Here is a 137,946-nt window from a genome sequence, read left to right on the forward strand (position 1 = left end):
CACCTAGGGGCCACTAATTTTTATATGATGAATGAAGCAATATTATATTATTATGAGAATCAATATTATTAGTCAAATGAAGAGGCAAAAGTAGAAATAGAGCTAAGAAATTCTGACTTGATTAGAAATTAGGGAGAGTGTTGTAATGGGAGAGGGTGGGGTTTTAAGAAGAAAGATCTGTCATCCATTGAAGGATGGGTTTGAGTAGGTGGGAGCAGAAACAGAACATTTAGGGAAATCCAGAACTTGAGTGGAAATGAAGTGAAAAGATGCAAGTAGGCATAACAAATTGAATCAATACACATTGGGACAAAAATACTTTCTGGGCTATAATTTAATAACAACAACAATAATAATAAATTACTCAGATCTGTGAAAGATTAAAAAGTAGGAACTGCAATACCACAGTGCCTACTCTTGAAGTTACAATTTCGGAATGGAGCTCCAGAAAAGCAAAGAAAGGACAGTGGGAATATCTGCCCCAGCAGGATGTGAAAACAAGCTGAGGTTAAGTGCCCAGGCAACAGGGCTAGATGGCAAGCCCCAATCAATGGCTGGGAATGGAGATGGGCTTCTTGAATTTACTATAGACTTAGGCTTTAGAGGGAGATGGTATATACTTCGAGTGTTATGGATAGTTCTAAGAGTTACTAAAGGAATTTGTGAAAATATATCCATATCAATTACTAATTTGGGGCTGTTTGATTAATGACTAAAGGAGAAAGACAAGGAATTATCTAGATGACCTCTCAAACTCCCTATTAAGACTTTGTGTGAGTGTGTGTAACAGATCCCTTTTGAAATATTAAGGGTAAGGTATGAATCCTTTTCTAGAAAAATGCACAACACACAAAATGTTGTCCATAATTTTAGGGGATCCATGAACTTCTGAAACCCATTCATGGGCTCCAAGTCAAGTATTGTTCTCAACTATCTTTTCTCTTAAAAGTCAGTCCAACACTCAGTCTTATTTTAGAATATAGTAAGTTTAGTAGATCAGAAGCAGCTTCTGAAAGCAGGTGGATTTGGGAGATTAGTAGGCGTGACTACACATTCTTTTTTGGGGGAGGGGGTAATTAGGTTTATTTATTTTTTTAATGGCGGTACTGAGCATGCAAGGCACACACTCTACCACTGAGCTATACCCACCACCCCCATACAGTTTTTTAACTTTGTAAAGTATAAAGACATGGACCGTGCAACAGAAGATGCCACATTCTGATATTTTAGGAAGCCGTTATGGGCATTACAAATAATGGTTTCCGACTGCAGGTACAGCTGAATCATTCAGTAAATATTTACTGGGCGCCTGATATGTACAGGCACTGCGCCAGGGACTGAGATCACCAACATAAAAAAGACACCATTTGTGTCCTTGATGAGACATTCACATGTAAAAGCGTGAATGTAGTTACTGGTGGCCTTAAGATAAAAGTCATCCAAGTTTGAGAGGCACTCTGGAGAGATGTAATGGGCTCTGAGCCGGCAATTTAACATTTGGTTTCACCACGTTCTAGACTCGAGAGTTTGGCAAGTCACTCGTTCTCAAATTGCTTCATCTATCAAATGGGGTAATCAAGTAGACGAGAATTGTTCCAAATCTTCGAAAAGATAACCTTTGTAAAAAAATGGACAAATAAAAAACACAAGTTCGAGGCTTATTAAAATTGATAGCTCGGTAGGTCACCCCTAGAAGGAAGAGCTCGGCTCCTCCCAGTCTCTATAACCACCGTGGCGCCCCGCACGCGGTCAGAATCCGTTCAATAAACCTTCCCGGACGGATGAAGTTCCGCTTCCGCAGGCAGGTTTTCACTGTAGGCGTGAGCGCCGGACGCGCGACCCAGAGCAGGGTCGGACCTCCCCGACGCGCATGCTCCGCAGGAGAGGCAGAAAGCGGAAGGGCGGGGGAGTGGCCTGGCTCCGCGGACCGCCGGCTGGTTCTCCCTGCAGCCCCGCGCGGGTGGCGGGGGCGCGCGAGCGCTCGTTCGCGCGGCCGGCTGCGTACAGTAGTGACGGCCGCGCGGGAGTGGTCACATGACCGTAGCGGCTGCCTGTACAGTAAGGACCCAATATGGCAGCGGCGGTAGCAGTGGCAACGGCAGCAGGAGGACCGGCCGCCCCATAGACCCCCCCCCCGCGCACCACCCCCGCCGCTTCCTCTGTTTGGGTGCTCCTCCGGCCTGACTTCCCCTTTCTCCCACCTTTCCCGGCACCGCGGGAAAAACAGCGCAGGGCAGAGCAGGCAGGGAAGGCGGCCGGAGCCCGGACACGGGAGCCTCCCAGTCAGTTCAAGACCCGACATGAGGGAAAAGGGCCGTAGGAAGAAGGGCAGGACCTGGGCGGAGGCCGCCAAGACGGTAAGGGGGAGGGGGGCGAAGGGGAAGACCGGGAGGATTTCGTTCCCTCTCGCCCGCCGGTCGCAGGGGAAGGGAGGTCAGTGGCCCTGCGACCCGGCTGAGGGGACACAAAACCGCGCGGCGAGGGCGGCGGTTAGTGTCGGCTTGTGGTCCCTGTGGGAATGGAGGCGCTCAGCGGAAGAGGGTCGCCGCGGGGCTGTGGCTTCTCCCTGCGTCTGCGACGAGTCCTCTTGGTGTTTTGAAGCTGCCTCTTGGGGTCACGATGCTCTCACCCCCGCTCTGTGGTAGCCCCCGCCCCGGCATGGGGAAGTGTGTTGTGCTTGCACAGTAACCGGTTCTTCTCCCTTGTGCGGCTCAAGAGCCCCCACTGGATGCAGATAGGAGAAGGCTTGTGCGTGCACCCAGCCCCGGAAAGAAGAGGGGAGCGCTGGAGCTGGGTAGAATTGACCCGCTATAGCGGACATGCCGCCTGACCCCGGGCCCCCTGCTTGTCTGGGCTCCCGGATCCGACCGCAGGTCACGAGGCTCTTGCTTTATATTTGCTGTTGGAGCTGAAAGTGCAGAAGGTGTTTAGAAACGAAGTAACAGGTGGGACTTGTAGAATTTTTTTTTCTGTTTCCGTAGAGACCTACTCTGAACAAGGCAGCAATGCATGGTGGGACCTGTAGTTTACCCGGCCTTGACTTTTCCGCAGCTAAAGTGATGGTGGCTTCACGAAACTAAGTAATTAGTGGATAAAACCACTTTTTTTCCTTTTAAATTTATTACAACGAAATTTAGAGGTCAATTTTTAAAAAGTGGAGTTTTGAGAATGAGTAACAACTTTTATTATATAAAAAAACTTAAAAGCGCCTGTGTATGTAGAAATGAAACGTTTGGAGAAAGTCAAGTTCATTCCATCTTTGAGAGTGCAGCAGAAGAGTAATAGGACATAAAACAGCAGCATTTTAGTGTTGGGCACTGAGAAGGTGTGGAGGCATTATCTCTAATGGTGAATCATGTCAGTAATACTTGTAGAACGTGGAGAGGTCTTTTAAACGAACCTTTATTATATTTTGTATTTTTTTTTAAAGGAAGTTTTCTGATTAGGAAAGTAATGTTCACTGTGGGAAAATTTTGAAAATTATAGAAGCATATAAAGAAGAAAATAAAAAATCATGTAGTTCACCCCTCAGAGCTCTGTTAACATTTTGGTGTATTACCATCCAGCCTTTAAAATTATTTCTCCAAATCTGGGTCCTGCTGTTTATTCAGTCTTGTGCATTTTTTTGGTAAACTTTATGTTTTGAGGGGTTGATGAGTCTTGAACTTGTATGCCTGTTTTAGTTGGAAATGTGGAAAAGTTAGTGAATAAATAAAAGCACATTTTATTTGTTGAGTGTTTTCACTTACAACATATCTTCATAACTGACTGCTGGTCGTTTCCCTCTGAAGAAAAAACTCTAGAAATAATTTTTTTGGTGGTGAGGAAATTGGTCCTTCGCAAAAGACTGTTTTACTTTGTTCTACTTGATCATTACTACCTCAAGACTTCCTTTATTAAAAGAAGGATGGTAAATTTTATTTATAGGTAAGCAGATCCCAACCATAGTTATGTTAATTTTAAGTCTCTAGAATCTTGAATGCTTTTTGAATTATCTCTTTGGATAAAATAGTCCTATAATTGGGAGATTGTGACAAATAGGAAATATTTGCATCTACTGTTTAGATTTTCCTTTAATAAATTAGCATTTTTGCTCATTTATAATAAACATTTCATGCCCTAGCTAGTTAAAAGATGGAAAAGACTAGCTTAATCAATAGAGTTCTGAGTGAGTTCTTGAAAGGATTAGTATAATAGTGGCTTGATATTTTTGATTTTGACAAATGTATAAAGTCTCAGTCTAAATAATAATGAATTTTAGAAAGAATGGTGACACTAAAACTTTTTTCTTTTTTTAATAGCCAAAATCTAGAAAACACTACTCTTTTTAGCTAGTTTTGTCATCTGTGAAGTGAGGACTTAAACTAAACCTCAGTGTTCAAAAGATTTCTGTTTGTAGGAGAAATAAGTAGAAGTAAATATGAGAGAAATAGACAAAAGTAAGTCTTTAATATTTTCAGGCTACAAAATGAGGTAAAAAAATTAGTGATTTGACAAATGGAAGTAACTTTGACCTAAATTAGGAAACTATATATTTATAAGATCAAGAGGACCAGGAGAAGTAAGTCTTAAAACTTATTTCATAGGCATTAAGGTCAAATATTCTAGGAATAGCATTCCAGAAAGAAAAAATTAAAATTTTTTATGAATTCAGGCAACATCTGCTTTTATTTCATTGTGTTTTTGATACATTGTAGACCAATCCTGTTTTAGGGAGCATTATTAAAATGGGGTTTTATTCCTAGCCAATAATATAACAACAGATAGATAAAATTATTCAATCAATTATATGTGTGTATATATACATACTTGGGGTGTGTGTGAGTATGTGAGAGCTACCTAGTTTGATACAAGGTTGCTGTGAACAATCTGATAAAATAAGATTCATAATTATTATGTAATTGTAAAATTATATTAAAAGGCTGATTAAATGTGTAGACTAGTTCCAATAACTAAGGACACCGGGCAGAAAAATGAAGTTGAGCTCCAAATGAACTTGAATGCTCATTTCACCACACAGGATTGTGTCCCTTCTGATCTTATATTTGTCTCATGTAAATAAACTAGTTATGACACAACATTGTAAAATGATTATAAATCAATAAAAAATGTTAAAAAAAGGTAAAGACTCCTGAATATTTTCAATAAAATATGATCTGATTCAAAAAATAAATAAATAAACTAGTTATAAAAAGTATTATTCAAGTATTTTGTTAACGGTCTTACATGTTTTAAATTTTAATAATGGCAGTGATGGTACTGATGAAGTGTTTTGGATGAGAGATCTGTAGTATAATGTTTGGTGCAAATTTAAAAATTTAAAATTTGAATTTAAATTAAAAAATTTGTAGTAAGCCAGAGATACTGAGAACCATTCCATTGAATCTAGAACTATGTTCAAAGTTATGCTCATTAAAAAAAAAAAAAGATGTATCATGTAAATATTTGGTGACATCCCTGAGGAATTTAGCAGTTTTTGCAAAGCAGAACTTTCAAAATAGTATAATCTTGTTGATAGTGTTTTCTTTTTTTTTTCTTTCCCTTGTCACCTGCCACAACTAGGGGAACATTCAGAGGGAAAAATGTCCTTTCAGGACAAGTTTGTTGTGATTGTAGATGGAAGCAACAGAGAGGCAGACCTTAAGAGATTGCACTAGAGGTACCTTTGGGTGTTTTTGGAGAGTAAAGAGGTCACAGTATGAGAAGTGAAGTTATGTGTGTTAGAGATGAGGCCCATAGTGAACTGTAGCATCAGTCCGTAGCATGTGATTTATAGACTGAAGAAAAAGTGTTTTTTTTTTTTAGATGCTATCTATGTAGACTTCACTGAGCGATTTATATAACTTTGGATGTACATAGATTTTTATTTATGTCTTTTACCTAAAGTCATTTACGTTAGGGAATAAGATGGAAGATAGGAGATTTCTTTTAAAGGAGTAACACAGGCTAATTATAATTACTTTTATGTAGGAAGTATTGAAAATGGAAAAGAATTACTTAAAAGTAAAATAATAAAGTATATGATTATGTAAAATAAGTGATTAGAAAGGTAAAATAATGATTAGAAAGAAAAACATCTTAAAATACAGTTTGGAAATTTTCAGTGCTCTTAATCTTTACCATGAATAATTTTTTTCTTAAAAAGTAAGACTAGAATTCTAGCCAGGCCTGGTTATGTCTCCTTGGGTATATATTGACCAGGCCAGAGTCCTTTCAAGTTTGTATTTGTATTATATTTGTAGTTGTGTTAGAATCTCCAGAAGAGAGTGTATATCTTGGAAAAACATATTAAAGAAATCTATTGTTCTTGTAATACTGTTTTATAGAAAGTAAAACTGGACAAAATCTTTTTAGTTTGTGGAATACAGAAAAAATAGAGTAAGATTGTAAAGAGTATGGGTTAAAAACTGAGAAACTGCCCTGACCCATAATTTTCAAAACAATAATTGCATATTTACATTATTTTAAATTTCAACTTTATCGAGGTATAATTGACATAAAATTCTAAGGTATTTGATACTTTTCTGAAATTGCTCTCTGCAAGTGTATTTGTGCTATATGATTTGATGTAACATTCTTTGCTTGAGAGATCTTCCTTCTTGCTATAGTATTGAAGTAAAGTTCCCTGTGTTTTGCTCTTGAATTTTGTGTTATATTTTCAGTTCATCCTTCTGCCTTGTTTTTTCGTTCCTGTCTTGAAAGCCCACAAACAAACTAAGGAAAAGGAAGGGAAAAAAATCTTTTTGAACACGTAAGTTAAAAATTTCTGTGAAGGGTGTGGCTGCTGCTACATCTCCTAGAATTATGACAGGAGCTGAGAAAATGACGTCAGATTTGCAGAAGTCCTTGCTGTTTCCTCATCCACAGAATCTATCTACTCTTAAAAGGCTGTGCGATTTTGCTTTCGGTGAAAGGATATTATGTTTTCACTTCGGAAGCTGTCTGAAAGGAGGCAGTGTGTGGCAGATGTAACTACAGGGAACTGATCAATTAGGTTTAAAACGTGCTGTCTTTGTCCTTCTTACAAAAGACCTCTGAATGCCCCTCTAGTTCTGTATTCTTTCATTCCATATCTCATAGAGGCCATCCTCATAGTTTTTAGTATTGTAGTATTGTGCAATTTAGTATCTTTAGTTAAGTTTGATTTACTATGTTTTTAGTGTTTTAAAGGTTATTGAATGTACTTATTTTTAGAACTCTTTAGACATGACTTAAAAACAATATTACTTTAAATTGAGTTTCTGTTACAGTCATATAGGATCATTATTTTAAAAAAGTCAAAGTTTGTAGAGAGTTAAATCTTGGATGAGTCACTATACTGAAAATAGGGATTAAGGGAAAGTCTGCATATGCAAATATTGAAAATAATTTAGTTACCGTACTGAAATTAACTATAGTTGATAGCTTGAATGTAGCTTTCTGGACTTTCAACCCTGTATATGGAAATATGCATAAACATGTATACCTGTCTATATTCTGTATACAGTTCTTGAATTTGCATTCTTTCTGAATGTCATGGATGCTTTTTAATGCCGTTACATATGTAACTGCTTCATTCTGTTTAATGATTTCTTATTATTCCACTTTTTGGATGTACATCATTTGAAATAGTCATTTATAGTTTTTTTCCCCTCTTGTAACAAATACCTCAGTATATACATTTAGGCATATGTGTATGTGTGCATGTATATTGTGTGTATGTGCATTTGTGTGAATGGAATAGTTAAGATACAGAGTTTGTGAACTTGTTTGTACGAATTTATATTCCCCACCAAAAACTTGAGAGCTTCACTTTTTTCCCCACTTTTCTCTGTAATCCAAGAAACATATCAGTCTTTACTCTGTCATTTTGATATATTAACAAAGCATTTATTTTGTTGTTCTGTTTAGTAGAAATGTTCTATATCTGTGCTATCTAGTACACTAGCCACTAGTCACATGTGGCCATTGAGCACTTGAAATGTGGCTAATGTGACTAGGGAACTGAATTTTATTTAATTTTAATTAACTTAAGCTTAAATAGCCACATTTGTTTTGATTGAACAGTGCAGGTATAAGGTAACTTCCTATGCTTATTGCTTATTTGTGTATTTTTCAATAAACTTGTCTGTTCAGCTCTTTTGCCTTTTTTCCCTTTCTTCCTGGTCTTTTTTAATACTAATTTCTAAGGGTGCTTTGTAGATTAAAGAAACTGGCCCTTTGTCGTATGTGTCGCAGATCTGTTGCCCATTTTTGGCTTTTGACTTGATTTATGCAGTTTTTTTTTCCCTGCCCAAATATTTTGTATGTTAATGTTAAGTAAATTTCTCAGTCTTTACCTTTTGTGCTTTTCTAAAAGGTTTTAAGTCCTATTAAGAAAAACTTTGTCCACTCAAAGATTATAAATTGAGTGCTTTTAAAAAATGTTTAGCCGTGAAGGCATATCTCCCCTAAAGAAAATACATATTTTGTTGTGGACAAGTAGGAGGAAATTCAGTTTTTATTATATCAGACTGTGCTCCTTGAAGGCAGAGACTTTAAATGTTTCTACCTGCAGAGCTTAACTCACTTTCTTGCAGATGCGAACTAAATCTTTTTTGTTGTTGTTCACCTTTTTAAATTAGAGATAACAGAAGACACTCAAGAGAGCACTTTTAGGAGAGCACAGTATGAGTAAAGTTAACCAACTATAGTAAGTATTGTTTGCCTGGAAAGCTGATTATCTCTCTCTTGTTTGTGAAAGAAAGTTACTCCAAGACACACCAAGGTATTTGCCTCCCAACACCCTTTTGAATTACATTTGGACATAGGAAAGTTTCTGTGGTAATTCTTCTGACCTTGCTTGACAAAACTGAAATTGGTTAATGGTAAATACATGTGTACTTAGTACTGAACATCAAGGGACATTGTGAACCTTATTAATTATAGTATCTTCTCAGTAATTTGATCCATCTTTTAGTATTAGTTATGTTGTGAAAGACTTTTCATTTGAACATTCTCTGACTACTGACATTAAGCAGTTGATGCTACGTTTAGAATGGACTTTCATTGGAATTTATAGCCTGGGATGGCCCAAATCATCTTGAATCTTTAACCCACTGATGTCTGAATTATTCAGTAGTTGGGTTAGCCATATTTAGTTTCAAATAAAGTGCTTAATGGTGTTAGTGACTTATTCTAAGTGGTAACATAAAATTTTAAGTTTATTGCTATTGGCTTATAGTGATTAGTTTCCTACCTGATTTGAGGGTTCTGGCAAATTTTCTAAGTTTAAGTGGATGGATTAGATTTTGGATTAGTTTAGTGGATGGATGAAATCGATTAATATGTTAGGAAAGGTTTTCTCCTTTATATTTTTTATATGTATGTTTGTGTGTGAGGTCGGAGGGTAGAGAGAGAAGGTTTAAAAAAGAAATGGATTATAAGATAAAGATAATAGAACACTTCATATATATCATTAATTACCTGTGAAAGACATAATGAGGAAAATAGGACTATTTTTAATAGCAACTTGAGAATAATCTTAATCTGGACTGATTCTGTGTCTTAAAAATTTATTGAATTTATTATATCAGCTTGGACAAGTTATTTAAACCAGTGCTGAAACATTCATGTGTAAAAGAATCATCTGGGGAGCTTGTTAAATGTAGATTTTTATTCACTAGGTCTGCAAGGTAGTCAGATTCTACATTTATAACGTTTGCAGGGGACACTGGTGTGTTGGCCTAAGGACCACATTTGGAGTTGGAGGGATTTACACTATCTACATGTATTCAATTTCCCCAACTTTAAAATAGACATAATAATAGAATTTACGATTTGAGGTCTTAGGTGATTAGGCTGAAATGTGTGAAAAGTTCTTTGTACAATGCCTAGTATTTTGTAAGCTCTGTTTGTTAGTGTTACTGAAAAATTAATAAATACTAATCATTTTATATTTCTGAATGGGAAAACTATTGTAAAGATGTTATTTCTTAGCAAACAGGTGCAGAGGTTTAAAACAGTTCTAATGAAAAGCCTTCTTGCCGCTTGTTTTCCAAGGTCAATGTGGAATCACACAGAGTTAAACTAGCTATGGACAAGTTTGGGAACCCACTCAAAGATCCGTCTCCTGCTTCAGGAGATTCTGCCCCAAATCCCACGCTTTTATACATCGTGAACTGCTGTGAAGAAGGCCATGTGGCAAGGAATGGCAGGCAGCCTCTAGGAGCTGAGTGACTTCTGGCCAAGAGCCAGCAAGAAAACAGAAAGGGACGGAAGCCTGCCAACAAGTAAGCTTGGAAAAGGATCCCAAGCCTCAGATGAGTTCACAGTCCCAGCTGTCACTTCAATTTCAGCTCAGTGAGACCCTAAGCAGAAGACTCTGTTAACTCATGCCCAGAATCCTGACACACAGAAAACTGTGAAATAACTTTGTGTTGTTTTCACTTAAGTTTCATAATAAAACATAATCGCAAAGTAAGTTTGTGTTGTTGAGGCTGTATAATAGCAAACCAATAGTAATACTAAAATTTGGTGGAAGGGGGAGTATGGCAAAGTTGGTCTCAGACATGGTTTTGCCTGGGTATTCAAGGATGATAGATTAAACATTTAGAGGTGAATATGGGTAAGGATATTCCAGGCAGAGGGAAGAGCTGAAAAGCGGGAAGGCTGAAAAATGCAGCGTATGTTTGATGCCTGGCTTTAACCTTTGAGTATTGTGTAGTGAAAGAGAAGGCCAGAAAAGGTAGGTTGGGGCCCAAATGTGGAGAGGTGTAGAAGTCGAGTTGATAAATATTTTTATTCTAGGAGCTGTAGAGGGTTTTTATGCAGAAAATAGAAATGTTTTCTGTGTTTGGGGCCATTTGTGGGATATATTGTAGAACTGGAGAGTCTAGCTATAGAGAGGTTATGAGGGGTAGAGTAGGGCTCTCTTGAATTAATGGTGAGAGGGGCTATACTTTGTGTGTGTGTATCATTCACATTTTTCTCATTCCATAGCTATTCTACGTACTCCTATCCCACTTACAAGTTTCCATCAGAAGCCATTAAGTTCTGCCAGTCTCCTGAAGTTTTCGCATATACAGGAGGTTCTGCAATGCTCTTCAAACACAACAAAATTGTAGGATTCTTGCCCCATTTGTTCTAGCTCATGTTGATTTTTACCCTTCTCTGAATTCCTATACCACCGTTCTTTCCGCACCACTCTCCTCTGTACCACTGGTCTACAGGTTTGTTCAAGTGGTAGTATCAATTGGAAATATGTGTTGTACAACTCCAGGGGGAACCATTCATATTGTATTTTATGTGAACGTTGTTTCCAGGAGTTGTGCACCACAGCGGCTCTGGGTTCCATGATGCTCTTTGTGAAAACACCATTAAATATTTGTGTTTTTTTAAGACAATTTTTCTAAATATTGTAGACAATTTTTTAGACAATATTTTTCTAACTACCCTCCTGTGAAATTTTATACCACATATATACTGTATATTTGTTTATGTACTTTATGTATATCTGCTTTATAAATAAAAAGTATAAATATTTTTCAGTACCCCTGCCATCAGTTTCAGCATCCTTGGGGGTGATTTCACTCATGAGAATGTATGTTATAAATGATCATTATTTGTAAAATACCATTATTAAGAACTTCTTGATAATAAAAATAAATGAGTTGATGCAGAAAAAAAATTTGTGAAAACATCATTAAACATTGATATATTTCTGATAAAAGTTAAGGACATTTTTGCTAGGAGGAAACCTAGTACAGATTTGTATTATAAAAGTCTTACCTTGAGAACAGATGAATGGGCAGCAAGAAGGGCAACTTTCCCGATCTTTGATTTAGTATTGGATTTGCTGCTTATGTGTTTCCCAGGTCTGTTTTCTAGCAGGCGAGAGGTAGCAAATGACAAAGGTTTAATAAAAATGCTTCCTATTAGCTCTGTGATTTTTTATAAACACCTATTTTCAGGTTGAAGAAGCTCTCTTTTATTTCTAGTTTGCTGAGAGTTTTTGTCATGAATGGATGTCAGATTTTGTCAAATGCTTTTTCTGAATCAGTTGATAAGATCATTTGCTTTACTTTTTAGACTCTTAATATGATGGATTACATTGGTTTTCAAATTTTGGATCAGCCTTTCATTCCTGGGAAAAATCTCACTTGGTTGTGGTGTATTACACTTTTTATACATTGCTGTATTTGTTGAGGACATTTACAGTTATGTTCATGAGGGATAATAATCTGTAGTTTTCTTGTACTGTCTGTGCCTGGCTTTGGTATTAAGGTAATGCTGACCTCATAAAAAAAGGAAGTCTTCCTTCCTATTCTATTAGTGATTACAGTCATTCCTCACTATCCATGGATTCAGTACAGTCTACCCTTGAACAATGCAGGCATTAAGGGCGTCAACCCTCTGTACAGTTGAAAATCCTTATGTAACTTGTAGGTGACTCTCCATATTAGCAGTTCCTCCGATCCATGATTCTGCACCCATGGATTCAACTACCCTTGAATTGTGAAGCACTGTAGTGTTTACTATTGAAAGAAATCTGTGTATAAGTGAACTTGTGCAGTTCAGACCTGTGTTCAAGGGTCAACTGTATTTTTGAATTCACCTGCTTGCTAAAATATACCTCTAACCCCAAAATCAATACTCAGGGCACTTTTGCAGTCATTCGTGAACATTTGCTGAGTGGCAAAACATTTGTCACCTGTTGCTGAGTTCTCTGCTGAAGATGAACAAGGTGATGCTCTGCCTTCTTGTTTCAGCTCAGAGTGAAAATGTGTCTTTTTTATGGTCTATTTAGTGCCATGATGTTTACATTTTTGTACTTTTTGTTGGTACTCTCACTATTTAAAATGGCTCCCAAGTGTAGTATTGAAGTGCTATCTAGTATTCTTAAATGCAAAGAAGCTGTGATGTGCCTTAGGGAGAAACCTGTGTTAGATAAACTTTGTTTAGGTATGAGTTACAGTGCTGTTGGCCATGAGTTCAATATTAGTAAGTCAAGAGTATGTGTTAAATAAGGTATCTTTAAACAGAAACACACATAAAAGCAAGGTTATGTATTGATCAGTTGATCAAAATATGACCAGTGGCTAGTGGGAACCTAACTCTGTATTTCACTCAGGAACAGTGGTTCAGTATTTGCTGGTTTAGTGTTCATGGTGGCTTTATAGAACATAGCTACTGTGAATAACGGGAGTGGACTGTATGTAGAACAGGTGTTATTTCTTTAAATGTTTAATAGAATTCACTAGTGGAACATTCTGGGTCTGGAGATTTCTTTTGTGGAAGCCTTTTAATTGTGAGGTCAATTTCTTGTGTAATTATAGAACTATTCAGATTATCTGTGTCTTCTTGGGTAACTTTTAGTAGTTTGTGGTTTTCCAGGAATTGATCCACTTCATTTAAGTTGTTGAATTTATGTCAGTAGAGTTGTTTGTAGTATTCCCTTATCATTTACTGAGTCTAGTGATCCGCAGAATCTCTTTTTATTGTTGATATTGGTAATTTGCCTTCCCTTTTTTCCTGTAAGAGGCTTATCAATTTTTTTGATCAATTGAAAGAACCAGCTTTTGGTTTCATTCATTTTTCTTTTTTTCTATTTTCAGTCTCACTGATATTTTTCTCTTATCTTTATTATTACTAGGGATCACTTTTTATTCTCCCCTCCCACCAGCCTCTGGTAACCACTGATCTACTTTCTGTATCTATGGATTTGCCTGTTCTGGGCTGTTCATATAAATGGAATCATAGAACATACAGTGTTTTGTGTCTGCCTTCTTTCATGTAACATAATGTTTTCAAAGTTCATCCATATTGTGGCATGTATCCTTTTTATGGCTGAATAATATTCCATCATATGAATACACCACCTTTTATATACTGTTTATCAGTTGATGGTTATTTGTTTTTGTTTTTGTTTTTCATATTTTGGCTATTGTGATTAATGCTGCCATGAATATTTCATATACAACTCTTTATTATCAGCGTGTTTAGTTCTTTTGGGTGTATATCTAGAAGTGGAATTGCTAAGCCATATGTTAACTCTGTGTTTAACTTTTTGAGGAATTACCAAACTGTTTGTCATATCAGCTGAACAATTTTACAGTACTGCCAGCAGTGTTTGAGGGTTCTAATTTCTCCTTGCCAACATATTTTTTTTTTAAATAATGATAACCATTCTAGGGGGTGTGAACTGATAGCTCATTGTGGTTTTGATTTGTGTTTTCCTAATGAATAATGATATCGAGCATTTTTTCATGTGCTTAATGGCTGTTTGTATATCTTTTTTTGGAGAAATGTCTATTCATGTCCTTCTTTAAATCCTGTTTTAAAATTGGGTTATCTGTCTTTTGTTGATTTCTTTTTTTTGTTGTTGATTTCTAAGAATTTCTTACTCTTCCTCTCTCCCTCTTTCCTTCCTTCCTTCCTTCCTTCCTTCCTTCCTTCCTTCCTTCCTTCCTTCCTTATTTTTGGAGGGGAGGTAATTAGGCTGGCTGGCTGGCTGGGTTATTAATTAATTAATTAATTGATTGATTAATTAATTAATGGAGATACTGGGGATTGAACCCAGAACCTTGTGCATGCTAAGCATGTGCTCTAGCACTGAGCTATACCCTCTCCCCTAAGAATTCTGTATATACTACATGCAAGTCCCTTATCAGATGCATCATTTGCAGATATTTCCTCAATTCTGTGAGTTGTTCTTTGACTTTCTTGATGTCTTTTGGCACACAGAGTTTTAAATTTTGAGTAAGGGTTTATTTTTATTCAATCATTAGATAATTTCTGTTTCTCTATTTTCATGTTTACTCACTCTTCTGTTACTGATTCATCCAGTGAGGTTTTTTTGTTTGTTTGTTTTGGTAATTTTTTCAGTTCTAAAATTTCTTTTTTTTTTTTTTTTTTTTCTTTATATCTTCTATGTCTTTGCTGAGACTTTGTATCTTTACCTTCATTTCAAGAGGCCTTACCCTTACTCGGAGTATCATTTTTATAATTGCTACTTTAAAGTCTTTGTGAAACATTCCCAGTATCAGTGTTACCTTGTTTGTGTCTTTATTTTCTTTTCCTAAGAAAGTTGAGATTTTCGTAGGTCTGTGAATACCAAAGTAAATTTAGATTATATTCTGGTCATTTTGAATATTGTGTAATTGACACTCAGCATCTTGTTTAAGTTCTATGGAGAATGTTAACAGTTTTATTTAAGCAAGCTGTTGATTGAATTGGGTTGACACCTCAGGTTCTGACCAGCCTTCTGTGGGTTGTTGTTTCAATGTTAGTTAAGTTTTCAAAACCTTTTTATTGCTATTTGGATTTGTCTCTGTGTGTACTGTTAGTGGACTGTCTGGGATTTGAGTGGTGGTCTTGCCCATGGGTGGTGAAACCATGGCCCACTGCCTGTTTTTATCAATAAAATTTTGCTGGAACACAGCCATGCCTATTTATTTGTTTGTTTGTTTGTTTGTTTATTTATTTATTTATTTATTTAGTGGTTGCTTTCATACCAAAATGGCCATGTTTAAGCAGATGCAGTTAGAGACTGCTGAACCTACAAAACCTAAAATTTCCTATTTGATTTTTTATAGAAAAAGTTTACTGATCCCTATTTATCCCATAGTCAATTCTCAAAGTCCTTCTGTACTATTTAGGGTTCAGTCCATGTGTGTGGAGCCCAAGTGTTAGCCAAGGTGTTCATAAGCAATTTTGAGGGATGACTTTGCTGAGTTCTTTTGTCTGCAGACTTCTCAGTATTTATGATTCCCTGTGGGCTCCCGTTTTTTATTTATTTGTCCAGAAGTTTGGGGCTTTATGTATCCCATTCTTCTGTGTACTTCCTACAACTATGCCTCCCTTGGGCCAAGCAGCAGGAGATGTAAGAGGGAAAAAGAGCAATGGGATTTTGTCTTGTTCTCTTAGGACCACAGCTCCTCTAACTGGAGGGGAAGATTTCTTTCCTTCATAGTTTTGGGCACCTGCTTTCTTCGTTGCTATTGTTTCCACAGGATTACTTGGAGTTTGAGGTGTGCGAGAACAGGGAAAATTAAAAATAAAAGGAAGAAAGAAAATGGGGAAGTTTCTGCTCTGTCTTTAAGCATTAGGAGACTCCTGTCCTGATGGAAACTCTATCCACAATGATGCCCATTTTTAGGTTTTGGATTGTGTTGAGTTCAGATTGAGAGATGCTGGAGAGGAAAAATTGCTAAAGTTACTGCCAGTTTGGAAGTCCTTTGCATGCAGGTCTCCCTCAGTCTGCCTGCCTCCATTTATAGTGTCTTTGTCTGGTTTTGATGTTAGGGTATTGCTGGTCTCAGAATGAGTTAGGAAGTATTCTCTCTGGTTCTGTCTTCTGGAAAAAATTGTAGAGAATTGGTGTAATTTCTGCCTTACAAATATTTAGTAGAATGCACCAGTCACTCTTTCAGCCTGGTGCTTTCTGTTTTGGAAAGTTACTAATCATTAATTAAGTTTTTTATATTGTCTATTTCTTCATGTTGAGTTTTGACAGATTATGTCCTTCAAGGAATTGGTCCATTTTATCTAGGTTGTCAAATTTGTGGACATAGAATTATTCATAATATTCCTTTATTATCCTTCTCATGTACATGGGGTCTGTAGTGATGTCCTCTCTTTCACTTCTGTTATTAGTAATTTGTCTCTTTTTTTCTTTTCTTTCTTTCTATTTTTTTAAGTGTTAGGCTTATTGATTGATTATATTGATCTTTTCAAAGAACCAGCTTTTGGTTTTGTTGATTTTTCTCTGTGATTTGCTGTTTTCAACATGACTGATTTCTGCTCTCTTTATTATTTCTTTCTTCTGCTTAGTTTGGATTTAATTTGCTCTTCTTTTTCTAGTTTCCTAAGAGGGAGCTTAAATTATTGCTTTTAGATCTTTTTCTTTTCTCATATAGGCATTCAGTGCTGTAAATCTCTTTCTATGCACTGCTTTTCCTGCATCTTACAAATTTGGTAAGTTATATTTTCATTTTCATTTAGTTCATGATATTTTAAAATTTCTCTTGAGATTTCTTTACTCAGAAGTGTGTTGTTTAATCTCCATGTATTTGGGGATTTTTCCAGATATCTTCCTGTTATTCATTGCTAGTTTAATTCCATTGTGGCCTAGGAGCAGACAAAGCCTCATTTCTAGTCTTTTAAATTTATTAAGGTGTGTTTTATGACCAAGAATGTCCTCTATCTTGATGAATGCTATATGTGAGCTTGAGATGAAACCATTTACTTTGCAAAATCCTCAGCTGCTTCATTCAGGTTTTATAGCTACGTTCTGTGGGAGTGCCAGGGTGGAATATGCTTACCCATCTTACCTGGAATTGAAATCCATTGTATGTTTTACAGTATTTCCTTTGGAAAGATTAGAAATATAGTTACTTGTAATTTGTTGTTTGATATATGGCTTTACTTAAGGACTGTACCAATTTATAACGCCACCAGCAATGTATCAGATCACTAGTTTTGCCACATAGTGGATACATTCTAAGGGCGACATTTTTGTTTCAAAGTTCTGAGAGATAGCTAGTAAGTTCATCTCTAATGAAATAATATTGCCTTACATGGCTAGAAAAGTTTAATTAAACACATATATCAATCTGAAGTTTTCCCTTTAAAATTCGGGTTTCTACGTGTGTTCACTTTATTTGTTACCGCACTGCCCCTTAACCAGCTCCACTCTTAACATTAGAGTTTTTTTGTTTTTGTTTTATTTTCCTTTGGAAAGTAGACAAAAGACAACATGGAGATGAAGAATACATGTGGCTACTATGAAGTGAGGCAAGGCACCAAGTTAATGTACTCTGGGAAGGGATAGAGGTAACATTTTCTTCTGAAACCTTTTCTGGCTTTCTCCATATAGAGACCAAGGGACACAATATCATTATGAAATATTGTCAATTAAAAAAAATCAAGTCCTTAGATTTCTAAGCTAATGGAAGGAGCAATTCTTTGGTGAATGGCTTAGGTTGGCTTAGGATAGGATCAATTTGCAAACACCAAATCTCAATGGTTATCATTGGAGATGCAATATATGGAATATTTAACTTGATTAAATACTTCTCGAAGACTTACCATACGCCGGGCACTAGTCTAGGATCTGTGGATGTAGCAGTGAGCAAATCAGGAGGGAAAAAATATCCTTGTCTGCATGGACCCTAATATGTGGATGGGGACTGAAGACAGAGAATATGGTAAATAAAAAAACTATATATTATGTTAGTTGTAAGTTCTGTGGTGAAGAATTACGCGGGATAGCTGGGGAATGCTGGGTAAGTCTGGAGCAGTTTGCAGTTTAATCAGGTATTCAGGCAAGGCCTCACTGAGAGGCTGACTTTCTTTCTTTTTTTTTTTTTTGGTGGGGGTAGGTAATTAGGTTTACTTATTTATTCTTAGAGGAGGTACTGGGGATTGAACCCAGGACCTCAAGCATGCTAAGCATGCACTCTACCACTTGAGCTATACCTTCCACTCTGGAAGCTGACTTTTGACCAGACATTTGAAGGAGGTGAAGGAGCAAGGTTTGCAGATACTCAGGTAAAGAGCATTCTACACAGAGGGAGCAATCAGTGCAGACTTAGAGGCAGGAATGTGCCTTTCTTGGTCTGGGAACTGTGAGGAGGCCAATGTAGCTGAAGTAAAGTGAATGAGGAAGAGAGTTGTAAGGAATGAAGTCAGGGAGGCAGCATGTTCATTACTAGGTCTAAACTTTGTGTCCTGGAATTCTTGGTAGATTTTCCTGTTCCAGTTTACTTTCTAGCTCCTCTCATACTGAATGTTCTGCCTAGATAACTCAGGGTCTTCTGGAATGATTCTGGATTGGCATTGGCCTGTGGAAGATAGTTTCCGAGGAGTATCATCCTTTTTCTCTGTGGCAGGGAATGGCCAAGGTTTCAACAAAACTATTATAAAGTCCTTCAGAGGCTTTGGAAAAATTGTGACATTTTTGTTTTGAGCTTTAACGCAGCCATTATTCAGAGTTTATCAGTTTCCTGGTTTGTTCAGTGTTCTTTATGCTTTATTTCCACAGGAATGTACTTCTGTTTGTATTATGGCAACGAGGATCTGTATGTCAGTTGGATCAAGTATTGTTGAACTTGTGTTTGACCTCCCTCACAGGATAGCAGTTTTACTGTTAAAGTGTTAAACATCTATCACGTATGTAGCAGAAGTAATGCTAGCTAACTCATACCAAAACGTGATAAATAGGACAAAAAAAGGAAAACAGGCTAATTTTACTAAGCATATGTGTGTGTAAATTATAAATATAGCAGTATAATAAAACAACATGCCATGATTAGTCAGAGTTTATTCCAGGAATGCAAAGCTCTTTTGTTACTAGGAAATTATTAACTCATCAGATTATCTGATCAGAAATGAAAGACTATATGTAGAGATGAATACTTGTCCCAACTACCTGGGCAAGCATCTTATTTTCTAGACTGCCTTGTATCTAGGTGGCACCAAGTGACTAATTTTCCAATAGTAATGTGTGTCACTTCTGGGTCAACGTATTTAAGAACAGTGTGCCCGATGGAGAGGAATCAGCTGCATTGAACTGTTAATAATCTGTTCATCGCTGAATAACTGTTAATAACTGAAGAGTAACTTATATTGTGTTAAGCTAATGAAATTTTGGGATTTGATTGTAGCACCTAGTGTTACCTTACAGGTATGAGGTATATGGTTGTCTCACATGTCAAAAAAGCAGTTACTAAAATTCAGTATCTGCTTAAAACCTTTTAATTAAAAGAAAGTATTAAACTTATACATACCCAGGCAGATAAACTTAAGTAGAATTTATTTCTATGTATGGATGAGTTAGATATAGTTGACTCTTACGTTTAGTTTACTTAAATTTATTTTCCTCCTAAAATAGCAGTCTTGGGAATAGTGGAAATAAAACTCACCATATTGCGTTGTTTTTTTTTTTAAATAATAAGATACAAAAAATTCCATTACTTGACTGTCTTTTTGAGTTTGGGCAGAAGGATACTTTTATGACATAAACAGTATTTCAGTTTAAAAGCCAACATCACAATGATGATGAAACACTAGAGACATATATATGGAAAAATGAGAAATACAACAAGAAAACTTGCTATGACTACTTTTTTTTTTTATTTTGGGGGGATAATAACATTTATTTTATTTATTTAAATGGAGGTACTGGGGATTGAACCCAGGACCTCATGCATGCTAGGCACACACTCTACCACTGAGCTATACCCTCCACCTATGACTACTTTTATTTAGCATTGCTTTAGAAGTCATAGCCAGTGTAGTTAGGTATGAGAAATAAATGAGGCATAAACATTAAAGGAAGGAAAAAAGTTTCACTGTTTGCAGGTATTGTGATTGCTTATTTAGAAATCCCAAAAGAATCAACTAAAAACCTGTTAGAGATTTAAGTAAGAGTTCAGAAAGATGATTGTTAAAGTAAGTGTATATTAATAGAGTTCCTATGTATCAATAATTAACAAAATATTATGACAAATATAAAATATTTGGGAATAAGTTGGATAAGACATGTACAGGATCTAAGTCTAGAAAACTATAAAACCCTGGGAAAAGACAGGAAATACTTGAAAAATTGCAGAGAGCCAGTTTGCATCCGGATGGGAAGATTCAGTATGATAAAGATTTCAGTTCTTGTCAAATAAACTCATAAATTTAAATCAATTCCACTTTGGCAAAACAAATCAAAAGTTCATCTGGGTTAGACTAATAATAGTTTTTTAAAAGAAGTGTAGTGAGACATAAATTATATTACTAGGTATTAACATGTCTTGCAAAGATCCCATGATGTGGATTTAGACAAGACTGGTAAATAGTATAGATGTGAAAGCCCAGAGACAGTCAAATACATGTAAGAATTTCAATAAACAGGCAATGTTGAAACCTAATCATCTTGAGAAAAAAAATTATATGCCTGCTTCATACAATATACCAAAACATTACAGAAGAGATGACTTTTTTTTTTTATTAAAAAAATGAAGCCATAGAACTAGATGTGAGTAACGTGAATATTTACTTTGTGGTGGTGTGGATAGTAGGTATAGGGTTGTATAAGTGTATACAGGCACAAGTAATAGATGCTTGTGGCAAAAAAGCCCAGTACTTAAGGATAAAAAGACTTTTACATCTCCAGCTCTCTTTCCAGTAGAAAACACTGATAATGGTTTCTAAGATAAATTGTTAGACACTTTTTTTTTTTGCATGTATATAATACCACCCTTCCCCTTAGTGGCTAAGGAGTTTAACTATATATATAATTCTGCAACTTGCATTTTTCACTTAATAATGTGTGACTGTCTTTGCGTATCTGCACACAGAGGCTACATTGTTCTTTTTCATCACAATATTTTAATATGAAAAATTTAAAATACACAGCAAAGTTGAATGAGTTTTACAGAGAATACCCACCATATACCCACCACCTAGATTCTACCACTCACATTTATTATTGGTCCATTTATCCACATTGCTCTTTAAAGTAAAATTGTGGTAAAATGCACATAACATAAAATTTACCGTTTTGATCATTTTAAGTGTACAGTGTTAAGTATATGCACATTGTTGTACATCTAATCTCTAGAACTTTTTCATCTTGCAAAACTGAAACTCTATTCATTAAGCAACTCCCCATTCCTCCCTCCCTCCACAGTGCCTGACAACCACCATTCTACTTTCAATTCTTTTGAGTTTGACTGCTCTGGATACCTCATATAAGTGAAATCATGCAATGTTTGTCTTTTCATGACTGGCTCATTTCATTCAGCATAATGTCCTCGAGGTTCATCCATGTTGCAGCATGTGCCAGAATTTCCATTTTTAAGGCTGAATAATTTCAGTGTGTGTGTTTATACCACATTTTAAAATCCATTCCTCTGTCAATGGTTAGTTGGTTTGCTTCTGCCATTGGGCTATTTGATAATGCTGCTTGTGAACATGAGTGTACACATTTCTCTTTGAGATCCTGCTTTTGATTCTTTTGCATATATATATTCAGAAGTGATACTGCTGGATCATATAATAAATCAGTTTTTAGTTTTTTGAGACAAACCACTGTACTATTTTCCGTAGCAGCTGTACCATTTTACGTTCCCATCAACAGTACACAAAGGTTCCAATTTCTCCACGTCCTTGCCAACAGTTATTATTTTCTGTTTTGGTTTTTTTTTTTCATAGTAGCCACCTTTTGGGTGTGATGTCTCAGTGTGGTTTTGATTTGCTTTCCCTAGTGATTAATGATTGTAGTATATCTTCTTTGGAGAAGTGTCTTGTTCAAGTCCTTTGCCCAGTTTTAAATTGCTTTTTTCTATTGAGTTGTGAGAGTTCTTTGTAAATTGGATATTAATCCCTTACTGTTTTACAGACATTTTCTTATTCTGTAGGTTGCCTTTCATTGTGTTGGTTGTGTCCTTGGATGCAGGAAAGTTTTGGTGTACTTCAACTTGCCTATCTTTATTTCCGTTGTCTGTGCTTTTGGTGTCCACATTGTTCTTTTTGATGGTGGCATATTCTATTATTATTTGGTTATTCGGCAATGTATTTTATTAATTACTTACTGGAATTTAGGTAGTTTCTAGTTTCATGATGTTATAAACATGGTTTTATAGTAAATATTGCTGTACATATTTAATTGTGTACTTCTAAGAATAAAGTCATCGAATTAATTTTTATATTGGAATTACTGGGTTGGAGGGTATCCATCAAAGCCTGGAGAGTGCCAAATTGTAGTTCAAAAGAGTTACATTTTACAGCAGTGGATGATAGTATTTCCTCCCTATAACCTGTCAAACCCTGGACTTTGAATCTTTTTCATCTCTGCTAATTTAGTAGGTGAAAAAAATCTGGTTTTGATTTCTATTTCTATATTTAGGCCTATATGGCTGTGGTTGAACATCTTTTTAGATATTTACTTAACACTTATATTTGTTTCTCTGAACCATCTATTTATATCTTTTGCCAGTTCTTTTTTTTTTTTTTAATCATTGGTGTTTTTCTCATTGATTTATAACACCTTTCTCTGTATGTGATATGTTCTCCAATTTTTTCAACTAGTTTTTCTTTAGACTTTACGGGTTTGTGCGTGTTTTTGTGTGTGACTGTGCATACATGCAGTACCAAGTTTTTCATTTTATGTAACATAGTCTCTTTTAGTTGTTACTCTGGGTTTGAGTCATTCTTTGGAAAGCATATTTAGCAAAAGCAGAACCCATAAGGACAATATTTGACCACATAAAAATGAAAAAAACTTTTCTGGATCATGATAGAAAATGTGGGAGGGTAAAAAGAAAAATCACCCACAGTCCTACCACCCAAAGGCACCTACCGTTGATATTTCAGCTTAATTTTTTCCCCCAGTTTTCCCTCCCCTACTTAACCTTGTTTTAGTTTGTGGAGAGTCTTTAGTTTGTAGCATGGTCACTGAGTGACCCTGGGGAGATAACACTCCACTTACTGATTGGGGAGGAATGGATGCCTCTTCTTGCTTGAGCTCTAGTGAGATTCACTAGACCTCCTGTCAGCTAGTAAGGAGTTAGGAAGGAAGAAGCTAGAGCAAGGAGTATTGGTATTAGAAAGTCATCATGGTGAGATTCAGAAATCTCATCATATAAAAGTGACCGCAAGTTGCATTTTCTTTCCCTTCTATTGGGCAACTTTCCCTCACCATTTATTAAAGTTCTCTTTTTCATAGTGCCTACAGGTCTTTTTTTTTTTTTTTTCCTTTACAGTTTGCAAGGCAGAAAAGGATATCTTAATCCTTTGAACCGGCGCTTTAAATAGAAATCATTGTACCTCTTGGGGGCTATTATGGTGGTGGCAGTGTTAATCGCCGTAAGAAAGAACGCTGAGTTTTCTCCTTTAAAAAGGTGAAATTTAGGAAATCTAAATTGGGATTACTGGGTTATCTATCCTTTTCAGGAGGCTTCCTTCTAGTTCTCTTTTAATGAGAACCTTAACTATTTTGTTTCAGAATAAGTGCATTTCATTAATGTAGAGACAAGAGTAAGGCGAAAATAACTAAGAATGATAAAAAAAAAGGATATGTATATAATTAATTAATTGCTGAAATTATCTATTTTAAGTACCTAAGGTAATTGAGAAGGAAGGGTATTATTGACATTCTAGCAGACTTCATGGATGAGATGAGATTTTGTCTGGGCTTGGTTCTTTTGAGCAGGGATGTAGAAGTTCAGATTCTCTTTGACATTTGAGAAACTCTACAGTCCTAAGACAGTTGCCTTGTTTTGGCAGCTTCAGGGCATTGCTCTGGCTGGTTTCTGGGACTATTTTGTCATATGGTTCAGTCGTTTTTTACAAAGCTTAAATGAAAAAATCATGAAGTGTTTTTGTTTTTGTTTTTGTTTTTGTTTTGCTATAGTATGATTAAAAACCTTGTGAGTAGTAGGCTAATCATTGCCAGTGTTCACCATAATTCGCTTTACTATTATGAACTCATGTGAATAGATTCAAAATATAGATTTGTCATTTACTTCAAGAGTTTCTAATCTTGATCTAGGAGTGGGTTTTATCTCAGGACTGCTTTGAAAATGATAGAAAATCTATCTCAAAGTAGTAGAGGAAGAAAAGGGAATTTATTGGTTTATTGCTGAAAAATATGGAAGAAGAGCTTCATGTATGGTTGGATTCAGTCTTAAAATAATTGTGTTATCAGGATTTTATTTTTCTCTCTGTTTGTTTGTCTCTGGGGTGTTAGAAAGCTGTTAGCTTCAGTCTCACATCATTCAAGTTTAAGCCTAGTATAAGTCTAGCTGGGGCAAAAAAATGTCTTTTACTTGTTATTCTGCCCCTTTAGCCTTAGCTTGAGTGTTCTGCCCACTTCTGAACTACTTACTGTGGCAAGGTTTCGTGCTTTGTTGCATATGGATTGAGGAGGAGGTGGGGTGAATCTCCAAAAGAAAATCAGGGCCTTTTAACCAGAATGTTGAGTGGTAGGTGTAAATTGCCAAAAACACAAATCTACCTTACACATTATGGGGTCTTTGGGCTCCCAGAAACTAACCATAAAAAAATTGTATTTTTTTCTGAACAGGGTCTTTGTAGCTCTTATCAGACTCTCAAAGGGGTCTGCACCCATATAAAAGGTTAAGTATTTTATGGATCTGGGGAGAAAAGAGCATTTCAGCTGAGAATAGGCACTTTACCAAAGGCATACATGAGAATCATTTTTGAGAGACAGTAGAATTTAAACCAGTGACGATAATATGTTGAGGATAAGTAGAGTATAAATTTGGATGTTGTAGATGACTTATTAAGTGATGAAACTATAGAAGATGCTCAGGTATTTGTTGAAATTGACCAAATATGATTAAAAAATCAAGTAATTTAAGAGAATAAGAGAAATGAATCTACAAATAATAAATTGCTTCCTTCTTTTCCATAATTAAACCTTTCATTTAATTCTCTGGTCTAGATGTTATAGTTGTGCTTTCTTTCCTGGTCCAAGATTTTTTTTTGGTGTAGGGATTAAAAACAATTTTAATGACTTTTTTTTTGTGGTTTTATTGCATTACAATCAGAATGTAAGCTTGAACACATTATAGGTTTTGTAATTATTGAGGTTTCCAAATAAACAGGCAGTTTTTCTAACAATTCCATTAGTGATTGGGAGAAAGGGTAGACTTTTCTTTGAAGAACTTAAAGTTTGATATATCTTAGAAATCACCCTTACTGGATTTATTATTCATATGCCCTTGTTTCTGTCTTGTAATCATAAATGAGAAATGTAGTAGATGGAAGGTTGGGATAAGAGATACACCCTGACTTTAATTAGGATCTATGATTGCTGTACCAATCCTAATTTTTAGTGTATGGTTTTTTTATTGGAAAATTTTATCAAGGATAGGCTAACAACCCTAGAATTTGGAACCTACTTTTTAGCTTAGACACAGAATCCTTTTATTGAAATTCTTTTGTAATAGTAACACATTATATTTGTAGAGCAGTACTGCCAGCATTGTTTCTTATTCCTATTCCTTCTCCTTTGTTGGCTGGACCATGAATGAAATCTTGATCTTCCAACATGGACAAGAGTTGAACAAATTAGTAATGTTATATAAGACAGATGAGACATGTATTTTGAGCTGCTGAAATGTTCTAAGGGAATGTCTCAATATGTAAGTCCTTTAACTTTTTTGTTAGAGATTATTTTTGTGAGCTGTTGGCACTTTTAACTAATTTCCCCTTTTCTCTCTTCTTGATTATCTGGCTAATAATCTGTCTTGTGGAAAGTTTTAAAACAAAAGTGTAAAGAAGCAGGAAAACATTATCTTAATTCTACCACAGAGAGGCATATTCTTAGTCATTTTGGGGCCAGAGTTCCCTTTTGGAGTTTAATGAAAGCTGTGGTTCTTCTCTCCAGAAAAAGATACAGGCAATAAATACTGTATGTAATTCAAAAGGAATACATGGAATCCTGAAGCCAGCTGTGTGTCCTGTGGGCCTAGACTATAAGTTAATAATACTTACCTAAGGTAATAATATCAACTTTTTGACATTTATTTCTAATCCATCTGTTTTTTCTTTACTTAATTGAAATCTTATTATGTATTCAATTTTGGATTTTTCTATGTCATAAGCATATACTCCTCATTGAAAACTCTGCTTAAAGATATCTTTAATGACAGTTATAATATCATTGTTTTCAATTTAGAAATAATTTACTGGGTTCTTTCCTATGTTTCAGTTATTGTCTAACTGGAAGGCTATAAAGATAAAAAGGCCTGTGGTTTCTGCTTTGCTCTTAAACTAAAGACCTCTTTATGAGGGGAGTTAAATTGATTTACTTTATTATCTTAATATTGGGAATTTAGATTATTTATTTTTATAACTGTTAAAATAATACTACAGTGAACACCTTTTGTGCCCAGATTTCTTGTATACTTCTGTTATTTTGCTTTTTGTAGATTGCTTAGAAGAAAAGTTGCTGGATAAGAGGATGTCAATCTTTGAAAGACCCTTAAAGTTACATGTTCACCAAATTGCTTCCTAGAAAGGTGTGTCAGTTTACTTTCCCAGCTGTGTAGTGTGTAAGTGCCTGTTTTACTCAACCCTCAAAGGATTGAATATTACCAGTTTTCAAAATTTTTGCTATTTTGTTAGATGACATAAACTTTTATGTCTAGAAAGGAGTGGGAAAGTTGTGTCAGGTACAGAGAACAGCGTGAACAGAGGTGGGATGCTGGCAGTGAGTGTGTCCCAGAATACTGAAAGGTTGTTACAGTTTATTCCTTACACAGCTAGCACTCCAAGCGCACTCTTGTTACCAGCTTCTTGAGACAGAGGCTGTCAGCAGTCTCTGAAAAGGACTTAATTCAGGATGGTTAATGGAATAAACTGTATAGTCCGTGCTACAACAGCTGGTTCCAAGGCCATATGGCTGTTCATCATTTCCCTCCACACCTGTCCATTCTTGATTTCCTTCACCCTTGGACAGACTTCAGCTTATCTAGGTGGCTTGCCTGGTAGGGTGACCCAGACTATCATTCCTGAAGGGTCTGAGCCCCTGTCTGCCTTTCCTTTATCATGCCTTTGCCTTATGCTGCAGTTGCCTGTTATTATAGGCTTGGAAGCACTGACACCTTGGGGTTAGTTACCCTGACATTATGATAACTCCTTTTTAATTCCTTTTTTTTTTTTGCCTCCTGGTCCACCAGCAAGAGGAGCCCAAAGTTGTTAACTACAGATTCACATTAAGTCGTCTGATTAAAAATATTTCCCCTTGGGAATAAAGATCTCTAATCCTAGCAGAGCCTGAAGTTGCAGGAATGGAAAATAGGTTTTTTAATTTGGTCACTGGGGTTATGGGAACCAATCCTATTTCCTCTCACACCTTTGTACTATACTTTCAGAATGCATTTGTTTCTTCTTGGAGACCAATCTTATGTTCTATCAGGCTTACTCCTTCTTGGTGGTGCAGTGTACGGTGAGATCAGGGCTCAGTGCCTATTGTTAGATTTTCTTCTTTGTGAAAGAGAGTCACTTGGTCTGAGGTAGTGTTATTCCCCATGTTGGTAAATTAGGTACGTTTGGATGGTGGTACTGTTGACTGAGGTACTGAAGGCAGGGAAGGCAAACTTACCAGAATGGTTGTCAATGCTGGTAAGGGCTAATTGCTGCCCCCTCAGGGTGGAGGAGGTCTGGTGTCATCAACTTGCCATCTAGATGGTTAGCTCATCTCTTTGAAGGATTGTAACAGATAGGGGGCTCAGAGTTTGCCTTTGCTGATGCAGAGTTGGACACTCAGCAGCAACAGTAGCTAAGCTATGTCATTTTTGGTGAGAAGAAGGCTTTGCTGATGGGCTCACACATAGCCTTTATCCCTGTCACTGTGACTTCTTCATTTGTGGACCTATCGCATGCATACAGGGTAGTTTATGACAGGATCTGGAGCATTTATTCACTACCAGCTCCACTCTCACTCTCCAGTGGTTGATTTAGGATTGCTAACTCCAGCAAGGATGCCAACTCCTGTGCTCTTCTGGGCTACCCTGCTGCTGTTTGGGCTCCCTGGGCTTCAGAGAAGTGTCCGAGGCAGAAAAGTGAAGAGACTTATGGACCCATGAGATAGGCTACTCTCAGCATGGGGTGGGATACTGTCATTATAAGTGAGGACTGCCTGTAGGAACTGTGGCTGAATTCATCCATGGGCTGAGGAGATGTGATACAAGGCACCAGTTGTTTTGGTTGTATATGATGCAAAAGATGGGAAGCAGCTCCAGTCCATCATTAGGACACTGGTTAAATAAATTGTGGTATAGCCACACAACGGAATATCATGCAGCTGTAAAAAAGTAGATGCTTTCTATAGAAACATAAAGACCTCTGAGATGTATTAAATGAAAAAGGTCATGTGTTGAATATCGTGTATGACTTGCCTTTTGTTTGCAAAAGTGAGAAAATAAAAATATATTTGCATTTGTTTATGATTAATTTTAGAAGGATACACAGGAAACTCCAAAGTGTCTGAGGAGGGGATTGCTGAGAACGGGAGGGAGGAGGACATGGGGAAGGAGATGGGGAGAATGGGAAGGGATAGAAAATGAGGGAAATGAAACTTTTTACTTAACTGCTTTTATTTATTTATTTTTTTTAACGTATTACCTGTTTGGTTTGGTTTGGTTTGGTTTTGTAATTGAAACCACCCTGGTGAAGTATTTATTAATAGGATTGAATTTTATTTTCCATGTGACTATATAAACTAAATGCTCTCATGTCTTTTGAGCTGAACTAATCAAATAGGTATTAAATATTCCCATGCCTGTCAGCTTGTCACTCAGTTCTTATCTTAAGTGTTGGATAGTCACTGAGCCTCACTTTTCAGTTGAACTCTCTTCCCATTGATCATCAAACTTACCACCTTGTTTTATTTTGTTATTGTACTTATCACTATCTGAAAAATGTTTCTGCTTACATATTTATTGTCTATTTCTACATTAGAATACTAAGTTCCCTAAAAGCAAGGATTTGCTGTATGTTGTTCACCATTTCTTGGCATCCTGTTTTTATTTTTTGTGTGATGGATTCAATGGATGTGGTATCTTTTCCTCTAAGGATGGATTGATTGATTGATTGATTGATTGATTGATTGATTTTGCAAACAAAGTACTTATATTCTTTCTTCTCCTCACTACCCTCTCCTTCCTGCCCCCAGACCTCTCTGTTGGTTATCACTTCACTGGCTCTGATGTTTTGGTCACTTCAGGTATTAAAACAGTCTGATTCTCAGATATGAATAAGCTGACTTTAATACAAATCATAACTTCCAGCCAACCCATTTTCAGGTTCCTTTTTTTCCCTTAATTTGTGCTTCTCTTGAATTTCACCATTTCTACATTTTGTTTTAATTTCATTAAATATCAACTTATTGAGGTGTAATTTCCATGTAATACAATGCATACATTTTTAAGTGTACAGCTGAATTCATTTTGACAAATGTATACACCTGTATAACGACCATCCTAGTCAAGATACGGAACATTTCTATTCATTTCCCTTTGTAGATTTGACAAAGCTTGTTAGTCCATATGTGTTATATTATTTTATAGTTTCTTCCATATTTGAAATATTGCATAAGTTTTAAAGTAAGAGTTAAATGTTCTTTACCTCTGTTTCCACAGTTCTTTATATCTTCTTACTATTTCTTCTCTCATTATAGTTGTCCATCTTTCCCTTTCCCTGCTCACCCTCCACCCTGGTTGTGAACTCCAGAGGTTGTTTCTTATTCATCTTTGTATCTCCAGGTTTTGGCACTTAAGAAGCACTGAGTAAATGTTTGTTACAGTAAGAGTTAATTTTAGGAGTAGTGTGGATGTGTAACTGACTGAGGCAGTATAGCTTAATGCTTAGGAGCAAAGAGCTTTGTCCTCCATCACTTACTAGCTGATGTGACCTTGGACAAAGTACTTGTTTTCTCTCTGCCTCAGTTTTCACATCTGAAAAAAATACCACAGTGGTTATCCACCTCATAGACTTACTGTAAAGGTTAAACGAGCTAATATATGTAAAGTACTTAGAACAGTATCTGACACTTAAATGCTAGACTAGTATTAACTGTTATTGTTATTGTTATTAATTCTTCAGAGTTTGGGGGGAACTAGGTGTTGAGAACTTTTTTTGGCTGAACCAAGGAGTGTGTATAACATTCTTGGATAATCAGGTAAGAATCTAAGCTAGCAGATTAGAATGTCTTGATAGAGCGGTTCAGAATTGAGGGACCTTTAGGTAAAACTATACCTCTGAGTTTACAAAGCCAGCCTCTGTAATCTTCTCTGAATATCCATAGCTGCTTTTCTGTTATAGATTTGTATTGAAATATTCTCAACTCCTTCTTACATTCAGGTTTCTGCTTCTGAATCTACATACGTATTTATGTTTGCACTTACCTTTCATCCTTCTTGCATGTTGGGGGGAAAAAGGCGTTTTTACTATTGTCTAAAGCCAGTCCTGCCACCTGTGTTCCTCATTCCATCAGTATTTTAGACCTATCCTGTGAAAGGTACTAAAGGATCCTACATGAACAAGACCTTCATGGAGCTTATGTACCAAGGGGCAAGACAGATGATTTAAAATGCAATGATAATAAATACAAGTGTGATAAGCCCTACTGGGGTATATGGAGTTCTACTGTAGGAACAATGGTTTTTGAAACCACAGGAGTATGAAAATGCCCAATGAGAGCAGAAATTGAGATAAGAAGAGAGTCTTGAGGAAGATCAATGTTCAAAATTGTGGGGAATGAAAAGTTGCTGGTGGAGAGGTAGGAGGGAAACAAGAAGGAGAGTCTGGTGTCACAGAAGCTGAACAGAGGAGTGCATCTCAGGACAGCGGTAGTTAGTGATCAGCAGATACTGCTCAGCAGCCCGGTAAGGTCTTTTCCCTCTTTTCAGATATTTGGCTCTATCGGTTGTTCCTCTTGTTTAAATTTTATGTTTCCTTATTATTACCTGTTCCTATTATTCCTGTTATCACCTGTTCAGCTCCTGAACTCACCTCGTGTTTGTGTAGAGATTTTGGTAGGTGAGGGATACTGCATCGTCTGAATTCATTTGTTTCTGAGTGTCAAATTAAGTAGCACAAGTTTGGATAAAGAGAAATTTGTCAAACTATCTGTGTGTTTGCCTCTCATCTAGGGATGGGGAGAGTTGGTATAGCTAGGGATACTTGTGTTTCCTTTCACTTTGGTTCACTGAAACTTGTTCAGGTCCATTTGGCAAAACAATTATTCCTTGACTCCACGTTTTCCTTCACTGTTCTACGAAGAGTTGTTTTAACTTCTTGTGCCTCTGGACCTCCCATTCAGTGCTGACCCCCCTCAAGTTTGATTTCTTCCCTCGTGATTAAATGGAATCTGAACTTGTAAAGCTATGAGCTCATTGTTGCTATATACAATGGATTTTGAAGTTGCTGTCTCAACTTCTAGGCAGTTTTTGACATTGCTCACTACTTCATCCTTCTTAAAATGCTTTTGTGCTTTCTGAGGCCCATATTCTTCTGGTTTTCCTTTGGTCATTTCTTAGTTTATTTGCTAACTTTTTTTCTCTTAAATATTGGTATATTTGTTCTCCAGCATAGACTCTCATCCCTTCTCATTCTGCATGTTTCCTGGGTGATGTCATTCACTACTGTGACATTAAATTAAAGCTTTTGGACAGTAAATGAGCCATATGACACTAATATGAATCTGAAGATTACCATGTTTTTATCGGTACATTTTAAATGTAACATAAAATCTAGATTACACAAAATTCAGGTTCTGTGTATCTGGAATGAACTCATAAGTGCAGCAGTAATTGAAATGTTGAGGTTATTTAGGCTAGAGTCAAACTCAAATGTTAGGGGCTGTTTACATTATTTTTGAATACTCAAAGTATAAATTTTATATCCTTTTTTAGCTGGATGTGAGAATCTACAAGTAAAGAAATGTGTTAAGCATGCTTTAAACAACATGTATTTTATCATACTTTGATTCTGTGTAGTGTTGATTTTAGTTCTTTTGAACAGTTAATTCAGTTTGTCATAAAGTAGTTTCCAAAAATTGTTTTGAAGTTCCGTGAACAATTACAATGGAATGGTTTTTTGTTTGATAAACACTGCCCTCCTGTGGTTAAAATAAACTAAATGTTTTGTGAAACTACTAGGGTCTTTCCACTTAGATTAACCTGTGGTAAATGATGTAATAGTAATGCAATACAGTAATAGTATTGTAATGGTAATATAATGGAGTATCGTAGTTTTGCTCAGAAATATATGTGGCCATTTTGTTTTCCTCTCCATTTCTCCCTTTTGGGTTTCTCTAGTGTGTCTGCACATTTTTCTCAATGTTTATGTACATTTTCTTATTAAAAATTAAGTGAATTTAAAGAGTTAAATGTAGATGGAAAAATATTAAGCTATTGAAGGGAGGGAAACTACACTTAAGTGTGGAAGTGCTAAAAGAAAAGACCAATAAGTTATAGTAATACAGCTTCCATGGAAAAACAACAGTAATAAAAAGATGAAGAATAAACTGGGAAAAGTGTTTGCAGTGAAAGTTTTAATATTTTTAATATGAAAAACAGAGCTTATACAAATGGCCTATATACATGTGGATAATGGCTATGAATAATCAGTTTACAAGTGAGGAAATAGAATAATCAAATCACAAAATATATTAAAATTTATAATGGTATTCCATAAAGTGGTATTCATGATATTCTTAATGATACTTCAGACAAACGAAAAAGCCATCTTCACTTGTCACCTTTGGAGTATACTAGAAAAATCAGTTAATTATTCTGAGAATTAGTAAACAAAAGGACAGAATCAAGCACTTACCCTGCTTTTTTTCTACATGAATTGTATGTACTTCAGATAACCAAGTAGTAGATAGAAGAAAGCATTTCTTTTCAGAAGGATTCTAGCTTACAAATGAAGAAGGAAAGATAGACTGTCACCATTTTTCAACACCTAAATAAAATGAATCTAAGTAGAGATCATCAGTGGCTACTAAAACAGGTTGGAATGCTGATGGGAAACTTTGAAATGGGTGGATCAGGAGGACTGTCTTGATTTATCATGACGTCTCAAAAAAAGAGACCACAGATACTTTGGCGTGTTCTGATGTGGTGTGATAGGAAGTATACAACACTCCCTGTGAAGTTTTTTTTTTTTCCCCTAAACTAAAATCTGAATCTGAGCAACCCTCTAGTAATTCTAATTTTTATGACTGCCTTTTGAGTCTAGGCTGAGTGGTCCCAGGGGAAACAAAACTAGGAAACTTCCTGCTAGGTTAATAGTACTTGTAGTTGTGGTTCCCTCCCCAAGCCAACTGCTACCATTTTCAGAGTCCTCAGGTAGCTGCTACATGCATTCTGTCCAGGTTTTTAGCTGTACTCAGTGGGGGAGACAGGATAAACTATGCTTAACGTCGTCTCTACCAGAGTCAGAACACAGATACCATTGTAATTTCATTATAACTGTTTTGGTAATTTGTTTTGGTTAAGAAATTACTGAGCATCCAAGATGTACTAAACTTTGCTGGAAATTTAAATATGGATAATCTTTAAGGTGCCTCCAGTAAGTTTACAGGTAGGCATATGATGCAGGGGTTGGAGGCAGAGAATAAACATAATATCATATTATGCATTAACAATAATTCAATTATTAATCTTATTTTTAAAATTTATTTCTGCTTAAGGATTTGATTAGAGAAGAGCCTATTTGTATTACATTAATTTTTTGCTTATTATCCTAAAATATAAGGGATGAAAAGTCTCTGAATTTGTATGTGCTGGATGAAGTTAGTACATAGTTGTAATAAGAATAAGAAATACAATTATGTATGTAATTATAATAAGAACTTAAAATAAGAAGAAATAATTTATTATCATATACTTATTTCTCAGGTCTTAGAAAAATACCCCAATACACCCATGAGTCATAAAGAAATTCTTCAAGTTATCCAGAGAGAAGGACTAAAAGAAATCAGGTGAGTTATTTAAACATTATTAGTAATTATAATACTTGATTAGAGTATTTTGTTGTATATAGTTGTATACTTTAGTCCTGAAGGTTGGTTATTTAGTAATAACTCTTTGTTAATGTATGATTTATTCAGTTGTCAGATCTTTGGAGTTTTCAGTCATAGCACAATTACAAAACCAGAAGTAAGTTAGAAGGTAGCTATCTTCACACCCATGCACTTTAATTCTTAGGAAGGCCTGGAGCCATCTTCAAGCCTTCATCTATCAGTTCAGGCTTTTGATTTAGTAATTTTGGTCATTAGCAAATGGAAAGTATTCTAGTTCAGGAAGAATGGTAGATTTAGACAGTTTAGGAAGAAATAATCTTGGCCAAAAATAATTAAATGGAAGGTTATATAAAGCAGTATATATTTCAAGTAGCTCTCTTACTGTGTTCAAATAAAACAGCCTGAGGTCAGTTAATACAGGTCCAAACATAAAACACACTTTAATTTCTAAGAGCTTTATTATATTGTAGTAGCACATAATGGTCACTGTTCATAGTCAAGACCTTCTGTCATCAAGAAATGTTAAAATTATGTTTAATATACTTTATATGTTAAGGCAGAAATCTGGGTGCCTGCATTTAGAGATATTTTCATTAATAGAGAAAAAGGTTGCGGTGTTACTAGTTGTTCTCAGCTAGGGGTTGATATTGTGTAACACCTATAGGGAAAGTATTCAGGATTTTGTGGGGCTATTTTTGGTTGTTACAGTGACTAGAAAGGAGGGAGCACTATGGCATTAACAGGCGCAGGAACAGGATGCTAAGTGCCTTTCTTGTGCAGCACAGTCCTTCACATTCACCTTAGATGCCAATGGTGTTCTTATTGAGAAATAGTGAGCTCAAGGGTGGGGTATAGCTCAGTGGTAGAGCATGTGCTCACAGGAGGTTCTGGATTTAATCCCCAGTACTACCATTAAAAAAATAAAACTAAATTAAAAAAAGAAATAGTGAGCTATATTGAAATATTTGTAGATGGACAACAGTATTTTTTTTTGATAAATAGCTATTGCATATTCCAGATTTTAATTCTTATTTTCTTTAACATGAAATTCAATTTGAGATTTTTTAATTGACACTTCTTTGCTAATGCAATTAAAATTTTTTTGGTTCTGACTTGTGGCCAAATGTCAGTAGGTTGGGAATAAATTAGGTTTGCTTTGTTAAGATGAAATAATTAAGTATAAATTAGTATAGCTCAATGAATAATTAATATGTCTGAAAAATTGTGTGAACATTTATAAATTAAAACATTAAAATGTATTTGAAAAATTAGCTTTTAAACATATTTCTAAACTTTTAAGAATTAATCACTCAGTTTATTGATGACATCATTTAAAATTTTGTTTGAATTTGATTAGATTTATTAGGTTAAGATTAAAGTGTGATACTCATTTAATCACAGATCAGTTTATACAAGGCTACAAGGAGAAAATGATAGTGATTTTAGTTACTCTGAGGAACAAATTCTGTTAAGGTATTCTAATTTTTTTTATAATACTTTAAGGTTTTATAGGATAGGAATGAGCTAGAGATTTCGTTTCTTTTCATAAAATTAGAGTTTTGATACACACTGGGGACCAGGAAATCTGTTGTAAAGAGATCTGACTCCATCAGTGTGCCCTCAGTCTAAATGCCAATTGCAAGGTCATCCAACTCTAACACAGTAAAACTGTGACTTTAAACTTGTCAGTGTATTTCTAGGGAGCAGGCAACAACAGTAAATAAGAAAGAATACTAAGTAAATAAAGAACAGAAGGGAAAGAGGAAGAACTTAAAAAAAAGTAGCAAGATGGTGGAGTCAGAAAATGGCTTCTGGCTTCACTTTGTGACAGCTTAACAAGTAGCTATTCTTGGTTAAACTTTATTGTGGTGTTACAGTTATGTGACCACAGATCAGTACTTTTTATTGTTTTGTTTTGTTTTTTGGTTTTTTTTTAATTTTATTTTTTATTTAATTTTATTTTTTTTTACATTTTTATTGATTCATAATCATTTTACAGTGTTGTGTCAAATTCCAGTGTTCAGTACAATTTTTCAGTCATACATGGACATATACACACTCATTGTCACATTTTTTTCTCTGTGATTTATCATAACATTTTGTGTATATTTCCCTGTGCTATACAGTGTAATCTTGTTTATCTGTTCTACAAAGATCAGTACTTTTTAAAGTCACCAGTGACTTCTACTTTCTCACCTCCATGAGACTTTTAGTTGTTGCCTTTCTACGTCTCGCGTTATTTAACACAGATGACTACTTCCTTGAAACTCTGAATCATTACCTGAAGGGACCACAAACATTCCTGCTTTCCTTCCTTCCTCTCTAAGCTCTCCTTCTCAGTTTTGTTTTTTGTTTTTTGCTCATTATCTGTTCTCTAACTGAGTGCAATTTTGTCCATCACTATAGCTTTTGTGTGTGTGTGTCAGTTTGGTTTTGTCAATTCCCAAATATGTAGGGAAGCTAGTTCCCACCTCAGCCTTTGTATGTGCTGACCCCTTTATTCAGTTAAATGTTTGTTTTTCTTTTTTTAAGGTGTCAGCTTGAATATGTTTTTTTCAGATTACTTTGGCTGACTTTCTGAGTTAGATTACATTTTCCTTTTCTAGTTTATTATAGTGTTCTGTATTTTTCCTTCATAGCACTTAAGATTTGAAATTACATATTGTTGTGATCTTAAAAAAATCATGTAGTTTCTATAACTTATATTAAGCTAGTAGCTCCATGAAAGCAGTGACATTATCTGCGTCCCCTCAAACCTGGCACGTAGTAGGTATTGAAAACCCATTTGTTAAATGAATATATGAAGTGTCAGTGATTGGAAGATCACATTCAAATGTATTTATAGCTTATTCTCTTGTTGTATGATATGTCAAATGGTAGTCTCATAATCTTTGTAGTTTTCAGATAGACTATGGAATGAAAGAGATACTATGTTTATTGAAAATGTGCCTTACTGTTTTATTTTCGTTCCTCAATCCTCAGTGCATGGCTTTCAACTTTTTTCCCTTTGCAGTTTTCCCTCTGCCTCGCCATTTTGAAGAATCTTGCTTAATTTTGATTATTCCATATTATATTATTTTATACTATATTAGAATGGAAACAGCTCAAATGTCCAACAAATAAATGGATACATAAAATGTGGTATATACATTCAGTGGAATATTACTTAGCCTTAAGGAATGAAATTCTGATACATACTATATAGATGAACCTTAAAAACATGCCAAGTGAAATAAGCCAGACACAAGAAGATAAATATTGTACACTTTCTTTTATGTGAGAATACCTAGAATAGAGACAAAGTGGAATAGAGGTTACCAGGGGCTAAGAGTAGGAGAGAATAGGGAGTTAGTTTAACTGGTGTAGAAATTCTTTCTGGGATGATGAAAAAATTCTAGAAGTGGATAGTGGTAATGGTTGCACAACATTGTAAACGTACTTAATGCCTCTAAATTGTACACTTAAAATGCTAACTTGTATATTATGTATATTTTGCCACAACCAACCAACAAAAAGAAGTATTAAAAATGAAGTGATTGGCTCTTGGATGAGAAAGATTGCGGTACTGGTCCCTTGAAGAAGTTAAGTGATAGGATTGGAATTTGACACAGCATTTTAAAATGACTATAACTTAATTTAAAAATGTTTTTAAAATTTTTTAAAAAAATCATGTGCCTAAATTATGGAATTTTGAATGAATTAATTAGAAACATATACAATATTCTTAAAATATTATAACATTTAAATTAAATACTCTTTATAACTAAGCATATTAGCATTTAGAAAACAGGGAAAAAATAAGATCCTTGAATTTTACCCCCTCCAATAACTTATGACTTTGTGTATTCAATTTTTTTTTTTTTGATACCTAAATGTACCCCTTTTAAAGATAGTTTAGTTTCCCATGGGAGTCATAGGGAAGAAAGCAAATGTGGATTTTGTTGTTTCAGGTAAAAGGGATGTTTTGGGGTATTCTAAAAGTAGGTTAGTTCTGTTTAGAAAAGATAAGATGTTAAAAGGGTTGGAGTAGCCCCTAGGAGGAAGAAAAGATTAAAAGATTTTTAAAAAAACAAAGAATTTGAGACTTGTTGGTTGTAACAGTTATTGATAATTTAGATAGGTGCTCTAACTGTGGAATTTGGCTATCTATAAAAACAAGTTAATTTCTATACTGTTCACCAGTAAGTAGTTATTTCAGAAAATTAAAAATGTTTTTTAAAAATTTGTTTTGATATCAAATACAGAAATACAGCCTCATTGTTCTTGCTCTTAACTAATGACCACTTGGCAATAGTTCCCTAGGGTTGAGCTCTTCGACACATAATTGCTTGTTGCAAATTTGAAGTACTGTTAAAACCTTTTGAAAAAGTTCTGTAAGCTTTTAATCATTTGCATTTGTCTAGACAGTTTCCTTTTTAAAAAGTTAATAAATAGTTCATTGAGTTTACTTGGTTGAAACCCCCCCCATTCTCGTTATAGCTGATGTGTTACTGATCCTAGATTATGCTGTACGTTTATGTGAATCCAAATATTGAAGGAGTAGTTAGCTGTTTTTGTTTCTCTCTCACGACGCTTCACTAGAAATGAAATCCAGGATTTAGAGAGACAGATGTATCTACTTGATGCATTTCGGCTGGGTGTACTTCAGTTTCTTTCCAAGATTTTACTCAGGGTTTTATTTTACCTTGAATCAGTGTAACATGTATAGCAAATGGCTGACATTAGCCATCAATATTTAAAATAGCCTTTCAAAAACTTAAGATATTTCCTTTTTGTCTGAGGATGTAGATTTTACAGTTTACAGGAAAACTAACTCAGCGCCCCCCTTTCTTCCTATTTTCTCCTGACTGAAGTCCATACTTCTTCCTGTGATTACAGACTGCCCCCACTGATCATGGAATTCAAACCCTAGAGCAGTTCACACCCTAGTCTCACGAATATACTCATACAGCTTCATGGAGCTGTTTCTGGGCTTTGGGGCATTCTTTCTTTTTTTAAAAATCTTTTAAAATTTAGAGTTTGTAAAAGATGTTCTTTGCATCTTTGAGCTATATAGTTCTGTAGTGCTCAGGGTCCAGTCAGCAGACAAAAGCTACATGGTAATTTAAACAGGGAAGTTATTAAGTTAACTGGTTAATTTATTAACTGTAAGTTGTTAACTGGTTATTAACTGGTAACCAGGAATTAACGACTAAAAGGTAAAGATAACACAGAAGAACACAGTAATAACAAATAGGGGGCAACTGCTACCTCTAGGGCTGAGACACTGTGCCCCGGTAAAGAATAACTTTCAGGGAGTCCCCTCCATGTTCACAGGTTGTGCTCTCCCTGGAGAAGGTGAGGCTCTGGTCCAGTAAGTTCACTGGTGCCATAGCCTAGGGTGGCACATAGGAAACCACTTTCTGGGTACTAGAACTTGCTGGAAAGCCTCTTGCTGGGCACTTGTCCAGCTCACTGGGGACCAGCAGAGGCACCAGCAGAATTTTCTGGGAATCCACCCACAGGCATTTTGTTGAACGTTGCTGAAAGGTTAGTGCCACGAGTAACTCTCATATTGCTGGGGTGCTGCATGCCAAGAGAGCAAGCAGGCAAGAGCTCACTAAAACTGGGAAGAAAAGGCCCCTTTCTTTCTTTCTGTGATGCTCTCCCAGCTCTCTACTGACAAAACTTAACATTGAGCCAGCTGGCAAAGGAGAAATGTTTATAGGGTCCAGTTCCACTACTACAGAAAAGGGCAAAGAAGGCTGGATTTAGAACTAAAAGTCAATAAATTGATAACTGGCACAGATGGCTTCATTTGTTTTTCCATAGAATAACTGGAATCATTGACTGATCCCATTTACCACTTATGGTTACTTGATTTCTTTCCATCTGCGCCACAGCTAAACTGATACGGTGTTATTGCCTGAATAGGAGGATCTAAGATTTCTTACCTTTACTCAGGACATTGAGCCATCTTTTATCCTCATCTCTTTATGAAAAAATCTTGACAGTCTTTCAAAAAATCAACTCAGATATTACCTCCACAAAGCTGGTGGCCTTTTCTTTAGTTCAGTGTATCTTCTTCTCTCTCAGTATTTTTTTTAAAGGAGAATTATCACCTTTTATTTTAATGTTATATAGTAATAGTAAGTAGATTAATACATAATTACTATTAAGTAGTTCCCTTACTAGATTAATTTTTTAATTAAGATTTATGATCAGTTTCCTTCAGGAGACTAGACAAATACCTCAAGACTAAAGACAAATGGGACTTCACTATTTTAATTATTTATTCATGAAATTACAGAGGAAATAGATAAGAAGTATCATAGCTGTCCTTTTAAATGGGAAATTCAAGTTCTTTATACCTATGATTTAAAAAATGTACATGGGAGATAGAATAAGAAAATTTTAGAACTGAGATGACTTTAGAGATTATCTGATTCCAATTCATAATTTTTGATAGAATTAGGCCCCCGAAAGTCAGTGTCTCCAAATTGGAATTTGTTTTTTCTTGAAATCCTCCCCTATTCTTGTTTTCTTTTGGGCTAAGTTAAAATTTTATTAGTTCAAACTTAGAATATATGTAACAAATATATAAATTATGAAACACAATAATAAAAACACTTGTGAAATGACCTTATCACCAGTTCCATTGGAGCTGCCTCTGTGTTTCTACACTATCCCATTCATTTCCCTTATTTTGCTGTTTAGAAATCTCAGTACTGTGTTGAGTAAGAATGGTGAGCACATACTTCCCTGCCCACTTGTTCATAAAGAGAGAGCATTCAGTCATTCACCACTAAGTATGGTATTAGTTGTAGGTTTTTTGTGGATACTCTTTATCAAGGTGAGGAAGTTTCCCTCTGTTAGTCTCCTAGGGCTGCTGTACCAGGTACGAGAAATTGGGGTGACTTTGAACAACAGAAATCGTCTCTCAGGTTCTGGAGGCTAGAAATTGGAAATCAAGTTGTTGGCAGGGTTGGTTCCTCCTGGAGGCTCTGAGGAAGAATCTGTTCCATGCCCCTCTCCTAGCTTCTTGTGATTGCCTGGAGTTCTGTGGCTTGTATACTCATCACCCTGTTCTCAGTCTCTGTCCTTACATAGTATTCCTGCTGTGTCCACATTTTCATCTTCCTAGGAGTATACCAGTCATTGGATTAGGGCTACCAGGATGATGTCATCTTAACTTAATTACATCTGCAAAGACCCTATTTTCCTAAATAAGGTTACATTCCCAGGAACTTGGGGAGAGGGTATATCTTTTGAGGAGGAGCACATGTCATCCCAAATGTCCTCTAATCCAAGTTAGTTTAGAGTTTTTATCATAAATGGGTGTTGGTTTTGTCAAATGCTTCTTATGTGATCAGTTGATAATGTCCATATGATTTTTCTTGTTTAGTCTATTCATATGGCAAATTACAGTGATTTGTGAATACTGAGCCATCCCTGTACACCTGAAATAAATCCTTCTTGGTTGTGAAGTAGTATATAATTTTTTAACATGTGGCTGCGTTTGGTTTGCTAACATATTGTTGAAGATCTTGTTTTTAAGTTCATGAGATATTGGTCTTTAGTTTTCTAACTTTTGTACTGCTGTTTGGTTGTAACACTGACCTCATAAAATTAGTTGAGAAGTACTCCCTCTTCTATTTTCTGGAAGATACTGTATAAAATTGATGTTCTTTAGAATGTTTGGTGAAATTCTCAATTGAAACCATCTGGACTTGGAGATTTCTTTTTCAGTAGCTTTTAAGTAACAAATTTGACTTATTTAATGGTTACAGGACTATGCAAATTATCTGTTTCATATTGGTTGAGTTCTGATAGTTTGTGGTCTTTCAGGAATTTATCCATTCTTTCTGAATTGTCAGATTGTACTATATCCTCATTGTCCTTTTAATGGCTGCAGAATAGTGACACATCTGTTTCAATGCTGATACTGGTGATTTTTATTTTCTCTCCTATTTTTGTCAGTCTTATTATAGGTTTGTTATTTTTTTCAAAAGACCAGAATTTTGTTTCATTGATTTTTCTCTCTTGTTTTTGTCAATTTTTTAAAAATCATTTTGTGACTCAGGATATGGACTGTTTTGATGTATGTAAATGTTCCATGCATGCTTGAAAAGCATGTGTATGTATTTTCTTCTGGTTTTGGGTAGAGTGTTCTGTGAATGTCGGTTAGGTCATTTTGGTGAATAGAGTTGTTCAAATCTTCTATATCCTTATTGATTTTCTGTCTACTTGTTTTATTGATTATTGAAGGAAGGATGTTGATGTCTCCAAGTATAATTGTACATTTGTTTATTTCTCTTTTCAGTTATTTCAGTTTTTGCTTTATGTATTTTGAATATTTGTTGTTAGGTGCATATTACATCAAGGGCATTAAGTTTTCTTAGTCAATTGACTCTGTTATCGTTTTTTAATTACCATCTTTATCCCTGGTAATATTCTTTGTTTTGACGTTTATTTGAATACTCAGAATACTTTTGATTAGTGTTTGTGTGGTATGTATTTTTTCCATTCTTTTAACTTACTTTTTATATATAAAGTAAAGTTTTGATGGACAACATGTCATTTTTTAATCCAGTCTGGATGATCACTGATATGATTAGATTTAGTCTACCACTTTATTTATTTTGTGTTTTTCCTTTTTGTTTTTTAATTCACTGTACCCCTCTCTACTGCCTTCTTTTGAATTATTTGTTTTGCAAAACCTTACTACTGTTTAGGTCTCTTCATCCATTCCCTTTATGTTATAGCTGTCGTATATGTTACATCTTGTACATGGACTGCCCCACCAGACAACATTACTAATTTTGCTCTGCAGCCATATATAGCTGAAAGACTGACTACATTTACCCATATGTTTACCATTTCTTTTGTTCTTCTTGCTTCCTTGAAGGTCCACATTTCCCTCTAGTACTGTTTCCCTTCAGCGTGAAGAACTTTCCTTCCAGTATTTCTTTTAGAGAAGATCTGCTGGTGATGATTTCTCTTAGTTTTCCTTCATCTGAGAATGTATTTTGTTTGTTTGCTTGCTTGCCTTACTTTGAAGGTTTTTTTTTTTCTGGGTATAGAATTTGGTGTTGATAGTTCTTATTTTTCAGTGCTTTAAATATGTTGCTCCAACTGCCTTTTGGCCTCTAAGGTTTTTGATGAGAAATACCTGGTTGGTTGAATCATTGTTCTTCTATAAGTAATACATTGTTTTGTCTGGTTGCTTTCAAGATAATTTCTTTACTGCTTAGTTTTCAGCAGTTTGATTTTTAATATGTCCAGGTGTGGATTTCTTTGTGTTTAATCTGTTCAGCAGAGGGAGGGTATAGATGAGTGGTAGACTGAGTGCTTAGCATGCATGCATGAGGCCCTGGGTTCAATCTTCAGTACCTCCAGTTAAATATATTTGTGTATATATAAAATAAAAATCAATAAAATAAACCTAATGACCCCCCCAAAAAAGTAAAAAAAAAAAGTTTAAATAATCTGTTTAGCATTCACTTATCTTCTTGAATCTGTAGCTTTATATCTTTTGCCAAATTTGGCAAGTTTTCAGCCATTCTTCAAATATTTTTTTCTTCACCACATTCTTTCTCTTCTACCAACATTGTGATTACCTCTGGGTATTTTACCGTAGTTCCCTGAGTTGCTGCTCATTTTTTTTGCAACCTTTTTCTGTCTGTCTTTCATATTGGATTGATTCTGTTGCTGTATTGTCACATCCCCTGACACTTTTCTTTGTCTTTTAAATTCAGCTATTGAGCCCATCCAGTGAGATTTTTTATTTCTGATGTTATACCTTTTAATTCCAAAATTTCTGTTTCATTCTTTGTTTATGGTTTCTCTCTCTGCTGAAAACTTCTGTCGTCCCATTAACTTCATTTATCTTTACTTCATGGAGTATAATATTAACGAATGCTTTATATTTTTGTCTGAAAAATCTAACATCTGGATAATCTCAGATTGGCAACTGTTGATTGTCTTTCCCTTGAGAATTTGTCACATTTTCCTTGATCTTTGTTTATTGATAAATTTAAGGTTGTATTCTGGGTTTTTGAATATTGTGTTGTGTTTAGTCTCTGTTTTTCTGTTAAAAACTTCTGGGGAATGATAATTTCTATCTCTTTTTTAAGTAGGTAGCCCAACTGTTCTGTCTTACCTTCTGTAGGTGTTAGTCATGTTAGTTCAATAATTAGTTCAGTTTTCAAAGCCTGTGCTCTGCTGTTTTGGATCTGTACTATGCATGTGCCACTCAGGTTTAGTCTGAGATGTGAGCAGTGATTCAGTTTTCAGAGCCTTTGCTGTGTTGTTTGGGAATGTCCTAAGTATGCAGAGCTCAGGGTCTTGTGTGGAAATTAGGGGATTCCTTTCTCTAGTTCTCTTCTTTTGGGAATCCCTCCTCGTACCCTCCCCCTCTTAGAATTTTATTTGTCCCCTGCAGTAGTACATCTCCTCAGCTAGGGCCTACTTTTTAGTCAAAATGGTGAGGAAAAAACCGTAGAAAACTCACTCAGAGTTTAGCCAACTCTGAAATTAGAGGGTAGATTCCACACGACTGCCTTCACTTATTAGACCAACTGCATAGTTGAGGGTTTTTAAGACTACTCTCATGGCTTGATAATTTGCTGAAAGTACTTGGATAACTCACTGAAAACTGTTAAACTCCTGGTTTTGGAAAGGATATAGATTAAGGTTTACTCAAGGGAAGAGACAAATAAGGTAGCGTCAAGATATAGTACCTAACACAGAGCGCCCAGTCATTCTTTCCCCATGACTTAGGACAGTGTTAATTCTCAACATCAGGATGTGACAGTAAGCACAGAATATAGCCAACCAAGGAAGCTCACTTGAGCCTTGGTGTCCATAGTTTTTACCGGGGGTACATCATGTAGGCAGGATTCAATTTTCAGTGTCTAGCCTCTCTAGTGGTCAACTGATAATCATGTGACTCAAGCCCCCACGTAAATCACATTGTTGGTGTGTCTCAAAGCCCCACTCCCCGTTACAATGTTACTATCTGGCTGGTCCAAGACCCTCATAGGGCCTAGCGATTATCTCTTAGAAGCCAAGGGCAAGGCCAGACTTTCTATGGTAAAAGTAAACTCTTTACTACATACTTCTATATGAGTCAGATTTTGACTTCCAATATGCCAGCTTTCTTAATTTTCAGTGTTTTAAGTAGCTGCTTTTAAAAAATGGACATAGTCTTAAAAGTCAACATTTTAGGGCATATAGCTCAGTGTTTTTTGTTTTTTTTAAAGATATTCTCACCTAAAACATTTTCATCGCTTCCTGAAGAAACCCTGTACTCATTAGCTGCCTCTCCCCTTCTTTGTCCCCGACAACCTTCCCCATGTCCCAGCCCTAGGCAACCACTAATGTACTTTCTATCTCCATGGATTTGCCAGTTTTGGATATTTCAAGGAATGGAGTCATACAATATGTGGTCTTTTGTGACTGGCTTCTTTCACATGTTATAATGATTTGAAGGCTCATTCATGTTGTAGCATTTATCAGTACTTCATTTCTTTATTGCTGAGTAATATTCAATTGTATTCCAAATGGCACATTTTGTTCACCCATTCATCCTTTGTTGGACATTTGGTTGTTTCCGCTTTTTGGCTATTATGGATAATGTTGCTATGACCATTCATGTACAAGTTTTGTGTGGGAAGTTGCTCTGTATTTTTGACCACAGTGTTTTGTTGTAACTAGCCAGAGAGAGAGGGGGAGAGAGATGCTGTTGTCGGCCTGCTCTGTCTTTACCAGCACCAGAAGTCCTAGTCAGTTTTAAATCTTGAAATTGAATTGATCTTTAAATTCTAGGAAACTTCATGAGTAACCCACAAATTTTAAGTCAGAATCATTGAGTTTTTCATTGACTTAGAATAGAATTCTAAATTTTGGTGTAAATGTTGCTTTCCAGTCATTTTTAAATTACGGTAAGGGGAGGTAATCACAAATAGTTGAGTGTAGGCCATTTAACATAGGTGTCTTATAACTAGGTGTTTGGAACCTCACTGTTGACTAGTTCCTTAATTGGAGCATGGTTTTTCTACCAAATAAGTAAGTGGATGTGACTAGAACACAGCAGACCAGTGTGAATCCATTGGCATGGTTAAATGTTTAATAAGCATTGCTCTCTCCAAATGTATAATCAGTCCCCAAAATGGAAATAATAAACCTACCCCAAACACATTTATACCTGATAATTACGAGATGGTATATAGTCTGATATATATTTTAGATAAATATAATTTATAAAAAATGGATTATAGCAGTTAGAAGTTGAAGGGATTAAGGAGAGTAATAAAGAGGCTGCCCCTTATGTAATATATGGTGGTGGTTTGGATTAGGGTGAAGATAAGCAGGGCTGCAGAGAATAGACAGATTTGAGATAATGTTTCAGGACTTGCTGATGGATTGGATGTTGAAGGTGTAAGGGAGGAGGAAGTGGAAAATTGTTTTCTAGACTTCCTGATTGAACAGCTGCCACTTACCATAGGGAAGAACTGAGAAACTGGGAAATTGAAAAGGGTTGATGAGTAAAGAATTCATGGAGAATATTAATGTTCTGAACCTCATGAGGGGTGAGGGGGGTATTCAAGTATGGGGAATGGTTTTGTTATACATGTTAGGACAGCAATGAAAAGGTAGCAATGATCTGGAGCTATAGTGTAGGTATCTGTTTTCCAATAATACCTAATACCTGCTTAGCTTTTAAATTAGGTTGCTCATTACTTATTTGTCACCTGTGAAACAAGTCAGGCAGTATTTAAAAGCATTGGTGTTTTACAGAAAAAGACCTGGAAGAGAAGTTAAGTGCTAATTATATAGTTGTAATGGCAGATTTGGGGACAAGCAGATGACTTGGATGTGCATTCCTTAGAAATGAAGTTTATTTAGTTCTATTACAACATTATGCCCCTGATTAATAATACCCCCAAATGGGTAATCTCTTTTGCATTCCTCATCCTTCCCCAATCTGTTTTCCAAACCAGTTACATTATTTCAGTCATAGAATGTTATAGTTGGAAACGATGATTGGGTTATTATAGTTATACCTCATTTTATTATTGAAGAATTAAGGCCCATGGAGGTTGAAACTTGGCCAGGATTGTGTAACTTGCTCAGTGAAAGTAGAAACTCGGGCTTACTGCTTACTTCTGTTTTTTTCAGTACATACTGCCCTACATCTATAGTCTCCCTACTCTTCTGATTAGTATATTTGCTCCATTATTTTTCAAATAAAACTTATACCATGTGCTAACATGTAACAACATTAGGTTAGGTGCTGTCTAACTATAAATTGCTTTCTGGAAGAATTTGAAATAAAAACCCCAGCCATTTTATAATAACTTGGCTTCTGAAGGGCCAGTACATTTTTAATGAACTTATTCTAATGGAACATTTAAATAGATCTTTATATTGTTGTCTTACAGAGCTCAAATTGTTATCTAGCAGAGAGTTTTTCTTATGCTTCAGTCTTGTATCCCAAGCAGGGTCCTTTACAGTTGCAGTTGTAAAGATCTGGGAACCGCCTAGCAAAGATCATGCTCAGATTGAAATTTTACCTCTTTGGAGAAGCCCTGATTGTATCTGTATTAAATGCATTTACTTATGAACAGAATAATCTCCCTCACATGGTATTTAAGTATGTTTTAGCTCACCTCATACCGAAAACTAACCTGATTAACTAACTTTTCCCTCATCTCTTCTTAAGTAAAAGTATATAGCAAGGGAACTAAAGTCAACATTCTGTTACTGCTTTTCAGCAGAAATCATCCCTATAGACCACATCATTTGACTGTTTGCCAGGCTGAATTGCCTTGAGGTATTCTCACTAGAAAGATTAAATTGATACCATATTTATCTAAGGTTGACTGATACCTTTGAATTTGGCCTGCATTTTCTTCATCTGCTAGTTACAGTTTGCTTTCAAGCCCACAAACCTTGTTGGGGTGTCAAAAGGAATTAATTAGGAAAAAACAACACAGAATGCTTGGATATTGACAGAAAAGAGTATGCTTATCTGTTGTTTTTCAGCTTCATAATGAGTTCCATTATGGATCAAAGGGAACCTTAGAGTCTATAGCTGATGGCTTTATGATGGCTCCTTGAAATTGAAATGCATGGGAAGAATATTAAAGAATGGGGAATATTTATGGTATCCACACTTTAAACTACTGTAATAGTTTTACTCTGCCAAATAATTAAGATATGGCAATTGCTATCTGAAGTGGTTTAGACTGTTTAGTTGTTGTATTTTAAGACACTGATATTTGGGGCAACTTTTAAATTCTAAAGAGGAAATTAATGTTTTATGTAGCAAAGTGGAGGGTGGGTACTAATTTGAAGATTTTGGATATTGGTGGGAGGGGAAGGGAGAGTTTATTGTGCTTTGTGAAGAAAAATTAAAAGTTCTTTTTTTTTCCCCCTCCTTTCATTTTCTTGGGGTGCATTCCAACTTCAGAAGGTAAGAATTTATTCTCAAGAAGTATTATACATTTATAAAGCATTCTTTTACAAGTTTAATTGAACTTACCTTTGGATGCATGATTTTTACTTTATAAAACTAAATAATTAGTCTAAAAACTTAATTAAGATTAATATTACTATGTAAATGTTTATATGTACCTTTTTTTTGTTCTTGCAGTTTATAATAATCATTGTTTGGTCATACTTTTAGAAACCCAGTCTACATTTAGTTTTATTAAAATCATTTTGACTTACTAACATTGGGATACCTAGTATTCAGCAGATTAGTAATGAAAATAATGTAGAGATTGGAAATGCGTGAACTAATACTTCCTGTGTGGCTATAAGATAGAAAATATATATATTTATGCTCTTACTGATTTATAGAGAATATTGGTAAACCCTTGAAGGGAATGTCATTTATTTAAAACCAGGCCCAGAACAGGTTAAAATTCATGGTCTTTACCAAATTGGCCTTTTGTCTGTGTTGACATAACATTTTAGACATAATTCTGTTAAATACTTTCCATATTATATTATAATCGCTTATTATTATTATCTCATTTGCCTGTCAGACTTGACAGTAGGAACCATATGCATGTGTTTTCATTTCACTTGGACATGCTTGGCTTCTTTCTAGTTAGAGCTTAATAAATCTTTTTAACTCCAGTTAAATTTACATCCATTAAGTTCATTTACAAGAACCTATTCATTTTTTCGACTATCAGTTTATGGAGGAAACCTTAATTCAGGTTGTACAAACAGTTAAAACTGTCATTTAAAAAATTATAAACTGGGTAAGAAAAAATATTTTTGAGGTGGGTTTATATTTAATTAGTTTCTTTAGGTATGAATAATAGAAACCAAATGTGAATAACTTAAGCAAAATGAGATTTATTTGAAGAATGTGGGATAGCTCACAGGCTCAAAGGAAGGAAACAGGCTCTGAAATTAAGAGAACTATGGCAGCTGCAGAGATTGGATCACTTGAACTAATGGGTGGGCTCATCAGGGCATTCCAGCTGAGATGAATTAGTCTATGTCTATACTGCTCAAGGTTAAAATTCAAGAAAGAGTGAATTTGGGTGGCCCATTGTCCAGAGATGGTGAGACATCTTGATGGACAGTCCTACAAAGACTGTTTTCAGTGGAGTAAGGCATAGTTCCCCATAGCAAGATTGCACATTCTTTCCAGAGGAAGAAAGATTATATATTGACCAGGCGGAAACTGCAGATGTCCACTACATTGCTTACTGTAGAAGATACGAGTACAACAGAAAAACATAAGCCACAAGCAGTTGTAAGAAATAACCCTTTGTGTATTCTCCCAAAGGTAACATTGTGCAGTACCACAGGACAGTATCACAACCAGAATATTGCTTTTGATACAATCTGCCTGGTTTTACTTGTATTCATTTGTGTGTGTGTAAGTATGTGCATGTGTGGAGGTGTATTTGGCTCTGTGCAGTTTTATCCACACGTATAGATTCATATGTCTACTACCACAGTCAAAACAGAACAGTTCCATCAACAAGAAGATCCCTTGTATTGCCATTTCATAGTCACACCTAACTCTGTAGTGCCACCTTTTCTCATTCCCCTCATCCCTGGAAACCACTAATCTGTTCTGCATTTCTGTAATTATGTCATTTCAAGAATTTATGTTGATGCAATCATGTACAGTGTGTAACCATTCGGGATTGGCTTTTTTTTTCAATGTAATTCCCTGTAGAGTGGTCTAAGTGCTTGTATGTGTCAGTATTTCACTCCTTTTTATTGCTAAGTAGTATTTTACAACACAGATATACCCCACTCACGGACATATCATTCACCCACTGAAGGTCATCTGGATTGTTTCCGGTTTTGGGCTATTACAAGTAAAGTTTCTATGAAAATTTGTGTACATGTTTTTATGTAGACATACATTTTCCTTTGTCTGGGATAAATGCCCAGAAGAGCGGTTGGTGAGTGATAGGTGCATGTTTAGTTTTAAAGAAACTTCCACACTATTTTCCAGGTGATTGTACCGTTTTATTTATAGTCCCACCAATAATATACGAGTGATCTAGTTTCTCTTAATTTGAAATTAATTTCTTATAAAGAGCATATAGCTGTGTGTGTGTATGTTTTAATTCACTCTGCCAGTCTTTGCCTTTTAATTTATGTATTTACACCATTTACCCTTTAAGTAATTATTGATATGTTGGAGTTTGTGTCTTCCATTTTATTATTTGTTTTGTTTCCTCTGTTTCTCTTTTCTTGCCTTCCTATGAATTCCATATGGGTTTATTTATAGTGCATTTTTTTGTATCTGTACATAGTTTTCTTTATCACAGTCTACTGGTATCAGCATTTTACCACCTTGAGTGAAGTGTGGGAACTTCATTATTCCATTTAAGTTCTTATCAGATGGTATTATAATTTTTTGTTCCAGTCATCAAATCTAAGTTTAAAAACTCATGAGAAGAGGATAGTCTGTTGTATGTACCCATATTCCTGCTCCTTCTGTTTTCTTCTTGATGCTCTGGTATTCTTTCTTTTATCATTTCCTTTCTGTTTGAAGAACTTCCTTTAGTCATTCTTTGAGTAGGTTCTGTTAGCAACACATTCCTTTAGTTTAGTTTTACTTTGTCTGAGACTGTCTTTATTTCTCCTTTGTTTCTGGAGAGATTTCATCAGATATAGAATTTACAATTGACAGTTGATTTTGATCAGCACTTGCAAGACGTTGTGCCACTTCCTTCTGGTCTCTGTGGTTTCAGATGAGAAATCTGCTGTCATTTGAATTAGTGTTTCCCTGTGGGTAATGTGTTGTTTCTCTCTGACCACTTTCAGGACTTTAAAAAAATTTGCTGTTTAGAAATTTAATTATGATTTGTCTTGGTGCTGGACTTCTTTAATTTTATCTTATTTATTAGATTCACTGAGTTTCTTGTGTATGTAGGTTTATTTTTCACCAAATAAGAGTTTTTCAGCCGTTAATTCTTTGAATACTCTTCTTCTCCTTTCCTTTTGTGACTCTAATGATACGAACTTTGAATCTTTTGTTTCATCCCACAACTCCCTGAGGGTCAGTTAAATTTTTTTGTTGTTATATTCTCCCTGTTGTTCACAGTGGGTAACTTTTATTGATCTGTCATTAAGGTCATTGATTGTATCCACTGTCATCTCCATTCTACTGTTGAGCCCGTCTAGAAAATTTTTACGTTTCTTGCTGTACTTCTCAGTTCTGTATCTTCTATTCACTTCTTTTCCTCACTTCAATTTCCTTGCTGATATTTGCTGTATTTTCATTTGTTTCAAGACAATTTATAAGTGTTTATTGAAGCATTTTATGACAGCTTTTATAAAAACCTTGTAATTTGAACATCTGTTGCAGTGTTGGTGTCAGTAGATTGTCTTTTCTCATTCAGGTTGTGATTTTCCTGGTGTTTGGGTATGAAGGGTGATTCTTCTATTGAATACTGGATATTTTAGCTATTATGTTAGAAGTTGGGTGCTATTAAATTTAAATATTTTATCTAAACAGGCGTTCACACTGCTTGGGTTTACTATGTTAAGTCCTGGATTTCTTTGGTGGACTGTGGTTCAATAACATTTAATTTTCAAAGCCTTTGCTGTGTTATTTTAGTTTTCTTGTTTTATCTGGTGGCACAGAGGCTCCCAACGATCTCTGCTGCTGCTTTCTGAGAAGGTGGAAGGGGTTTCCACAGACCAGGCTGCCCGATGCCTCTAGATGTAGGGAAAAGGGAGTCTCCCACTTATGGGGACAGAGAGGCTTCCTGTGCCAGATGCTTGTGATGGGACACCTCTCCACACCCCCGGCTGCTAGCACCACTGGGCTGCTTAGCATCTCAGGGGAGAGAACGAGTAGTCCCAGGCCCATGAGGGTGAAGAAATTTCCTGGACTGGGCTGCTTCTTGTGGTCTGATCCCACCTCCTGGTGTCACCTTGCCTCCTAGATTTCAGTCTTTATTTTTAAGACTTAAGGGAAGATACTTGAAGTCAAAGCCATTTAATTATATAAACTTTACCACAACTCTTAAGTTATTTCTGTAAGTTGGAAAAATGCCAGAAATTGGTAAAATTCACGGATCAATTGACTGCTTCAAAACTCTGAATCTCGACATAAATGGCTGGGTCAAGACTGACAGCTCTTGTTCAAAAGCAAAAAATAATTGTAATAAATAACTGGTTATTTAGATGTATAAACTGTATTGCTAAGTGAACAAGAAATACCAAAAAGGACAAAGATATAAAATTACAACAAATTCATATTTTTTGATGTACTTAATCAAACCTGTTAAATTTTATTTTCTCCCCAGCTCATTTCTTTCAGAACTATTTCCATAGCTAACATTGACAAGTATTTTATCTTCAGCTCCTGTTTTCCTCACCAATTCTTCTTTTACCTCAAATAATATGTCCTCACTGCAGCACTGTATACCTCTTTAGTTCAGAGATACATGCTGTTTAGGAACTTGGCCCAGACAGTTAAGAAACATTAACATACTGATTAGCCAAAATAAAGGCAGCTGATATTTCTTTATATGCAGTAGTTACAGAGTCACCTTTCTAAGGAGCACTATGTCTGTCTTAAAGTCTTAAAGTCTACTTTTTTCTTACTTATTTCTCATAAGATTGAAAAGCAGCATGCTGTAGGGAACCAATAGTGGAAATGGCTGTGGACTAGACAGGGGTCCAAGTACTTTATGTTCCACATATTTACTTTAAAATAACGCATAGAATCACTGGGTTCTTTTTCCCCCCCTCTCCTTTTGAAAAGATTTTGCTCACATCTTACTGGTAGTGGACAAACAATGCTTTAAAAAAATAATGGAAAAAAGACAATAATAGAAAAATAAGGAAAATGATGATTTATATGAAGTGTTAAAAGGATAGAAAGAGTATATGAGCACAATTTCTGAAGAATCTTTTTTTAATTTCTATGACCTCCCTCTCTATGCTATTCTGTTAATCCAGACTTCTCTCTGTGGTCCCAAGGTGGGCCTCCTTCTCCAAGAATGCCTGTTTAAAATTTTTTCTTGTGTACCCTTTTATCCTCTCTAGTGGCTTTGTTCCCATTTGTTTTATGCTATGTTTGGGGAGGAAAATACTTTGAAGAAACTAATTTACTGAAATATGGATGGGTCAGAGGCTACTTTTTAAGTTTAAAAACTACATTTATGTTATTTCTTTTTTAAAAGTAGATTGGTTGTTAACCCAAATGAACTTCTCATTGGACAAATTGCAGGTAATATGACCAGGGGAAAACAAGCAAAAGATTTTAATAAAAGAGTCTAAGAATACAGAACATTTTCAGTGACTTTAAAACCTACCAAGACTATTTATTAATTTAATGATTTTTAAACTCACTATTTTCTATCATAAGGGTGCTTTTGAAATCAATTTTGTTTTGTGTGCTCTGTCAGGTAAGCATGCTACAAATCAGTTCTTGGTTTTAAAGTTACTTGATGCTGATTTTTTTAGTTTGTATGTGGATAATGATTACTCTGTGTTTGTGTGTGTAGATATATGTATATCATGTGAGTGGACGATTCTTATAAGATTATTACCTTTTAACATTTAAAATTGACCTGAAATAGGGCATTTAAACATCTGTTTGGGAAACTAGATAACTCTGCTTTTATTTCTTTTAGCCTTGAAAGTCTGATCTGTTATTTTAATCCTATTGAAGTTTAGGGGGATAGAACTTTGAAGGATAAATACAAAGTGTATGATAGTTGAGCCAAGGGTAGGGAAGCTGACTATGGCTTAGTTTTGATGAGGCAGTTCTGTAGGAGGGAGTATAGAAAAATGAACAAGAGATTGGGATTAAAGTAGGCGGGGTAATCTATTGCAAGGTGAATAACTCCAGGAGTAAGTAAGTTAGACTTTGTAGTCCCTTAAAGCTCTTTATCAAAGGCTTCAGCTGGTGATAATAAATGTTGGAGGACACTGGTGAATTTTGAAGATGGATTGTAAAAGTTTATTATGATAAATTTCTTTAGCCTGGTTGCAAGAGGGAATGCCAGTGAAAACTGGAAAAGGAGACTTTAGGGTTTCTTGAAGAGTCTTAAAGTACTTGAAGGGCTGTCATATGGATTAATTAAGAAATAGTGTTAAACTTTTTTTCCCACTTACAAAGATAGTTTATTGCAAGGACATTTTGGTAAATGCAGACAGTACAGAAAATCACCAAGAGAAAAGAAAAGATACTCCCAGATTTTTCCACCATGATTGGCACTGATATAGCATGAAATCAGGACTAATAAATGGAGTTAGAGGAAGATACTTGGCTTAGCTTAAGGAAGAATTTATGAATAATTGGAAATGCTTGAGGATGTAGTAAATCTTTACCACATTATGTGCTTGTGCAAAAGACTGGATGACTCCCTATTTATGATCCTCTAGGAGGAGATACAAGCATCTGTAGGTAAGTGGACTAGATGACCATGTCACCCTGTGAATTTTATCTGATTCTTGTGTGTAGGTGTTTGCACCTGAGAAATGGTTACGTAAAATAAGAATAAGGTAAAGAATGATTATGTGGCTCAGTAATTCCACTCCTGGGTATATACACAAAAGAATCAAAAGCAAGGACTTGAATAGATGCTTTTATACCGATGTTCATAACAGCATTATTCACTATAGGCAAAAGTTGGAAACAACCCAATGTTCATTGACAGATGAATGGATAAACAAAATGTGGCATATACATTCAATGAAATATTTTTTACCCTTAAAAAAGAAGGAAATTCTGACATATGGTACAAAATGGATAAACTTCAAAGACATTATACTCAGTGAAATAAACCAGACATGAGGACCAATATTGTATGATTTCATTTATATGAGAGACCTGGAGTATAAGTCAGATTTATAGAGACAGAAAGTAGAAGGGTGGTTGCCAGCAGCTAGTGTAGGGGGAAATGGCGAATTGTTTAATGGATGTACAGTTTCAGTTTTGCAAGGTGAGAGGAGTCCTGGAGTTGGGTGTGTAACAATGTGCATGTACTTGAGTGAAAGTTAACTGTACACTTTGAAGTTATTGAGATGATAAATTTTATGTTATCTATATTTTACCACAGTAAAGTAGGATTTCGTTGTTATTTGAGTAGGATACATTTTTATCTATGATGGAAAACAGCCATCATATTTTATTAGTAGGAAATAATAGAACATTTGCCTAAAGCAGAGGGGATGAGCAGAGGTACTTCTTTAAATTTTTGTAGAAGGTAGTAAATGTTTATTTTACCCTGTTAAATTTAAAAGCTAGACAGAGATAGAAGGTTGTAGAAGAATACGAGTGTGAATTTTTAAAAAATTTCTGCTTACAATGTGATGATACAGAATTAGTATAATAACAAGTGAGTAAATTCTTTAAGAATAAGGAGGGCTATGCACAAGATAAAGCAAGCTAAAGATTTTTACTGAGAGTTGATAGGCCTTGTATATTTATGAACACTATTGTAGACATCACTTACATTTTTATTTTGTATCTTACGGCTCCAGAAAGAAACTAAAAATGAAAGAAAACAATAGTGAACGTGTCTAGACTTTCAGTGGAGAAATTTGGCATGATTAATTATGAGAAAAGTTATCACTTAATTTTTAGAAGAGATATCTTGTTTTTTTAAAAAGTGTATGAAATCATAAAACATTTAGAATGAACATTTTGCTGCAAGTGCTACTGCATTTATAGTTGAACATATTCTCGTAATCCAGGAGGATTGCTCACTGACAAATTAGGAGACATAAGTTCTAAACCTAAGTTTCTGATTTTGTTCAGTTCTTGATAGCAAAATTGCAAATGTGGCTAAATTTTTTATGTTACTGTGCATTTAAAATTTGTACCAAGTTGCTTCATCTCTCTGGTAGAAGGGAAATGTTAATTAATCATAAATTAAATGATACTAGAGTGTGTGTGCATGCTCTAGGAAATAAAGAGATCATATCATTTGGCTGTACTCATTTATTTTTTACATTAAAGTGTAAGAATGTGTACTTCCACTTCCTTTTTTATATCACCAGCACTTAACCACCATGCTGTTAATGAGAAACCAAGTTAGCTTCTTTCCCACATTGTCTTTTTAAAAATCGAAATATAACATACATACCATAAATTCCACCCATTTTAACTGTATAATTCAGTGATATTTAGTAAATTTACTGAGTTGTGCAACTTACACTATAATCCCCAGTGACATTTCTCATACCTATATACAGTTAATGCTAGTTCCCACTGCCAGCGTCTATTCTACTTTTTGTCTCTATAGTTGGCCATTTCTGGACATTTCATATAAATGGAATCAAATGATATGTAGTCTTTTGAGGTTAATCCATATTGTAGCATTTATAAGCACTTCATACTTTTTCATTAGTCCAATATTATTTTCATAGACTTTTCTCATATACAATGCATTTTTTAGCTTTTAATTTTATTTTACTTATTAATTTCAAACTTTAAGAAAAGTTGCAAAAGTAGTACAAGTAAATCCTATGTAACTTTTACCTAGATTCCACAAATGTTAACATTTTATATACTTTCTTCATTATTCTATCTATCTAGTTTGTGTTTCTGAAATAGCAGAATAAATTGTAGACATGATGCCCTATTCATGTTTAAACACGAGTATACTTTCTAAAGGCAAGTATATTCTTTTACACAACCACAATGTAATTATCAAAATCATGATATTAATATAATACTACTATCTAATCAGACTATTTAAATTTGGTAATTCTTCTGATGTCCCAATCCAGGATCACACATTGCATTTACATTTGCATTTAGTTTTCATGTATCTTTATAGTCTCTTTTAATATGGAAACATTCTTTACAGTTTGTCTTTCATGATCTTGGCATTTTTAAAGAGTTTAGGCCAGGTATTTTGTCAACTGTCCCTCAGTTTGGATATGTCTGATGTTTACACATGATTAGATTCATGTTGTGCATTTTTGGCAGGAATGTTACAGAAGTGGTATGTCATTTTCATTACATCATATCAAGAAGCATGTGATTTCAGTTCATTCTGTTATTGGTGTTGATTACTTTTGATCCCTTAGTTTGTGTGATGTCTGCCAAGTTTCTCCACTCTAAAGGTATAATTTTTTTCCCTTTTGTAATTAATGGACATCTTGTGTGTGGAGGGAGATACTTTAAGATCATGTAAATATCTTGTTTCTCATTATATCTTTGCTCACTAGTTTTAGCATCTCGTTGTTAGTTATCTGTTGCTGCTTAATAATATTACCACAGATTTAGCAACCTAAAACAATACACATTTATTATCTGTTTCTGCTCTGGGCATGGCTTTACTGGGCCCTCTACAAGGCTGCAACCAAGGTGTGGACCAGGGCTGGATTCTTATCAGCGGGCTTAACTGGAGAAGGAACCACTTCTAAGCTACATGGTTGTTAGTGGGATTCAGATCCTTGGGGTTTATCAAACTGAGGTGCCTCATTCCTCAGCTTGTTGTTGGCTACAGGCTGTGCTGAGTTCTTTGCCACTAAGGCCTCCCCAACCTGTATGCTTCCTCTGAGCTAGCAAGGGAGAGTCACCTCCCAAGGATACCACAGACTACTGTAATGTAGTCACTGTCTCACCCCCTCTGCTGTTTTCTGTTGGTTAGAAGCAAGTCACAGGTCCCACCCACATTCAAGGGGAGGGGATTACCGGGGTGTGGGTACCGGGCAGTGGGTATAATTAGGGGTCATTTTAGAGTATATCCACCATAGCTTCCATTGATAGTACTTGCCTGCAATGTGGTTGCCACATATGGTGATTTTCTGACTCTTATTCCTTCTTTGTTAGTTGGAATTCTACTGCAAGGAATTCTCCCCCATTCATAGATTTGTTTATTTATTTATATCAGTATGAACTCACAGATTCTTCTCGTATTCTGTGGGTTATTATTTTCTACTATTATCATTTATTTTATTGCTTGAGTAGAAAGTAGCAGTTTAATTACTGCACAAACATCATTAAGAGAAGTCTTTAGTGTTGGTATCTAACAGATTTGAGGTATAATGAATTATTTATCAAATATACTTTAGATTAAAGGTAAATTTTAACATGTAAGATACTCTATCAAAGATCTGCAAAGCCCTTTCAGTTCCATTTGAAAATACACTCTGATGTAACAGACTTTTCAAATTATCATCAAAATGTCATGATTGCCTTTATATGTGAAAAGCTAGTTTTCCTCCTAAAATCATTGCCATATAATTTAAATGGTTAAAAGTTTTGTTGATACGATCTTAACATACTCATTCTAAAACTACTAGATCTTCCCAGCTTCTTCATCTTTCGCTCATCTCTTGTAACACTCTAGGCAGAATCATTAGCCAGTACAAAGGCCAGTACAAAGAAGTCAGACGAATTCTAAGTTATAAATGGAAAGAAGACTAGAGTAAATCAGAGCAGAGAGAGTGTGGGAGTCAAATCATATTGATAGTTCTAGACTTTATTCTAAGAACATTACGATATTGTGGATGAATTTTAAGGTAGCATGACTGTATTTGTTTTTAAAAGGTCAGTCTGGCTTCATAGTGGAGAATTGTTGGGGTGAGTGAGATTACTGTCACTTGAGATAGGTCGGGAACACTGCAATACATGAAACTGGATTAGGGGAACAAGTTGTTAAACTAACTACCACGATTACTGAATCTCTTCTCTGTGACATATGCTTTATATACATTATCTGTAATCTGCACAGTCAAATTACAAAGTAGATGGTATTTCCTCTGTGGTTTTTTTTTGGGGGGGGGTACTTAGGTATATTTACTTATTTATTTACATTTTAATGGAGGTACTGGGGATTGAACCAGGATCTTGTTCATTCTAGGCATACACTGTCACTGAGCTATACCCTTCCCCCTTCCTCTGTTTTACAGATGAGAAAATTAAGAGTGTTTATAGAGTGACTTACCCATGGCCACACTGAAATTTGAATTCAGATTGGTATGAATACGCGAATCTGCTCTTTTTTTTCTCTTTGCCACACAGTGATATCTTCTTTCATGAGTTACTATATCATGTTTCGTCTGAGCAATGCTATTATAGACTTCTGATCTTTCAGCCCTATTGGCTACTTCTAAGGAACTACTTTTACTGGCAGTATAACTGAAGTTACTTCTGTTCTTGGGCCTTGGGCATGAAGCATCTTAGTGTATTTCCTTCATGAGATAGATTCAGTGTAAAATTATAGCACTACACTTGTTCCTCTCCTTAAGAGAACTGTCCCCTCCCCACAGTGTCTTGAGCATAGTCAAGAAAAATTAGATGCTACATTGCCTCAAGATAGTTACGTGATCGTTTTGTTACTTGACGTCACATCAGTATTGATTTCCTCAGTATCGGGATTTTATCACTCATGCATGTGATGCCTGTTCCTTCAAGTTATTCAGTTATTTTTTAAAATTATATAATTCTGAAGTTACTTCTCTTGAAAGTATGTTCCTGCCATCGTGAGCAGTGTAGCCTGTTTTCTCTGCCATTGCTTCATTATTCATGAAAATAAACTCTGCCAGGATTCTCTGACTTCTTATATTTTCCTGAAATCAAATCTAAATTTTTGTTTTAAACAGTACAGTGGGTTTTTCAAAACTTTGTTTCCTTCAAAGGAAGAGTACACCAGATTTGCAAGGAAAAGATGATGGTGTCTGTGTCTCTGTTACCACATCTTTTCACCAGATGTGTGCACCATTTACTTTCATTTTATGAGTTTTATTTTAAGGAGTTTTTTTGGTTTGGTTTGGTTGCATTGGATATTTTGTTTGTTTTTGGTTTGGGTTTTTTTTTGTTTGTTTTTGTTTGTTTTTTAATCTAGGTGCTAAATCGTTCTCTCTCACCTAATTTATATTCATAATTCCAAAATCCGAAGTGCTTGGAAAACTTTTTTCATGCTTTTGTTACTAAACTTCATTTGTCAGCAGCACTTCTCTTGGACAGACGTGAAACTATATGTAGTCTTTGTATATCCCACTTCGTGTGATTATTCATGTATTTCACTGTGTTTGGTTATGGGATTGCTGTCTCTAATCTCTCTGGCATATCATGTTGCCTTTCTAAGATCCAAACAGATTTTTGTGTCTGAAACATTTGGCCTTACGTGTTTTTGTCAGGGATTGTAGATCTGTGTCTATATTGATAGGATTGATTACAGTGTGCTGTGGCAGTTTGTTCCCTTGTCTGTCTCCTATTAGGCGCTGAACTAAGAAAGCGTTCCTCTTTGGATCCACAGACTCTCATTTATTGGGTACTTAATAAGCAGTACTAAATAGAGCGTGTACTTAATATTAAAATTGAATACCAAAAATTGGGGCAAACCTTTACCAGATAGGTTATTGAACTCTAGACTATAGCATGTTTCCTTTTCAGTTGGTTATACATTCTTTTTAAGCAGTCTCTTTCCTGTTCTGTTTGTTTTCTTTCTTCTAACTGGAATCTTGGCTTTACTATTTACTAATAACTACGTGATCTTGAACAGTTTACTTAACACCTCAATACATTCGTTTGTTCATTTGTAAAAATGGTGTCATAGTTTTGCTTGCCTCAAAGGATTGTTGTGAGGGCTAACCAGAATGCTTCCTGGAATTCAGCACTCCTTTTGTTGTTAATGTAGCTGCTATTGATTCATATCCTGTTGGTTACCTTACTAACATACTAACATTCTCTTACTGACTTTGAGATCATTTTCAGTGCTTTGATACTTTTAACAATACTGGAGTCCTTATGGCCTTATTTTTGTAGGATAGATTGAAGTAGGATTGTTGGATCGGTGGCTCATATTTTAAATTTTAGTGGATATTTCCATGTTACTTTCCTAGAACAGAATTGAGAAATGGGTAGGGAGAGGGTAGCAGTTTTCAGTCCTACCAGCAGTCTGTGAGAGTACTCGTTTGCCCATAACCTTACTAGCAATGGATTTTATCAATTTATTTTTTTTTAATTTTAAAGTAATTTTAAACTCACAGGAAACTATAAAAATAGTCACATGTGTATCTCACCCAGCTTCTCCAATGGTAACATCTTTTATATAACTGTAGTACAAGATCAAAACCAGGAAGTTGACGTTAGTACGGCACTGCTAACGAAGACTTGAATCCATTTGATTTCTCCCGGTCTGACCAATGGTATCTCAATTTCGTTTGTTTTTCTTTGACCACTGTTAAGTTTGGGCTTCTTTTCATGTATTCTGTTGGCCATTTACATTGCATGTTCATATTCTTTATCTGTTTTTCCTAATTGCTTGTTTGCGTTTTCCTCAAAGAAGTTCTGTTAGGACTATTCATTTTTTGTCTGCCATTTGTTTCACATTTACTTATTCCAGCTTTGTATACTTCGTATAGTTTTGTTGATGATATTTTCTTTTTCTTGTACAGAAATTTTTGTCTAGTCATTAGGGTTTTCTTTTGTGGTTTTGGGGTTTTTCTCTTATGTAGAAAGATTTCTTATCCTATAGATTATACTGTTTGCCTTTAATATCTTCTACTTTTTACATTTTGGCCTTTAATCCATTTGGAATATGTTTTTATATATACTGTGAGAATTATTGTTCCCAGTGTACAACATGATATGCCAGCACTACTTATTAAATAAACTATTTTATTTAGAACTCCTTCAGTTGCTTGTGACTTAAAACCTCAACAAAATTCCACAGGTACGACTGGCTTTAGGCAAGGCTTGATACAGTGGCAGAAGTAATATTGCTAAAAAATATATTGCTGTTTTCCTCTTTTCTCAGCTCTGCTTTTTTGGGTGTTGATTTTTTCCCCCTATAATTGTTACTTCACCCTTCCTTTCTCTGTCCTATGTGTTGTTCGACCACAATTCCAGATATTTCCCTCATGGTCCTATGACTGAAAGTTTATTTCCTCATGCTGCTCAGGGGAAGAGAAAGGCTCTCTTTCTGAAGCTTCCCTGGAGAGCATGTTTCTTTCCCAGATGCCCAAGTAAACAGCTCCTTAGATTGCTGGCACTGAATGAGCCATGTATCTTCCTGAATCTGTCACTGTGCAGGTTGGGAGAGGAGTGCACATGGAAATGGTAATTGGCTTTTCCAATCAGGAAATGCTAGTTTAACAGCTTGGATTTACACTTTTGATGACCATGGAGTTAAGTCTGTCTCAATTTCATGAGAATGAGAGAGGGATAATGTTTCACAAGAAATTTTAGGTACCATCTCCAGAAGAGGGAACAGATGCCAGGTCATCAAACCACAGGTGGCAATGTCATGACCCAGTCTTCCTCCTACTACACAGAACTAGTACCTTTTAGATTTATGATTCTCTGTGTCTGTATTTTCTATTTTGTTTCACCAGCAGGCTATAAGAGTGCACATTTGCCTATTTATTCTGCCCCAGAAACATATTGCTTCAGTAGTAGTGGCTTAGTGTACGTCGTAGGCAAATCTCTCATTATTTATTTCCTAGGTATTTCTTGGGCAATTTTTATGTATTTATTTGATGCAAACTTTGGAATTCTGACTAGAATTGCCTTATGTATATTTTTAACTTGGAAATATCTAAATTAAATAAACATATCTGAAAAAAAATCCTGGAGAAACTCAGCATTTTGTTTTTTAGCAAAAGGTTTTTATTTTCTTTGTTGTCCTCCATCTTTTCAGTTTTTGACCCTCAGCACTTTTCACAATACCAAAAGACAGTGGACACATGGCCCTGCTCTCCCCTACAGAGAACTCTTATCTTTAGGTACCCAAGATATCTAACAGCCTCTTGCTGTAGGCTTCTTTGAGTTTTTGAGTAGTACCAGCAGAGAAGTTAGAGGGAGAAGAGCTGGAAATGTGCAAATAAGCTGCCCTCGGGTATTGTGAGTTTTTTTTTTTTTTTGAATTTAAGGATGCCACACATCTCCATTTAGATTACTATAGGCAAATGAAATTGATTACAATTGGAAAGGAAATAATACAAGTAAAGATATTTTTTACAGATAATTTATAATATACCTAAAACTCTAGAAAATATGATAAATATATATTAGATTTAGTAAACATTTTAACCAAGTTTCTACATAGAAGATGACTATTCCAAAGCCTATTTTATACCTTTAAAAAGTGATCTGATAGGTAAATACAAGAGACCATAGTAATATATACAAGTATGGAATCAGTACGTTGTATACCTGACATTAATATAATGTTATATGTCAATTCTATCTCAGTTAAAAAAAATAAATACAAGAGACCATGGAAATGTATTCTTTCATGACTCAGATTCAGTCTGGTGCAGCTGTATGCAAGGAGATTACTACTATTTATTTCTGTGTGTGTTTTCATTTTCCTCTGTGTTTTACTTATGGACATTTAAAGCATGTGCTAAATGAAAAAGATTTTTTTTTGAAAAAAGATCTGATTTTATTGAGGTATATTAACAAAGACAATTGTAAGTGAAATTAAAGTCTTTACAAAATAAATTTGTAATACTTCTGTGAGGTAAATTTTTCTTGACTTAAATGTTAAGTGCTGAATCAGGATTAAGAAAATTAAAGAATTTATTTTTTCTTTCGATTTTTGGGAATGAATTTTATATCTGTTTTCTTCGTGACAGTCTCCTTAGATTGATGGACTTTTTATAGTTTATAACGTGTCTATGTCAAATGAGTGTTGACCAGTTAATTTTATCTTAATTGTGTTACATAGGATATTCAGAGACAGAAACTAATCATGTTTTTTTCTTTCCTTTTGTTCCTTTTTTCTTTTTTTCCTATGGCAGTGGGACTTCCCCTCTTGCATGCCTGAATGCAATGCTGCACACAAACTCCCGAGGTGAAGAAGGCATCTTCTATAAGGTTCCAGGTAGAATGGGAGTATATACTTTGAAGGTAAATATTTTTGTTAGGGAGTCATTTAAAAAGTAAAAACAGGAAGTGACTGCATATAAATAATAATTGCATTATAGAGACAGAATTCTGTTCTTGAAGAGCTCACTTTTAGGAAGAGGTAAAGTTTTCAACACCGTATCCAATTTTTTTTTAAATGTGTAACCATCTGTAGGTAGGTCAGAGAAATAACTTCATTTTTCATTCTTTGCTGTAGTATTATTTTGAAAGGATGAAATGAAGATGACTTCCAGTGACTTTTTAAAGGGCCTCACACCATTTAAATAATAATGAGTGTTACTGTGGAGCATACAACCTTGATCCTTTTTTTAAAAATTTTTAATTTTTTTATTGAAGCATGATTGATTTATGATATTGTTAGTTTCAATTATATAGCAAAATGATTCATGTGTACATTTTTTTTCCAGATCATTTTCCACCAGCCTTGATGCTTTATATTACTTTCTCATTTAATTTTCCATTACAATTCAGAGTTGTGGTTATTATTGCTTTATTAAAATGGAGAAAGCTGAAGTTTAGAGGATTGGGTTTTCTTGTCCATTGTTGGCCAGATAGTATCAAAACCAGAACATGAACCCAGATCTGACTGAATTCCCATGTTCTTTTACCATAAGAGGCTTGCTAATTTCTGATTTCTGCAGTGAAAAGGGACCTTGACTTATCAGTGTCCTTTCTGTTACAAGAAGGAAAAACAAATGATCTTGAGTAAAACAGGTAATTTATTAGTTCATATAACTAAAAATTCTAGGAAAGGTTAGCCTGAATTCAGGATCTCAAATGATTGCCATCAGGGATGGGTCTCTCTGCTTCCTTTGGGCTTCATTCTGAGGTAGGCTCTCTCCTCATCATACCTAACTTCAGTCCCAGCCCCCATTCTGCAAGCTGTAAGTGTGGAGAGAAAGTCTCAGGAACTGAAGCAGGAACCCTTTAGTTAGTTCTGATGTGGCTTAATTGGTTTGGCTTGGCCCATGTGCCTATATCTGAATGGTCGCCGTTGCCAATATATTGAATCTTCTGATTGACCACTTACTCTTTGGTTCATGATCACCCTTGATGTGAAGGTGTGGTTAAGCCCTCTCAAGCCAGATGAATTGAGGAGAGGGTTGTTTCCCAAAGGAAATCTGTCAGCAGAAGGAAAATTAATGTTTGGCTTGCAATGACTATGTCCATATGTATGTGGGACTCTGTCCCCTCTTAACTATGTAGCTTTAAGCTGTAGTCCTTGCTATGCTCAGTGGTTGTGTGTAGCCCACTAACATTAAAAAGATCAGACTTACCTATAATACTTTCTTTTAAAACACTTTGCTGAGCTTCATGAGGTTATAGGAATCTAGTCCCATATGGAGCTTTCTGTGTTTCTTTTAGGTTTTAGCTCTTCTAGACCTTCCATATTATTAATAATGTTTATTAAATGCCTACTCTGTACTGGACACTGTAGAGGCTATAGAGAAGGGTAAAACTATGGTCTCTGATCTCTTGAAGCTCACATTACTAAAATAATTGCAATTGCATACTGACAAAACATACTGTGTTGTAAAGTGCTGTGATAATGCAGGGAAATAAAGATTAATCTTGAATAAAGGGATCTAGAAGTTTTTGTTTGTTTTTATTTTTGTTTTTTTAAACTGAACTTGAGTTGAACTTTGGTAGATAAGTAATGGGAGGAAGGGCCTTCCAGCACAAGGGACTAGCTTAAGCAGAGGCACAGATAAATGGATTCAGAAGAGATTTGAAAGTAGAGTGAATTGGGGTGGTCAGACCATAATCTGTGTGTGAGGTAGTGTGGTAATGAGTCAGGATGGGTAAGTGTTAGGTGAAGAACAAACTGGAGGCTTTTGAAAACCTGACTGAGCAGAGAGAGAGAGGAGGATGGGAGGGTATGTTCTGAGGAAATGGCATAGGTTTTTCAGGAGAATAACAAGATCAAATCCATGTTTAGGACGATAATTCAAGTAGGATAGACTTAAGGGTAGAGCAGGAAAACTTGTCAAAAAGATAGTTGTGATTGTTCGGAAGCGATAATTGGCCTTAACTATGAGAGTGATGAAAGAGATGGAGGCAAGGACCATTAGAGAAAATGTAAACTGTTTGGAGTGAGTAAAAGAAGAGTGCAGTGATTCTAATATTTGGGGTGTGAGTAGATCCTGGAGGGGTCACAAGTTTAAGAAGATAGTTCTATTTGTATTTAAAATACTTGTTGAATTTACATGTCAAGAGGTCTGGTTGGCAAGTAACTCTATAATAAAGTTTCCTGGATTTTGAAGGAAAGAATAGGAAAATAAGGGATATATATTTTAAGAAAGTGTGTAACATAAGAAATGGTTCTGAGTGAAATGGCACTGAAGTATAAACATAAGTGGAATAAAAACAGTTCCTTATTAGACCAGTGGGTACTATCTTGGCTATAATGTCCTGAGTGCAAATTATAGGTAGGAGGTAATATGTCAGAATTGTTTTTTCTCTGATTATAAAAATTAAATTATATGGGAAAACAAAAAAATACATTGAGAGGAAAAAAGTATCATCCATAGTTTTATAACTTAGAAATAACATTCACTAATGTGTTTATATGTGTATATTTTGTATACTACATAAATAATAGTAGCTAATATTTGTTGAGCTCTTATCATATGCCAGGCACTATTCTAAGCATTTTACATTTACTAACTCATTTAATTTCAGAATGATCTCTTAAGGTAGGTACTATTACCCCATCTTATAGATAGGGAAACTGAGGCATGAGAGTTTAAGACTTTGACCAAGGCTGCATAATTAGGAGAAGGTAGATCCAGAATCCAAACCCAAAAGTCTTTTAATTTCCTAGTTCTTGATCTTGTAACTACCCTATTACATCTGTTACATACTGTGCTGATACAGGTATCCTTTCTGATGAGCATTCTCACTATCCAATGGAGAAACCAAAGATTCATGTGATTTCTTTTCTTTTCTTTTCTTTTTTTATTGATTCCTTTTGTATTGACTCATACTACTTACTAACCAATTTCCAGGAACCAATTAGATTGAAATAATGCACTGTCTCTTGCTATCCAGGTACTTAACTGAATTTGCAGTACGTAATGGTTCTTACATACACACAAATATATATAGTACATGGATGGTGGATGTACATACATTTTTTAAAGATTGTTATCATATAGTTTTTTTATCCTGAACATTTCATCATTTACTTGGACTTAATTATACCAAGTTTTTGTCTAATTTAATCCTCTATATTGTACCTGCATAAGATTGTCATGTATGATTTTTATCTTTGGGTATAGATGGAAACATCAGCTAATTTGACCCAAAGAAGAAAGATGACAGGAATTCAGAAAATATTGCTACTAAATCTTATAATACTAAAAATTAATCAGCACAAATAAGTCACAGCAATGCATATCAGAAATTTAATTCCTATTTGCTGAAATGATAATGATTAATCCTAATTGGATGCCTACATTTTCAGAAAGATGTGCCGGATGGGGTGAAAGAGCTATCAGAAGGTTCAGAAGAAAGCAGTGATGGTCAGTCAGATTCCCAGAGTTCTGAGAACAGCAGCAGCAGCAGTGATGGTGGCAGCAACAAGGAGGGAAAAAAGAGCAGGTGGAAAAGGAAAGGTAAATCCACCTGATCCCTCAATAAAGTACTGAATGCTGGAGGATAAATGCCCCTATTAGTCATTCTTCTTTTTCCAGACCCCGGGTCAGTCTCTTTCCCTTACCAGTTAGATCAGTACTGTTCAGTAGAGTTTCCTGCAGGGATGGAAATGTTTCGTATCTGTGCTGACCAGCTCAACACAGTAGCCAATAGCTACATGTGTCTACTAAGCACTTGAAACATAGCTAGTGCGACTCAGGAACTGAATTTTTAATTTTATTTTAGCTTAAATTTAAATAGCCACATGTAGCTAGTGGCCATCACATTGGACAGCATGACCCTAGGTTTTACTTTGGTTGATTTTTCAGTCCTTGGCCACCCATAGCCTTTTAAAGGATGCTCTTAATTTATTTACCTCTTTAATCCTCTCTTCTAAAATTTGAGCACTTAATTGCTCTAACAACTCTCCTTACTAGGAAAAGAATGCTTTTCATTTCTACTAGCAAAGACTAAATTTAGTCTGTTGGTCTTTGCTCTCATCGCCTGCTTGGTGTCTGCTTCATAGCTTACCCAAAAACTTTCTTTAGGGAATAACATCTTTGTTACTGCAGTTTCCCGGGGATGAATTTTCCACCTAAGGATACATTTTGTTACCTATTCTTGCTGATTATTTGTAGCTACTTGTCAAGAGTCTTTTTGAAGAGAGCAAATCGTTTTTACCCCAATGTTGATAATTTTAGCTGTACGTAGCAAAGCAGATTTTAAGCCAGCTCATGCTGTTGCGTTATAAGGACCAGTGTAGTGAGATTCCAGAGCAGAGTAGACATCCTAGAGTTTCCCTTGTTTCGGTGTCCTCTTAGGTTTGAGTTACAGGTGAACTATCTTTGGATCTAGAAGCTAGAATTATGTTTGTTGGAATACTTGACTTATTAATTTTAAGTCTCTGTAGAACTATTGATTTTGAACTATATCAGAAGAATCATCTGATTCATTACCATGTCTGTGTTACTGAGTGTGCTACTCCTGGAGAGAATTTAGATAATTGGTAGCATTATCTATGTTCTCTGATACAGCTACTACACATGCAATTTGGGTAAATTTTTTAACCAGAAGATTTTAGGTTTAAGATCACAACCACTTGGAGAGCAATCCAGACCTCATATGCTAAGAACAAATGGAATAAGGCAAGACAGAGTTGGGAACTGTGACCAATATTTTTAATATATATTTAAAGTAATCCCTGTCAGTAGTGGAAAGAGGTGTGTCCAGGACCATAAATTTCTCAGAGTCCACTGAAGACCCTTTTTTTTTTGAGGAATGGAGCCAAAAGTGTTAAGGGCTGTGTCTCTCCTCTGCTCCTCCCCAGTTGACATTTTTCTTCCTAAGTTTGGAAGTTGTTGATCTAAGATTAGGAACCAAGCATCAGACAAGGGAAACAGATTCATACTTTCTGGATGTGGCTGGAAACGGAAATCAGTATTAAAGGAGGTCAGACTAGTAAACTAGGAACAGAATCATGGTCTTAGAGATCTTTGCTTTTCATTTGCCACATAGGCTACACAGTAGCTGTTTTCTGAGTAGTGGCTGTAACATGGTTGTGAAAGGCTGTTTCTTAGAATTGTAGGTAAATGTATTGTGATGCAGAAGGATCTAAGAAATAACCGAACTCCCTTGTCAGTAGCTTAGTGGATAGATAACCTTGCCCCACACCCAGCACAATAGTAGAAGATACTAATAGCAAGGTAATAGAATTTTCAAAATTATGATCCAGATAAATTATTTTTGAGCTACCTCTGATTCCTTCCTCTTCTAGAAATTGTCACAATATTAAATACTTATCCTCAGTTTACGTTGAGATGTTCAGTAAAGATCTTTTCTAATTGTAACCTATTAAACTGAGAATAGGCGGGCCACACGTGGAGTTTGGAAGTGGAGATGAGAGGTGCGCATGATGCATGGAAGTCACATTTACTCTTGCAACTCTAATATTAAGAAACGGATAAATGCTGAGCTAGCAATAATGAAGAATGATTTAGTTCTCATAGGTTGTGCTTCTCTCATTCATGGGTCGTACATATGGCATAAGCATAGAAACGTAACATTCTAGGTTTGTAGTAAATATTTATGAATGCTTTTGTAATCCAGTGCAAATCAAAGTGGAAAACATGCAGTTAGCAGTGAAAGGAGCAGCATACTGCAGAGCAGTTCTAAATCAGTTGCAGTTATTAATAAAGGAAAACGAACTAAGTGTGCCTATTCCTTGTTCTTATTTAGGGCTTTTTCTCTCAGTCTGACATCACTTTATTTCAAATGCTTTGTAAGACAGGAAGAACACTGAGATAGTATCAAAACCCACTTCCTTTTATGTACAAAAATAAAGAGCTCTGACAGCACAACCGATACTTCTAGTTGAAAATCGATAGAAACTCTTGATGTAGGTCTACCTTTCGGCCAGATAGGAACAAAGAACAGAACTTTGAAATCCAGTCCAATATTAAAACTAGCTTATTGATTTCTGTGTAAGGTAGAAGAACTCAGAATTCTGTAGTTTTGGTTCCTAATTTTCAGACAGGAAACAATGTTCAGAGAAGAGCTTTATGGAATTCCAAGCCAAGGTAAGATGGAACAACACCAGAAAAAATGTTTAAAACTTTTTCTGTTGCCTTTTTTTTGTAGGATTGTAGCCAAGTGAAGCTCTGCCTTTTCCCTAAAATATAAACACTACAACATGAAGCAACTCAGAAGTATTATTTTTATCTTCTGATAAGGTTTTGTTAAATTTTGGTCTGCTTTAAAAATGTCTTAAAAATTAATTATGTGAAATTACACTTTTTCACCTGTAAGAAATTATCAGTTCTTTCCAGGAACATGATCTAGTGTTAACTTTACTGCTTATTCAGATATTTGATACATAGTATGCTTGAAGTTACTTAAAATACCATAGACCTGTCTGCCTTCTAACATCATTTATATATATGTTTTAAGTTACTGAATAGGGGTGATTATGTGTAGAAATGTCTCCTTTAAAAAGTATCCTGGAGAGAAAAATGCCTTTGGCAGTGTTAACTGATGTGCGGAGAAACCTTTGGGAGAGAGTTTCTCTTCTCTCTGGGGTGGTTGGTGTCTTAGTTGGAGGTTTTAGCTTTGTTAGATATTAAAGACAGCTATACTATTAGGATCTGGATAGGTAGGGTACCCAGGAGCAGGGGAAGGGTTCAGGTATGGACTCTTCATCTTTGATTAGGGGGCTGTTTGAATATAATTAGGAGCCATGGCCTGCCCAGTTAGGAGTGGACTGCACTTGGTGTGGAAAGAAAGGACTTAGAACTAAAAAACGGTCTGTTACTTCTGGAAATGAAATTCCTCTAAAGAAAGATGATTGTGAAAATAAAAACTCCCTTAGTAGAAGGATTGCCATTTTTTGGACAATTAAAACACTTCATGGAACTTAAGTTGTAAACCTGTCTTTCAATTATTAGTCCTTCAACTAGATAAAGCTCAGTTTGAATTTTTTGATGTTACTGCTTCATTATTTCTGAGTCACTTCAGAGGGGCCCATTAATTGTCTTCAGGAGAAAATAAAACACTAAGAGATTATTTACTGAAGCTTTAAATTTAAATGCATCTAATGTGGATCGTCCATACCCTTTGACCTTGTTTAAAATAATAAGCATTTGTTGATATGGAAAATTCTCAGTGCTATAAAAGTAGTACCTTCTCAGTGGATGATACATAAATATCCAACAGCCTGAAATTACCCCAGTGAACTATGTAGAATTGGCTCTAATGAGTGAGCCTCAAGTTCCAAAACTTGTTTCAAATATTTTTCTGAAAACACTTAATTTTGAGTTTAAAAAGATTTCTCTGGTAGGTTGCTGTTTGGTTTTTGAGTGTGGCATTTTTGGTTTTTTGGTCTCTCTTCTTTTAATGGAGGTACTAGGGGTTGAACACCAAGACCTCGTGCATCCTAGGCACACACTCTACCACTGAGCTATACCTCATCTCCCATTTTTGTTTATTTAAATCGAATAATGAGTGCTGATCTTTTGATCAGAACTTGTTACTGTTTAGCTACATCTATATATTTATATGAAAGCAAGTTTTTTCTTTTTCTAATCAGGTACTAAATGTGTTCTTAAATGAGTGCTTTTAATCTGTTGAGCAGTCTGCATTGGAGGACAAGTAGTTTAGGATATAATCTTGAGCATTTTTGTTAAGGCCATTAGTTTATTTGCAAAACCAAATAAACATCTCTCTTTAAACTACATGTTACCCTTACTCTTTCTCCAGTACATCCTATTTGCCAGGTATGTGGGAAATTTGAATAAGGTGTGGCCCCCACCCATTTCTTGAGGTATAGAACAATAAGCAGATAATTAGCAGATAACTTAATAAGTAGTATGTTTTTATATTTATCATCTGTGGCAGCATTAGAGAAGGGAGTAGTTAACTTTACCTGGATTACTAAGTGTTGTATGAACTCTAGAAATTTTAATATACTGTTCTTCCCTTGAGAGTATAATCTCTAGGGAAGAGAGGCTATATCATGGAAAGAAAATATATATAAAGGCAAGAAGGTGGAAGTGTATGTATAGTATTCTCAAGAAGCTATAGGAGGTTAAGTTTGGCTCGAAGAGGGGATTTGTGGAACGAGAGAAGGGGGAGAAGTTGGGATCAGACTGTTCATGATTAGTGGTAGCTTCCATTATTTATAGGTGATTGGTGTGCAGTTAGATATGTAGTGTGGATTAGAAAATGGCAACACTGCTGATTGGACCAAATGTTCACAGTGACATATCAAGAGGAACAAGATTTTTGTTTATAGACCCTGTTCTGTTTGTTTCATCCTATTGTCCATTTAGTATCTTGGTTAACATACTAGCTTCTTTATTTGTTTTTCTGCTCACTAGTATTCACGTTAGTTCAATTTATTTCTAATCACCGATGCGTAGGTTAAAAGAATTCATTTCCATTCTACTGTTGAAAGTCATTTGTTGTGGGCAGTGTATTTCCTTGGTGCAGGATGACAGTTTTATTTGAATTAAGAAGTAAAACTGGTAATACAGAAATGTGACAGATTATTTTTCTCTAAGGGCCACTTTGTAAGAAAAGATTATATACAGGGACTTGATACAGCTAAAATGCACCTTTAATGTTCATTTCTCAAATAATGTCTTATTTTTAATATCTTTATCCTTTTTAAGATATAACCCTAGGAAATCTTGGTTGCTCATTTTGTAACTGTGTGGCCCTGTTCCCATGCCTTCCCACACACCCCCTGCCCCATCCCCACCTCCCTACTAGCCGTTTACTCGGAAACTATTCATCAGGAAGGAAACCTCCCAACACATGGTAGACCTATACTTATGTAAAATACAATAAAAATGGCCCAGCAGTGTCAACTTTTTATGAAAGTCTCTAAATGCTTAGTCTCCCTTTTGTACTCATTTTCATTGTTAGTCATTTAGATCATCTTTTATGCAAAGCATTTTCCAGTCTTTGCCATTTTTCTATGGATTGTCGTCTTCTAGTGGCTTTTTGAATATAAGCCATGCAAATAACTTCTTATTCTGTGTGGCCTGTCTTTTCACTCTCTGCAACATAACTTTTGATGAACACAGTTTCCTAACTTTAGTATAATTTAATACATCCTTAAGAAAATCCATTTCCCACTGACATGAAAGTAGTTTCTTCTGGGCCGTAAAACACTCCTTCACAAATTTAAAGAAATATAAATCTATAATGTCTGCTCTTAGATCCCAATGAAATTAAACTAGGAATCGGTAGCAGAAAGATAACTGGAAGATCCCAAATATGTGGAGGTTAAGCACATGCTTCTAAATAACTCATGTCAAAGAAGAAATCTTGAGAAATTTTAACATATTTTGAACTAAATGAAAATACAACTTAATAAAATCTGTGGTATGCAGTGAAAGCAGTGCTTAGAGGGAAATTTACAGCATTGAATGCATCTATTAGAAAAGAAGAAAGAAGTAATCTGAGCTTCCACCTTAGGAAATTAGAAAAAGAAGAGCAAATTAAACCCAGCGAAAGCAGAAGAAAAGAAACAAGAATTAGAGTAGAAATCAATGAAATTGAAAATAAGGTATCAGTAGAGAAAATCAATGAAACCAAAAGCTGGTCCTTTGAAAAGATAATAAAATTACTAAGCCTCTCCCCAGGCTAAGAGAAAAAGGAGACAGAAATTACAAATTTCAGAAACGAGAGGCCATCACTACAGATCCCATGGGTCTTAAAAGGGTGATAAAGGAATATTTTGAACAGTTTTGTGCCCACAGGTTTGATAATCTAGATGAAATGGATCAATTTCTTGACAAAATCTGTCAAAAATCACGTAAGAATAGACAGTCTGAGTAGGCCTGTATCAATTAATGAAATTGAATCAACAATTATTTCCAAAGCAGAAAGCACCAAGCCCAGATTGATTCACTGATGAATTCTTTTAAACATTTGAAGAAGAAACTATACAAATTCTCTGTAATCTCTTTCAGAGGATAGAGGCAGAGGGAATACTTCCCAGCTCATTCATGAATCCAGCAAGCCCCTAATACCAAAACCAGACAAAGACATTACAGGAAAAGAAAACGACAGAGCAATGTCTCTCATGAACATAGGTGCAGAAATTCTCAACATAGTATTAGCAAGTCAAATTCAATGATGGACAAAAAGATTTATGCATCACTACCAAATGGGATTTATCTCAGATATGCAGGAATGGTTTAACCTTAAAAGATCAATTAATGTAAACCATCACATCAACAGGCTAAAAATAATGTCGCATGATCATATCAACAGATGTAGTAAATGCATTGATAAAATCCAACACCCATTCATGATAAAAACTCCCAGTAAACAAAAGTTTCTTCTATGTGTGTATGCCTGCCTGTATATGCGTTTCAATGAAACATTTACTCTTACATGTTTTACATTTAGATTTCCAAACCACCTGGGATATTTTTGGATTATGTGAGAAAAGGATCATGGGTTTTTTTCCCGCCTATGTGGCTATCCAAATGATCCAGCAGCATTTTTGAGAAGACTGTTCTGTCCTGCACTTCAGTGTCCCCTATATCATAAGTCAGTTGACCACACATACATTTATGGGCCAGTTTCTGGACTCTGTTATGTTCCATTGTCATTTTTTTTCTGCCCGTGAGCCAGGACCACCCTGTTTTAATTACTGTAGCTTTATAATTAGGTTTGATATCTAATAGTTTTTCTATTTTGTTTTTCAAGATTTTTTTTTTGTCTCTTTTGGCTCGTCTCATTTCCATGTAAATTTTAGAATCAGCTGGTCAGTTTTCACATGCACTCTCTCTCATTAACCTGCCAGAATTTTGGTTGAGATTGCATTAAATCTGTATGTCAGTCTGAGTTCTGTTGGGTGTTTACATCATTAAACCTTTCAATCTGTGAAAGTGGTGCTACTGTGTTTTCTGCAGTTTTCTTAATTTCTTTCATTAATGTTATAATTTTCTTTATATGGGTCTTATACTTTTTTAAATTAGATTTATTCCTTGACATTTTTTATTCTATTACAAATGGATTTTACATTTTTTCATTTCATAATTGTTTATTGCTGATATGTAAAAATACATATAGTTAGTTTTTATGAATCGATTGTTAGTGTTTGTAAAGGGGCTAGAATTCTATCCAGTTTGTAAGCTAACAAGTTAGTCTTACACTGGTTCATGCATGTTGACAGAAGATACAAGACTCCTGAATCAGAGAAGAAGGACTATCACTCACAGCATAGCAAGCAGTATGAACATTAGCATATTTGTTGTGTTGGTTCCTCTTTATCCTCCCAGGGTTGATGAGATAATGGACCCAGGTACATGGAACTCATGCAGTGAGTCTGTATCTTAGCCAAGGAACACTGAGATTGAGGGATTCAGTTAATGCCTCCCTCCCTCCCTTTCTGTTTTATTGAGATATCATTGATATACAGCAGTATATAAGTTTAAGATATATGGTATATTGATTTGACTTTAATACATCATGAAATGATTACCACATTAAGTTTAGTCAACATCCATCGTCTCATAGATATAAAAATTAAAGGACTAGAAAATTTTTTCTTTGTGATGAGAACTCTTAGGATGTACTCTCTTAACAGACTTTATAACATAAAACAGCAGTGTTAATTGTATTTATCACATTGTATATTTGTATCCCTAGTACTTATTTATATTATAAATAGAAGTCTGTATCTGTTCACTGCCTTCATCTGATTCCCCTTACCCCAGCCTCTCCACCTCTGGTAAGCACAAACCTGATCTTTTCTTTTTAATGAGTTTGTTTTTGAAGTATAATTGACCTATAACACTATATTAGCCTGGTACACAACATAGTGGTTCAGTATTTCTATACATTTCAAAATGATCACCATGGTAAGTCTGTTGTCCTCTGTCACCATACAAAGATATTACATCATTATTGACTATATTCCCCGCACTGTACGTTACACACCCCTGTGACTTATTTTGTTGCAAAGTGTATACCTCTTAATCTGCCTCACCTATTTCTCTTTTCCCTTCACTACCTTCCCTTCTGGCAACCACCTGTTTGTTCTCTATATCTATGATTCTGTTTCTGTTTAGTTATATTTGTTCATTTGCTTTGTTTTTTAGATTTCACACATGAGTGAAATCATACAGTAATTTTCTTTTGACTTATTACATTTAGCATTAATACTCTCTGCATCCATCATTGTTGCCACAAATGACAAGACTTCATTCTTTTTTTATGGCTGAGTAATATTCTTGTGTGTGTGTGTGTGTGTGTGTGTGTGTGTACACATGTACACATATACATACCACATCTTCTTTATCCATTATCTGTTTATGTGCACTTAGGCTGCTTCCATATCTTGACTATTGTAAATAATGCAATGAACATGAACATAGGGGGGCATGTATCTTTTCTAATTAGTGTTTTTGTTTTCTTTGAGTAAGTACCCAGGAGTGGAATTGCTGGATTAGATGCTAGTTCTGCTTTTAATTTTTTTGAGGAATCTTCATACTGTTTTTCCATAGTGACTGCACCAGTTTACATTCCCACCAGCAGTACATTTGAGGGTTCCCTTTTCTTTACATCCTTGGCAGTACTTGTTATTTGTTGTCTTTTGATGATAACTGTTCTGACAGGTGTGAGGTAATATCTTATTATGGTTTTGATTTGCATTTCTCTGATAACTAATGATGTTAAGCATCTTTTCACATGCCTGTTGGCCAACTGTTATGTCATTTTTCAGTGCTTTTAATTAGTAAATGGAAGCAAGGCTGATTTGTCTGGGAGGAGTTGCTGCCTTCTCTCATGGTTCCTCACGGTTAATACAACCCAGGTGAAGAGCATTCAAGGACTTGCATTCCTGGCATACCCAGCAAGTACTTTTAGAAACACTGATGCGCATAGTGGATTGCCTCTGCCAACATTGATACTGTATCCAGCAACATTGCTAAATTATTATTTTTTTTTAGTCTAATGGTTTACAAATAGGTTTATTATTAGGACTATCTACATATACAAGAGTGACATAGAACTGGTAGCATCAGTCATCCTTTTCATTCTCTATAGTTATAAGGTAAAGTTTTGAATATTATGCCATTTTAAGAATGGTGCTGACCAGTGGTAGGTTATTGTAGACATTCTTTATTAGATGAAGTTACTTCCTTTCTGTTTGTAGTCTGCTAAGAAGTTTTATAATGAACAAATGTTGAATTTTATCAGTTGCTTTTCCTCATCTATTATTTCAGTATATTATATTTTTTCTTTTATTCTGTTAATGTGGTGAACTATGTTGGTTTTATATATTAAATGGTAAAACCATCTCATATTTCTAAGATAAACCAATTATGATATATGAGTTTTGTTTCTTTTGGGGTTTGGGGTTTTTTTTTCTTTAAACACTTTATTTTTTATTTTTTTGTTTGTTTTTTTGGGGGGGACTAGGTTTATTTATTTATTTGTTTAACTGGAGGTACTGGGGATTGAACCCCAGGACCTTATGCATGCTAAGCAGTGTACTCTACCACTGAGCTATACCCTCTCCCAATTATGATCATTATTAATCCTATATGTCACTAGATTCAGTTTGCTAATATTTTGTGTTTGACTTCTTTGTTTTGTTGATGAGAAAGAATAGGCAGTGTCCCCTCACTCCCCCCCCCAAATAATGTCCTTATCAAAATTTGGTATCATGAAACAGATTGGTAAGTTTTTCCTGGTGTTTGGTTCTCTGAAAGTATTTATATAAGATTGTTGGTTTGTTTCCTTAAAAGATTTAGAAGAATTCACTGGTGGAAACCAGCTGGACCAGAAAATTTCTTTGTGTGGTGATATTTTACTTATAATTAGATCTTAACATAAATGTGGTAAAATATACAGATCGTTAAGTCCTCAGTTCACATACACATATGGGAATGTGAGTTAGAATAAGTGAAAGTAATCAATACAATTCACTGACTTAGAGGAAAACTCTGGCAAGAGTATATTAAAAATATTTTGTATCAGAATTTGAGTTATAGCCAAAGCAGTTATCAGGAAACAATTTATAGCGTTGAATCAATAAAAATAAAATAAGCATAGAACTAAATAAGCTAGGAAAAAAAGACTAACAAACCAATAGAAAGCTGAAGAAAGAATTAATAAAAATAAAATGGAAATTACTGAATGAGAAAAGAGAAAAATAGTAGAAACAGTTGGTTTTAAAATAAAATAGACAAACTTCACTAACCTAACTTTTTTTTTTAAGAGTCACAAATTCGGGTTGAAATAAATACCAAAACAAAACACTTAGACTACAAGACTTTTCCACAATTCTTTAAAAACTTAAATGAAATGGGATAATTTTCTAGGAAAATAGAATGTACAAATATTGAACCTGATGGAGATAGAAAGTCTAAACAATAAACTTCCAAACAAGCAGAGCTATGGAAGAGCTCGTCTTCAAAAGAGCACCATACACACCTAAATGGGTTTTCAGGAGACTTCAGCCAAATGTTTAATGATGAAACACTCTTAATGTTTTAAAAACTATTACAGAGCAGGGAAAATATTGTCCAGAAACAGAATCTTTTTGGAAACGAATTTTCAAAACTTTCCAGAGTACAGAGCTGTCTTGTGAATATTGAAGCAAAATCTTAAATAAAAGATTTAGTGTATAGAATTCAACTGTACATTAAAAATTATATGTCATAAGCAAATGGGGTTTTTGGATTATATGACTCACTACTGGGAAATCCATTATTATTCACCGTATTAATAGAGCTAATGTGTAAAATCGTATTTCATCTCTATACTTGCTGATAAGGTCTTTGAGTAAATTGAGTACTCAAACCCAGAATTGATAGATAACTTTAACATGATAACTTAGTTGAAAAACACTAGCAGCTTACTCCATAGCTAGAACAAAGAACAGGGTGCCTGCTATCTCAATTCTTATAAAACATGATGTTAAAGGTGTTTACTTAATACAAGTAAGCAAGGGAAAGGAGGTGGAACAATAAGCAACAAGAAAAAGGGAAAACTACCTCTGTATAGATGATACGATTATGTATCTGACAAACTCAAAAGAGTCAACGGAGATAAAAACTGATTAAAGAAGGGAATTGAGTAAAGTGGTAGGATGTTAGTAAAATTAATGCATAGCAACTAGCCATCACATATATAGATAAAAGTCAGTGAAAAAAGAGAACATATTCATAATAGCTACATCAGTAGCAACAAAAACTCTGAGCATGACCTTTGTAAGATCTGTGCAAAGGACCTAAAACAACTGAATAGCCAAAAAGATGAAAATTCATTTGTCTTTCACACCGTGTTCCAGGATAATTTCTAAACAAATTAAGAGATATAATATGTAGAACATGAAATTAAGTCCTAGAGGAAAGCATGCATGAATTCCTTTTAAAACCTGAAAGTATTAAAACTTTTCTAACTGCTGTTTCTGGAAGCATATGTTTTTATCCTTTGACTTAGCAAACCCACCTCTAAGAATCAGTTCACGGATAACACTGTCAACAATACAAAATAACATAGCTTAAGATTAGTGCTTAAGAACAGTGTAGACTTGAACATGCATCAGAATCACCTGGAGAGCTTATTATGCAGATTCCTGAACCTCAACTTCAAAGTTTCTGGTTCAGTAGGTATGGGCTGGGATCTAGTAATTTGCATTTCCATCTGATTTTAGATAATGATGGTGGTGTTCTTGGTACAGCACCTTAGAAACCACTGGTTAAAATACTGCAATGATAAGAGCAAAATAGTAGAAGTAACTAAAATGCTCATCAGAGTCCAGTTGAAGAAATTATGGTACATCTGCAAAGTGGAATTTTATGTAGCTATTGAAAGGAATGTAGAAGATCCCTATGTTCTGTTCCCCAGGATATATTAATTATATTTAAAGAATAAAGGTGCTGGACAATTGAATACATGATTTTTTTTGTTTAAAGAAATGATTAAACATATTAAAAAATATATATATACTATGTTTTCACCAAAACAAAAATACAAATAAAAAGCAATAGAAGGCTGAAAAGTAATATAAATGACTTCCTATAAGGGAAAGGAAGTAATAAAGTGGTGCAGACAGGGGAGGGAGCTAGACTTATACCAAAGTAACTTCTTTTTATAGCTTTGCATAATTAAAACAACTAAATACTTAAAATGTCCTTTTGGGAGGGAATGGGGTACTAGCTCAGTGGTAGAGCACATGATTAGCATGCACGAAGTCCTGGGTTCAATCCCCAGTATCTCCATTAAAAAAAAAAAGTACTTTCTAGAAATATACAACTTAAAGCAAACTCAAGTATATGTCAAGTTTGTGGCATAATGACATAGATAAGTTGCTTTGGAATATATTTTAGGTGTAGGAGACCAGACACAAATCTTAAACTGCCTTCAGTAATTATATTGAAATTGTATATGAAATCAGATCTATAATAGAAAACAAATTAATAATTACAGTAATACTATTAGAAACCAGGTTAGCTGGGAAGAAGAAAAATGATAGAAATACAAATTCTGAGAAGTGAAATGACACTCCTATAATCGTAAACTCCTATTTAGTGTCTGTGCATGAATTTATTTAACTTTCTTCTTCAAAAAAGCTGCTTTTCTTGTTCAGATCGTTGAGAAGTTTTAGAACCAGTGGTAACCGAGTAGCATTAAGCACCCCTAGTGTGCAGTGCATGGTCTTTTAATATCATTTTAAATTAAAAAATATCAGGGCTCCGTGGATAAGTGGGTGATCCAAGTGTGGGCAAAAAAAATTATGCAAGATTTGCTTAGGACTCTCTTTCTGTGCCAAATAGCAAGGGAGCATTACTGGGACCGTGTCCCAAAGATGGTTTACAGCTTGAAGGAGCTCCCGCTACCCACAAAGGGGACAGTTTGAGTGCCAAATTTGTAATAATTGCTTTGATTCAAACATTTCAAATATGTAGACACCTATTATGAGTTGATAATGATACTTAAAAAAATCTGATTTAAGTGCTGTATTAGTTTTCTGAGGCTGCTGTAGCAAATTACCACAAACTGGCTACCTTAAAACAACAGAAATTTATCTATTTTCTCACAGTTCTAGAGGCCAGAAGTCTGAAGTCAGGGTGTCAGCAGGGCCATACTCCCTACACAGGCTCTGGGGAGAAATCTGTTCTTTGTATTTTCTAGCTTCTGGTGGTTGCTGACATATTTGCCTTGTGACCACATCCTCCAGTCTCTGCCTCTGTCTTCACGTGGCCTTCTCTGTGTCTGTCTTGTGTCTAAGGACACTTATCATTAAATTAAGACCCCCTGGGGTAATCTAGGATGATCTTCTCATCTCAAGATCCTTAACTACATCTGCCAAGACTCCCTTTCCAAATAAAGCAACATACCCAGGTTCTGGGGACTAGGACATGAACATGACTTTTGGGGGCCACTACTCAGCCCACTACAAGTACTTACTCTGAAAATTTACCAAGTTCAAATTTTGGTTGTGCTCCTTACTAGCTATGTCCTTTGACAGGCTAATTAAATTTTCAGGTATATAAAGTTTAGATAATATCACAATATGCAAATATGTATATTTAATATTTATGTATAAATATATGTCTCTGAAAATCTTTTCATAATTTTATTTGCATAGAAAAATGTCAGTAAAGAGCCTACCCAACTGTATTATTTAGTTATCTCAGAGGGTAGAATTAGAGGAGATTGGGTGGGGTAGAAAGAGAAGTTGTACCCACCTTAGAGGGTAGTTATAAGAAGTCAATGAAATTCTGTTCAGCTGAACCTAGCACAGCATTAGGCACATAGACGATGTAATTCCTGGTTTCTCTAATAAAATTGTGTCTTGAAGACAATGTAGATACTAAAAGAAATGACAAGAGATGAGTTTCTCAGCATGTATTAAAATCTTGTTTGCTGTCTGTCATTGTGAACCTTTAATATTTGGAAGTTAGAGCAAAGTTTAAGTTGCATAGAAATTATGAGACCAGTACTTAAGGTTGTCATTTCTGGGAGATCTTCCTCATTGGTGGGTCTTAGAATTTTCTTGATTTATTTCAATTGGCTTTGAGATTCATTTGTGGTTTCATTTGCTAGAAAGGGCTTTTGCCTTAAACGGAAGCATTTCAGTTTGCTCTGGTAATTACATATAGCTTTATTGTCTCTTTTCTAGGCTGCAAAGTAGAATTCTTATCTTCTATAATGAGGTCATTTTGGTTTGTTTTATATTTGTTTTCAGACAGTATTTAGAGCAGGGGAGGAAATGTATATTCTCAGATTTCTGCAAATAATTAAGAAGAAAGTAAACATAGTTAAATATTAATAGTTTTTAACTTTATTTTCATAATATCCCTTTAAAAAACATTGGTCATATAAAAAAGACAGATAATAGCAAATGTTGACATGGTTGTGGAGAAATTAGAACCCTATTCATTTCTGGTGGAATTGTAAAAATGGTGCAGCCATCTTGGAAATCAATTTAGTTGTTCCTCAAAAAGTTTAAACTTGGAGTTAGTGCAAAACCCAGCAATTTCACTTTTAGATGTGAACCCAGGAGAATTGAAAACATATGTCCAACACAAAATCCTTCTAATGAGTGTTCATATTATTTTTCATAATGGCCAAGAAGAGTAAACAACCCAAATGTCCATCAACTAGTGAATTAAAAAATGTGGCATATGCATATAATAGAATATTATTTGATGATTAAAAAGGGATAAAGAATTGGTACATGCTGTAAAATACATAAATCTTTAAAACATGCTAAGTGAAAAAAGCCTGTCACAAAAGAGCACATATTGTATGATTACATTTATATGAGATGTCTGGAACAGGCAAATGCATAGAGACAAAAGGTAGATTAGTGATTGCCTAGGACTAGGGGAATGGGTGAGAGGAAAGAGAAGTGACAGCTAACCAGTACAGGGTTTTTCAGTGGGTGATGAAAATTGATTGTGATGATGTTTGCACAACTTTGCAAATATATTAAAAAGCCATTGAATTTTACACTTTAGGCAAATTGTATGGTATGTAAATTATATCCCAGTAAAGCTGTTATTTTAAAAAATGGGTCAGCATCTAAGTGTACCAAGGATATGATTTCTTTTTGTTGCTCAACCATCTCAAGAATTATCCAGCTCCATTTTTGTATGTTATGATGAAACCTTTTTTTTTAATGCCACACTATTGTATGTCTGTCCTTTCCCATATATAAACTGTATTATAGGGGTTGGGATAAAAAGCTGAGGTTAAGTGATAGGTCACCTTCTTAATATTGTCTACAGTTGTCCTCCATAAATGTTACCTACTGTGCATTCCTTTCTTAGAACATCTAAGTGTCCATTGAAATGCTGTATTCCAAAATTTGTATATTCCAATGAACCACGTTTCTACATTTTCATGTCAAGTAGCCTTCTACCTGCAAACTTTATATGATATCTTAAAGCTTGTTAACCATACTGCAAAATGCCATTTTTGCTGTCCAGGCCTTTTCAGTCCAGCTACTATGAAAGGAGAAGGCATTAGTGTACACGGACTTTTCAAGAGTCTTCACTAGCAGTAGTGATTATTATTTTTATTATTAAGGGATCTGTATCAGCAATTTCTTGATCTCTTATCATAAATAATACATTGTCAAACTTTATAGAACATAAAGACCTAATGGGAATTTTTATAAGATGTGTAGGCTCTTGAAGGGAAAACCCTCATTCACGTATGACTAAGGTTTGACTAAGCTCTGATGACATATAAAACAGCTAGTGATGAAGTAGAGAGTGGTTACACCCTTTGCAAACCTACATTGATTCCGTTTGAGAAATCCTAATGCACCCTTTTACGCTGGTGGACCTATAACTATTGATGTAAGAGATGAATATAAGAATTAAACCTGTGGTAGAGTTTCTGAGGTGGAATGACCTCATTGCCTTTATTTTGAAGACAGGGAAAACTGGGATCCACTGTCAGTCTAGGGCTCTTCCACTGTGTCATGTTAGTATTAGACTTACCTTGAGAACATACATACTGTCCAACAGGCTCTAGAATCTTTTCCAAGCTTTATCTCACTTGATGACTCATAGTTTATATTCTGCTTCCTGCTTCTTCGATCAATTCTATTGAAAAATTAAAGAATGAAAAGTAATGAATACTAACACCCATCCCTTCCCCGTCCTATCATCCTTCACTAGAGCTTTCTGAGGAAATAAACTGAAAAGGGAGGCTGTTTGCAGTAGAACTCCAAAGAGAAGATCCTTTCCAAAAGTGTTTGGTCACAGTTCTTAATACAGGTAGCAGCTTATGATTGGGGAAGGAATGGTGCTTGATATCAACTCTGATAACAAAACTTTTCGTTGTCATTTTTCCCTCCCTAGTATCGTCTAGACTGTCACAGCCGTCCTCTCCCCAGTCAGGCTGCCCATCACCCACCATTCCAGCAGGTAAAGTCATTTCACCATCACAGAAGCACAGCAAGAAGGCACTAAAGCAGGTAATGATGCTATTCTGTGTATCAGAAGTATAATCTACTACCTTAAAAATGCACATTTCTGGCAATCAATGAAAATTTCTTGAAAGGATGTTAAGTCCTTTTAAGGAGAAATTTTGTCCAGTTTCCCAACTTGTGTTTAATAATCTGTGCATGTCTGTGTTACAGATTTATGGTAGATGTTCTGTCATATTTGAAAAGTTCCTCATTAGTTTCCAGTTTGCTAGGAGGGTTGTGTGTATGTTTAATTATGAATAGGTATTGAATTTTTCAGTTTGGTTTTCTTCAGCGTTTATTGAGATGATCAGGTAGCCTTTCTCTTTAAATCAACTAATACACAGAATTCCATGGCTGGACTTTATAATGTTAATCTATACTTAGCTCTCAGGAATAAACCCTATATGTTTGTTACATACTTTTTAATATGTTATAGGTTTGTTTTTTTTTCCAGATTTTAGCTTGATTTTGTTATTTTTTTGTACCATCGTTGTACAATTTTGGGGTTAAGATTATTCTTAGCATCATAAAATAGGTTGTGTAGCTCTATTTTTCTAGATTTTTGGGAAAATTATAGAACTTTCACGGAAAAAATAATTTCTATAAGTCTTACCATTTAAAATTGTTTTCCTAGCATTTCAGTTTCATATACTACTACTGGTCTCTTGAATTTTTGCTTTTTGAGCCAATTTGGGGAATTTATTTTTCTTTAAAAATGGTCCATTTCAAATATTTTTCAAATGTTGGTATAAAGTTGTACATAGTATTTATGTTTCTCTTTTGTTCCTTAGTTTATCACATTATCTTATTTTTTCCCAATGGTACTTGCTGACAGTTTATTTTACTGGGTTTTTCAGAGAACTAGCTTTCAATTTTGTTGATATGCAAATTACCCATAAATTTAAATTTGACTAATAATTAAGGATGCAGACTACTTTTATCTTCAGATTGGTATATAAATTAGAGCTTAATTATGATACCAAGCATTGGCAAGTATGTGGGAAAATGCCTACTCGTAGTTTGCTGGTGGAATATGAATTATTATAGCTATTTTGGAGAGAAATTTTGTGATATTCATTAAAATTTACTAAAATTTTAAATGCACATATCCCAGGACTGAGCAGTTAAATATTTGGGAACTTATCTTAGAAAAATGTATGTATTCATATATACAGATATGCACACAGAAAAATGTTTGCATTAAAGTTTGTAATAGCAAAACTTGCAAGTAACCGTGTGTGTGTATACATATATATAACATATATATGTATATATGAAACTTCATAATAAACAATGGTGTATCCCTATGCTAAATAATTATACAAGATTAAAAGTTTACTTTGTAATGAAGTTGTTTTGTATGTATAGACATGGAAACATCACCACACTATAATATTGAATCACTGAAATTAAATTGTGTTAACATGTATGGCGTGATACCATTCATAAAAACATAGATACCCACAAAACAATAGTATGTTTTAATAGAAACATGAATGTATATATATATATACACACACATAATGTAAGTAAAAAAAAGCTCAATAAGGAAAAATTAATTGATGATTGTGGTTACCTCTGAGGATTGGGGAACAAGACTGAGTGATAGAATGACTGAAAAGATCTAATTTTCTGCTACTACAAGAATGAGAAGTCCGTGCTTTACTGGTGATTTTTAAGTTCTAAAAAAAAGTTAATGAAGAATTTTCACATTTATATAAAGGAGAACATTGGCAAAAAATATCCAAACTCTTAAGGGTCGTTAATGCCGTGTGTTTAATTGGTTTAATTCAGTTTTTGTCTACTTTGATAGAGTTTAAAGAAATTGGATAATCAGCATGCTCCTCATGACTTAGAAAGAAGTCATTTATTTATCACTAAAACCTGATTTGTTTTGTTTCTTACAGTCAGTTTTCTCTTTATAGGCTCTAAAACAGCAACAGCAGAAGAAGCAGCAGCAGCAGCAGCAGCAGCAGCAATGCAGGCCAAGCGTGTCCCTCCCCTCCAGCCAGCACCTCTCTCTGAAGACTGTCAAAGCGTCCAGTGACTCTCTACCTGCCAAACCTGGTAGGCAGACTACGTGTCTTTTCCGTGGAGGTTTCTTCTTCCAGATTTTTGTATATACCAAATTTGTGTACTGTATCATTTGTTTTTAAATTACTGTATGTATTTACATAATTCTTGTACCACTGAATCATCAATATAAGTCTAGAGTAAACAGGGAAATTTATGCAATGCAATCTTGCAGTCGTTTAAAAATACATCACTGGGATTTGCATATTAGAGTGAGATCAATGACTAACTTCCGCTTTATCTAACTTAATAATATTTGGAAGCCTGTAATTAGTAACTTCATAAAGCTGATACTCAGGCTGAACTCTCCACCACTTCTTTCCTTTAAAAATAAAAGGTTTTCCTAAGAATACATGCTGCCTTAGAGTTTTCATTGGACATATCCACAGGCCTTTGGATTTTTTGTTCTAGCTTGTTTTTAACCTAAGCTGGTCTAGATGTAGACATTGTATTTTATTACACAATTCACTTTGATGCCAGCTGATTATGAGTTTGCCAGATTTAAACTTTGTCTTGCAGAACTTTGCCTTTTTGATAGGAAGGAAATTTGCCACTAGAAGCAAATAATGTGCTGGGAGAAGGGACGAGATTTTATTTTACTTTTTGACTCTTAATTCTCAGACTCAAAACTTATATGGGGAGGGGTCACATTGTGTCATGCATAACTTTTTTTAGTTAGTGTTAAATGATTTAATTGTTCATTTGTTTGATTGATTAGTTTCTATCTATGACCTTGGTGTCACCAGTCTTTTGTATATTTTCTTCCCCTAGCAGTATGGGAAGGAAAGCAATCTGATGGACAGTCAAGCAGCCCTCAGAACTCAAACTCTAGCTTTTCTTCTTCAGTTAAAGTAGAAAATCCTTTGCTAGGCCTGGGGAAAAAGTCATTCCAGAGGTCTGACAGGCTCCACACACGTAAGTTAATTTACAAAGACTTGAATTGTCATGCTTTGTCAGCTCTACATTTGAAATTCATCAACTGCTTGCTTTAATTGCTACTTCTGTTCACCTTTGAGCTCTTGAATATTTTCATGTTCTTCCTACCTTGCCCTTATCCAACTTCAATTCAGAATAAGATCTATTATGAGCCATTTTGTGGTTTATTTCTCTTCTGACAAGAGATTTCTCTATCTAGCATTATTTACATTTTATCTCTAGCTGTGTACAGATGGGTGTAGAAGGGCTTATGATTAAACATGGCAAACCTTTTTCCTGCTCCCTCTGAAATCCTACTAAAATGAGAATATGGAAATACAAAAAATTAAACCCATAAGGGTGAAGAAAACAAGGAGACACCAGATGGACAGGCAATATCAACAAATTTTGAAAGATGACAACTGGGTAGGTCTTTCACAGAGCTGAGGAGCAGATGCCAGCTAAGGCTGAAGAGCATCAGAAAACTTTAAGAATTGGAGATATCGTGTGTCCTACTATAGAAGGGTGAGGCATAGGGTTGAAAAGAACCTTCTTTGAAAGTTAATAGGAAGCAGTTTGGCGCCTCAGCCTAGCAGGAAACAGGAGGTTTAGTTTGAGGTAAAGTTAAACCATACAGACTTCAAATTCAGAGATACCACACATCGCTGAGGACAGATAATGAGGCAAGAGAGCGGAATCAGGGGAATCAAATAAAATACAAATACAGCTAGTGATCCTCCTGCTCGCTTGGCCTCCGGAATGTTAGCAGTAAGGCGTACTTCTTTCTACCTCCACTACTTTGTTCCTCCTCCCCACCTATGCTCTGGTAGAAGATGGGGAATTGGTACCTAAAGAAGTTGAATAGCTTCAGAAAAAAATCTTCAGACAAATTTATAGGTTCCCAACTAAACAGAGATCATCTTGATCACACTTCTGTGGAAACTGACCAGTCTCTAGGACACACCCATGTACCCAAAATTCCCAGTCAGCCTTTTTAGTGCTTCTCTTTTACTTGTGATCACTAATGATCACCTTTGAAGAAAACCTCCCACCATGAGAGACAGAATCTGAAATACAGACTCAGAAGAAACAGACAATTCAATGAGAAAACTTTAAAGTAATGGCTTTAAAAACTATGATCTCCACAGGAAGAAATAAAAGATGGTTTTGCATCCATGAAAGAACAATACTGTTTTAAAAATCAGAAAGAGTTCCATGATATTAAATAATGTGATAGCAGAAATAAAAAATTATAATAGAAATACTTAAAAGTGAAGGAATTTCCCAGAACGTAGGTCAAAGGAGCGATTCAAAAGGAAAGAGAAGGTAAGAAATTGGAAACATCAGTCTAGGCTGTCCAGTGTCTTAAATAGTAGGACCATCAGAAAGAAAGAACAGAAATTGAAAGGGAGATAAATGATAACAGAAATAATATAAGAAAATTCTGTAGAATTGAAAGCCCCAGATTCCAGACCAAAAGTACCTAAAGAAATGTGAACATAAAGAAACCTATTCCATGGCACACTCTTTTGAAATTTTAAAACATCCAGTATAATAGAAGAACCCAAAAAAGCCTCCAAAGAGAAAAAAAATACTTCACCTGTAAAGATTCAAGACTTGGGATGGCAGGCATCTCAGCAGCAACGTAGAAGCTATAAGACAGTGCAGCAATGCCAGCAAGATTCTGAAAGAAGGTTACTCTGTATTCATTTATATAGTCCAGACCCTTCTAAACTATTAAGTATGAAAATAGAATTAATATTTTCAGACAAGTCCTTTGTAAAAGTCTTGTTTGAGTCTATTTGGGGTGGTAAATTATCTGTACAAAGTTAACAGTTTTTATTCCACATATTTTGAAGATCCTTTATTATTAGACATTTTCATGTTTAAAATCTTCCTAGTGGGTTGAACCTTTTTTTAATTTACCTTATCAATCACTGATTAAGTTTTTTACGTAAGGTATCTTTTGTTTGGTATTAATAGAGGTACGCCAGTTTTCCTATGGTTAGTTTTTGCCTGTATATTTTTCCTTTTTTTCATTTTTGTGGTTCACGTACATTAGATATTTCTTTACACAGCATATAGCTGGCTGAATTTTATTTATTTTTAATCCAATATGTAAATCTCTCTTTGGTGAGCTTTTTATTCATTTACATTTATTGTAGTTATTAATCTACTTGGACTTTTTTTTCTACAGTCTTATTTTTTTCTGTTGATCTTTGTCCTGATTTCATTTTTCTTGCTTCCTTTTTTTTTTTTAATGAATAAAAAAATTGGGGAGGCTTGGCTGAACTTTTTTGCTATTTGTCCATTTTAATTCCTTCATTGTCCTTTTCTCTCTCTGTTGAGTTTGTTATACATTCTATTTCTGTTCTGCTAGTTCTAGGTGCACATGGTGATATGATATATGTATATAGTGTGAAATGATTACCACAGTTAACATTCATCACCTCACGTAGTTACAATTTTTTTTTTCCCTCAAGGTGAGAACTTTTAAAATTTATTCACTTAGCAAAAAGTAACCATCTTGATTTTCCTCCAGAACAGTGGGAGTACTCTATAACAATTTAGCACTGATCTTTTCTGTCTGGACTTAAATAATAGTATCTGACATGTCTGTTCGTTGTTTTAATCTCACAATCCAGGCACCAGAATACTACTGTTTTATGCAAACAGTGATGATGTAGATTCATCTTCATGTCTGTCTTTCTTCATTATATTCCACCCCAGCCTTTTGCAGTGATTTTCCTTCCTGTAGTACAGTTTTTTGAGAACTTAATTTAGAGCATGTCTCTTGGCAGTAAACACCCTCAATTTTTTTTCTTTCTGTAAATGTCCTTGTTTCATGTTCATCCTTGAAGGAGAATTTAGTATATATACCATTATAGATTCATGGTTATTTTTTCTCAACATTTTATAGTTATCCATTTGTTCTGGATTCCTTTGTTAAGAAGCTTGCTGTTATTTTGTTCCTTTTAAAGAAATCTTTCCCTTCCTATGGATGCTTTCAAGCTATTTCTTGGTCTTTCATGGGCAGTTTACTAAGCTGTGTCTAAGCATGGGTTTCTTTTTATCCTGCTTTGAATATGATACGCTTCTAGATCTTTAGGTTTGTGGTTTTCATCAGTTCTGGTAAATGTACTGCTGCAGATTATTTAAATACTGCCTTTTTTTTTTTTCCATTCTCTTATTTTTTTCTTTCTGGGTCTCCAATCAAGCACTTATTAGACCGTCTCATTCTGTTATTCATGTTTCTGCTAAAACTCTCAAAATAGTCTATCTTACCTGTCTTTCCTATATTCTGGATAAATTGTTTGGCCATAACTCCCTCCTCTTTAATCCACTCATAGTATCTGATTTCAACAATTTATATCCTATTTTTTGTAGAAATCCCATTTATTTTTTTCAAAGTCTTTGTGTTCATTACTGATTATTTTATTCTCATCTTTACAGTTACATTCTTTTTTTCTTTAATCAGTTTATACATAGCTATTTTGTATTCTATATATGTGACATTTTCAGTGGTAGCAGTACTTCTAGGTCTAAATCTTTTATTTCTGATTGCTGTTGACCCTGTCATAGTGGCATACCTTCTGGTTTGTTGGGCTAATCTTTGTTAGGCAGTGCTAGATTCTAAAATGTAGGAATCCTGTGGGCCTCAGTTAAGGGAAATACTTTTGTATCCAGGGATATTCCTTTTGCTTGTGGCAGGAGCCAGACGTTACATCCTGGATTGTGTAGCTTTTTTCAAGTATTCCTAATTGTAGAGTTTATGTGTCCTAGATTCCTATGTACCTTAAAATGTTGCTGTATATTGTTAAGTTTTCTTCTAATAAGATTATACTGATCTCAGCCCCACCAGCAGTATTCGAAAGTGGTTTTGCTTTTTCCCTGCATAGTCCCATCACTGTATTGCAATATTTGCCATTTGTTAGACCAAAAGATCTTCATTGGTCTAACTGGCATTTCTTTAAGTATTAATACCTTAGCATCTGTTTATGGTTAGTCAACTGTGAGTTGCCTATTAATTCCTTTTGCTCATTTTTCTCTTGGTGATATTTGTCTTTTTTATATTGATTTATAAATGCACTTTTAATAAAATATCAAGAATAGTAACCTTTTCTCATGGCTTGGAAATATTTTTCCAAATTAGCCTTCTATTTAGAATTTTTTTTCCATTTATATTTTAACCTTTGTATACTCAAATCCATCATTGTTTTGAAAGACTGAAACCTCCTAATTGTGAATAGATTTCCTGTAACTGCTAAGCTATTCAATCATGACATTTTTAGCTAATGCAAATTAAAATTGATAAAAATAATTCTCATGGGAAGAGAAAAAGGGCCTCAGTATGATTTATAGAGAGATTTGAATTTTTTTATTTTTTAGTCATTCTGTGTTTGTGGCATTTATTATAAACTTCCTCAGTTCAATTTGAGAAATTATCGAGTCTCAAAAGTAAAATGCACTTTCAGTATGGCAAAAGGTTCACTTTTACAGACCTTATTCCATTTTTGCAGAGAAGATAAATTATATTTTACCCTTTATGAATGAATAAAACTTACTTTGTTTCATCTTGGAAGAAATTTCTAAGAACATTAGGTATTACCTTCTTCACAGTGTGATATTTTAAAGTACTTAGAATTGTGGGTTTTTTGCACTGCAGAGCAAGGTATAGTTTAGATAGAAACAGGAGTGTGAAGGAGGCTCGAGTGATTCTTCTCCGTATTTTTATAGGGCAGATGAAGAGGACTAAATGTGCTGAAATTGATGTTGAGACACCAGACTCCATTCTGGTTAATACAAACCTACGAGCACTGATCAACAAACACACCTTTTCAGTCCTTCCTGGAGACTGCCAACAGCGACTGCTTTTACTACTTCCAGAGGTGGATCGACAGGTACGTTAACTTCAGGCACGTTAGCAGTTTTATAACTCTGCTGCAGCTTCCTTCAATGATCACCTTTAGAACTACTTAGACTTTTAAAGTGGCTTTTTATGTATACCTGTAAAGAAGTGGCATCAAAGATATTAGACAAGAAATAATATTTTTTTGGTAAGTGTTCTTAATAGGTTGGCCCTGTAAGGCTTTATAAAGGGAAAGAACCCTCTTATCTGAATGTCAGGATTATGGTAAATTATAAAAATTATATAAAATTTGTCTAGTTATTGTATTAGGGTGTAGACATCCATAGAATACAGTTCAGGAGGTTAATTTGTTAATTTAATTCTTTAAATTAACAGTTAATTAAGAAATTAAACAGGGTTTTTTGAATGGATTTTTTTGAAAGGGTTAGGAATATTAATTATTTTTTATTCTTTTGTTAAATTTTTCTAAAACAAACACTCGTTGCTTTAATAATAACTTTAAAAATCCAATATAAGTTATACTCATTAAAGAAAAAGGGAGCTTGACAAAATATGAAAGGTTTAGAAGAGTTTGGGCAGGGACTGGAGTAGTTTAGGTTGGTCAGAAGTAAAGTAAAGGTCCGAGACTTAGGCTTCCATCAGAGAGAGAGTGACTGGCATGTCACCCCTCCTTTTTGATCTTCTGTTTCCTCCTCTGCAAAAGGAAGATAAGATCATCATGGTTTTGTAAGATTTGTTCGATTCTGAGACTTTTTAAATTATGATCATTTCTAAATACCTACTGTGTTCTAAGTAATTTGTTAGGCTCTCCTCCTTTTTTCTAGTCATTATAAAAACAAGATGAAAGGGAGTTGCTTTCCCTGATTTACAATGAGAAAACTAGATCTATTTCCTAGTTTATAGTAAGATTAATGGAGTGCAAGTAAGTTATACAAATCATTACAGTTAATTGACTATACAGTCAAAACTAAATCTTTGTCATTCTGAAAATCATCTTTCTACTGGGCTGTATTGATACCAATTTCATTTTGCTGTGAATTAGCACATGTAAAAGCAGATCAGCTTCCATTTCTGGGGAGTCCAAAGAAGTCAAGTATCCTACCAGCAGTAGGGACAAAGAAGTAAGTAAAACTGATCCTTCCCAGTTACTGTTCTCCTCACCTTCATACTTCGGGAGAAATTACAGCTTTGGGGATGCCCAGTTTTGGTTTGAAACAAGTTAGGAGACAGGTTTTGGCAGAATTTTTAGAGAATGTCTCTTCTTGCTAGGGATTGCTCACACCTCTTTTAAAGACTCAAGTTTTTAGGTTGGGAATAATACACAGGACCTAACGGAGGGTCTGTCCGTAGAACTCTAGTGCAAGTTTCTCAGAACTGTCTTGACTACTGGCCTTCATCCTCTCTTAGAAGGAGGATTGCCACGTGTAATTTTGGAATTAAAAAGGGCCTTGGAGCTTACCCAGCTTTCCATTGAGTGCGGTCCTGTAAGGTTACTCGCCTGTCTTTTTCAGTTCCTATGGTGGGAACACAGTATCTGAGAAATACTGCCCTTATGTATAGGGAGTATGGAGTTTATTAGTGAAATTCTACTCCATTATCAGATGAAATTTGGAGTTTATCAAAAATTCTGGTTATTACTAGCATGAAACAATATTGGAGTGTATGTACCCAACAATGAACAATGGAAAAACATTATTTAGACCAGAGAAGGGAATAAGGGAGAGGCATGGATTAAGACACCTCTGTTCAGATTTATTTGAAGCTCTGTCTATGGAAGAGGTAAACTTCTTTGTTTCTCCAAAAAGCCGATTTGGGGTTAAAATAACTTTTTTTTTAAACAATTGGAGCTATTAAATTGTAGAATGGATTGACTCATTTTGAAGTAACTTGCTGAGCACAGGAATATTCAAGGAGAGGTTGGATGACCTGTTCTCATAGGGAAGCCTGTTACTCCTCTGCCAAATCTATAAGTACAAGTCAGCAGTCAGCAAACTATAGCCCACAGACCAATTTCAGCCCACTGTCTGTTTTTGTAAATAAAGTTTTATTGGCGTACAGTGAGTCCCATTAGTTCGCATATTGCTTATACCTACTTTCATGCTACAATGGCAGAGTTGAGTAGTTGCAACAGAGACCATATGGCCTGCAAAGCCTAAAATATTTGTAGTCATCCCTTAATGGAAAAGTTTACCAATTTCTGCTCTAGAGCCTGGGGGAAATAATGTTGGCCCAGATAGATTTAGAAAGTAAAGTGAGTTGAAGTCCTTAGGGATTCCTTGAATCCCTAGGATGTCCAAATAGTTACCTAAATTTTCTTCAAAAAATTGTGACTTAAAACTTATACTTAGGTTTTTAATCCATCTAGAATATTTTTATATTGCTCTGAAATTGTGGTTCAGCTTTATTTTCTACTGACTAGATAGCCAGTTGTTCCAGCACTACATATTTTTATAACTGTCTTTTTGCAATTTGTAATACCATCTTTGTTACGCATTCTTTTCATTTATATGCAGTATGTATTTATAGGCACTCTCTCCTCTTTCACTAGTTTCTTGTTCACTAATGCTAATAATAATAATTTTCATTGCAGTGGCTTTGTGTAGTATGTTTAATAATTGGAAAGGCAATTCCCCCCTCTCAGTTTTCCGTATTAATTTTTTTTCCATATGAACTTTAATATTTTATTAATGAAAAGTCTGCATAGGGATTCTGGTAGGAATCTAGATATTAACTTTGAGGAGAATAGCAACTTTAGTAAGTTTTTTCACCTAAGTTTTTTTAGACCTTGTGTTTTAGATCCTTAAATAAGATCTTATGGTTTTAAACCAAGATAGGCAATCCAAAATTGTAGTGCAAAGAAGAATCTTAAAACTTTTTGTCAAGACATCACAAATCAAGTCAGTAGACAGATAGATTGGGGGAAATATTTTTAAATTATATAACAACTTCACTATGTATAACATGCAAAGATTTTTACAAGATAGTTAAAAATAAGCAGCCTCAAAGAAAAATGAGCAAATGAAATTGGCATTTCAGTAGGCAAATCTGAGTATTCAATAAACATGCAAAAGGATACACAAAACTCTCGTAGTCGGGATGAAGGAAATTTTTTTTATCATCTCACACCCATTAATAGCCAACAATTAAATCGCATGTTAACATCTCTTGGTCACAGGGAAAAGAGTATGCTCATATATTTCTAGTAGGAATGTGAATTGTTTTAGCCTTTTTGGAAAATAATCTAACAATCTTTAATTACATACACACAAATATTTCTTTGCTTTCAGAACCTATCCCAGAGAAATACAAGCACCTAGTATATTCATCTTTACTGGAATGCTTATTGCAGCTTTGTTGATTATGGGAAAACACTGAAAACAAAGTGTATTATGGTTAGGAAACTGGTAAATGAATTGAGGGACATTTATACAATAAAACAGTCCACAGCTATTATACAGAAGTTAAAGCTATGCCAGTTGACTTGGAGAGACTTCCACATTGTTATTATGTGAGAAAAAAGTAAGTTTCAGAATAATGTATGTAACTTGGTCACAGTTTTATAAAACAAATAATGAACCTCTCAGAAAAAAACCTCTTACCTGTATATTTATTTGCAGATGACTCTTTGAGAATAATTAATCAATGGGGAATGAAATTGAAAGGCAAGGAAGGGAGGAGAGGTAAAGAATAAAAAAAATTTTAGAAAGAAATAATATTACATTATAAAATAGAAGTATCCGTAATAAGCAGCATGGTATGATATAGTCATGTTTCTAATAAAATTTAATGTACATACATTGTTTTCTAAAAAGACAGGAAAGTCAAATTCCACATGATACATTTGGCTTTCTGTCTAAGCTTTCTGTGGCTTATTCTTTGACCCAGGTTGGTCCAGATGGTCTGATGAAGTTAAATGGCTCAGCCCTTAACAATGAGTTCTTCACTTCAGCAGCACAAGGCTGGAAGGAAAGACTTTCAGAAGGTAAGTGTCAGCTTCACATGTCACCTAGGATGTGTATGCACTTGGACAGCATGTTGGCACCCCTGCACCTCAGTGGGTATTTGCCCAGTTTTGGAAGATAAAGGACAGGATGTTTTGTAGGCTAGAACTAGCTATTCAATGTGGAGCACATTGCTAGACTTTTATCTAGAGCATGTGACTAGGTTTAGCTCCAGATGGAGTCCAGCAACGTGTTCTCTTAAGGATTTAAAGTCACCTGGGAAACTTATAAAGTACTGACTTCTAGACCCTATTCCTAAAGAGTGATCATTAATTCTAGCTTAATGCCTAGGAACTGAAATTTTAATAAGCAGAATATATAGAATTAGAGTTATTTTATGGTGCTGTGAATCATGGTTTGGAAAGCAGTGAGATAACTTCTTACTGCCCAGTCTCAAACTAACAGTAAAAAGAGTCACTAAGAACATTTTTTTCAAAAACTGCTATATTAAGAACTGTTTCACATACTGTAAAATTCACCCATTTGAAGTGTACATTTCAGTGGCAGTAAGAACATTTTAATAAATACAGATTGTGACCAAGAATTTCACTGATCTGCCATGTATGCCATGTTTTCAGTGCTGACCTAACAGATTCACTGAGGGTAAATTATAAAGCATAACAAATTGAGTGATTAGTGGCATTTGTCCAGCGTGTAGCATCAGTTGCTATCAGCATTTCTTAACCCTGACTGCTCATTATAATCAATTGTGGTATTTTTAAAAGTATTGACTCCCAGACCCCACTCTCAATGATTTTACTTTCCCTGAGCTTCAGTGTTCTTTTTTTTTTTTTTAATTTCCCCCAAATGATACCAGTATTCAGCCATTATTAAAATCACTGACTGTATTATTTTTATTTCAAATATTATGTTTGTTTTTCAGTACACATGGAATACAGAGTAACATTTGAAAAGCCATATGAAGTTTTACCAAGGAATAGCTTGTGAAAACAAGTGTGAGAACCTTTGAGATAAATACATTTTTAAGAAGGGCTATTTAAGGGATACTGTTCATTGCTGACTTTTTATTAGATCACTGACAATTAGAGTTAATTAACCAGCTAATTAATATCTATATTTTTCATTGTAATTGATGATTTTTCCCTTCCTGTTTTTCTTTTTAGGGCAAATTCTGTGTAGAAGGTCATCTCTTGCTGATTACTTTTGACCTTTCAATCTTTCTTAAAGATTTCCTTCAGCAGAGAGACTCCCTTTTTCTGAAAGAATCAAAATCACATAAGCTCTTTAAAACATACCTGTTACCAGTACCTTTCTTTAAGGATAATTTGGATTTATGCCTCCTGTCTCCCAGCTTTTTAAAGTAGTTATTATCAACAGTGAAACCTTGATTGTTGTCAGTGTTAACTTTTCTTTTTTGCATATGACTAGTGACTGCTATAGCTATAGTCATGCGATCATATTTTATGAGCAGCAGGAACTTTGTACACAGGTGAACAGCGTTTAGTATTGTTTATTCCTCATTCTATCATGCACAGAAGACTCAACCAAAGAGCAGAAGTTCTGGGTTGGATTCTGACAGCCAAATTCCTTTTCTCCCACTCCTATGCCCAGGACTGTGATAGCCACACTTTTCCTTTCCCTTGTCTTATCCGCAGGAGGTCTTAAACTTCAAATCTACCATTTCTACCTCGTAATCTCTGATGTCCTGGGTATTAGAGAATAAAAGGAACAGCCTATCTGAGCCACAGGTTTGAAGATGGCCTATGAAGCACATTCACTCTTTTCTGCTGATGGAGTGAGAAGGATTGAGGTGGTTGCTAGTAAAGGAAAATAAATGGCATATTCAGAGCAGCTGGGTCTTTGGCGTATTGAGTATCTTATTACCAGGGCACTAGACTGGTACAATTTCTGGAACAGTTATAAAATTGACAACTCCGAAATAACTCCCTACCTTTTTACTGGAACCTCAAATGCCTTTAAGCAAGAGCATAGCTGTTCATTATTCACTTAGAGCTAAAAGGCCTAAAATATAAGTTGCCTTGGGTAAACAGAACTTTTAAATAATAAAATATCCAGTGGCATTGTTTACTGAAAGCACATAGCTGTTTTTCCAGTGGAAAAGAAATGAACAGACTCAAGGTTATTGATAAAACAAATCTGTGTTGAATATGATGCTTGGAGCAGGAGGGAGGTGCTACAAGGAAAGCCCAGAGGAAAGGCCGCAGTTAACCTCAGCTGAGTGCTGCAAACTACATGAAATGGTATGCAAGTATTTCTATTTCACCTGATGGAGCTTAGGTAGTTCTTCCTTAAGTGAGTGAGGAATTTGGGGAAATTTCTGTTACTTTCACATGGTAGTATAAGGACTCCTGCAGGATTCATTCATGTTTACAAACAGTAAAAAGTTGCAAATAGCATATTTCTATTGAATATCTTTTTTTTTCTTCTGGGGGGATACATTACAGGTGAGTTTACACCTGAGATGCAGGTGAGAATTCGACAAGAGATTGAGAAGGAGAAGAAAGTAGAGCCGTGGAAAGAACAATTCTTTGAAAGCTACTATGGTCAGAGGTAATATCAAGACAGGTTCTGTAAACCAAATGTTAATTCCTATACATGTGGTCTGTTTACCTTTCCGGAAAATCTAGTTTACCGTTTCCTTCCATTTTTTACATCAGTTATTTTATATTAAGGAAATTTTTTCTTCTTACGAATCTTAGATGCACGGAACAGGACTCCTCATAATCCTTGACTCTTGACACATTCCCATTGTGGGTGGTATGGTTTCTTTAAAAAAAAAAATCAAGATTTAATTGTCTTGAATGAGTCCCTTTCTTTGAATAGATTGGCTTTTCTTCCAGTAACTTTATAATTTAGAAGAATACTGAAGTTCTGTACATTTTTATAGTAGTCAATTATCCCACAATAGGGTATCTTATCTAGAATCACTGAGCAATCCTAGGAATCCTGTAATACGGTCCATCATACCCAACATGTAATCAAACGGCCCTTCCTCCGAAGAAGGCACTCTGGGAGATATGCATAGCTAAATCAAGATACAAACTCTTTTTGCAAGGGGCTGTAGTCTAAGTTGGTTTTTTTTTTTTTAATCTGACAAAAAAACTTTACTGAAATCTTAAAAGGAGACACGTAAACAGATGATAGTGGAGCTGTACTGTTCGAAGTAGAATTGAACACCCAGAGTCTTATTTGTTATTCTCACTTCCTTCCTTATGTCTACCTAATGGCAGCCTTTAAGGAGACTCTGTAACCACCGCTTGAGAACTAATGGCTCTTTCCTTATCTCCGAGTAGTGTTCATTGATCTCCTTCATGGTCGTTTCGAGAGTGGTTCTTACTGAGATGGAGACCCCCATACACTGATTTTCTACCTTCTTGGTATGAGCTTTGAGCTCTTCTATAGAAATGATGGTGAATACATTTAGACTATTATTACAGGTAGTAATTATTCCATTGAATATTGTTCATTCCTTCCTTATTAAGCAGATGGAGCATTATGGCAGTTGTTGGGTTTTTCTATTACTTTTTGCCAGCTTTTTTGAAGGACTATATTTGATTACTATCCAGTTTTGTCCATAGCTATTCCATCTCAGGGGCACAGTACTGATTATTTGAAGTCTCCAAAAAGAGCAGTCTTGTTTTTGCTTGTTATACAGTATTCTAAGATACTAGGAGAAGTCTGTAGTAACCACTACAGGGTAGCCTGGCTCTTAGCCAGGCCACATTATGGAAGTCCCAATTGGCCTTCACTCTTAGGATAACTCAGAGGCACTTAATCTCAGAATTTTAGAGCTATGCCAAGTGAAATTTAAACATGCTTTCCCTAAACTCAAGAGTTCTGATTTCCAACCTCCTGAGAACACCGACCGACAACTCTCCTGTTGTCTCCTTGGGGCCCCTTAGATTTCTTGGGCCAGCCTCTCTACAGGCACTGCAGGGCAGAGTTGATCACAGTCCAGACACACAATCCCAGAATGCATGGTCTTTGTCTTCTTTTACTTCTCTGTGGGTAGTCTGTGATACATGCCTCTAGACAGTGTAGCCCCTTTGTAAGCAGAAGTAATAATAATAATTAACATTATATTGAGCTTTTATTATGTACTAGGTACTGTTCTGAGTACTTTACATGCATTAACTTAGTTATTCATCAGAGCAGCACTGTGAAGTGATTAGCCTCAGTGTACAGTTAAAGAAACTGACGTAGAGAAGGCTAGTCACTTAGTATCACATGGTTAGTAGGTATCACAGCTAGGAGTTGAATCTAGGCACTCTGGCTCCAGACCCTTCACTAATAATAGTAATAGTGAAGATAATATATGAAGACTACCTACTAAGTGTCAGGGGTTCTGCTAGGCATTGCCATATACCATTATCTCATAATGCCTTTAATAGCAGGGGCCATTTCTCAACTACAATATTTCTGTCTTCTGCCTTTTAGCTCTGGCTTGAGCCTTGAAGATTCAAAGAAATTGATGGCCTCACCCAGCAATCCCAAAGTAAAGAAAATCCCAGCTGAGCAACCAAAATCCATGCTTCCTTCAGAGGGCTCTCCTGTCAGTATAGTCCCAGTAATTCCCCAGTTAGAGTCTAAAGAAGTACTGCAAATGCCATCACCAGTCAGAAACGAAGAGCATGAAAGCCAAGATAAGATGCAGCCAAACTCCAAACCCACAGAACCCCTACTTTCCTCAGCTACCAACACAAATGAGCTTATCAGTATTCCTCCCACCAAGTGCCCAAAGGATGAGGCTCTCTTGGAGCAGAAGCCAGTTGCTTCTGCTGAACAGGAGTCTGAAAAAGAGAATCATCTCACTACAACTTCAAATTATAACAAAAATGAAAGCCAAGAAGCTTTAAGTACATCTCCAAGCAAACCCAAGAGTCCTGGGGTGGAAAAAACAGTCATGAAGCCCGTAGTAGAAGCAGGTCCGCAGGAGACCACTGTGAAAGAGCCTCCATCAAGTCTGGCTGATCACAGCCCAGAAAGCCTCAAGAGGAAGTCTTCTCTCACCCAAGAAGAGGTCCCTGCAGGCTGGGAGAAAAGGCCACGTGTCACTGAGAATCGCCAGCACCAGCAGCCATTTCCAGTCTCCCCGCAGCCCTTTCTCAGTAGAGGGGACAGGATCCAGGGCCGGAAAGTACCTCCTCTCAAGGTAAGAGAGTGGGAAGAATTGAAAAAGAGAGATGGTCTCAACACTAAGTTTTTGGTCGTCCCTACTAAATTTCACGTGTTTGTGGTTTTTCTGAATGCAGAAGCAGTTGTATATATTTGATATTCATGTAACTGTGGTCATATATGAGTAAAATTAAACAGGGATTTAGAACTGCTTTCTTACAGATCTGTACTCTGTTGGTGTTTGAATAAGCAAGGTACCTGGATAGCTAATGTAATCCACCTCCGCTCACCCCTCTGCTGGCTACTCTTGTATTTTAATACAGTTATGAAAATCTCATGTGACAAAATAAGTATAGTAAGAAACATGAAAAGGTCATTGGTGTGGTTAAGAGATCTTATTGTTCCAAGAGCCATATTTAAGTGTACCTTGGTCTTTTCTTAGTGCCATAACTGATTTGATGTTCTGAGGCTCTAGAACTACCTTTTTTGTTCCATCCTTTTAAAGGAAATGTTTGTGGCTGCCATGAGTCACCACTGGTTACTTGAAGGACTTTTAGTAAGAAGGAAACTCTTGCTTAGGATGTGTGATTAGTTTATGTTCTAGCCTTATATTGCTGCATGTCAGAACTTTTAAATTTCTATAGCAGTGTCATTATCTTAGTATATACCTGGGCTGTGCCTAATACCAGTTTGCAGTTCATTCTTCATTTAATAAATAGTATTAATTTATTAATGCATTTTATTAGTAGTATTTATTAATACTATTGTGTCTACTATGAGCCCAGGCACTGGGTATTTTTCATTCACATTAGGATATAAGTAGAAAAATAAGCCAAATAGAAGTACTTTTTTTCCCTTTTTTATTTAACATTTAAGTTCTGCCTGGAAACATCCCTTGGAAACAGTTGCTAGAATTTGACCTGTTTCGTACACTGAGACTCTTCTTTCTCATTTTGCTTCTTATTACTAATAGTATGATGTTCTCTGTTACTTTTTAATTTTAAGATGTGTGGTTTCAACACTCAGGAATTTCTCTCCCCCCCCCTCCATTTTTCTACCATTAACATATGCAACATATACTATCAGGCTTTGCCAGAGATTTTGATTTTTAAGATAGTCACTTTTATTATTCATCTTTTAAAAATATTAGAAACCTTTCTCTACTGCATGTCAGCTTATCTCCAGACCTGACCTGAAAGCTGAGTTACAGTTAAGGTTTTACTTTATATAAATGACACTTGGTGAGAACCGTCATTTCTGTTTCCTCATCCATCTGCTTCCTGCTAATCCAAAGAGGCTCTACACTGAAAACTTAAATCCACTATGACCACGTTAATGTTACTTAACTTTTTTCCTTTTTTTTAAACTTCTCCTTCCTCATTTCTCTAAAAAAGACTTTCTAAAAAACAAATTGCATTAGTAACTCTCTTACCGTAGACCCTATCTCAAAATCCTGCTTTCTTAGACAAAGTTCAACATAATTCATAACAGAACAGAATCTTTTAAACAAAACTTAAATAGAAAAAATTTGAATTTTATTACAAATGGTATATGTATATGTGTATAAAAATTACATGCACATGTCCTATATATATGCATATCTATAGTATAAAATGTGCATATATATGCATAGCGAGAGATGTAAAACTCAGACATTGTATATTTTCCATTCAGTATACGTTTGTAACAGAAAGAATCTGATTCCTTTGGTGTACCAGGGCAGAGCTTTTCAATAAGTTAAAATTGTTGAATTTTTATCAGTGCCCAGAAAACCTTGAGTGGTTTTTGTACATAAAAAAGTACAACATCTCATTTATTCCACATAAACAAATAATAGGACTGTTACATAAATAACTAAAAAGTATTATTTTTAAGCATTAAAACTTAACTACTTTTAATGATTGTTATTTAATGAACATGTTATTAATGATTTTCAGTCATTATGATAAATATCATTTATTGTGCTTGATATGTTGTTATGCTCAAGATTATTCTAATGTAAGATTATTTGTCCCATATATATATACAATTCCTTTAAACAACTGTGTGTTTTACGTTCTTGTTTTTAATTGTCTAGTTTTATCTGTTTTTTTCTCCTTATTAGTGGTCTCCTCTAGATGGTGTTACCAAAGGGCAACAATTGCTTCCCCTTTGAGCAGCTTCTAAAATGCTGTGTGCAGTTGGGTATGAAATAGTTTCAGCTTTAAAAGAGGGATTAAGTACATCTCATGATGCAAAATATGTGGACTTTGTGACAGATGTTACACAATCCTACAGCTCTAACTTCTAAATGACAGAGAATTTTTCAGGGCTGTTGACCTTTTCAGAAATGGGTATTGCAAATAATGAAAAACCTTTAATGACATTATTATTCTCAATTTAAGGAGTTCCAGAAAGATGACATGCATTTTCTTGGGGCTCAGTGGCTTAATTTTTTTTTTTTAATGAAATACCCTAGAACATCTATAACACTTACTTGCTGTTTTAAACTCTACCAGCTACTAGAAGGTCCAGCTATTGATGCACTCTGATTAATTTCAGTAGGTTTCAAAATATTGTTTTGAACAGGAGTCACATTCATTTCAGATGTAGTATTTTGTGATATGAAAATCAGTGGTTTCAAACCTAGTGAGGCATCAGAATCTCCTAAGAAGCTTTTTGGAAATGCATCGTTTCTCTAAGAGTGCTAATTTGCGATTTTAGGAATAGGGCTTTGAGCACGTACAGTTTTTTTAAAACTCAACAAATAAGTATAATGCCAGCAGGGAATGAGAATGACTTTGGTAAACTTTATAGACATTAGGTACATACTCCTTTATATGGGTGGGCAGCATGGATCACATACTGTCTTCCTTCCAGTGCTGTCTAGAATTTGTGCTGCCTCTGTAATTTGAGGTAACTCAGCCTTATGCTATGTGTGTGTGTGAGTGTGTAAAGGAGAAGAGAACAAGAATTTTCCTCTGGACCTTGTTAGTAGAGCCAAGAAGTAAGACAGTAATTATGTTCTTCTACTTTTTTTCTGTTTCTCTCTCTTTTCTTTTACACACGTTTTAAAATGCAGATACCATAGAAAGGTCAGTGTCTTAAATAATCAACTGATGTTAGTAGTGGTGACATTCGGAGAGAGTTGTATTGAGAAAAGAGGTTTGAGACTTTTGGATGGGAGTGGAGGTTGAGGAGCGTCATTGGCACCAGTAGAGGAGGTGGAAGGACCCTAAAGCAAACCTGTGTTACTGTCTCCATGGTTTGGTCCCTTAGCCACAGGCCTCCCGTCCTTGTCACAAGTGTCACATTGTTCACCATACTCTAAGAATTTAAGCCTTAATGAAGTTTTGTTACTTTTATAAATGAAAACTAAGCTCTGTTGTTTTTCCTCCCTAATTCTTTCAGATCCCGGTCTCCAGAATCTCCCCCATGCCGTTTCCTACATTTCAGGTCTCTCCCAGGGCTCGTTTTCCAGTCTCCATCACTAGTCCTAACAGAACAGGAGCCAGAACTCTTGCAGACATCAAAGCAAAAGCCCAGCTGGTCAAAGCACAGAGGGCAGCAGCCGCCGCCGCCGCCGCCGCTGCTGCAGCCGCCTCAGTTGGAGGGACCATTCCGGGACCTGGCCCAGGCGGGGGACAAGGGCCAGGAGAGGGGAGTGAAAGGCAGACTGCTAGAGGAGGGAGTCCAGACTCAGACAGAGTCAGTGAAACTGGAAAGGGCCCCACACTGGAACTGGCAGGAACTGGAGGCAGGGGAGGTACGAGAGAGCTTTTACCCTGTGGTCCAGAGACTCAGCCCCAGTCTGAGACCAAGACCCCAGGCCAGGCACAGCCTCACAGTGTCTCTGGAGCACAACTACAGCAAACCCCCTCAGCGCCTGCAACATCCGCCCTCAGTGGAGCATGCACAGGTGTCCCGTCACCAGCCCACACTAGCGCACCCCCACCAGCTTTAGGGAAATTCAGTCATGAAAAACTGAGTCCCATCAGGGCAGCAGCCACAGTGGCCTCTCTTAGCCACCCACAAGGGCCCAGTAATTGTAGGCAGGAGAAAGCACCTCCTACTCCTGCAGATCCTGCTCTAATCTCGGGTGCCTCGCCTGTTCGTTTTGCAGCCAATGGCACATTTGAGCCCAAAGCAGGTTCTACTAAGAATATACCAAACCCTTCAGCCTCAGCAGAGATAAGAGCTAGCGTTTCAGTGGATATGACTCCCCTGCCTTTAACATCTTTATTGACAACAGCCACTTTAGAAAAGCTTCCTGTGCCCCAGGTCAGTGTAACAATAGCACCTACCGGATCAGCTCTGTCTTTGAGCACTTTGCCAGCAGCTTCTAGCCTTAAAACTCCAGGAACTTCTTCAAATATGAATGGACCCATTTCAAGGCCTAGTTCTAGTATCCCTGCTAATAATCCTCTGGTAACTCAGCTGCTGCAGGGCAAAGATGTTCCCATGGAGCAAATTCTGCCTAAACCTCTCACCAAAGTTGAAATGAAAACTGTTCCACTAACTACAAAAGAGGAGAAGGGGATGGGAGCACACGCAGGCAGCATTGTAACAGAAAACAGCACCAGAGAGGACGTTAATGAGAGACAGCCCCATCCAGCTACACAGCAACTGAGTAAAACCTTGCAAAGCAAGCAGCTCCCCCAGGTCCCAAGACCTCTTCAGCTCTTTTCAGGTAAGGATCTGAGGGACTCTAGCATTGATGCACACCAGTACCAAGAAGGACTGAGTAAAGCAACCCAAGATCAGATCCTTCAGACTCTGATCCAAAGGGTTCGGAGGCAGAACGTTCTCTCATTTGTGCAGCCCTCGCAGTTCAACTTTACTCACTCAGGTTTCCAGTTAGAGGACATCTCCACAAGTCAGAGGTTCATGCTGGGTTTTGCTGGCAGAAGGACATCCAAGCCTGCAATGGCAGGTCACTACTTACTGAACATTTCCACCTATGGCCGGGGTTCAGAGAGCTTTAGGAGGACCCATTCTGTAAACCCTGAAGACCGGTTTTGTCTAAGTAGTCCCACTGAGGCCTTGAAAATGGGATATCCAGACTGTAAAAATGTAACAGGAGATAGTAGCAGCAGCAAAGAAGATGATACTGATGAGGAAAGTACTGGTGATGAGCAGGAATCTGTCATGGTAAAGGAGGAGCCGCAGGCTTCCCAGAGTTCCGGCAAGTATGAAGCAAGTTCAGGACCCCACAGTAGAGAAGCCCTACCCACCAATGATTGTTTAGCTAAAAAGAATGTGAAGGCAGAGACACCAGTGCCTGAGCAAACCACTCTAAGCAAGGAGAATTACCTGTTCACTAGAAGCCAAACATTTGATGAGAAGACCCTAGCCAGAGATTTTATTCAGGCAGCACAGAAGCAGATGGCTCATGCAGTGAGAGGTAAGACCATGCGTAGCAGCCCTGAGCTTTTCAGTTCCACTGCTCTTCCCCTGCCTGCAGACAGTCCCACCCATCAGCCTCTACTCCTTCCACCTCTGCAAACCCCAAAGCTGTATGGAAGCCCCACACAGATCGGGCCCAGCTACAGAGGCATGATCAACGTCTCCACCTCTTCTGACGTGGACCATAACTCTGCTGTGCCCGGGGTGCCTGACTGTAGCCAGGTATCTAGCAATGTCGGTGATGTCATGTCCTTTTCAGTGACTGTCACAACCATCCCTGCTAGCCAAGCTGTGAATCCCAGCAGCCACGGCCAGACCATTCCTGTTCAAGCCTTTCCTGAAGAGAACAGCATAGAGGATACGCCTTCGAAATGTTACTGCCGATTGAAAGCCATGATCATGTGCAAGGGATGTGGAGCTTTCTGCCATGATGATTGCATTGGCCCCTCCAAACTGTGTGTCTCCTGCCTTGTCGTTCGGTAGCAAGACTAGAAGGAGAGTGCACTGTGAGGGAGGCAGGAAGCGGGGAGGGTAGACAGAGGTGATTTTTGCGTCCTTTTGGAATCACAGAAATAAACAAGTAGGTTTCAGTTGTCTTAAGAGACAAATGTTACTTAATCAGGAATACAGAGTACAGATCTCACATTTTAGAGGAAGAGCACCTTGTATAGTAAGTCCAGGTCAAGCAAGACTTTGTGAATTTGTGACAAGTTTGCACTTAAAAATCATGTAAATATGTCACATCTTGTTTTAACATTTTTCCAGGTGTTTAGGTAATAATGTATTACTTCGACTTCAGATTGGTATTCCACTTCGTGTGACTCTGAAAAGTTTAATGCCATACATGGTAAAAGGAAGTGATTTCCCTTTGGCTCTTTCCTAAGAGGCTAGGGAAGGGAAGGAGTGAAGGAATGGTCTGAAGAAATGACCATTCATGCTGATTCTGTCTCAACAGCCTGACTGCAGGCTTTACATAGATTATTCAGGCTTCGCAGGATTTGGATTCAGGGTTTACTCAGTCCCTTCACCTTAGATGGAACCTTCTTGAGTTCAAATTTCTGATGAAGTATTAATTTCCCAGGTAGTAGTTCAGACTCTGAAAGTTCTGACTTGGTTGTTGGCTTCCATAAAGCAGAACTGTTGCCAGGCACTCTGCTTGTCATTTGTGTGCCCCTGCTTCTCCCTCAAGTCCCTCCCCTGCCGTGAAGCAGGGAGTGCGATCCACAAAAGGTCCGCCTCGCTGGGCGCCTTGTGTTACCATCGCCTGTGCAAGGCAGAGATTCCAGCCAGAATCTCCGAAGGCTTGGTCATTTGTGGGAGCTTACAAACAAGTGTGAGATACTAGTAAAACTTAACAGAAAGGCATTAGTGATGGGGTGATTTGAACTATGTGTCTTGTTGGGTAAGTGGAGTAAAGGTGCAGAAACTGGTGAACTGAACACAAGGAACTTTGGAAACGATTTTAACACTAGAAACAAGGGAGGCCCTCATGTCCTCGTCTCTCCCAACCTGTTACCTGCTGTTCTACAATCAGCTGTTGCTACAGGTAGAAAAACTGCTTCATGCCACGTTTGCCCATTCTGTTAAACCTGTTTTGACCTCCCAGGCATCTGAGGAGTATGGGAGTGATCTTCATATTACTTTGAACGTACACGTGCACACACACACAGTAAAAGTCAGGCATTTTTTTCCTGTTTTAGAAAACATGTTCCCTGTTTTGGATTACTGCTGTATACGCACCAGAAATTTCTAACGTAAGGGGGCTTTAGTGAATGGCCAAGGGAACATCTAGAAAGGAAGAGAAATCAGCTCCAAATTCTTGTTGTTGTTTGTTTTTGTTTATTCTTTTTGTTTCCTTTTTTGTTGGTTTTTCAATCCTGTCTAGTGACTGAAGAATTTTTGAGTACATATATTTAGGTCATGATTAGAGAACATTTAAAATAAATCTACAATTCACTAGAATTTGGTATTTAAAGTGGAGGGTTGTCAGTGTGCATTATTTGCAAATCAGTCTGAAATCTCCGTATTTCAGGTGTGTAAAGGACGTGTATTAGTGCGTCCTAGTACAGCTGTGGTTGTACTTAATAGTCAGGACGTGATATTTACAAAATGCAGAACAATTTAAACTCGTTAATTAAGTCACATTCCAGATAGGGGAAAGTAGGCAGTAACGATCTTTGCTTTGCCCCCGTTCTGCTACCCACCCACCCCTCCCTGCCTCACCTCCTGCATTATACGTACACTGTTCTGTTTTGTTCTTTCCAATACTTTCAGACCTATGAGAACTATTTACTATTTTTTATTTCTTGTTCCTCGGCTTTTTTGTGGGCCAAGGCAAAGATAGGATTAATAGCTGTGTTTCAGTTTCAGCCAAGATAATTTGATGTCCTTCTAATAAATTCCCTTTTCCCTCCGGCACACACATAGCTAAGAGATGCAAGGGTCTGCAAGGGTCCAGGGTAAGGAGAAAAGTTCTCCAGCCAGTAACCTCAGAAACCATGGTTCCGTTCCCAAGCTTTCAGTGCCCTGAGTAATCCAGAGGGGTGTTAAAAAGACCTGTTGCTGGTTAAAACTCCATTCCCAGCTTCTTCACTCCCCACTTTAGTGGCAGGACTGGGATGGTCTGCCTGCGAAAAGTGGTTGGCTGTTTCAGAACCCCATGCTAAACACTAATTACCAATTTGGATTTTCAAAATGATTTTCTTCACATCTTTCCTATCATAGAAAGTCTCTCCTCCATGGTTCTCTTAATCTGAGGATGGACAGACTAACGAGGAAAGGAGGAAAGGCATCAGGGATTTTCAAGTCCATTTAGAGAACAAACCACATCGTGCCTATTCATCTTGACCCAGGCTCTTGCAGATATGACCTAAGTATTACTGTTCACCAGATTCTCTTAACAAATAGTACCTAGCTAATAAAATATTCACAGTTATGAGTGCCCCCCCCCAAAATTTTCAACTTGGTACATGGGTCAATCTTGACTGAAAAAGAGATAGATTCTCTTAGTTTGGTAGAAAATTGAATACAATCCATTTATCAATTTGTTTCAAAACAGTGGTTTCATGGAGAAGGTCATCTTATGTGCTGACTGAGCTGAACAGAAAAAAGGAAAATTATAATCTGGCCTTTTTGAAAATGATGTAATAGGAGTAAGAAAACCTTTGAATTATTAGAATATGATATTCTAGTACCTTTAAAGCAGTCTTTATCGTAGGTTTTCAGTTACTTTACCTTTCAATTCAATCAGAAATGTGTCTAATAAGTGCTAGGCATATTTTTATGGTATTACGTTGCACGATTTCCAGTGACTACTCAGGCATCATGCCTGATGCTTATGCCTCCAGGGTGCGCTTCTCAAGCCTTCAGACCTTCCACTGCAGGTCCCCTTGGGGAGACAGCATTAAGGATACATCATCTCAGTCTCACGAATCTTCCAAGTTGTCTAGTGAAGAAGGCTTCCTGAATCTTAAAGAATTTTTGTTAAAATTCTCCATCCTAGTAAACAGAAAATAAAACCAGATAACCTGGAGTTGTTATTCGCCCTACTTTAACCCCTGTGTTGAAGATACTGAAGCTGTCTGTGTGTGGTACCCCATGTACCATTTTTAAGAATAAGATCTGGCAGATGGGAAATTTTTCTTGGGGTAGGGGAAGCATACTAACATGGGCTGGGAAGGCGCACGGTGCAGATATTTTAGGAGTTATCACAGGATTAAATAGCCAAAGGAAGACCTCATTGCCTTCCAGGTGAAGGTATAAGTTTATACATATTAATAATCTGACCGTTTACCATCCTAATTGCTCTCATTGCCTTTCTTCACCTACAAGTCCTTAAAGAGTTCTTGGGTGAAATTATTTGTTATACTGAGGGGGTCTTCTCTGGTCATTACATTGCTATTTATTTCTAGAGCTCACTGTCAGTGAGCAGTACCAGGGTTGTTTTCTCTGTGACTTAGAGGTTTCACTTCACAGCAAAAGGAGAGGAAAGTCTCTCCACTGCATTACAACAATGTGCTAAGTAAAACAAGACTTGACCAAGGGTAGTTTTCAGCTCAACTTACAAAGTAGTCCAAAGAGACTGAGAAACATGATGATAGGCAGGGATCTTTCCTATTGTGTTTCAGTACCTACGTAACCTATTGGAAGAGCAATAGGTGCAACAGTTCCTAAAGTTGAAGTAAGAGCTTCATAGATTCTTGGTTACTTTATTTTTTTTAATGCTTTACATTTGATACAACTATTAAAGATCAATTTTAAAAATAGCTTTCCAGTAATATATTTTAAGTAATATATATTTTAATATCTATGTAAAAAGCGACAGTGGAAGACTTTGAATTTCTCATGTATGGTATGTTTAATGTAGGACCTCACTGTTAAGGCACAAATTATTTCAAAGGAAGTTACTCTAAAGACACTCAGATTATTTCCAAAAAAAAAAAAAAATGCAATAAGGGGAATAGTTTTGGAGTTTATTTTTTATTTTAAAAGAAAATTGACTTATTTACCACAAGCTATTATTTTTCCTTCTGGCTATAAGGTTTGTACAGACTGGTTTGGTAAATGCTAAACTTTTGTGTCTTTTGCCTTTTTAAAGGAATTGTTAACATTGGAATTGAGGGTATGTACAGAGAAGTTGGTGTCAACACCATTTAAAAAGTCATATTTTTTCACAAATATAGAAAAATCATTTTACATAAGAATTTTAAGTATTTGCAATAAATATATGTATATAGATTGTATGTATTCATATATTCTTATTTTTCATTTTATTATTAAGTAAAAGATAATTAAAGTGAAAATAAAAACCTTGGAGTTTTTGATGCATCTTGAGGTCTGACATACATGTGAGAGTGGTGGGTAAGGGCCCCCAGTTGTTGCCTTATACTACTATTGGACGATCACCAACAGGTTGCATAAAAGATAGTAAAATGAGGAATTTGGTGATAAACAAATCAGGGTAGTGTGTTTCTTTCAAAACTCTAGTGAAAATATTCAGTTCTCCTCATCTGTTAGTCTCTGCTTTCACCCTTGAACTGTTCTGTCTCCTAACCACCTAATGTTTCTGGGAAAGTAAAGCCAACAAAATAGAACGAAGTGCATTCTCTTTTAATGTGCCCATTGTTTGCTTCTAAAAGAATGGTAAGAAAATGTCTCGGGGGAAAAATAGGTTTTCCTTTCTCCACAGTGGTTAATAATTCATTAGCAAACAAGTCACTGCCACCACCTTCCAGACCACAGGGTTTATGTGAAGATAATAGAACTTTTTTTCTTTTTCCCTTCTCTGAGAAGTGAGTTTCATAGCCAGTTTTATATTCTTCCTGATGGATCTGGAGATAAAAGGGCTAGGAGAACTTGAATGTTGATCTCCCTGTTGTCAGGAAGGGCATTTATGGTAATGAGGACTGAGCCAAACACTAGCAGAGGTTAACCATACCTAGAGATAATCTGGAATCCTGCTGTCCAAGAGAAGCTATTTTGTGGTTGTAAATATTTGGTTTTAAGATATGATTGAGGGAGCAAAAGAATACCTAGAGAGTCTGTAAATAAAGGTATATAGCCCATTCTTTAAAAATGATTAACATACAACTTTATTGGTGACCTAAAAGGAAATACTATTGGAGTTTGAAGAATGTATCTTAATGACCTTCTAACACTTTTAGTTGTAAACTGGTTCTCCCCATAATTGCTCAGCTGTGGTTATTTTCACTGATAAAAATAACAATTTTTGGAAATAAGGATACATAGAAAGCTTTTTAAAAGGCAGCCTTATTATTTTTCAAAAAGAGAATTCAAATATAGGGTTGCCCAAAGACACTGAAGATAGGTTAGACATCTAAGAGAACAGCACTAAATCTTTGCTGAAAATACACCTATTTCTAAAGGAAAAATTTCAAGTCTCAGGGAGCATCTTTATCCTCATAATTCCCATATATGGTAGATATGAATGAAGGTGAAATACTTAAATGTGTGTGAACCAGACCATGATGAACATTTACAAATTTCTAGTACATACCAGATTGTACTAGTTTAGATTGTAACTCTCCTCCCGACCCCAGCCCCAATTTCTAGTGCATACTGTTGTTTACTCCTACCTCACGGAAAGTAAAATTCATATTCAGGTAATGATATAGGACCCTAAAGGTATAACTGGACTACAGTTGAGTGAGACAGAGCAATATACCAGAACATAGCTTCTTGGATCCCCAGCTTCCCTTTGTTTACATCACAGAATTTTAGAAACCTGTGTTTGTTGCTTTTAACACTACTTGACTAAGAGTGGTCTTCATAAATCAAATTTCAGATAATGTTTCTAGTTGTTTTTGTACACAAATCATGTTATTCACTAATTCAAATATCTTTTGAACACCTGTGTGCTAAGCACTGTGCTAAAGTTCTGGTTAAGCAAGGTTAAAGAAAAGCAGTCATGTAAGTTGTAAAAGGTCTTCCTAAAGTAGTAACCATAAAGCGTGTTTCTAGTTCAGAGCTCAAGGAGTAATATATGCTACGTTATTTCCCAAGACGTTGGAGGTTTAAGAGTAAATGGGCTATGAAATAGAAGCATTTGAGGCATTGGGCAAAACACAGTGGCAAAACATGAGGAAAGAAAGGAAAGGCGTTGCCCAGAGATGAAGTAAATGGAAGTGAGGAGACTCGTTAATAAAACTTACGTTTTTGAGAACTATCATTGGACGATCTAGAGTTATTAATAGAAATTTCAGGAAGTCTCTAAGTGACAGCCAAATTGAGAAAATCAGGCTGAAAGCAATCCCTTTTAATTCTGTTCAGTATGTCAGTAAAGATGCTTCATCTTATTTCAACTAACCCTTTCAAATAACTATGGAAAATAATGCAGCTTTCCTGTCAAACCCGAAATAAGCTAAAGGGAATTTTAAAAAGAACCTTGATTTTCATCTTACAGACTGGCAAGAAGGAAGTGCATTCATCTGAAATTATTAGGGAGATTTCATCTGTGTTTTCTTCATAATGGATAGAATTAGTGTTTTTTATTTTTATAGGATTGGATTTTTTTTTCCTATTTCTAAGTCACAGGACTTTAATTAAGAGGTGTCAGCAAGACAGTAAAGCCTCTATTAAGTGGCTTAAATCCTAATTCTTTTAAGACTTTCTGGTAGAAAGGTTTTAAAAGGATAAATCATATTTTGTCAGTGCTTATTCTTAAATTTTCTTTACCTGTATTACTAGATTTGCAACTAGAATTCTGTATTCCAAAATATCCATGCTCACCTTTCAGTCAAAAAGGTATATTCCACCACGTAAATATAGTCTCAACTCTGTCCAGGAGGTAGGAGGGTGGATATCCTATATTTTCCTAATACTTAGCAACATTAAACAGAAGATTGGGTTTTAAACAGAAGATTGGGTTTCTTTCATAGGCACCTTATAAACTAAGAAATCTGTATCTCTGTGTAGCTTAACGTCTTAACCTAAAAAGGGAATCCCTACAAAAAGTTCCTTACAACAGAAAGGACATACTAAACCAGGAAGAAAGATGATCAGCTCTGGAGATGGGCTGTGACTAGATAGTGGGTTCTCCTGAAGAATAACTGCAAACTCGACTTTCCTGGTTCTTCAAGCTCTAAAGAAACTAAAAGGAATTTTTTAAATCCTAATTTTTCACCTTGACTGCAAAACCTAGAGAATGCGTAGGGGAGAAAAAAGGTAAATCCAAGATCAGATTTGAGTGAACTTGGAATTATGCCTTTACTGATTTTTTTTTCAAGGTTTTGTGTTCCCATAACATAATGAATTGCCATGAGTGGAACATGGAATTTGATTTAAGACATTTTGTGGGCTAAGTAATGGTTTCCTATTGAACTATATCTAGAGGTAACTTTTGCCACTGATCAGGATTTAGGGTTGTTCATCTGTGTCCAAGTGATGCAGATGTTGGCTCATAAAGACTATGTTAAAACAACTTGAGTCGACACTTTTATTAACTTTAATCATGGATCCTCTTTTTTAAATACTTAAATATTTAAAATTCAGATTAGCCCAATAAGAAAGCAATGCATTAAATGTTACCAAAATATCTGAAGATACTTTAGAACTGTTATTTACACAGTCCGTGTCCTTCCTATGGAAAGTGTGGTACATAAAATTTTACATTTCTTGGGTCAGTTCTTTTTGAAAACCGGTGTTTAATGTTTTCAGGGACCTAAAGCTGGGAAATGATGGAGTTAGACTTTGACCCTAAGTCAGTAATTCTTTTCATTTTAGGTTTTCAGCTATAGCAATTTGAAAACTTCAGTAGTGACCCCAGTTTAACCTATATGTAGTCACTTTGAACAAGATTTAAATTAATGAAACTCTTCCAGAGTCTCAAATTTGGTCCCCTGTTTGTTGCATAGAGAGAGAGATTCTGGGCTGGGGAGGACCTGATAATTGTTCTCTGATAATAAACTACTGATTAAAGAGCAAGTTTGTTCTTAGGGAAGTCATGAAATTTCTAGAACCCATGAAATATGTAAAGTACATGACAACTGAAACTCTAGAAATTAAAAACTTTCAGCCATAAGTGCTATGACCTATTTAAAAAAAAAAAAAAGCCCATCTTAGTTCTGTGACTCATTGCATCACACCTTGAGACTTTTCACCAGCACCAAGAGAAATCAGAATGGAAGAAATGACCTTAGGTCAGTCTTATTCACTAAAATCTTTGTACACATAGGCCTTAGCACTTTGACAGATAAAGCTCTGCCTTTTAGCTCCTTTTCACTCTTTATCCTTCCCACTTTTAGAGTGTTCCTTTTATTGGTCGTATAAAACTACCTTCAGAATTGAATGTATAATAATGTTTCTGCACATGGACAAACTGTATTTTATCTTAATGACTCATTTTATGTTGAATAAAGGCATACAGTTTTACCCTAGCGACTGTGCCTTTTCTTTTCCAAAGAAACCGGACACCATATTGAATGATTTACCTGCTTGCTTCTACATCCCCTTTACCTGATTGCACAATTGTTCCTGGGTCCTGGCTAAATTGGAGTACTTCAGAGAGTGCCAGTCTCTTCCGGCAACAACCAGAGGGAGTTAAAGAACTCAATATGAGACATAAATAGTGTGTGTATTTCAAAAAGGAAAAGGAAATCCAGACTGCAAAGCTACAGTAGTCAAAACAGTGTGGTAATGGCATAAAGTCAGACATATGGGCAAATGGAATACAACTGAGAGACCAGAAATGAACCCTCAGATATCTGGTCAAATGATTTTTGACAAGGGTGCCAACACAGGCCAATGAAGAAAGGGCAGTCTTTTCAATAAACGTTGGGAAAATTTGATACCCACATGCAAGAGAATGAAATTGGACCCATCTTCTATACCACATACAAAAATTAACTCAAAATGGATCAAAGCCCTAAACATTAAAAACCAGAACTATAAAACTTCTAAAAACAAGAAATCTTCATGATTGGATTTGCGAATGATTTCTTAGATATGATGCCAAAAGCACAAGCAACAAAAGAAAAATTGGATTTCATTAAAAATTAAAAACATGTATCAAAGGGCATTATCAACAGTGGAGAGACAACGTACAGAATGGGAGAAAATATTTGTAAATCATATATTTGATAAGAAATCAATATTCAGAATATATAAGGAACTTCTACACCCCAACAACAAAAGAACAACTGATTTAAAAAGTACTTGAATAAAGGACTTGATTGAAGGACCTGAATAGATCTCCGAACAAGATACGTACAGGTGGCCAATAGGCACATGAAGAGATATTCAACATCACTAATCTCACTAGGGAAATGCAAACCAAAACCACAAGATACGACTTCACACACGTTAGGATAACTATATTATCAAAAAACAGGAAAATAACAATGTTGGCAAGGCTGTAGAGAAATTTGAATCCTTGTGCATTGCTGGTGGAATTGTAAATAGATGCGACCACTGTGGAAAACTACTATTGTTTCTCAAACAGTTAAGCGGAAATACACTATGATCCAGCAATTTCATTTCTGGATATGTACCCCCCAAAAAGTGAAAGCAGGAACTCGAACATATTTGTACACCAATGTTCATAGCAACGTTATTCATAATAGGTGAAACAACTCTAGTGGATGAACAATGTGGTATATACATATGATGGGATATTATTCAGCCTTAAAAAGGAATGAAATCCTGACACATGCTACAACATGGATGAACCTTGAGGACATTATGCTGAGTGAAATGACAGATAAAAAAGAACAAATACCATATGATTCCACTTATATGTGGTACCTAGAATAGTCAAATTCCTAGAGGCAGAAATGATGGTAGAATGATGGCTGCCTTAGAATAGGGGTAAATGGAATAGAGAGTTAGTGTTTGAGTTCTGCAGATGGGTGGTAGTGATGGTTGCACAACAATGTGAATGTACTTAATGCCACTGTACACTTAAAACTGTGCCCTTAAGAATGGCTAAAATGGTACACTATGTATATTTTACCACAATAGAAAACAAAAACAAAGGATACTCAAAGTGGATAGAAAAATAAAACTTGTGTGACATTTTCTTTTCAGAGCAACCTGAGAAGGTTAATTTTAAAAAGGTTTTATTTAAAGAAATAGAAGAAACTAAGTTCCACCAGTGGACTTAAGAAAAACCCTGTAGCATTAGAGAAACTAGCGATGATCTTAGAAAACCTATGTATCTTTGAAGAAAGCAAAGTTCTTGGAGACCAGCCTGTGCAAAGACTCAGAACTAAATCTCCTTGGACCTAAGAAGTTATAGCTGAGAATGGAACCAAGGACAACCAAGAACCCAGACTGGTCCAAGTAGTACAGCCAGGAACCCAGAATGAAGCATCAGAGCTGAAGGTCACCAGGAATTGATGTCAACAAGAAGCAAACACCTTTTAAAAATAAGAAAAACCATTAACCATCCTCCTCCCACATAGTAAGCAATTCCATTGAAGAGTAGAGTTCTTGCAGTGGACGTCTTTGCTGATCTCAGAGGCAAAGAGATATTTCATTTTTAAATTTGCACTTTAAAAAATTTTAGTGAAGTCAACCAAACACCTCTCTAAATGAGTTATTTCTGTGTCTTTGTGAATTAACTCAACAGGATTTTTGTCAGGTTTCCTATGGGAGTGTTGCACTTAAATTTTTTTTAATTGAGATACAGTTGATTTAGAATGTATTAGGTGTACAACAAAGTGATTCAAAATTTGTATAGATTATATTTCATTTAAAGTTATTACAAAATATTGGCTGTATCCCCTGTCCTGTATAATACATCCTTGTAGCTTAGAGTGTTCCATTTTTTACTCAGTGTTCTTCTTAGAATAAGGCCATTAATCTTCTGCAGTGTGTGTTGCACATAATTTTCCTAGTTTTTAATGTTCCCCATTTTTGTTTATAGTCTTTTGCCATACAGAAAATTTTAAACTTTCTGTAATTAAATTGATCATTTTCCTTTAAGATTTTTGTTTTCATGACATGATTAAGAAGTCCTTTAACAATACATTGTTTATAAAAAAAATTAATTCCTGCTTTTTTCCTAGTTCTTCTATTGTTTAAATTTTTTTAGCAGTTCTATTAAATTATGACTGATATGTAACCAACTGTACATTTTAAAGCATACAGTGTGATAAATGTTGACATATTTTACCACCACAATCAAGATAAGGAACACAGCTGTCACCTCCATAATTTCTCTGTGCTTCTTTGAGGTCCCTTGGACCCTGTCTGACACTATCCCCAGGCAACCAGTAATCTTTCTGTCACTTCAGATTAGTTTGCATTTCTAAGAATGTTATAGAAATGGAATCATACAGTATGTACTTTTTGTTGCCTGGTTTCCTTCACTCAGCACAGTTGTTTGACACTTATCTGTGTTGTCACCTGTATGAGGAGTTCATTCCTGTTTATTGCTGACCAGGGTGCTGTTGTATGGATATACTAGTTTGTTTATCCATTCCCCTCAGTGGACGTTTGAGTTGTTTCTAGTCTTTGGCTATTACAGATATAGCTGCTATGAACACTTGTGTACAACTCTTGGTGTGGACATATGCTTTCATTTCTCCTGGGCAAATCCCTGGGAGTGGAACTGCAGGATAATATGGTAGGTGTATGTTTACCTTTCTGAGCAACGGCAAAACTGTCTTCCAAGGGGACTGCAGTACTTTTAAAATTCCCACCAATGGTAGGAGAGATCTAGTTCCTCATCACATCCTCATCACATTTGGGTCAGCGTTTTCAACTTTAGCCATTTTGGTAAGTGGGTAGTGTTATCTCTCTATGACTACTGTTGTGGAACATCTTTTCATGTGCTTATTTGTCATCCATGCACCTTTTCCCGTGAAATATCAGTTCCCATCTTTGGCCCAGTTTTCAAATTTGTGTTTACTCTTAAGTGTTGAGAGTTCTTGCTCTATTCTGATACTCAATAAAGCGCATGCTTTGCAAATATTTTCTCCCAGTTAGTGTGGTTTGCCTTTTCATTTTCTGAACTGTTTTTGGAAAAACAGATTTCAAAGCTTTTGGATGAAGTTGATCAAGTTCTCCTTCTATCGGTTGTATTTTTGGTGTCATTTCTAAGAATTTTTTGCTAAACACAAGTTCACAAGGATTTACTAAAATTTTTCTTCAAGAAGCTTTGTAGTTTCGGTTTTACATTCAGGTCTATGACCCATTTTGAGTTAATTGTTGTATGAGGTGAGACGTTCAGATCAAAATTTCTCTCTTTCCCTATTGATACCCAATTGTTTCATGTGTCATTAAGTGACACACTGAGTGACTTCTATACCTCTGTTGAAAGTCAGTTGTCCATATGTGTGAGTCTATTTCTGGACTTGCTTCTGCAGTCCAGTGATTTATTTATAAATCTTTCCACCAATACCACACTGTTTTAATTACTGTAGCTTTATAAATGTCTCAAAATCAGGTAGTGTTAGTCCTCCAACTTCATTTTTTCCTTTTCAGAGTTGATTAGGCTATTTTAGGTCCTTTGTTTTCCATATGAATTATAGAATTAGTTGTCAGTTTCTATAAAAAGAGTCTTTTGATTGGGATTGTGTTTAAGGTATACATCAATTTGGAGAGAATTGAGATCATAACAGTATTTTGCCATCAATCCATCATTCCACTTATTTATATATTCTTTAGTTTGTCTCAGTAATATCTTGTAGGTTCCAGTAAATGTCTTTTACATTGTTTGTCAGATTTAACCCTACATTTAAAAAAATTTTAATGATATTGTGACAGTTAAATTTTTTTCAAGTTAAAAGTTAAACACAATTTTGAGCATCAATTAATACATATGATGAAGTGATAACTGATGAAAAACATTGAATTTGTATTTTTATACTGATTGTGTATTCTACCTTGCTAAACTCACTTATTAGTTTTAGTAGCTTCTTTGTACATTCTGTCGGATTACAGATGAATGTTATCTCCAAAGACAAAAAGTTTTATTCTGAATAGCTTTTCTTTTTCTTACCTGACTGCACTGGCTAGAACCTCTAGTACAATGTAGAATAGATGTGGTGAGAGTGGAAATCCTTGTTATTGATCTTACTGAGAAAGCATTTTGTATTTCATATTAAGTATGATGTTAGCTGAAAGTTTTTCCTGCATGCCTTTGCACAGGCTGAGGACATTCCCATCTATTACCTGCTGAGAGTTCCTTGTTTTGCTTTTTAATCAGAAATGGATGTTGAATTTTGTCAAAAGCTTCTGCATCTATCGTTTTGATATACTTTTCTTTTTTAGCTTACTAATATGACGAATTACTTTGATTGACTTCAGACTATTAAACCAGCTTTGGATTCATTGATTTTCTCTATTGGTTTTCTGTTTTCTATTTCATTGATTTCCATTCTGATACTTATTATTATGTTTCATCTTGTTTGCTTATTTTAGGCTTAATTTGTTCTTTTTTTGTATAATGTCTTAATATGGAAGCTGATGTCACTACTTTGAGAACTTTCTTTTTTCATCATGTGTTTAGCACTATAAATTTCCCCGTAAGTACTGCTTTAGTAGCATCCCAATAATTCTGATATGTTGTTTTATTTCTTTGCAGTTCAAAATACTTTCTAATTTTGATTTTGATTTCTTCTTTGACTCATGTGTGATTTAGAAATGTATTATCTTGTTTCCAAACATCTGAAGACTTTTCAGATATCAGTCTCTTATCGATTTCTATTTTAACTTCATTGTAGTCAGAGAACATACTTTGTGTGACTTGAATCCTTCTAAATGTAATAGGATTTGTGATATGGCCTATAACATTCTGTGTTATTTTGAAAAGGAAAATGTGTATTCTGCTACCATTGGGGTAGAGCACCACAAATGTCAATTAAGTCAATTTGGTTGATAAAGTTGTCTGTGTCTTCCACATTTTTACTGATTTTTCTGTCTACTTGTTCTATCAATCATTGAGAGAGGAATACTGAAATCTTCAATTATAGTGGTAAACGTCTCTCCTTCTTGCAATTCTTTCAGTTTTGATTCATGTGTTTTTTCCATAAACTTTTTTTTAGAGCAATATTAGGTTTATAGCAAAATTGAAGGGAAAGTACAGAGAATTAACATACACATACAAACTCCCTGACTACCAACATCTCACACCAGGGTGGTATATTTGTTAAAATCAATTAATTTACATTGATACATCATTATCACCCAAAGTCCATAGTTTACGATAGTGTTGTAACTTCTATGGGTTTTGACAAATGTATAATGACATGTAGCCACCATTAGAGTATGGCACAGAATGCTTACACTGCCCTAAAACTCCTGCGTGCTCTACCTATTCATCCCTCTCCCCCCATCCCCTAGCAAACACTGATCTTTTTATTGTCTCCATTGTTTTGCCATTTCCAGAATGTCGTGTAGTTAGAATCATACTGTATGTAGCCTTTTCAGATTAGCTTCTTTCAGTAATATGCACTTATGTTTCCTCCATGTCATTTATAAAATTTCTTTATCCATTCATGCATCAATGGATGCTTATGTTGCTTCCACATCTTGGTCATAAATAATGCTGCAATGAATTTAGGGGTGCATATATCCAAGTTGGTGTTTTTGTTTTCTTTCGATAAATACCAGTAAGTGGAATTGCTGGATTGTATGGTAGTTCTATTTAAAATCTTTTTAGGAAACTCCATACTGTTTTCCATAGTGGCTGCACCAATTTACACATTTCCACCAACAGGGCAGGATTGTTCCCTCTTCCATGCATCCTCACCAACACTTGTTATCTCTTGTCATTTTGATAACAACCATTCTGACAGGTGTGAGGTGATAGCTCATTGTGGTTTTGATTTGCATCTCCTGATGGTTAGTGATGCTAAGCATCTTTTCATGTACTTGTTGGCCATCTGTACCTCTTCTTTAGAAAAATATCTTTTGAGATCTTCTGCCCAGTTTTTAATCAGATTGTTTGTTTCCTTGCTGTGGAGTTGTAGGAGTTCTTAATATATTTTATATATTAGCCCCTTATCAGCTATATGATTTGCAGATATTTTCAACCATTCAGTAGGTTGCCTTTTCATTTTGTTGGTCATTTCCTTTGCTGTGCAGAAGCTTTTTAGTTTGATGAAATGACCTTTTAAAAAGTCTAGTTTAAGCACAAAGCTGAACCATAATTTCATTGTTTTAGCCAGTGTCCATCCTTCTCTTTCCTGGAGCAATAAGCTTCAACCTCTTGTTTGACTGAAAGGCTTGACTTAGGGGTGTGGGAGGTGGAGGATAAATTACCGAGAAGGAAAAGTACATCACTATCCAATAACTATGGATTACACATGTTAATTAGATTAAAGAAAACTTCAAAACACCGAGATACAGGATATCGAATGGTTGTCCATCCATGTGTATGTTGTAACTGGAATTTTATGGCAGGGGTGAGTTGGAGAAAAAAAAAAAAACACTATAGATTTCAATCTTGCTTTTCAGTTCTGCCTAGTAGGTGTTCAGTAAATCTCTGTTGAATTAAATAGAATTCTTCATTTGTAATTTTAAAATTTCTTTTACATTTGAGAGATGGGAAAATAGGACAAACAAAATGAGAAGGGGAAGAAAGTTTTTTAAAAGTCCTATCAGGGCAGGGTATAGCTCAGTGGTAGAGCGCATGCTTAACATGCACGAGGTCCCATGTTCAGTTCCCAATACTGCCCTTAAAATAAAGAAATGATCCTAATTACCTCCTCCCACCCCCACTCCCCAAAAAAGTCCTATCAGAAAGAGGGATCAGTCAAATACTCTAATTTTAAATTATATTAAATAATTTGATGTCAAATTATGTTAAACTTATTACATTTTAAAAGCTGAATGGATAAATAAAGGCATATCAATATTATATACACTTTTAAGTGTATTTGTTAGAAATTTTAAAATGCTGTTTTAAACATTACCTCCCAATTTATTTGCAAATATGTATTTTAGGCAACTAAATATACAGTGTATCTTTTCTGTTTACTAATTAATTTTTCTCTATTTTAGAATTTTAATTGCAAATAGTGATATTCACAATCAATATTTATTGAGCATTAACCATGTGCTTAAGGATTCAGAAACAGTGACCCCAGAGAGGAGGAAGGGACAGGTGATGATGACAAACGTTCCTCGTAAGTATGACAGCGCCTCACCTGTCAGAGTTAAGTGGGTGCTGGCCCTTTGGAAAGGGGGCGGTCTGGGTGCTTCTATTATTTCTGGCAACACCTACATTTGTATCACACATCTACAGTTCATGAAGTGCTTTATGAAACTGATCACATCTCATCCCCATCACTCTCCTATGAGGAAGAGATTATCATATTTCTTTAACATACAACAATCTGAGGGTAGAGGGGGTAACGGTCACAGTGGGTCAGTAGCAAGCTGGAAGTGGAGCCCCACTTCCTGAACCCCAGACACGAGCCCCGTTTCTGCACAGGGGAGAGCGCGCCCTGCGGGGCTGTGACCAGCCTGCTTGATTTCGCTCCCCTTCTGGTACTGCCAGCTACTAGGGAGGAGTCCCAGTCTCCTCTGAGGAAAAGAAAGCTCTGCAGTTGGACTAAATATAGTCTGGGAGAGGCTGCATCTCATTTGGACTAATTATCCTGTCACCCATCAGAAGAACAAAGAGCCAAGAATTCTCAGGCCTCGTCATCCCCATTCCTCTCACTAGCTTGGGCTTCCATGGAAGCGGCCTGACCTCCGGGCCTGGAGACAGTGTTAACAGAGCTAGCGGACGCAGGAATGTCAGGGCTGCCCCGAGGAAGACCATGGCGATGTGAGACTGCTTCTGTCTCTGGCACAACGACTCTATTTAAAGCGGGAGACAGACTGGCCTGGTGAGAGCGCCCTCAGTCCTGGAGATGCCCGGATGAGAGGCAGAAAGGGGAGGCCCTCCATGGACAATGCAGCCTGACTGTCAGCTGCGTGATCTATTTATTCTGCAAAGCTCTCCTAGTTCTTCCATCCAACACAGGCTGTGTGCAAAGCACGTAGCAAGCTTATTAAATATCATGACGTAAAGAAGCCCTAAATGAAACTCTCACCAAATCCCTACGAGCTGAATTGAAAACCAAAGTCAGAGAAATTCAAGAGAAGGAAAGGCACTTTGGTGAAGACATATACTTATACCATTAAGGTTTGGGGTCAAGAAAAATTTCATTATTGCAGGCCAATATGTCAGAGGCAAGTGTAAGCAATGAAATAGTCTCACGAAGCTTTTATTAAAGTCTTCTGTGTGTTAGGGAAGTGCTATGGAACACTTGGCATCAGCCAGTAACAAAAGGTTTTAAATGAAGAATGATGCTTCGTAGAACACAAAGTTCTTTTTTAACTACAAGTACTACAAATGATTCTGATTAAGGTACTTTCTGTTGTGCATGGCTTTTATGAGAGGCGTAACATCTGCAGGTGGGCTCAGACAAACTGTTACATCCAAGAGTCTGTACCAGCACCTCTAACATCTGAAATAAGTTCCAAGTAAAAGACTGCATTGGAAAAAAAAAAGTGTTTTGCAGATTTCAGATCAGATGTTTGCACATTTTAAAATCAGATCTCATTTCTAAGAAAAGGCATGTAGCTCATTCAGCCAAAGGGACATGAAATACAGAATTCAAAGGGTTCATGCCGCAAGTTGAATCATCACCTAGCCCATATGAGTGGGGACATGATTCACACATCCTGTGTTTGGTACTGACTAGTGGATATTCAAACTTCATCATCAACAAGTGTACGTACTGACTGACAATCTACTAGGATAAGGTGAATGAGCATGAAAAAAATAGCCCTGAATTTCACAACACATCCTGGCTTTTCTTCAGAGGGGTATATCTCAACACAGTGGTCTGCTTCAGAACCCAGCTATGAGACCAGGAGCTCCCACCTCTACCCAGATGCTGGAGGAGAGAGAAGTAGACTAGAATCCAATGCAATGCTTCTGGAAAGCAGTACAGAAGGCAAAGAAGTACAGAGGTGGGAAACCAGGGCTCTTGAAGCCAGGAAAGTTAAGGCTGGCCATTTCTATTCTTTCTGTGCTTGTTACCCACAGCTCTGTCCCCACTCCCCTGGTTCTTCTCCCTCCCTCATTCCGTCTCTCTCCTTCTGGCTTTAGTTTATTTTGCCTCCCTCCTCTGCATCCTCTGGTTTGTCCAAAATTTTATTGCTTTGCTGCACATATGTGGAAAAAACCATCAGATCAAAAACCAGTCACTCTGGAAGCCTGGACCGCCCTAAAGACCAAATTGGATTAATTATGTCCAGACAAGCTTTTAAAACACTTTTAAAAGAAAGAAAGAAAACCAAATGAACTGAAAACTTGGGTTCAATGGACTTGAGATAATGTGGCTCATTTGCATATTTTGTAGGTTTTTGAAGGGTAGAAAAGACAAGGTCTTCCAGGAGCTTTTTATCTGAAAACTTCCTTCTGTAAGAGAATCAGTCAGCTAGAACCTCACCAAATGTAGTTATAGGGCTGAGTACTCTGAAACAGACCCCCAGGTCAATTCTCTCTGCTCCCAAGAGGAATGTACTTCTGGATGGAGAAGTTGGAAGAGCCTAGTCTAACACGGGCAAGAAGCACAGAGCATGAAAAGGACAGTTTTTCTAAGACTCGTAAGGTGGACACGTTTCTCTCCCTTTGTAGTCAAAAATAACAGATTGTGGACCAAGCAAGTCCCTTCCAGACCACGGTTTCTCAGTCTTGGCACTTTGAAATCGGGGGCCAGGTAAGACGGTGTTGGAGGCTGCCCTGGGCCCTGTAGGATGTTTAGGAGAATCCCTGGCCTCCAGCCACTAGATGCTAGTAGCATCCCCCCAAAGCCAGGTTGTGACAACAAAAATGTCTCCAGACATTGCCAAATGTCCCCCGGGCAGTCAAATCAACCCTGGTTGAGAACCACTTTTTTAGAGAAGGGAATGGAATATTCTGTTCCAAAATACACACAGAAGATCTTAAGTGTGTTTAAATGTTTAGGGAAAGATGATAGTTTAGGGGGAAAATATGATAGCTTAACATTCATAGCTTCCAAGCTGCTCCAAACTGTTATTTCTGCTAAACTATAAGCTTAATAAGGGTGGAAACAGCATGTATCTTGTTTACCGCCATAGTCCTAGGACCTGGTATAGTGTCCAGGACGTAATAGATGCTTAGCAAATATTTGTGGAGTGCACCATTTAAGGAGAAAACACTATGCCAAGCACCAAGATACGTTCAAACGTTAACCCTAATCCTCACAACAACACTAACAGAATAGGCATTAAAAGTAAAGCTCTTCAGTAAAGCAAATTCGCATCATTGTTATTTGACTCCCAATTCCCGACCTTCTCCCAGCCTCTGTTCTCAAATGGGATGAGCTTAAGTTCTTACCAACCAGAGTGGGGAGGGCTGCAACTTTCTCTGAGGAGGTAGGGAAGCAGAGAGCTGGTCCCTATGTCTTCAGTATTCTTGCAGCCACATTTCCCTGGATCCAAAAGATACAATGGCTGCCAGGGAACTGGGAGATTCCTGGAATTATTGCCGCTGTCCTGGGAACTTTAGCCAGCCACGGGACCCATACTTGTCCCATCAATATTTAAACCAGAGTAAACAATGCCCAGGTAGCACCAAACCACAGCTGAGACAGGAAGTGACTTGGTTCACATAGCCAGAGCCCAAATCCATTACCTCTCAAAATGAGGAGATTAGAAGATTGACTTCCTTTGCCCACCCATCACCTTATGGTGGGGAGGGGTCTTCCTGTATCACCTCCATGGTACAAATGAGGAAGCTGAGGTTTTATGAGATTGTGTGCCTTGTTCAAATCACAAAGCTGCTATATGGTAACCCAAGATTTGAACTATGTAGGGCTCCATACTCTTTCCACACATGCTCTTCCAGAGCGAAGCTGGTGATGGTCATTCCTGCATTCCATGTGTTATAATTGCCTTGAATGGTTTGGCATCGGGGGGCGGGGGGTCACATTTTCAGTTGTGTGGATTGGGGAGGGACAGATGAACAGGACCTGGTTTGGAGTTAACAGCCTCAAAGTTATGCCAAGTTAGAGTGCGGCAGGCATAGCAGGATGAAGAGCAGGCAGGACTGGACTGGCCTGGGAAGAACAGGCAGAGGCAAAAAATGCAGGTCTATTGTGGAGATGAACAAGGTGAGGCAGGACCCAGACCAGCTGCGTGCTCATCACTCCTGCAGTGCACAGGACCACTTAGTGGATCACTGCCTTTTAAAGAGGCCTGAGCAGGATGCCTGGTATCAGATAAAACAGGGGTCTTGGCAACTGGCCCTCCTCTCTCCCCTGGAGGAAGGCATAGTGTTGGGGAGCAAGCCTGTTAAATTATATGCACATACATATGTTTGCAGGGAAGGATGCCAGCTGGCTACTGGAGAAAGCTAGTGTTTCTTACACATACCCTTTTTCATTTTTTAGAACTCTCATTCTTTAAAAAGATGTTATGCTTTGGGCAGTGCGGTCACCAGTCTCATTAACTGTGTCCCTGAGTGATGCCAGAGGCTACATACCAAGAGTCTAGCTGGTTAGAGAAGCCAAGCATATAAGCATTTCTGGCAGAGATGGTTGGAGCCAAGATGTTTTACTTCAGGGGAGAGCCATGGGGCCCAGTGACTCCATCTTCCTTAACCAGGAATCCCACCACAGGGAAGAAGCCAGGTCAGCTTTGGGAGATGTAAGCTGAGCCAATAGAAAATCAAACAGAAACACAGTCCAAAAGGGGAGGCTGGTGTCAGGACCCCCAGACGTAAGCCACGGGGGTGGGTTCTTCCCAGACAAGAGAGCAGGTCTACTTGATATGAAAAGACCAAGCGGTAGACAGAGCAATGACATGGGATGGGGTTCACCTTCCCCTCCACTGAGATGGAGCTGCTCTTTAAGACAGAGGAGATACACGGGCCTGGCAGGACAAGTCTCTGCACTCCTAACCTTCACATCAAACTATGTTCTCTCAATTCTGCAGAGAAAATGGTCTTTAAACAACTGTACCTGTTACATCCTTTCTCTTCATAGTATGAACTCATGTCATATATTACATATTAAAAGTATTTCCTATTACTCCACTAATCAAATTCTGATGCAGAGGAACCCAAATGCTAGGTCCTTCATTCTCATTTATTTTTTAAGGAATGGAGAGTTCGTATATATATTTTAAAATGTATTCAGATACTTATCGATATTTACTGTGTTCTAAGGTTTGTTCGAGACCCTAGGGACATAAGACACAGGAGGCTCCTGCTCTTGTGGCGTTGACATTCCAATGGAGAACAGGGGAAAGAAACCTACAGGTAAACAAATAACAATCATTCTACATAGGGATAATCATACCCCTGAAATTGACACAATGCTTTACAATTTCCCAAGTTACACTCACTGCTCTATACAGTATCGTGAAGCTCATTTTATTGATACTCTCTTTCTATTCCTTGGAGTCCTCGAGTGTGAACCTTAAATGCTCATCTTCCTCTTTTCAGCAGTGGCACTTAGCTCTTAAGCTGTTACGTTTTCAATGGACTAGGTTTGGGTCATATTTTTTCCCAGCAACGTTAAATTCCCAGCAACGTTAAATTACATGAACGATCAATGAGTCAGTTCTGTCATCGATTTGCTGCAGTTGTTAAATAGGCTAGAAATCCCAGGGAAGAGCTTTTAGGATAAGCAGGCTTTCTTGTTATGGTGAAGACTTTGACATTCAGCATGTTGTAACAGGCTGAATAATGGCCCCCTGAGCTGTCCACACGCTAATCCTTGGAACATGTAAATGTTACCTTGTATGACAAACGGGAATAGGGACTTTGTGGGTGTGACTGAGTTAAGGATCCTGAGCTGGGTGATCTGGATGAGCCCAATGTCATCACAAAGGGCCTTAGAAGAGGGAAGCAGGGGACTGAAATGGGGAGGTGATGGGATGATGGAAACAGAGGGGGAAAAAGGCTACGTGAGGTGGGACCCCCAGTCAAGGAATGAGCATAGCCTCTAGAAGCCGGAAAGGTAGAGAATTCTCTCCTAGAGCCTCCAGAAGAAAATAGCTCTGCAGACCTTGATCTCCAGCCCTGTAAAACTTATCTGAGACATCTGACCTCTAAGACTGTAAGAGAATCATTATGTGTTATTTTCAACAGCCAAGTTTTGGTAATTTATTACAGTGGCAATAGGAAACCAAGACATGCGTGTTTTCATCTAGACCTCCGAGGGGAAAACGTAGGAATCCTTCTCATTCTGGTTCCATCTCTTCTGTCTGATTGCAGAGTAGCCCGAATTTGGAAAGCTGGGAAAAACGACGGGGTTCTCTAGAGCGCGAGGTCATGGGAGAGCAGGAATCTAATCTCCTTTTTCTCCAGCAGCTAACATTAATCCTCTGCCTCCTGCCTTGTTTTAAAGTCTCTCCTCTTTGCCTCTCTCTGCTCTCAGTTGAGAGACACTGCACTGAACTGGACTGGCTAGACTGGTCTGGAAAGACCAGCCTGAACTAGTCCCGGTATCTGTTCCCCAGCAGCCAGTTAAGGGCTCTGTAAGGAATAAAGGAGTGAGGAAGACACAGGGAATTCAACCTATCACCAAGCATTTACTGAGCACCTACAGTTTGCCACACACTGTATTGATACGAGAGAGCCAGGTACTGAAGCATATTTTCTGACCTTGAGGAAAAACAGATGTGCACACAATTAATTACAAAACAATATATAAAATTCCATAATAAAGGATCAGATTTGCCAGAGGAACACAGGGCAGGGATTAATTCTGACTAGCAGATTAGAGGTGGCTTCCATGTAAGAAATATCTGATTGAGGCTTTGAAGGGTGTAGAGAATTTCAACAAGAAGAAGAAATACAAGTTCCAGGCAGAGGAGGAAGCCGTGAAAATGCATTGTTCCGCAGCTGCAGTCCTGCCTCACCCAGCCTCTCTTTCCGTTACAGGTGCTTCTGCCCCTTGTGTGACTCCATTAACAAAATAACAGCAAACTTCATAGAGAAAGAATGTGCGTAGGTGTCACACACAAAGGACCGTGGAGACCAGAAATTGGCCATGTATGATAAGGGACAATTTTCTTCTAAACATAGAATTACTGGCCTCAAATTGGCAGCCACTCAGCCTTCTTTAATTTCTTCTGATGATTCTAAATCCAACTTTTAAGTCTTATTCCCTATTAATATACAACCCCATGATAGTTGAACATTTCTCCCTCTCTATATATGATATGGAAACCACTATATAACTGTTCAGAAATGTACTTTTAAAGTGAGTACAAGAAATTTTACAGGGAAAAGGGAATTTGATAAATACCTATATTGTATGTATCATTAAACTTTTCTGGCTTTTGTCAAAAAAAATCAAAAACTAACTTATCAAAGTGAGGCTCCCACCCTCCCACAGAGACTGGGAGAAGGGGCCCTGTCTTCAGGTGTTGCTGGAACAAACTGTAAATTCCTTTGGCAGCCCTGAGTTTTCTCAGGCGGGCACTTTAAGTGGAGCCTGGGTCATCCTAAGAACGTGGCCTTGAGTTGTTAGAAATGATGTTAGTGTTTGTTCAAGTCTTTATAGACCAAGCTTGAGGCCCCACTGGGAAAGGGCCCAGAAGAGCCTGGCTGAGTCTGGTGAAGGAGAGAATGATGTCACCATTCAGATGCAATGTCTCATCCCTGATGACTTTTCTGGGGCCACATCCCAGTCCTTTCAGGGACCTGCTTCTATTTGTTGCTCTTGGGAGCCCTGAAATACCTCTGTATTCCCAGTATAAATTTTCCTTCACTGAAGTGAGTCGTCTGGAATTCTGTCCTCAGAAGGAAGCAGTCCCTAACCAAGACAAGTCACATTCCCTGCATCAACGGCGTCCACATACTTGTCATTTTTTTTAATGGTTCAGTGGCCATTCCTTCAGGTTAATGTCTCACAGCATGTTTTGCAATGACTTGGGCCATTTCCAGTTTTTTTTTATGCTTATTGATAGAGCTACAAGGAACAAACGTGAGTTATCTTTTCCTCCTTAAATGAGGTCAAAAGTGTGCTGAGTTTAGAGCTCTGGTTACACTGCCACCAGATTCCTCTCTGGCTAAAGTGTCACCAGCCACATTTCAGGGCAATGGGGTTTTCCCACAGCTGCATTTAAACAGAGTTTCATTTTTATTTATTTTGGTCTGTGTAATGATGCCTTGGAATTGTTCCATTCATTGGTATTTTTAAATTGCTAACGTGGTTTGATGAGGACTAAATTAGAGTATGTATCTGTACAGACCTTGGCACAGAGCCCGGCACCTAGTAAGCTGTTATTATTATTGACCTTATATCTTTGGGACTTTTCTTACGGACTTGTGTTGAGGGTTGCTTCTCCTTTTATCCATGTGGCAGCTGCTTTCCAGTCTGTGTGCTGCCTCCGGGCTCCGGGCTCCAGGCTCTTCCCTTTACTTGCTCTGTTAGTGATTTCATTTAGTCTCACGTCTGTAACACTGTCTGCAGCTCAGATGCATACCCCCGGCCTGGACCTCTCTCCCATACTCCACGCATGTCTAACTGCCTATTCAGCATCTCTGCTTGGATGTGGCATCTCAGACTTAACCTCAGACACTGATCTCCTGCTCCGTGTGAAAGCGGCTCCTCCTGTCTCAATGAATGGCAACACCATCCTCCCAGGTGCTCAAAGTTTGATCCCATTGCACATCTCTTGTCAGGTTCCCAAATTACCAACTCTGTGCTCAGAAAGAGGAGCCTCAATAGACCTTATCACCTTAAAGCTAGATGTACAATGTGCATTTTTCATTTCAGTGCATCACTGTTTCAAGTTTTATCTGTAAGCCAGCAACCTTTTGTTTACTCAATCACCTCCATTTTATAGAACCATCTTTAAGACCGGTGGTTGGGATTAACTCAATGATAGAGTTTTTATATCTTTAGGATTCCTAGGGATTGGAAGAGCCAAAGGCAGAAAAAGGAAGCATCACAATGAGACTGAACCTCCTATTGTTTCCCTCTGAAGCAGGTGCTTTTCTTCACCTTCTCCCAATCTCCTCCCCACAACACCCAACATCGTGGTGGTGCTAATGCTCTTCCAGTTCACAGGCGTTCCCCCATGTATCCCATAGGGGTTGGCTTCCTCTCTCCCACAGAGTCCTCCAAGTCTCTCATTATGCCTCAAGCACTAGCATTCCCTCCTACTGCCCTCTTTTCCCAGGGGAAGATGATTTTGCTGTCTCCCTGAGTTCACTGTAGGAAAGCTTGACATTCAGGTTACTGTTTGTCTGATTGCATTTCTTTGTATAAACACCACTTGTTTATGCAATTCCATCCTGGGGTGGCCGGCCCCCGGCATTTCCACCCTATGATATTTATAGGCTGTTATCACAGCTCCTCTCACCTCACTGGCTGTGAAAGGAAGTTGGCACTTTCAAGCTTACTTCTCCCTTCATCCACATACTGGCAGAGGCTGGAAATCCAGCCCGCAGGAGTACAGCGTGGGACGAGGCATGAATCAACTCACAGCCCAGCTCAAACGGAAATTGTCCAAATAAAAGGTCAGGGCTTGAGCTTTTTACACGCCCTAGTCCAGACATTATCCCTCTATGCTGTCAGTAGAGCACCTCCCAGCCTGCTGCCTTGGCAGCTGCTAAGGGGCTGCTCATCTTCACCTGCATCTGCATCAGGCCATTAACAAGCTGCTTAAACGGGTAGCTGGGGCTCTGGCTGCAGAGAACAGGCTGCGCTCGGAGCTGCCAGCCAGCCTGTCTCTTGTGGACGTCACGGGGGATATTTTTTGACCTTTCAAGTTTAGTGAATATTCAGCAGTTACATACAGTTCAGTTATTGTAGGTTTCAGTCCTGAGTATGTTTATCATCTTGTAATTCATAGAAGGAAAAGGACAGCAGAAAGGTAACTTTTCATTAACTGATAGCACATCTTAAAATAAGTTTTTAAGAAACAGGTCATCACAACTCGAGCAAGTTTTATTTTTTGCATATTATCTTATCTTTCATATTTTTAGCTATAATGATGTAGGTATTTTCTAAAGTTCATAACACATGTTACTTAATAACACTTTATAAATACTCCCCTAAGTTTCTATACAAACTTTATAATACTTTCAATGACTACCTAATTCACTGAGTTGATGTGTATCACAGATAATATAATGTTTCCTTACTTGGTGCAATTTTAGATTTTCGCAGAAGTCATTTAGTTGAAGGCAGTACCCCACGGGGGGCTGGTGAGGGGTACCACAGAGAGGGGTTCTGGTGTCTGCTGCCATGTGAGGTAACAGGCACCTTGGAAGGGTGGGCTTCTAATACAATGCCAACAACAAACCCCTCACCTACTTCATCAGAGTCTATTCCTGGTTCTGTATACATCGATGCATGTTTGTCATTTTTTAAAGAAAAATATATAGAGAAAAAAATGTTGAAGCCTGTCTTTAGCACTGGATCAGTCAAGTGGTGCCCAGCGCCCAGTGGTCTCCAAATGGTGAGACGTCTGTTGGGCCCCACGATGAGCACGGCTGCGCTGGCATTTCTACCTGGGGGATGAGAGGTGGGTGGTGTGCCAACTTATTTTAGCCACAGCACTTGGCCCTGCCCAAGCACCCGGGCTCATCCTACAGGTCTGTGATTCTCAGATTTCAGTGTGAAACGAGCCCTCTTGAGGAGGAGTGCTGGAAATGCAGGTTCTTAGTCCCCACCTCTGGAATGGAAGGTCTGGGTGAGGCCTAGGAATCAGCATTCTTGATAAGTCCGCCAGTTATCCTGACACCGTGGTCAGCGGACATGAGACACACTGCCTTAGGACATAGCCCAGGACTGGAAAACAAGACTGTTTTCCAATTGGAACCTGTTCCCGATGCTGCAGCTGGGTCCCACCAGTGCTCTCTGCCTCGTTCTCAGGAGATGGAGCTCTGCCCGGCTTCCCCACCCGCCCCAGTCCTGGCTGGACTGCGCTACTGGCTCACAGAGCCCCATGACACCGCCTGCTGGAATGTGGGTCACAACCTCTGCATCATGACCACGGTTGCGCTGCCGGCTGTGAGCGGACTCACCAGGTGACTAATTGAAGTGACTCCCACCAACCTGCAGCGTCTCCTGGCTCCTCAGCCCCGCCCCTCCCCGCACATGTGGGCCTTGCCCTCTCACCTGCTGCTGGGTCCACTCCATAAGCTACCTGCACGCCACCCCTCCCCGGGCGCGTCTGACCTCTGGGTCCCACTTCCTCTCAGCTGGGCCCATCCTGCCTCTGAAAGAGTTGCTCTCCAGTCAGAACTCAGAACAGATGTTCGGGGAGCTGTAATGAATGCCGCATTGGGCAGCTGCTGAATCTACTTTCAGCTCCCATTTTTCAGCCTTCCTGAAAAACAGCAGGGGCGTCCGCCTCTCAGTTATCTGGATCCCTCCTGGATCACCTTCAGAGTTACACCTCTCCAGGTCTCCATGGTTCCCTGGTCTGTACTCCAGTCCAGGACGTTATAATATCTCTAGGCTTAAGAAGTCCAGGCTGCACTACCCAGGGGTCTCTTGCTGTTCTCAGTCATCAGCTCCCAACATTTATAAGCAGATGAACATGAGGTGAAATATACAGAGTTAGTGTTCTTGTCAGTCTGCAGACCAAATGAACGCGATATATTTAATGATGACTTCTAATTTTTCTACTGTATAGTATTTAATGACGAATAATAAGTAATAGACTCTAGTTACAGTGATATATTGCTCATGACTCAGATATGTATTTGTAAACGAAACCTAAACCCTGACTCATAAACCGACAAAGTAATGTATTGTCTGTACCTGCAGTTGGGCATGCTTCACCACTAGGAGGCAAAGGTGCAGTGTTTCTGCCTTTTCATTTTTTCTGGGCAGCTTAAAGCTACCTGGGAAGCGCCAGAGAGCAGAGGGGTTCCAGGCTCCCCAAGTTCAAAAGAGGAGAGGCAGTGAAGGAAGCCACTGAGATTGGAAACAAGGGAAACTGACGTTTACTGATGGTCTGCTGTGCTCTACATTCTGTGTGAAGCACTTATTCTTCTTTTTTTTAAGTTTATTTATTTTAATGTAGGTACTGGGGATTGAACCCAGGACCTTGTGCAAGCTAAGCAAGCACTCTACTACTGAGCTATACCCTCCCCTGTGAAGCACTTATTTAATCCCTGTAGCTACCAAGTTTATAGATTAGAAAACTGAGAATCGAGGAGGTAACATGACCTGCCCAACAGAGCTAAGACCAGTGGAGCACAGATTTGAACAGAAGGCTGTCTTGACTCCAAAGTCTGTGCTTTGATTACAAATAGTACCAGAAAGGAAAGTCTAGGGTGCCTCACTAAAACTTGGCTTTATTATTATTATTATCTTTTACCAATGACCAGCTCTGTTCTTATCGTCTGTGCCCAATCACAGCTGTTGGTGAACTTCCTGCTTCACATAACTGTCTGTGTGTGGGTGTTTGTCTACCAGGAACAGTGCTTTGGAAGGTTGGCATGGCTCCTTTCTTCCCCCAAATTAAAACAGCCAAGTGTTCTAGCATCAGGCCTTGAGTCCTAAAAGACTGACCAGAATCCCAACCTAGGGCTCCAGAAATGGGTAGGGCCGAGTGTCTGGAATGCCATCCTGCCCTGTCCAGGCAGAGGTGTTGGTGCCCAGGTCTCCTTGACCCAAGCTTTCCCATGTCTGTACCACCCTTTCTGGTCAAAGTTGCATTGGTCTATTTTCATTCAATTATGTATATCATGTAAAAAAACATACTATGGACAGCTCCTCTTCTTGGTATATACCCAAAAGAACTGAAAACAGGAACTGTGCTGGTATTTCTATCCCAATAGCTACAGCAGCATGATTCACAAGAGTCAAAAAGGTGGAAACAACGCAAGTGTCCATTCACTAATGAATGGACAAACAAAATGTGCACGGATTCAATGGAATAAAAAGGAAGGAAATCCTGACACACGCTACAGCATGGCTGAACCCTGAGGACATCATGCTAAGTGAAATAAGCCAGACACAAAGAGACAAACGTTGCATAGTTTCACTTAATAAGATTCCTAGAGTAGTCAAATTCAGGGAGACAGAAAGTAGTATAGTTGTTACTGGGGCTGGAGGGAGGGAGTAACGGAGCGTCAGTGCTTAATGGGTACAAACTTTCGGAGGGGGATGATGGAAAACTTTCAGAGATGGACGGTGGTGATGGTTGCACGATAATGTGAATGTACTTAATGCCACAAAACTATACACTTAAAAATGGCTAAAAAGGTCAATTAGGTCAATTTCCTGTCAAGTTTGGTTAACTGAAAATTTAAAAAATTAACAAAAATCTCACTGAAAATCTCAGTTCCAAGTTAGTAGTGTCCTGTCCTTTAAAGCACCCTTGTGTCCCACTGATAGCAGCCGAGGGAAAACAGCCGCAAATGCAAGAAGAAGCCCTGTTGTCTGGCTTGGCAAATAGGAGACCCCAGAAAAGGCTGCCCCCGGCCCGCGCTCACGCGCTTGCTCTCTCTCTCCTCTCTCTCTCTCCCTCACTCGCATGTCCTTGGAAGCTCTTGAGATCCCCTACTGTCCCAGCCTTCCATTAGTTAGACGTGTGTCAGCCCCCAGCCTGGATGATCACCGTCATGTGCTGCTTCTGCTTCTGCCAACTTTGCCGGGAAATCTGCGTGCCAGCTGGAGGCACCTCTGATTCATGCTCTCAAACTCATCAGGGACTTCTGTGCTGCTTGGAAATCCCATGTTTCCCAGCTCAAATGGAATCAGTTTTCAT

At 36.6% G+C, this 137,946-nt stretch overlaps 1 protein-coding gene across 4 annotated transcripts; it reads left to right on the forward strand.

The window, feature by feature from the left end:
* The first annotated feature begins 1,990 nt into the window (after positions 1–1,990).
* ASXL2 (ASXL transcriptional regulator 2) lies at positions 1,991–116,658 on the forward strand. 4 transcript variants are annotated; one of them, XM_015242131.3, is made up of 12 exons: positions 1,991–2,357; positions 34,389–34,471; positions 64,712–64,820; positions 68,305–68,455; positions 85,319–85,434; positions 87,354–87,495; positions 88,273–88,416; positions 93,154–93,317; positions 97,172–97,268; positions 99,714–99,819; positions 101,707–102,421; positions 105,775–116,658. In XM_015242131.3, exons 1-12 carry the CDS (start codon positions 2,301–2,303, stop codon positions 108,250–108,252), a joined length of 4,362 nt encoding a protein of 1,453 aa, XP_015097617.2. In that variant the 5' UTR covers positions 1,991–2,300; the 3' UTR covers positions 108,253–116,658. The 4 variants fall into 4 exon arrangements, with proteins under 4 accessions (XP_015097617.2, XP_072794180.1, XP_072794181.1 ...); XM_072938079.1 differs by having other exon boundaries at positions 1,992–2,357; positions 88,276–88,416; XM_072938080.1 differs by lacking the exon at positions 88,273–88,416 and having other exon boundaries at positions 1,992–2,357.
* Positions 116,659–137,946: the final 21,288 nt, after the last annotated feature.

Source organism: Vicugna pacos, chromosome 15 (genome assembly GCF_048564905.1).
Source record: "Vicugna pacos chromosome 15, VicPac4, whole genome shotgun sequence".
Taxonomy (NCBI): domain Eukaryota; kingdom Metazoa; phylum Chordata; class Mammalia; order Artiodactyla; family Camelidae; genus Vicugna; species Vicugna pacos.

Coding starts and splice junctions, on each gene's coding strand:
- ASXL2 (XM_015242131.3), top strand. CDS start 2,301: ATGAGGGAAAAGGGCCGTAGGAAGAAGGGCAGGACCTGGGCGGAGGCC. Junction 2,358..34,388: donor GGGCGGAGGCCGCCAAGACG/GTAAGGGGGAGG, acceptor CTTATTTCTCAG/GTCTTAGAAAAATACCCCAA. Junction 99,820..101,706: donor GAAAGCTACTATGGTCAGAG/GTAATATCAAGA, acceptor TCTGCCTTTTAG/CTCTGGCTTGAGCCTTGAAG.